Raw genomic sequence first — 131,593 nt, 5'->3', positions numbered from 1 at the left:
ATTAAAGGACAGAAAGAAAAAATATCCAAAGAAAAAACAATCATCTTGTGCAACAAAGTAACTATACATTCAATCCAGATTAGATCTTTGCAAGAACCTAACATCAAAATCATCAAAGGATTCTCTGTTGTTTTCACACAAAAATTACTGGCTTAAAGGCACAGTAAGCCTCCCGTAAACCATCACAGAGCTCCCCGAGCGTCTAAATACAGTACAAGCATACTTCCATTTGAACGCTCACCGAACGGGAACATCCTGGCTGCTTTCTGTCGAGCGTGAGACATTTTCCAAGAATTTATTTTCGTGGACTTGGCCCTGAAGAACAATGGCGCCTCGTTTTTGCGCTAGACCTAACTTTTAAAATCTAAATAATAAATTGACAGCTTGTTACACAAACATTCTTTAATCATAAAAGAATTCGTTTTTCATCAAGACAAGATCAGAACAATTCGAAGTTGTGAAAGTTTAAAAAAAGAAAAGCCCGGAAGCAGGGTCACGCAAGGGTCGTAGCAGACGACAGTTTTATCAGTGCAAATCGCCGTTCCTCTCAACAGTCAAAAGCCATCGCTAGAGTTCTTGTGAACCACAGCCGTTGTTTCGTGCATAAAAAACGTGCTATTATAGTAAAGCTCACGTCGAGTCGCATTCAAATGACTAACTATGACGACTGCATTGTGAAAAGGGAAAACTGGATCACACGGGTTCACGATGGCTCAGGGGTAAGATAAACCACGCAAAAATAAATTCTTTGAAAATTGTTCGCTCTTTACGGAGGGCACCTAGGATGTTCTCAATTGGTGAGTGTTTAAATGAAAGGGTGTTTGTACTGTGTGTAAAAGCCTGACCGTATCTGTGATGGTTTACGGGAGGCTTACTGTGCCTTTAAGCCCACAATCGAACAGGGAAAGAGCAACAAGATGGATATCTGAGAAAGATGAGGAATAATTGAATGAACAAATACATGAGCCATAAAGGACTTACTTCCAGGCATAGCACCAAGATCAATGCGATTGTTGATGCTGGTCAACTCTTCCTGAAACATAAAGCAAAACAATTTATCTTTAAATATTTGTTATCGTTTGCAGGTGGTTGCATCAGCTCTCGCCTCCATCAGGCAGTTAATTAGTACAAACGAAAAAAAAAGTTTATCCCAAACTCATCTACCATCTCCTTACACGACACGAGCAAGTTGTGCTGATGCGACTCCGCACTGGACACAACCGCCTGAGTGCCCATAATATGTTCCAAAAAAGGAAGGTGGTTCCCTCCCCTACTTGCAGCTGTGATCTTGAGGATCCAACCACAGACCACATCCTCTAGAGATGCCCCATCTTAGAAAGCCTAAGAAAAACCGTGCGGCCAACTGCAGTCCCCCTCCGTTGACAGCTGTACGAAGAAAAGGAGGACCTGGAGAAGACAGCATCATTTGTCTCACTGTCCGGTCTAACAGTATAGACGTGTGATCGACAAGAAGAAGATCCCAAACTCATAACCTAAGGCCCTGAATAGTTCATTACAGCACAATGTTAAATTTGTAAGCTTTTAACATACAGATGGTGAGAGAGTACAGTGGTACCCGTGATGAAAGGACACCCTTGGGATGAGCCGCGTGTCCTTACACTGCAGGTGGCTTTTCAACACAGGTACAAATTGGTTTAGATTTTTTAAAAAGGACAACAGAAGGTGTCCTTCCATGGGAGGTGGTATCTCATTGGAGGGGGCTCACGTTGCAGGTACCACTGTATGTAGAAAATACTCTTACATTGATGACGCCAAATTCTCTTCGATTCTCGATCACCTCACTCATCAGCTTGCTTTGATTGTCCTCCATTTCAACTGCAACACAACATCACTAAAAGTTAAGAAACATACAGGCATCTGAAGTTTATTGTCCATTAGCAGAGAAGATGATGTATATAAACCCACTGACAAATTATTCTTGCAGAATACAAGTTCACAAGTAAACTGTACTTTGAAAACACAAAACAAAGAGACAGGGAGAACAGGACAGCGTTTCGGTCTGATATTTTGTGGGCATCTCTTGTTCTTATCTTAATCTCTTCCTCCTCTTAAGTTCTCCATTTTTCTTTCCCTCAATGATCAGTACTTCCGTTAAAAAGAACCATTTCAAGTTCCATCCCTCTTCTAAGGGCCAACCACTCAAGCTCACAATGAAGTCTGGTTACATTTTCATCTTAAACTTGAGCAAGAATGGTAACACATTCAGAACAAAAAAACAAGAAGTTTGTTACTGGAACGTTTAATTATTGACAAAACAAAATGTTACATTTACTAGAACGTAACTAAACCCAGTGGTCTTTGAAGCAGACAGACAGAAAAACACTTATGTTACAAATAATCAACTTATCTCAAAATCAGCGATATAACTTGCTTGCCGGCGAGGTAACACATTCAGAACCCTGAAACTTCAGACCCCAAAGCACCCAAAAAGTACACAAGAAGAAAGAAAAAAGTCTCCAGGCACCAACCCAGTTTCATGTCCACGCTCTTTTCCAGACTTTCCAGCCTCTCAGAAAGCTTGCCCAGCATGGACCGCAGAAACTCAATCTCCTGGTCCTTCTGGTTCAAGGTCAACTGTAGGTCGCCTGTCTTCTCGTCTATGCGCTGCAAGAAGTCCTTCATGCCCTCGAAGCGACACGTCTTCAGGTGTTCCTCAAGGTCCTCCTGAGTCCCCATGAACTCACAGCTGCAATGAGAGATTCATGTGGTAGCATCAGGATGTATTCTTGAGTCAATTAACCACATTATTATTATGGGGGCCGGGTAGCTCAGTTGGTAGAGCATTGGACTTGTGATCCTAAGGTCATGGGTTTGAATCCAGGCCGGGACGGACATGGGTCAACATTATGTGCAGACTCAGAGACGGTATCCATTTCCCACCCCCATGTCACCACAGGCACGTAACTGCCAAAAATGACACCTAAACACGCCTGGGTAGCGTGACTCTTGTTGCTGCTAGCTTTTCACTGGGAGAAAGCGACCTGAATTTTGCAGCAATGGGATAAAAGTGTAAATGATATGAAATTAAATGAAAATTTCAGTGTTGCAAATCATGCCATTTACTGTGAAACTGCAGCACTTCATATGGCCGGGATGTTATTTGGCATCACAGCCTAAAACTTTAGCAGAGCTAAGGAAGCTGAGATAAATTGCTGCTGGGCTAACACCTGTGCTATACAGGCTGAGGAACTACTTTTCTTTCTTTCTTTATTTGGTGTTTAACGTCGTTTTCAACCACGAAGGTTAAATCGCGACGGGGAAAGGGGGGGAGATGGGATAGAGCCACTTGTCAATTGTTTCTTGTTCACAAAAGCACCAATCAAAAATTTACTCCAGGGGCTTGCAACGTAGTACAATGTATTACCTTACTGGGAGAATGCAAGTTTCCAGTACAAAGGACTTAACATTTCTTACATACTGCTTGACTAAAATCTTTACAAAAATTGACTATATTCTATACAAAAAACACTTTACAAGGGTAAAAAGAGAAACAGAATCCGTTAGTCGCCTCTTACGACATGCTGGAGAGCATCGGGTAAATTCTTCCCTCTAACCCGCGGGGGGTGAGGAACTATACTGTCTTGACACAAATTCTGAAATAGGCTGGGGTCCAGGGGCCGCCACGGCCCTGGTAAGGTGCAGTGGTAACGCCCTGCTGTGGGGCCCAGGTTGGCAGGAAGGGGGGGGGGGGGGGGGGGGGGGGGGGGGGGGGGGGAGGAGGGGGTAAAACCCCTTCGAATAAATTGATTTTGAGCTTTTCTGGAGGGTATCCAGGCAGAACATTTCATTATTTCTGGACAGTGTACAATATTTCAATAGTCAGGACTTGTGTACTAAGTCCATATAAATGTGCTATTTTCATCTAGGTTGTTTTGTTGTTTTTTTATCAGATTTTTTTCCCTCAGAGATTTTTTTCCTTCCTCAGAAAACTAATCAGCTTTCTTCTGAAATTTGCCGATCCGAGGAGAATTCCCCAGCCTGGCTATAGAGCTCTACTTCAGTGGAGGAGTCTAAACGTAGACCTTCAGTTGTATGGGGGATTTTGCTGTTCCAGACACCAAGTTTTGGAAAGTGCATGTAGCTCAGCTTTTTGCAATCAGCTATCCATTAACTCAAAAACATTTGATAATTACAGTTCACTTTTAATTTACTAGACATACTAATGTGTGAGTCAAAAATGACAACCAACTTACCTGTACTTTTGATATGGACACCTCACATTATTGCACACCCTCATGTGATCCTCAAAGTCCTGAAAGTACAAAGCTCCAATCGTTTTCATGTCACAAAGACATAGAGTAAAAGACAACAAAAAGAATCAATCCCACCACCCCAGCGCTCTTTTTATCACCACCATTCTTTCTTTTCTTTTCTTTATTTGGTGTTTAACGTCGTTTTCAACCGTTTAAATCACCACCACCATTGCCAACTCAAAATTACAGCACTGATTTACATGCCTATTTGGAATACATTGCCTCACATCTAAAAAAAAAACTAACCCCCCCCCCCCCCCCCCCCCAAAAAAAAAAAAAAAAAAAATTTGCAATCATGCGCGGTCAACACACATGCCGGAAACCGGCAAACAACAGTAACGGCCTTGGCATTGAACAAATGGATCGGGTAAAATATTGTGGATAGTAGCGAGATTTTGGACAGAAGCAGTGTAACTGTAAAATTCCGGTATTAAGTGCGGAGTGACGCATTTCTCAATCGGGAAAATCTGGTATCCGTCCAGAAGGGGTTAAATCTATGTCTATTTTAGAAAATAATCAAGAGCAACAAAAAACACAAAAAGTAGTTCCACTCCACACAGAGCACACTTCTCCAGACTGACCTTTCTGAGTATTGGTGGACAGTTATTGTTGTTTGGACATTGTAGTGTCATGAAATCACATGTTTCCTCGTGTTCCCTGCGAAAATAAAAGCAGAAAGAGATCACACTTTACTCTCGGGTCACCCTCCAACTGTAGGAGAATCAAACTCACAAGAAGAATACATATGCCAGGTGTAACTTTCAGTTAAAACTCTAATTTCAGCCATGCCAACATTTTGTCAACCAGTTAAAACAAGTCTAAAACATGTTGACTACTTTAAATGTGTCAGGAAACAAAATGGTCAAACAAAATATCAACCAGTATGCATGACTGATTGTCGACTTTATTTCCTGTATTTTCAGATTTGTACTAGTAAAATACCGAACTTGTCCGTTTAACACAATCCCTGCACAAAGGATACAGGGAAAAATCTTTTGCCAAGAAATAAATCTGAGAGCAATTAACTAAAAATAGTGAAATAAAAATACATTGAGAAAACCAACCTTCTGCTGCTAAGTTTGACTTTTGTCTGACAACGTGTGGTATCTATGATGTAGTTGTTTGTGGCGGGGTCAAGCTTGCAACCATAGCAACAATGAACCAGCATTTCCCCGATCTGTTCCGACACAGCAATGTTGGCTACCACAACTGAGAGCTTCTGGTCATCCACTGGACATAAGCCTGAGAAATTGGAGAAAAACAAACATTTCACACAATATTACAGTGTGTGGAGTAATGGCACTAAAGCATTATCATTGTTTTAGAATGCTAAAAGATGTTTAGAATGCTGAAAGATGTTTTTATAATGCTAAAAAATGTTTTTAAAATGCTAAAAGATGTTTTTCGTAGATAACTCTGTCAGGGTCTTTAAGTCCTGTGGAAGATTTGTACATGTATTCCCTAAAGGTGAGGTGAGATGTAAACACACAGATAGCACAATGACCTCTGATGTGCATGTTTTCAAGAAAAAGTCATCATATCAAACGAACACTGTCAAAGTATGTAAAGTGCCAAATGTGTCTCTTGAGGATGTGTTTATTCATTTTCATTTCATTTTCATTACTTTATTGTCCCATCGCTGGGAAATTCGGGTCGCTTCATCCCAGTGGAAAGCTAGCAGCAACGGAGTCGCGCTACCCAGGTGTCTGCGTGTTTAGGTGTATTCAGCCACCTGCACTTATGGCAGAATGACCAAGGTCTTTTACGTGCCATTGTGATGACACGGGGGTGGGACATGGCTTCCGTCTCTGGGTCTGCACATAAAGTTGACCCGTGTCCGTCCCGGCCCGAATTCGAACCTGCGACCTTCCAATCACAAGTCCAGTGCTCTACCATCTGAGCTACCGGGCCCCCCACAACAGTAGCCCAATTTAAACATTGCTTCAAAATGGCAATAAAGGCTGCCTTTAGGAAATTGTGAATTTTTATTCATGCTATGCAGTTAGATATGAGGCTTCTGGATTTCAATTCCAGTCTACCTCTGCTCAGTATAATGACTTGCAAGAAGTGTGCCAACTTGTCTTTTTTTTTTCTTGTATGTTTTTCTATAATTTCACGTAAAAACATATCATTCAGGTTGTGTTGACTGTGTCTTCCAAAGACACTCCCTCTCTCCGAAAATGTTCACATGGGATAGACAATCAGAAAGTCTTCACATGATATCAAACATTTCTCAATTTAAAAAACATTGAAAATCGATCACCATGCTTCCATGGCGTCTTCCTGTGAGCAAAATTCTACCAAAAGTTACAGACCGACCCGTGTCCATACCAGCATCACTGAACCACTACCACATCTTTTTCTCAATGATCTGATTGACTCACCATCAGGGCTACTCTGTACACATCGTTTGCAATAGGTGTGCTGCAACAACAAAAGAAAAATTAATGCATACATGTAGTTCAATATAAATCAGGTTTCCAAGCAAAAAATGCATGACTTACAGGTTTATGATCTAAAAAGATGCAAGAGTAATGGGGTAGAAACAGAAAAGAGAGTCAGTGAAAGGCAGAAAAAAGAGAAAAATAAGGACAAAGAGAGAGAGAGAAATAGACACAGATACTATCAGATAGACAGTCAGAGTCAGACAGACACACTCACAAACTGAAGAAAACACAAGAACAGAAATAGACACAGATAGGTAGACCGGCGGACACACATACACATGCGTACAACCTCACTGTGTAGAAAACTCACCCCGCACGCTACAATGACAGAGTTGGTAAACATGTATCACACATAGTCCCACAGTCAAAAATAGTGTCACACACACACACACAACACATACACAGCAGTTTAAACTCACCCCGCAAGCCACAATGACAGGGTTGGTGAACACTCTGTCACACAGACGACAAAACAACTTTTTGCTGGGCGGCTCCACGAACACCCGGATTTCCTACAGTCAGAAACAACACACTCGCTGTTACCATGCAATCACATAATTAATACTGTATTAACATATATCTCAAATAGTATCAAGAATGTGCATTTTCAAAGTAAGACCAACTTCCCAATAAAACATGCACTTAACATAAACATTAACAAAAGACAGCGCAGCAGTAAGTCCCCTTTACTCTGTATATATATATGTATGATACCATGGGTATTAGAAAGATGCAAATAGTGGAACTTTTTCTGCAAGTAATTTTGACTCCAAGTGATATGTTAGTGATCACCAATCATATATAACTTTCTCTCACACACACACACACACACACACACACACACACACACACACAGAGTCTACAATGCACTCGTTCATATAATTGCTATGATGTAAGCAGTTAGTTGTGTTCATGTGTACAATGTGAGGATTTCAAGTTATGTAGACCTTTCATTCATATATCTATCAAACTCACCAGTTACAGGAAACCCACATTACAATTCCATTTCTATGCTTTTCCACTCATCCATTACACAGAAATTACTGTCAATTCACCACTTTCAGCACACAAAAAACAAAAAACATGTACTATATTCTATACAGACAAGTGTAAAAGGCATGTTAAGAAACAAAACAAATTCTATACATATACTTCTGAATAAAAGAAAAAATAACCCTTGCCTCCTCTTCTTCTTCTAGGAACAAAGAATTGTTTGAGATATTTGATCCTGATCTGTTGTGGGCGGGGCTTGGGAGTTGAAGAGAATTCATGCCAGACACCTATGCAAAATGAACATCTCATGAATGCTGCTGCAGCATATGGTTATGTGCTGGTAATCAAATATACTTTCAAAACATAATTGTACTCATCACATGAGATACAAATTAAAATCAATTTAAATGCATACGCAAAGTAAACCCAGACAACAATCAAGTAGTTTAAAAACTTAAAAACTACATTTGTCATTACTATAATGAGCGCTTCTGGGCTGATAACGCGAGACAACTCCTGTGATCTTGCCGCGAGGTGACGCCAGTTACCAGCCGAAAGAAAGAAGGGGCATAACCTCACCAGAACCGACCGTTGTCTGTTTACCGTATAAAATGCACGACTTACACACAAACTGTTACCAAACCGAAATGCTATTTGGGACCAATGCAAGTTTTTTTTCCTTTCTCGTGTGATCTTGCCACAAGGTGGCGCCAGTTTCCAGCAAAAAAAAGAGGGGGCATAACCTCACCAGAACCGCCCATTACTGGTTTACCTAAATAGAACCCACTTATTCTTAATCAAATTTCAGCCTTATTTATACCCAATTAGAAAACTGACAGAGGTTTTCTACACACCCATGACCTGTTGCATTAAACTATACTGTTAAAATATGATTTACATGTTGCCACACAAAGTATAATTAAGTAACTTGGGATTACACTGAAGTGTCAATTGCGTCCTCACCGTACACTCGTTGTTATAAAATGTTAATCGGTATAAAAAAAATTAGAACTGCACTAGTAAAGCTGAAACACAATTTAAGACAAAAGAATACCAAAACAACTAGGTCAGATGGTAGAAGGACTTATTTTCATTATCATATAAATTATAGCGCAAAGTCATAATGAAAACACTATCAAATAACATAATAAACAACTGGACTAACCAATGATGATCTTCCCTATAACAAAACTCTGCAAGAGCTAGGGACAAAGTAACTATAGGGCTGTCAGTTACTACTACTAGTAATACTACACACTCCCAGCTCTATATCTCTGTAAGGACAAAACCCTTCTACGTATGTACAACAATCTTGAAAAATCTAGAGAGTGTGAAATCACAACACAAATGCACAAACTTAGTGAAAGATAAGAGAGAAATAGAAAAGAAGAAAAAAAGAATGCCACATACCCCTGAGTCTGAAGTTTCCATGTGGGAAAAAGATGATGTTCGGGTTGAGTTGAACACACTGTCATTATCATCTGCAACACGAATTTACATTTCATTCAAAACTGCCAATCAAAGTAAAACTAGAAAACAACCTTCCATTTAACCAATTCCTAGAAGTTATGCGGAAATCAGTCTTCTGGCACCTTAGGCCATAGGTAACATGGAATGACTGAGGGACTGTCATTCCTCAGTTTGTGTAAAGAGCCAAGCGACTGCATAGTCAGGTACTCCATCATTTTAACTCACTTTTCTCCATAAATATTAGAGTATCATCTTTAATTTTAGAGCACTCATGTTCCTTTGTAACTTTATATTCTTACTAGCTCTCCAGCCTCATTTGGTTTCAATTTTTGTAATAACACATCAAAATTTATTCCAAGAAAAATATTAACGACACAGTCACACATTCTCAACTACTCTTACCAGCATGCACGGTTGAAGTCACCGGTGAAAATGATCCCACTGCTGCAAATGTTGTCTCTTTGTACTCCTAATGATAACAAAACAACAACATAATGAAGTGGAAGCAGAACAACTTAGAAGCATTAATATCAAGTATAATGTGTTGTGTCACTGTCACTGTCAGGGTTCACATTTGCTGGTTAATGCAATCAAGTCACATCAAATCTCAAAATCTTCGTCCTCTGTTTACCGAAGCAATCATACAGGGCAACTATCCTTGATCACTGTGACAGCTAGTGACTCCTTCAGCAAAATCTGAAAAAGCTGTAAACTTTGCAGAGAAAAGACTGAGAGCTTAGAACCAGCGTCATTGCAATATTCATGAAACATTTAAGACTATATGAATGATTGTCATGTCATGCAAGAGATCTCTCTCTACCACCAGAGCAGCAGGAGTGACTCATGTCATGATGCCTGATGGATCTCACAAATGTAGCACTATTCATATTGTCATCCAGTGCATGGCAAGCAAAGTACATGTGACTGAGATTGGTGCACCTGGCTGTCTCATTCTGAGTGCAGTTTACTTGTGTGTACCTTCTTCTTCTTCTTCTTCATACCTTTAGACAAATCGATGATAACACTAAATGCTACTGCTATGCTAACTTTTTTTTCTGTCCCCAGAGCTAGTGTCTATTTGGGACATGACGTGGTTATATGCTAGGCTAAATGCTACAAAAATAGAACGGACATGTATTAGAAACTTGCTCAAACTTTCTTCTATGTCACGTATCCAAACCTGGTTTTCAACAAGATCGATGGAAACAGATTTTAAAACGTACATGAGGATTGATAGGATGTGTCTGATCATTAAGCTTCCCGCTGTACGCCATAATCAGCAGGGCAGTCTGTTCCTGACCGTATACACTTTTTCAAAACTTCGGGTGTGTCATTTCAGACGACTATTTTGTTTCCGGAAGTAACATTTTCGAAAGCAAGGGCAGCAAGAAAAACTAAAATAAAACATGAAAGGAGGTAAAATAAAACTACATGCCAAGGGAAATAATTGTTTTTAGTCGAATTAGATACAAATATGTCTGTTGTAATAATGCACCTTGATTATTTATTTGCGCAGGTAATGCTGTGGCCGAAGAACCGACGAGTCGGTTATGGAGCCACAAGGCTCAAGAACCGGCGAGTCGGTTACAGAGCACCTAGGCTCGAGAATCGGTAACCTAACACCACACGCCGGTTCCTAATCCTTACAGCTCCGTATCCGACTTGTCGGTTCTCGAGCCACTCTGAATATATCATGACATTCAGCAGAAATTTGTATTTATAAACACACAATTCTATACAAACAAAGACGTAGGACCAGTGCGTCGACAGAGTATGTCAATGCACAACAAATAAACATCCAAAAAACAAAACATAAAATAAACGATAATGATAATTATTTTGATAATCTAAATAAATAAAGGAAAATAAAAATGAATGAATAAACAAATAAAAACTTACAGGTTATTGTATCCTGTTAAAAAAAAACAGAACTGCGGAACCAGTCACATAAGCTTACTATTAAATCAAGCAAACTGAAACTGAAAAGAATTATTTAGTTCAAGGAAGGTTGTGCATATGATAGAATCAATTTACAATATAGTGTCACAAAGACATCTATTTTCCTTGCAGTCTCTGACTGCACCGCCGGCAGTGCAATTTTTTTTTATGAATAAGTTATGATCACCTGTTAATGTTTAAATAGCCTTTCAATCTTACTGTCACTGTTTCTCTGTTTTGTTTTGTTTTCTTTTCGGTCAGTTGTTTGGTTAAGAAATTAAATTTGACGTGGGCTTCGGAGCCGTTTTTCTTTTTTTTTTCTTGTTATCAAATGAGGGATAATGTGTTAAGTTGTATTGTAGAGAGAAATGAGAGAGAGAGAGAGAAAGAGAGAGAGAGAGAAAGAGAGAGAGAGAGAGAGAGAGAGAGAGAGAGAGAGAGAGAGAGAGAAAAAGAGAGGGGGGATGGGGAGAGAAAGAGAGACAATGACAATGACAACTACTAGAACTACAACAATGAAGTAAAAATACAAGATAAAAAAATGTTTAAAAAAAAAGAGAGAGAGAGAGAGAGAGAGAGAGAGAGAGAGAGAGAGAGAGAGAGAGAGAGAGAGAGAGAGAGAGAGAGAGAGAGAGAGAGAGAGAGAGAGAGAGAGACACACACACACTGAGACCAAATATTTGTACACATTTCCGGTTTTTAGATGTTGGGCTCCTCCGCCATTTTCCGGTACATGTGAGCAAGAAGCAAGATGGCACGGTTCGATCCACCTCAGATACAAGACAACCCCGAAGGATGGGGACCCTGCATTATGCCAGAAATGTACAAAGACCTTCCATACCAACCATTCTCCAAAGATGTTCGTCTTGGAAAGGTAAAGTCGAAGATAGTCCGCAAATTTGTCGATTACTATGACTCGCAATCCACTTGCCACTCGCCATATTGATCTTCTCTGTGCTCCTGCACTCTCTCTCTTCTCTTTTTCGACGATTTACGTTTTGGTCAAGCTTTTGAGCGAAAAGTCCAGTTGTGCACGTTAATTTTATCTTCAGACAGAGGATAATTATCAAAACTGCAGTATATATATCAGGTTCGGAATAGTCTCCGAAATGGTCGTGACCAATCACGCAACCACAGGGGTGGCCGTCCGCGTGGTCAGATCATTGCATATGGCATGAAGTTTGTAAAGAATAGTATACTTTCGCATTTTGAACAATAGCGCAATGTATTGATAATAATGCAGAATTTACCCCCGAAGAATCCTGCGGTCCAAGTGAAACAAGAACAGATTACTGATTTGTAGGTGAAAACTGAAATGACACCCCACTAGAGTAGAGTTGTAGGCTACAACTTGTAGGGCAGATTCTGTAGTAAAATTTACTACAATTTTAACTAAAATCAAGACATGCAGCAATGACTTCTTTGATGTCACACTCGTAGTGATTTAGACAGAGCTGGTAGGTTAAGAAAAAGAGCACTGACTTGGTCCATCCATCACATGCGTTTAATTTACTAGTTAGAGGTAGATAGAGGTACAAACTTTAGTTGCATGCTTACAAACTCAGTGACTCATAGAACTGCATGCACTGATACATAGAACTCAGGGAAATAACATACTGTATGTTGTGTGTAACCACAAGTAACACTAACAGAATTCACTTCATGAATATGGCCCTGCTCAAGTAAAGCTTCACACAGGGATCGCGCTAGGATTTTTCAAATTGCGTACGGCTTACGCAATGTCGGCCAAAAAATGCGTAAAGCAGAACCGATTTTGCGTCATACTATAACACAGTTAAATCATGACGATGTGCGAAAAAACGAGAACTTTCGCTGCATGCCGTTTTGAATTAATCAAAGACAGGCTTGAACTGAAAGCGTCTCTCGGCCTAGATTTGGCACCACACGCCCAGTGCATTTTGGGTGTATGTTCTGTTTCAGAAAACCGACAGGCGTTGCTTTGCGTCGCTTGCGACACTCTTATGCCGAGAGCACATCACCTCATTTTGTTTTATCCAAAACAGACTTTAGATTTGAACTCGCGCGCTTGTGCTATGTTTGATCCAGAACAGACTAGAGATTCTAAACTCGCGCGAGTGTGCTATAGTCTGATTCAGTATTGGAATGTGCTGCTGAGCATGCCGTTTTGAATAGAAGTTGTTTTGTGTACGCGTTACGCATAAGCGCCGGGAAAATGCGTTGGCGGATTTTAAAACGCGTCAAATACGCAAAAAACATTCGTTAACGTGATCCCTAGCTTCATTTCACCTTTGTAAAGTTGTTTTGGATGAACCGTGTCCGTTGTGGAGAAAAGTTTCTTTATGAGCTACTGACTGTGCTTTTTTTCCTTGCAGGTTTCAGACTGGACTGGTGCCACTTACCAAGACAAAAGATATTTAGGTAATTTTGTTTAAAAAATACTTGTTACTATGCTGAGCTCAGCACTTGTTTGTTGGACTTCATAGTACACGTATATTCAAGGCTAAATTGAGCGTGCGCCCCCACATTCGGACTCTTTAGCTCAATCAATGATCGTGATGCTGTGTATAGTCTCCAACACGGAGGCAATTTTATTTCGATCCAGGCATTGCGGGGGTGCGATACCACACTGTTTTGACTGCTTTTTGACTCACATGCGAAGCAAAAGTGAGTCTATGTACTCACCCGAGTCGGCCGTCCGGCCGGCCGTCCGGAAAACTTTAACGTTGGATATTTCTTGGACACTATTCAGTCTATCAGTACCAAATTTGGCAAGATGGTGTATGATGACAAGGCCCCAAAAAACATACATAGCATCTTGACCTTGCTTCAAGGTCAAGGTCGCAGGGGCCATAAATGTTGTCTAAAAAACAGCTATTTTTCACATTTTTCCCATTTTCTCTGAAGTTTTTGAGATTGAATACCTCACCTATATGGCCCAAAGTCAGAATAGGTGTCCATTTTTGTGACATACAAAATCAATTTTAAAAATGAACATTTTCTTTGTTTTGAAAATAGAGATGTATTTTAGAGCATAAATACGCAAGGAACAGCTATGATTTAAGAAAACTCATGTTTGATCATTTCACAGATTCAGGTTTAAAAGTTTGCAGGAGTTCATAACTTCACACCGTCACAAAATTTAGACTTGTTAAATCATTGTTGCTACATGTATTGGGTCTGTTTTAGACATCTGAGCAAATTGCTACAGCAAATTACTTTGCATTTCAAGCAAGTTAAACTTGTTTTGGCCACGCAGGATGCAGATGTGAACTCCATTAATGGGAAGTTCATAACTTCACATAATTTACTTTTATTGGTATAATAAATTTAATTTATACAGGCAGGAAACAATTTGTTTTGTTTTTTAATCTGAAAAAGGTGAGCTGGAACATGAAGGTAATTTTTGAAGATGAAGTGTGGAGAAGATTTTTTGGTTATCTGTATTATTTATAGAAATTAATATTGTCACAATTTTTTCACAGCAAATATTAGCATAAGTTATCATTAAATCTACAATTTTGCTGTTTTTGTGCAAAATGTGCTTGAAAAGTACCATCAAAAGGATTTCAATACACCAAAATGTTTGTCTGACTCAAAGAGTTGGCAGAAACTGAAAGTATTTTTAGAATGTCCTAGGAGTTCATAACTTCACACCGTGACATCACAAACTATGGCTAATTCAAACCAAAGTAAGAAAGTGCATATGTCATCTTATTTTCTCTTCAGCTACTCTTTGTAATCAACATACAACAAAGTAATAAAAGTAAAACATTTGTGAAAACAAACGATAACAAAAATCATAAAATGTGAGCGTGCGCATAACTTCACAAGAATTTTTGTTATGTTGGTCTCTAGTACAGTTACTGTATAATATATTTGCAAAACAATGCCAAACTGAGAACACAGAGTTATAGTATAGGCTAAAGCTGCACTTATATTACAAAATCAGATTTTAATTGCCAAAATAAAACAAATTGTTTGAAACTTGTGAAAGTTCATAACTTCACATCAATCACACATTTATACTAAAATAACTAACTAAAGTCTCTTGCAAATAATTCTAAACAACTTAATGATTTACTTAACCAAACTCAGTCATGAAAACTGTTACCGAAATCATTATTTAGTTAGTGTTTATGTCAGCTGACTGTGTGTTCATAACTTCACATCATTTATTTAACTGAAAAGCTACGTACTAAAATCTGCTGGTAAATTAAAATAAAAATGACATCAAACTGTAACAGCCTACTCTGGAGAAGAGCAGCACATCATTTGAGGTAGTGATTTAGTGTAGTAAATTAATTATTGTGTATAAATCATACTCATGGCACGTGTTCATAACTTCACACCGTGGGGCTGAGGGTCAGTTGATGTGAAGTTATGTACACCGTGCAGTCAACCCAGATTCATGCTGGAATTATCAAAATGTAATTTTGAGGGTTGATGTTCAGAAAACTTCTTACAAAATGTTCAGATAAAGTCAAATGTACTCTTTTGCTATTAACAAGGCATTATTTTAAACACGCCCTTGAAAAATGAGCTTGAGTTATGTGAAGTTATGAACTTCATGACAAAACGGCTAAGTACTTCAGAAAGAAACAGTCAGCAGCCAGTAGATTCTTTTTGTGATGAAAATCATGGTACAGTGTAATTTGGAAACTGAAAATAGTCATTTTACATATATTTTGGGTTTTGACATGAGTTAGTAACTCTCACATAAAAATAGTGCGCAAGACACAGAGAAAATGGCTAACTAAAGCATACTGCTTGACTTTAGTGACAAAAATTGCTTAGTATCTAAATCTAATGTACTTTTATATGCAAAATTGCTGTTCCACTACAACCTTAACTTTCATGGCTAGCATTTAAGGACAAAAAACACTCTCAGTGGAGATAGTAGGAAAGTTCATAACTTTCTCACAAGAATTTTTTATTTCTCAATTACTCAAACACCAATGAATGAACTTGATGCAAACTTTCAGTGTGACTGCTGCTAGTGGATCCAAATGCATTACAAAGCTAGGTGTTCCCCAACCAGTCAATTTACTCTTTTTATAAGGCAAAAGGTTGGAAAGTTCATAACTCTTTTTTCACAAGAAAATCTGCACGTAAACTTCAAACTACTTTTGAACATGCAAAAACAAGTCAAACAACCCTTTTTTATGTTTTATACCTCTGCAAAACATACTGTAAAATACTTTTTTACAAAAATATATCAGGTTTCAATCTTTAATTATTATTTAGAGCTGATCAGTGAACAAAATTGAAGTCTTACGGAAATAGTTATGAACTTTCTGTGAAATTTTGTCTCCCCATTTTCTGCAGGCTCACTGACAAAATTCAAAAACTTTGCTTTGTCAAAGGTACATTTGAGTTTTACTGGCTCAGTGAAAAGTCATTCATGACATTCTGTCCCATAAATATGACAGAGTAGACCATGTTTCAATATGCTGTAAGGTCATGTCACAAAAAATGGCCAAAATGTAGTGCTGCTGACTTCAGATAATGGCGACATTTTCATTAAAAACAACAACTGAGCACACAATGTTTCTCTAGGTGTGTACTTCATACTTTTTTTTACAAGTCTCATTAATCTTTACAATGATTTTATTTTTCTTTGATGTACAAATCAGGTTAGAGCCAAGGTTGCACAGCTATTTCAGCTGTGGACACCATTTCAGACTTAAGGCCATATATGATATATAGGGCAAAGTAAGCCCCATCTTTTGATACCAGTTTGGTTTACCTTGCTTCAAGGTCACAGGAGCTCTACAAAGTTGGATTGTATACATATTTTGAAGTGACCTTGACCCTGAACTATGGAAGATAACTGTTTCAAACTTAAAAATTATGTGGGGCACATGTTATGCTTTCATCATGAGACACATTTGGTCACATATGATCAAGGTCAAGGTCACTTTGACCCTTATGAAATGTGACCAAAATAAGGTAGTGAACCACTAAAAGTGACCATATCTCATGGTAGAAAGAGCCAATAAGCACCATTGTACTTCCTATGTCTTGAATTAACAGCTTTGTTTTGCATGACCTTGACCTTGGGTCAAGGTCACATGTATTTTGGTCCCGCAGTGGGGCACTGCGGTTATGAAATTAAAGGCCCCTCCTGTGTTTGGAACCGCAGGAGCTTTCTAGTTTGCTGTTAGGTAGATTTTTGGTTCCTCTTTCCTGTCATGCTCTCTTTTTCTTCGTGAATTCTTTTCTTTTTTCTGCCTTCTTGCTCATTCACCTGTATTTTTTCCAAAAATCTCTTCTCTTGCCGCTTGTCTCGCGATTCATGTATAGTTTAATCTGTTAGTGTTCTGATGTAAGTCCAGCAGTAGATAGGTTAAGCCTATTTTAACATACTGGAAACTGGTAATCTTCCAGTAGGTATTAATTTAGTTTTACTAAAGCCTGCTGGGACACAAGTAATGGGTTAGTGCATTTGTAAACAGGAATCGCTTGACAAGTGGCCCCCTTCATCCCCCCCTTCCTCGTCCTGATATGGCTCTGCGTAGTCGGCTGGACGTTAAGCAACAAATAAACAAACAAACAAACATGTATTTTGGTAGGAAAAATGTGTAAAGCAGTTCTTAGTGTATGATGTCATTGCTAGGTTTAGTTATTTGACCTTGACTCTGAAGGTCAAGGTCATGTAAAGGTCAAGGTCAAGCATGTGAGTCGTATGGGCTTTGCCTTTCTTGTTTTAATTTTCATTTTAGCAAACTCCAGACCGTTTTAAATGGTGAAATTTCACTCGCGAGACACATCAAAGAACATGATGGTTAAGCTTAGCAGTCCTTTTAATGACAAGGAGGCGTGTAGAATGAGATTAAAGAGGACAAACATGTTCAAATATGGACGGATATACAGCAAGTCGGTTCCTATGTTCGTTTACATGTATATTTCTCGCTGAAAACCACACATGTACCAGAATTTCTTATTCATCCACACAACCATAAATTAAGTAAAAGTGCAACGCCAAGGCACTGCATACCCCAGCAAAAGACAAATATCTCTCTCTCTCTCTCTCTGACAAACACACACACACACACACACACACTGAGATATAGGCTACACTATTTCTTGTTCTCTCTCTTACACACATACACACGCATGCATACACAAACACACACACACATGTTCACATAAACATACAAACACGCCACGCGCCTGAGATAAAAGCTCAAGAGAGGGGATGACATCAGGATGCATGACGTAAAAACATCTTGACGTCATCTAATTGTGCAAACCTTATGCCGTAGTCTTGGAAATTCCACCCCAACATATCGGCCCTGGGTGGCGGTGGATCAAAGAAGTGGTTGTCACCCACCGTAATTTAGTTAGTGTGTTCCTAAATTTTGGTGAACTTCCATCTCCAACTGTAGCCTGAGTTTGTGCACAAAGAATCCTTCTTTGTCATGTATTATCGGCATGAACATTTCTCAAGTTAATTACAGTATAGCGTTTGTGGGATACCTCCAGCTTCGCTGGGATAAAGGTTGCAGGTTGTTTCAAACAGACACAGTTTGCTTTGAATGGAGGACACTAACCGTGATGTTGGCGGGAACACTTTGCTTCCGCGATAGGGGGTGCGCTCTCGATATGGCGTGTAGTATTACTTGAAACAAATGTTAACATTTCTTTTTCCACACTCCACAAAGAAACGAAAATATATCATATGTGTAATGCGTGATTATGAATAGTATTTTACTTGTAGTTGTAAGTAAAATTGTGGTTGATGATTTAAAGCAGGGGTGAGTTTTGGCGCTCGCCCGCTCGCCCCTGGCGACTTCAAATCGCGTCGGGCGGGTTCGAAATTCCTCTAAAATCGCCCGCCTGGCGAGTTCAAATTTTACTGAAGCACAAAGTTGTTAGGCAACGTAGTCAATCGGAACGGCCGGCGAACAAATATCTCTGCGGGCGATCTCAAAATCTGTCACTTCTCTACTGCCCACTCATCCCCCCCCACTTTCAGAAGGACTCAGGACTACCACCAATCAAGGCCAGACACATTGGCTAGACAGCTACCCCCCTCCGCCTCACTTGACCGTGTCATCACCCCTCCAGTGCCACGAGCCGCTGGCGATTGCATCAGCAGTCAAAATAGTTAAACCCCCCTTCGTCCCCCCTCTTTGCGCTATTCACTTCACCCCCTCTCTTATATCTTATCCTGCGCTCACCAATCCTTCAGAGACTTTCACATGTTGTAAAACAGTTTCCTCTCAGATAAAAACTCGGTCATTGACCCGAGTAAGAAGGTCAGTGTCTCGACAGGCAGCTGTGTTCAGGTTGCAAGTACCGGTCATTGACCCAGGTCTCAAGGCCAACCAGCTTTTACAATGCATCTGCCTTTGATCTGACCGCCCATCCAGAGCAAACATATTCCCCCTAGCCCTCTGTATTTTTGTGCCTGCTATGTACCACTGATCCAGTTTCTGGGAAATGTATAATTATGTCATTGACTGCAGGGATACTCATTGAGACCATTTTCCAAAATATGTTAACACCAGCTTTGCTGACCAACTTAGTACAAGTAGTGACAGTACCTGCTGTCAATTATTTCCCTTCAACTAAGGAAGTAAAAAAACCCAACCCGATCCACTATATGTGATAAAGAAGAAAAGACAGACCTTCAACAATAGGACAAGGGATGCAACTCTGCTGAATCAAAAGCATAAAGATCACCTGTGAACAATTCTAGGATCAGGAAATCTGAACATCTGTTTGTTTTCATTAGGAAATAGAAATGAAATATAATGCTTTTGATTATTTATGACTTAAGCTGTGGTAAATTTGGCTGGTATGCAACTTTTATACTTCTGCTTGATCTAACAGTAATATTAATAACACAGACATAAAGAAAAAGAAACAAAACAAGAAAGCAACTTAGAATTTTTTTTTTTTGTAGTCAGCTTTTTATACTTGGTTTTACACAACAAAAAACATAATTTAAATTAAAAAAAAATGCTGATTTACTCTTTTGTAGTGTGTGTTTATGTGGTAAGTAGAGTTCCATAGTAAATTACTTTGTAAATTGTGTGGTAGGGGGTACATAAAGGGGGTAACTTTTAGTGAGGTTTAGTGTGTGATTGTGTGACAGGGTGTGAATGTGGTTTTGATTTCTTGTTTCTTTGTGGCGGCTTTTATTTTAAATTCTTTATAAAAACAAGGTTAATTATCATTATATTAAAACATAGCACTTTAGTCATCAAGTTTTGTGTGTGTTTGTGGTAGTTATTAGTAGTGCAAATCCACATGTATGCATTATAAGTATGAATGTACGTCTTTTGTGTATGTGGTTAGCACGCGACGAGCCGCTGGGGCGGTTGTAAGAAATCCCGGCAGGTTGGGGGCCGGTTGGGATTTTGGGGGGCCGGTTCAATTTTTGACTTACCGGCCCCCCTGGCCGGTAGCAAAAAAAGTTAAGGTACACCCCTGTAAAGCAAAAAGCAAGTGTATCAAAGCTCAAATTACCTTTTGGGGCGGGAGGTCATTATAGAATTATTGATGGAAAAGGGTTATTTTTTATATTTCGGAATAAGTCTTATGTTGGATGTTTTATTTCTAACACTAACAGTGATGTGCTTTTGTAAGACTAAGAGGTCTGTATGGTTGTTTTAGGAAAGTACAGCTCAGCATTTGGTGGTAGCCAGTATGCCTACTACCATGAAGAGGACGAGAGCTCTTTCCAGCTTGTGGACACAGCTAGGGTGCAGAGACCTGTCTACCAGAGAGGCAGACGAATGTTTCAGCAGGTAAATTTATTCAAACCTTTTGAAAAATATTCACAAGTGTATTGTTTCCAAACTCTTGTGCTTTGGTTTAAACATTGTTTTATTTGTTCATGAAATTTACATTGTCATAAAGTGAAAACAAGCCTTGTGCTTCTTTGAGGTGTTAACAACACAGATACTGAGATACAGCTCTTCTTTGGTGCACATGTATACCGAAATTTCCAAGTTAAATACAACCGACTTGAAGCTGAAACTAAGAAATCTAGATCGTTAGAGAATCAATATCCGCATGTGAAGTAAACATTCAGGTTACCGTATTTTGTTTTGAGAAAAGGTAGCTTTTAAGTTTTAGAGGAATCGAGTAATTTTCACATGTTCTTTAGAGCAAACAGAGACGGGAAAGAGAACGCAGGCAACAACAAGCAGCGGCGAACATGCAAGTGCTCACCAAGACCCAGAAGAACAGAGAACGGTAGGTTTGCTTTTAATGTTTCATTGTCACGTCTTGATATATGTTTTCGTACTTTTTGTTATTTTCCTTTTCTGATCTTCTTGTATTGTGGGGCAAGACATGCAAAAGGAGTATTTCATTTTCTGAAACATCTTAAAATCACAGACAGGGTTAGCTCTTTCCCTGAAAATATGTTATTGGAAATATTTGAAGTATTTAAGTACCATGTCACAGATTCGCACGCATACACATCAAAAAGTTGCCTCAGGCTATGCAAACATGCTGACATTCTGAATTTTGTATGAACAGTGATCGTCAGAGGATGCTGAAGAAGTGGCAGAAGCAGTTCGGAAAGCAAATGCAGGAAAATAGAAACAAGGTAAGCTTTTCTGCTTATTTTAGAACAGTAGGGGTATATTTGTACTTTAGTTTACTGTGATTGCAGAGAACTTGTATACATGTATATGAGTTGTTCTTCAGTACTGGTGAGGGGAAAAGTGGTCAAAATTCAAATCTCTAGTTTTGTTTTTGAAATATTGCTTTTCATAAAGCAGAAATACTGTAGTATCTGTTGTACATAAGAAAAAATCACTGGTTCACATGGTTCCTACATAATCTAACTTTTAAAGCTGGTTCTTGTGTGTCTGTGTGTATGTTTGTATGATGATGATAGGACCCGAAACGGCTGCACGGACTGAGACAGGAATTGCAGAGAATGTTCTTTGCCACTCGAGTCGTGTCATAGGGTACTTTTGGAATAGCAAATTTGAAAGGATTCTTCAAAAAACGGCGGAAAACATTATATACCCTGTGAGCTATCGAGGATCCTCCCCGTCTGGGCTGTCGAAACATGGTCTTGTTAAAAGACGTTTTCAAATGCGGTTAACGGGGAGATACACTCGAAGCACATTTAGCGAAGTTATGTTGCCAAATCATCAAAGATCAACATTTCACTACACGGATCGATGCACACAGTCGAAATAGATGTGCCTTTCACACGACCGAAGACTACTGACTAGCAGACAAGATCTAAATATTTAGATCAGTGAGAGCAATCCGTTGAAGAACAGTTACTCCGCTTATTCGTCTTCGGTTAAGCTTATTTCCCCTGCCATAGTTTCCTTGCAGATCTGCAGTCGCGTAGTGAAATGAACTAGTGTCATCGGAAGATTCTTCTCAGTCAATGATCAAAGCACAGTAAGTTCTATGCTGACAAAAGTCACTTTCGGACAACACGACGATTGACTTAATTTATGAGCCCAAAGGTAACGATATCGACAAGAATGTACGCATTTGACATTAAATGAAACATTCATAGACAGTTTCCAACTCACCAGATCTGCCAAAGAGCCCTCATTCGTGAAAAAAACGATGATTTTAATCAGACAGGTATCGGAAACAAGTCTTGGTCACCTGCGTTATTCCTTCCAAGGCGACGTGACGGCGCCACATTTGTTTGTTTATGGCTGTTTATCGCGAAACAACACAGTTGAAATTTGTGTGTAAAATACCACAAATGTGTGGTGAATCAGTTCGTCATCTGCGTTTCGAGGGTAATTCAGTCAGATTGGAGTTACTTTGAATCGAAGGCGAGAGTAACCTGCGTTATTTGTGTGACGGCGTGAACAAATTTGATTGCAGTATTTTATACAGAAAGTAAATTTCAATGATTCTGGCTCAGACTTGTAGATCTGTTATGCAGTGTTTTGGTAGTGTCACAAGCGGCTTTAATATTAGCATACTTTTATGCTGTGGGGTTAAATGTATTGTATTGGAGCGCCTGTGTTCCTCTATTTCGCCTGTCATAGGTAGACGCTGGTTAACTGCAGGTGTCTCGTGGAGCTCGTGCTCAGGTATTTCACGTGTGTTTTGCTTGTATTTTGTAAGGTGAACTCAGAGCTAAATTCGAGCTCGTAGATACTCCTTTTTATTCTTTCGTTCTTTGCCTTTAGCCGAGGGAAGATAGCTTGCGTTCCAAGCGAATCCGTTCTTCGTTGAACGTAGGGTCTGTTTGCGTAGAGCAGATGCCGGAAACCTGTTATCAACGGCAGGGGATATGTATGGCTACTTCAATACAACCAGGATGTGGTTGTTGTATTTCACCATGCGGAGGCTACTCTGAAATGGCCTACTACTGAGGAGATGTCTGCCGCTCCACTTTCGACGACGGCACTGCTCGCCTGGCAAGGACTCGACGTCACCGATGACTCTTGTCGCTTCGCACCACGGCCTCGTTGACTCCGGTTCATGAACGATTTCGGATACGCAAGCACGGTAACATTAGCCTTAGCCCGTCCTAACAGCTAAACGTGCAGGAGCTATAACGTCATAATGAACTGAGCGAAAGTGAGAGGTATGAAAGTTTCTAAATAATTATTCTTTGTTGTTATAGGCTTTAACGCTGGTTGATCTTTGTTGTTGTTGTGGATATTGCCGAAAGAAAGATTTGTATAGTTAGATAGTGTTGTGCGTGTATTTATGTTATGTATAATTGATTGTTTGTAAGAAACGTCCTTAATCTACTGTTCGTGTCAACTTGTGTTTTGTGGTCGGAAGAGCAAGATTGTTTTGAGTCGTGGATGACAGACTGCGTGCGTGTTTTGTGCATGTGTGCGTGACAAATGGGGGCTCGTCCGGGATTCTTTATTATTACATCGTCACCTATGATTTTGCTCTGTTCGTCTGTTTGTTTGTACCGTCTTGTCAGGTTTGATTTTTGAATAGGGATGATTGAATAACATGCTTGTACGTGCTAAGGCTTAACCTGATTTTCACAGCGGCCACCTGTGAATACTAGCCGGTGCTGGGTACATGTCTCGACGTTGTTTATAGCATTTTTCCCTGTTGTAATTTGTCGGGAAATGTTGTAGATTGAGATGTTTTGCTTCAGAATTTTGTTGTGAAGTAGTTAGGTTGCTTTTCCATAGTTGGCGACTTAACCATTTTACATTTGGTGAGAAATCATGTCGGGATCCAAATCTCGCAATGCCGCTCTGGCAAGTTTTTCTACCCCTGATCATGGTAATTCTCCACCCCGTATGACACTTACCACGCCAAAGCATATGGATGGAGCTGCTGTTGACCCTATTGAAAAATCTAGTTCCCTCACGTCAGCTCAAGAAATTATAGCCGCTAGGGGACGTGCTTTGGGCGTTCGATCAGGGGCTGCTTTAGCAAAATACGTTCAAGAAGAGGAAGCAGCTCAACGGAGACTACTTCAAGAAGAGGAAGCAGCTCAACGAAGACCACTTCAAGAAGAAGAGGAAGCTCAACTGAGAAAAGAAGAAGCTCAACGAAGACTTCAGAGGGAGGAACAGGATGCTCAACGAAGACTTCAGAGGGAGGAAGAAGAAATCAGAAGAAAAGTACTTCGAGAAGAGGAAGAAAACGACCGCCGCCGACGTCTAGCTGAACTGGAAGAAGAAAGAGTTCGTGCAGAGATAGAAAAGACTAGGAGAGAAGAGACTACTTCAAGTTCTCGTAGTAGGGCTATTGAACCAGTTCGTCTGAAAATAGATCCATTTGATGAAGCCAAAGAGGATCTCGACACCTTCCTAGGACGATTCGAGAGAGCAGCAACTCTCAGTGGCTGGGACAGGGAGAGTGACTGGGGAGCTCGGCTGGGAGCCCTCCTGAAAGGTTTTGCTGCCGATGTTTACTTGGAACTGCCAGCTGAGGATGCGGGAAACTTTGATGTCATTGTGGACGCCCTTAGAGGATCTTTTCGCTGGACGGCTGACTCGTATCGTTCCAAGTTTCGACTCGCGGCCAAAAGGGGAGAGGAGACGTTTATACAGTTTGCTACCCGTCTTCGAATTTGGTTTGAACGGTGGAGGAAAGCCGCGAAGAAAGAGGAGACCTATGCTGGAATCCGAGACCTCCTACTGATGGAACACCTGATGGACCATGTGTCTGGGGACCTCGCGGATTTCATCCGGCAGCGCGAACCGGCGAACGTCACTGAGGCCGCCGAACTAGCTGAGAGGTTTGCTGCATCAAAAAGAGCCAGGAAAAACCCGGTTACTGCGACTGGTCGAGTCGAGAAGAACACGAAGGACATTGAAAATCCTGAGGAAGACTCTGCCCCAGTTAGTCCCGTCCACCCCAACGGCCCTTTTCCCAAGAGAAATTGCTACGGTTGCGGTAGAACTGGGCACATCCGTAGGAATTGCCCGCATTCAGCATCGTCCTTCAACGTGAGGACCGTCACCAACGTGAGAACAGTTGTAACGATGCCAGGAACCACTGCTGCCACATCAGAGTTACCTACCCTTTGTGACCCATGTAGCCAACTGTCGTATACTCCTTTATGCACGGTCAGTATCAATGGATCGCAAGTATCTGCTCTTCGTGACACAGGCGCCGACGGACTGGTCATTGACTCCTCTTTGGTAAAAGACTGTAAACTCAAGCAAGGGAGTCAAACTATTCGTCTCGCAGCAGGGAACGTTCAGAAGACATGTCCCACTACGATCGTACATTTAGAGTCCCCATTCTTCTCAGGGAACGTTGTCGCTATTGTGGCTGACCAGCTAACATACCCCGTACTCATCGGAAACCGGATCATTCAGCCTGGAGGAGAAACTCTTGAAGTTCCTGTGTACCGGGCGAAAGCTCAACCTGTCAAGATAGCCGCCATTACTCAAGTTAAAAATACGCGAGAAAAAGAACCTCCTAAAACCCTACGGATGAAGGACTCTGGTCTAGGTGTTACCAGAGAGAAGTTGATCCAGCTACAGACGCTTGACCCAACTCTGTCTAGGGTGCGGGAGCTGGCAAAAGGGAGGAACCCTACACCATCCGGGAAGAAAGGAAAGGTGAAATTTCTTTGGAAACAGGGCGTCCTACATCGCTTTTTCATAACCACGGAGAAGACCTTCAGTCAGGTGGTGGTGCCTGAGACTCTTCGTTCGGGTATTTTGAGACAATACCACAATGTTACTAAGACTGGTCATCTTGAGACAAAGAAAACTAAGAATAGACTCTGGCATTCGTTCTACTGGCCAGGGATGGAGGGCGACATCAGGCGTTATGTTCATTCCTGTGATGTTGGTCATCGAGCTTTACCTGAAGGAGGATCACCCAAAGCTCACCTTGGAAAGATGCCTCTCATAGATGAACCTTTCCGGAGAATCGCTGTCGACCGTGTTGGCACATTGACAGTCTCAGAGAGAGAGAATCGCTACAGACTGATCACCAGTCCCTTCAACCTCTACCGAAGACATAGATGACGAACGGAAGTTTGATGCGCTGGGCCCTGTTGCTTCAGACATTCACGTTCCGCATCAGAGCAATCCGAGGATGCGACAACGTCGGAGCAGACTATTACAGCCGCATTGTGTAGAATTTTTGTGACGAACCGTAGTTCGGTTTGAGTAGGGGGGTTTGTCACAAGCGGCTTTAATATTAGCATACTTTTATGCTGTGGGGTTAAATGTATTGTATTGGAGCGCCTGTGTTCCTCTATTTCGCCTGTCATAGGTAGACGCTGGTTAACTGCAGGTGTCTCGTGGAGCTCGTGCTCAGGTATTTCACGTGTGTTTTGCTTGTATTTTGTAAGGTGAACTCAGAGCTAAATTCGAGCTCGTAGATACTCCTTTTTATTCTTTCGTTCTTTGCCTTTAGCCGAGGGAAGATAGCTTGCGTTCCAAGCGAATCCGTTCTTCGTTGAACGTAGGGTCTGTTTGCGTAGAGCAGATGCCGGAAACCTGTTATCAACGGCAGGGGATATGTATGGCTACTTCAATACAACCAGGATGTGGTTGTTGTATTTCACCATGCGGAGGCTACTCTGAAATGGCCTACTACTGAGGAGATGTCTGCCGCTCCACTTTCGACGACGGCACTGCTCGCCTGGCAAGGACTCGACGTCACCGATGACTCCTGTCGCTTCGCACCACGGCCTCGTTGACTCCGGTTCATGAACGATTTCGGATACGCAAGCACGGTAACATTAGCCTTAGCCCGTCCTAACAGCTAAACGTGCAGGAGCTATAACGTCATAATGAACTGAGCGAAAGTGAGAGGTATGAAAGTTTCTAAATAATTATTCTTTGTTGTTATAGGCTTTAACGCTGGTTGATCTTTGTTGTTGTTGTGGATATTGCCGAAAGAAAGATTTGTATAGTTAGATAGTGTTGTGCGTGTATTTATGTTATGTATAATTGATTGTTTGTAAGAAACGTCCTTAATCTACTGTTCGTGTCAACTTGTGTTTTGTGGTCGGAAGAGCAAGATTGTTTTGAGTCGTGGATGACAGACTGCGTGCGTGTTTTGTGCATGTGTGCGTGACAAATAGTGTATCTGCTTTTCTGCTATGAAGCTCATTTGGAGTGATACGCTGATCGAAGTGGGGTACTGTATGTGGGACATCAGCCGTATGCAGATTACGCCTCAGAACACTCTCGCATTTCACAAAGACAACAATAATTTGCAACATTTCAAGAACTGCATCAGTTTTATTAGATACTATTTCAACAAAAACAGCACAAACACGACTATTATCAACAACACAGAACGGGAGGTAAGTCTTCAAAGACGCACCAAGTGTGCGTTCCCATTTTTGGACGCCATTTTTGCTAGCATTTTCACAGTAAATCTTAATATTTCCATATCTATTGAATGATTTTGGTGTTTTCTTTGATTGTGCCAATTCTCCTATCTCTCTGGCATGTACTGGGTGCTTTGTGACCAGTTTCTCCCCTAGACTGTATTGAAAAAATGCGTCCGTGTGAGCTGACCCCCACTTGTGACCAGTAGCAAAGAACAACTCATATATACTTCTGTGTTGTATTTGAATGGTTTTGTCAATACTGATGGAGGACTAAGGATAATTTGGATAAAATGTTTGTTCCTAGCATTTGGGATTTTTCTCACACGGATATGTTGCGAAATGTGCTGCGTTGTTCTTTAGTGCAGCTTTGCCATTTGAACAAAGTTCAAGGACCAGTTGTCAGTCTTTCTTTGTAAGATTTTACTGAAAAATAGAACTATCCTGGTGTAATGTAGCTTAGGGTTGTTGGTGTGTCCTCATGATAGTTCATCATTAGTAAACTGACATGTCTTCAATGTAGGCTCCAATGAAGCACCGCGATGCCTCAGTGCAAATCAAGGATGACTGGCCGGTGGTGGAAGAGATGGACTTCCCTCGTCTGACCAAGCTGAATCTACCTGACATCAAGGAACCTGAAGACTTGTGAGCATTTTATTTTTCATTAGTTTGTTTTGTTTCGTTCATGGGCTGAAACTCCCACAGCTTTTACGTATATGACCGTTTTTACCCCGCCATTTAGGCAGCCATACGCTGCTTTCGGGGGACCTTTCTTTTCTTTAGTGATTTGCATCGATTGATGATACTGTCAGAATTCCTCTGTTTTGTGCAAATAGTAAGCTGCAACAACAAGTTTACTTGTGATTAATGATCCTTACTTTACGCTCTATTTTTATGATTATCCACATTACTGTCGTTCTGTTCACCATTTCAGTTTTATTCTATTTTTGGGGGCATGTATGATCTAAATGTAGCTAACAGATGTTACAATTCCCAACTCTCTCTCTGAACCTCATAGTTTTGAGGTCTTATGACTTGTTTTCATGTTTAAGCTAAACACTTGTTTCTTCAGGATGCGTTGTGGTGCTATGGAAGTGTATGACAAGACCTACGATCGTGTGACAACCAAGAACGAGAAGAAGTTGAAAAGAATCAACCGCATCTTCCACAAGGTCACCACGACTGATGACCCCATCATCCGTCAGGTAATACAAGTGATACATTGCTGATAAAACTGAAAGTGGAATGTCTGCAGGAGAATTTCGTACAAGTTCAAATACAAGAATTGACAGTAGCAGTCGCGTGCATTTGAACTAAAGTGTACTGTATTTGACGGACTACAAGCCGCGACTTTTTTTTTTTTAAATCGCATTGCGGCTTATAAAAAGATGCGGCTAAAACGTTACCTAAACTTGAATAGCATTCGCCTAATGGAAGTCGCCGCGGATTTTCATTTTGCTCGATTAGCGATTACCGGTACTTTATTAGCTCTCTACTCAAGACTCGGCGCTTTTCTCTTTCTTTCGTGAATCTTCGTTTGTCAACAAGTCGTCGTGACAAGATAGCGTACAGAGAAACACCGGATGTATCAGGATCTCGCGCGCGCGAGATTTCGTTTTTTTGAGTCACTTGAGAAAAAGTGACTCTATGTAATCGGTCAGTGTTAGTCTGTCCGGCCGGCCGGCCGGCCGTCCGTAGACACCACCTTAACGTTGGACTTTTCTCGGAAACTATCAAAGCGATCGGGCTCATATTTTGTTTAGTCGTGACCTCCAATGACCTCTACACTTTAACGATGGTTTCGTTGACCTTTGACCTTTTTCAAGGTCACAGGTCAGCGTCAAAGGAAAAATTAGACATTTTATATCTTTGACAAAGTTCATCGGATGTGATTGAAACTTTGTAGGATTATTCTTTACATCAAAGTATTTACATCTGTAGCCTTTTACGAACGTTATCAGAAAAACAAGGGAGATAACTAGCCTTTTCTGTTCGGCAACACACAACTTAACGTTGGGCTTTTCTCGGAAACTATAAAAGTGACCGGGCTCAAATTTTATGTGAACGTGACTCATTGTGTTGTGAATAGCAATTTCTTCCTGTCCATCTGATGCCTCATATAATATTCAGAACTGCGAAAGTGACTCGATCGAGCGTTTGCTCTTCTTGTTGTGTCTCGCGATAGTTGTAAGAGCGAGAGCCGCCATGTTGTATTTTCGTCTGCTCGAAATGTGCGCAAAAGCAGACCTGTTTACCCTCCCGGATTGTCCGGAATTATTACGGATTTGGGGTCGTAATTCCGGTATTACGGAAATCTAACGAAAATTCCGGAAATTCTGGTCGAGAGAACGTTTTCCGTGCGCGAAAATTTGAAGTCGAAATTGTGGTAGTCACCAGGACTGTGATTTCAAGGCTGACCGGAACAGCCTTGTCTGCGCATGTGCGCAGCAAGGTATTTGTCGGATTCCGCGCGGTTTTGCGATCGACATTGGTCCGAAGTGTAAGGCAGATCTCTGTGGGGACGAAATGCCAACCAAAAAAGCGAAAGTTGTACAGAAATATCAGCAAAACTATCAAGTCAAGTGGCGGTGTCTGGCGAAATCTAAGAAGAGCGAATCACATGTATTTTGGTGATCGAATTGAGATCAGTGCAACAACAAAGCTAGTCAGCCACGAGTCACGTCGCGGCACGTGTCCCTAGGTTAGACGCAGCATTAGTTTAACAAAATGCAGTACACAAATGAACATGGAAACAACAAAAACACCAAATTATGTTTGGTAAAACATGAGCCTGCTTCGCATCGAGTTTATTTGACCGAGGTCTCTACTTCGACAGAATCCCTCAGACCTGCGAACCGATCTCTCGCTACGCCAGTCGCACCAGAGACATAGATGTAGGTCTATGGTCGCGCTCATAAGTGACTTGCGCTGTTGCCGAAATTCAAGTCTTTCCGAGTCTAAAACTGATCTCCATTAATATTTCTCCAATATAGCAAAGATCACAGTTCTTTGCATCGAGAAACATAAAAGAAAATGTTTAAATGAAATAAACGAATCGGTCCTCTAAATTTAAAGGTAGCTTCTGGAGAGTGTTATTATGACTGGTTTTAAAGCAGGATGTCTGATATGACAGAATGTAAGGTGGTTTGGTTTGTTCACATGCATCTTGACGGTAAATAGTCCAGGGGCGGATTAGGGTGTGTGTGTGTGTGTTACTTACTGGGGTTCCGCCTCTCTCCCCCCCCCCCCCCCCCCCCCCCCCCGCCGGCTGTAAAAAAAACCAATTCTGTCTGTAAAAAAAAACTAAAAACATTTTCTGTCTGTGAATTGTGTGTTTTTGTCGGGAGCGGATATCAATGAAAATAAATTGCCATTATTTAATACTAACTTTAAAAGAAATAATGAGTGGCTGCTGACACCAGTTGATCATGTTTAAAATCAAGGATAAGCCACAAATTGTTTATAAAATAGCTACAGTTCTTCAGTTTCAGGGGGGCTTCGCCCGCCAGACCCCCCAAGCCCTGGACCCCAGGTTGTAACCCCCCCCCCCCCCCCTCCCCCCCCTGGCTTCCTTGCTCCGCCCCTGAATACTGTGTGTGTTTTTGAGTCACTTGAGAAAAAGTGACTCTATGTAATCGGTCAGTGTTAGTCTGTCCGGCCGGCCATCCGGCCGGCCGTCCGTAGACACCACCTTAACGTTGCACTTTTCTCGGAAACTATCAAAGCGATCCGGCTCATATTTTGTTTAGTCGTGACCTCCAATGACCTCTACACTTTAACGATGGTTTCGTTGACCTTTGACCTTTTTCAAGGTCACAGGTCAGCGTCAAAGGAAAAATTAGACATTTTGTATCTTTGACAAAGTTCATCGGATGTGATTGAAACTTTGTAGGATTATTCTTTACATCAAAGTATTTACATCTGTAGCCTTTTACGAACGTTATCAGAAAAACAAGGGAGATAACTAGCCTTTTCTGTTCGGCAACACACAACTTAACGTTGGGCTTTTCTCGGAAACTATAAAAGTGACCGGGCTCAAATTTTATGTGAACGTGACTCCCAGTGACCTCTACACTTTGACGTCGGCTTTGGTGACCTTTGACCTTTTTCAAGGTCACAGGTATGTCTTGAAGGAAAAAAATTGAAATATCATATCTCTGAAACTATTCATCGGATTTGATTCAAACTTTATAGGATTATTCTTTACATCAAATTATTTACATCTGTATTGTGTTGTGAATAGCAATTTCTTCCTGTCCATCTGATGCCTCATATAATATTCAGAACTGCGAAAGTGACTCGATCGAGCGTTTGCTCTTCTTGTTTCGATAAAGTACACTTGTCTTTGTTGTTGTGGGTTTGTGTGTGTGTGTGAGCTTCTGTGTGCGTAGTACAATACTGTTAACCATGGTTATCATCAATTTTGTACTTGTTTTGCATGGTAGCGCGCGTTCAAACGTGTCGTTTAATCGTTTTCGAGCTGGTTTATGGTTGATACAAAAGATTACTGAAAGATGCCTCAAATTACTGAAAAGTACCAGTTGCATTCCTGAAATGATGACGGAAGAAAATATAGGACAAAATGTGTAAAAAAAAAAATAGGTGGAGAGAGAGAAGATAGAACGAGAGGAGACAGTGAGAGAGAGAGAAAGAGAGAGAGAGAGAGAGAGAGAGAGAGAGAGAGAGAGATTGGCAGACTATGGGAGAGAGGGGGAGAGAGAGACCGACAGAGTATGGGGGAGAGAGAGAGAGAGAGAGAGAGAGAGAGAGAGAGAGAGAGAGAGACGAAGCAAAAAAGAAGAACAAAGAAGAAGACAGAAAATTCCGAAGAACAAAATTCAGAAAAAAAAACAGACAAGTCGAAGAGAAAGAAAGTGGATGCAGAGAAAGACAGACTAGGGAGTGAGTGTGAGAGAGAGAGAGAGAGAGAGAGAGAGAGAGAGAGAGAGAGAGAGGTGTTGTGTGGACAAGTGTGAGAAAGAGAGAGAGAGAGGAGAGAGAGAGAGGGTAAATAAATGTAAATAAAAAAAATTAAAAACAATTGTCCATGATCTGTTTACTGTCCATTGAGTGTGAAGCTGAGAGAAAGAGTGAGACTGAAGGAAAACAATAATAACTTAATAAGAATTAAAATGATTATAAAAAAAAATATATATAAAAAAAAAACTTCCGATATAAAAAAAAAATTTAAAAAAACCGCACGCACATGTGTGATTAACAATGTCTGATCTCCTAATAAAAAAAAAAGAGAAGAAAAAAAAAAAGAGAGAAAAAAAAGAAAGAAAAAAAAAATAAAAATAAAAAAAAAATAAAAATAACAAGAGGCGAAGCCTTCAAGGCTCACGTAAGAAATCGACAAACAGTAACACAAACTCGATCACTCCGCCACACATACACACACACACACACACACAGTAAGCATAGGTGAAACTGTGCAAGAAAGCGAGACCCTGGATCTGCCAATTAGTCTCGGCCCGCTCACAATAACAATGACCGAGACTTTCAGTAATTCCTTTGCGTGACGTCTAACCCTCTTACGTCATAATGTGACGTCTTCAAATAGTTTCTATCACACACTTCAAACACTTTTGACCGAGACTAATCTTCTTATGCGAGCTTTATCCATAGACTCGGAAATGTTAAAGTTTCTATCACACACACACGCACGCACGCACGCACGCACGCACAGACAGACAAAGTTTATCATCGCATAGGCTACACTTACGTGAGCCAAAAATAAAAGAAAAAAAAGTTGCACTCCTGATTTTCATTTTGGGGGGTAAACAGGTTTGCAAAAGTCGTAAATCATCCCCAAAAAGCTTATTCCGGGCGGGACTACAAATTGTGTGTGTGATATTTTTCTTCAAACTTTTTCACTTTTCTTCTTTGTTTCACTTGTTTATTCTCGGAGGCGATTTCGCCAAATACCGTACTTTCGTTTGCCTGGTTGTTTTGATTGATTGACACGATCTGAAACATGAAACCCCTTCTTTGCTTATACCTTTATCACACAGGTTTGTCTTATTGAATTCGTCTGTTCACATGCTAAGCTGTTAGATGCATTTTTGCTGTTATACGTTTATGAATTGTAGGTTCTGAATGCAACCAAAAACCTCTCCATCCTAATCAGCGTGGTCGGGTTTGTTAAAAAAATCAATGAACTCCTTGAAAATGTTTAATTACATGGCATCTTCATCTTCAGTGTTTCTTGATTGTGTTATACTCAAGATAGTTTGACTGCAAATGTAACTGTGGCACACATTTCAGCTGGCCAAAACTCAAGGCAACGTGTTTGCCACGGACGCTATCCTAGCCACCATGATGTGCTGTACTCGATCCTCCTACTCCTGGGACATCGTGGTGCAGCGCGTCGGCGACAAGCTGTTCTTTGACAAACGCGATGACTCCGATTTTGACCTGCTGACCGTGAGCGAGACGGCCACGGAGCCCCCTCAGGACGAAGGCAACAGCATCAACTCTCCCCGCAACCTGGCCCTGGAGGCCACCTTCATCAACCACAACTTCTCCCAGCAAGTTTTAAAGCCGGTCAGTCTGCTTGTCATGGCGGTGTTTTTATTGTTTGTGTGTGAGAGAGAGAGCGAATGGGCTGATTAACCAATCACACGTTTGTGTGTGAGAGAGAGAGCGAATGGGCTGATTAACTAATTGCACGTTTGTGTGTGTGAGAGAGTTGAGAGACAGCGAGAGAGAGCAAATTCACTGATTAACCAATCACACGTTTGTGTGTGAGAGAGAGAGCGAATGGGCTGATTAACTAATTGCACGTTTGTGTGTGTGAGAGAGAGAGAGAGAGAGAGAGAGAGAGAGAGAGAGAGAGAGAGAGAGAGAGAGAGAGAGAGAGAGAGAGAGAGAGAGAGAGAGAGAGAGAGAGCAAATTGACTGATTAACCTATAGCATATATGTGTGTGTGTGAGACAAAGAGAGAGAGCGAATCGACTGATTAACTAATCACACAGGTTGCCCACTGATGGAAATAAGGTAATCCGATGTTGCCATGCTTTACAGAAGAATGGATAGAAATGATCTAATCTTGTTTGTTGTTTTGTATGACAGGGTGAAGATAAATATGTGTTTGAGAACAAGAACCCCTTTGTTCAGACGGAAGAAGAGACAGAAGTGGCTTCTGTGGGATACAGGTATGGAATATGTTCCTGATCATATGCAACACCTTTGTGTCCTGATCTTATCACAAGTGTCAGTAATGTGGTGGAGTGTGTGGGATTTCCCAAACACTCACTCTCACAATATATTGCTTTGGAGAACAGAATTCTCTAAATGTGCAGTGTCACTTAATTGACATTATTCTCGTTTGAAGCCAGGTCATAAAATACTAGTTTGAGCAAAATATCTTAGATTTGTACCTGTTTTAGAACGTGGCAAGACTGCACATTGAACAGTATTTACCACTACTATTATTTTCATGGAATCTGTTGCTTTCACAGAACAAGCCAGTATGTACACAATGGGCAGATTTAATATAATGTCGGTCTGTCTTCCAGGTATCGCAAGTGGGATCTGGGAAACGACATTGTGTTGATAGCACGCTGTGAGCATGACGCTGTGATGTACGGACCCAACAATGACCTGCAGTTCATCAACATCAAGTCTCTCAATGAGTGGGATTCCAGGGTAAGGACTGATGAAAGAGACTGGAGAGAGAGGGAGAAATTTGAATGTTGAATGGGGTTTGTGCTGCACGTAGAATTTGTCATGCATCAGTGTGCTGAAGAGACAGCACTGTAATGCATCCTGTTAAGACATTTGTATACCATGATGTTGGCCCTATTGTGGTATAAGATAACGACAGGAATATGAACTTCCCGGGCTCCGCACTGATGGAGAGCGACCAATTCTCTGTTCAGTTCCGATATCCTGGGTACAAACCGTTTGCATTACTTAATTTATTTGTAATTTTGTTTTCATCTTTTGTATGACTGAGTAAAGTATACCGGATTCACTTACACTCAGATTTCCAGAATAACCCTGAAATTGTGTGTGTGTGTTTTTTTTTGCATTGGGAAGACAGTTTTGCATTTCCAAAGACTGACGGAATGATGAAATCATGTTACGTTGCACACGACACCCACATAGTTGTGCTGTAGAATAGTCATATATGCTTGATGGCAAGAGAAAGTTTAGATTTATCAAACAAATTCTGAAGTGGTAGAGCGACACTACATCTTGGAGTTGTCAGCTCTACATACTATCTCCTGTGCCAGTAGTGTGTTAGTTATATAGAGCTTAAACAATGACCACGAGTTGATTACTGGAAAATAAACCACGAGTGGGTATTTGCAGCCGCTTGGTAATTCACGAGTGTGCGGAGCACACGAGTGAATTACCAGGCGGCTGCAAATACCCACGAGTGGTTTATTTTCCAGTAATCAACGAGTTGTCGTCATTGTTTAAGCTATTTATACAACGAACAACACGGGTCGAACATGCCGTCATGCAGACGACATTTTGTACGCAATTTCATTTCAGCCTAATCACTCAGAGTGTCAAATGCGCGTCATTCAAATAGTCCCTATTCTTTTACTTTATTCTTAGTCTCCGACTCGTCGGCATTATACTTGTCTGGTCTAAATATCGGACCCCATTGCTACGATTAAAACACAATAGCGTTTATATAGCTATTCTGACATTACATTCTGTGTTAAAATCATGTTTTTGTCAGCAACAAGGACCAGAATGGTCCATGTCGTTGATAGCAGACGACGGTTCCCTTTCCGCATGAAGCCACGGAAATAACCGAACATTGAAAAACCCACGGACATGTATTACGGAGAAAACTCGGGATAACCGGATGTTTAGCATTACGTCAATATGCTAGGAATCATATGACGTCATGACGTATCGTGCTTGCCTACGTAGATTGTATATGTTCGAAAGTCTGACTTCTGTTGTGAATTCGCGTGGTGAAGACTGGGGTAAATCTGTAGATGATAAGAGAACAAGGATTGTCTCAGAAGAAACGACTAAATGTTTCAGACCGGTAACTTCATTTCAACATTGCACTATATAATGGACGTTCTATGTGACAGGAGAGTTTGCTGATTTTGTGTTAAACATTGGAGAGATCGTCTGCTAGAATCAGAGATAGGTCGCTTCAGATTGCAGCTTCTGGAAATTTGCAAGGTTTGTTGCCTGTTAAAGAACTGGATTGTACACGTACAGTAAGCAACAACAAAAACACACACAAAGCAAATGGCATCGTCTGTCGACTAGTCACAGAAACAAACCTGGCGAGGTATGCGTGTACTTCATACACGTCAGCCATTGTTGTTACAGTTTTGAGTCAACGTTGTACGTATTCTTCCGCAACAGGGTCCAATCGTCTGGGTTTCACTGTTCTAAAAATAAATTCTAGTGTTGATTATTTTTTAGCACTCTTTATTCTTACTTCGAATAATCCACGTGTGATTTTTGGTGTAATCAAAGTAGTTCGTTCTAATTTCTCACTTGTCTAAAAATAATCAACTAGATTTAATCCACCCCTCGGTTGCATTGCAGGAGTTGTATAAATTCAGATTGAACCCTGTTAAGAAATTTGTATACCATGATGTTGACCGTGTTGTGGTATAAGATAACGACAGGAATATAAACTGTCAGGCTCCGCACTGATGGAGATCAACTGCTTCTCTTTCCAGTTCCGATATCCTGGGTACAAAAACACTTCCTGTACTTGCAAAAACTAGTTAATTGTATTCATTGCTTAATTATTTTTTGATTTGTTAAGTTTTGGTCAAAGTTTTGCATTTCCAAAGACTGAATGAATGACTCAATGCTGGCATGTTGCACGTGGCACCCACATACTTCTGCAAAGATGTAATGTGCAGAATCGTCATATGCTCGCAATGAACCCTGTTAAGACATTTGTATACCATGATGTTGACTGTGTTGTGGTATAAGATAACGACAGGAATATAAACTGTCGGGCTCCGCACTGATGGAGATCAATTACTTCTCCTTCCAGTTCCGATATCCTGGGTACAAATAACTCAATCCTTAAAAACATGTAGTTAATTGTATTTATTGTTTGATATTGTTTTTGCTGTTCATTGGGCAGGCAGTTGTGTATTAAAGTAGAAACAATGATTGTCTCAGTTCTGGCACTTTAAGCAGGGCACTCATGTGGTTAGGTAGAACATTAGTACATTTTGAAATTGTCAGCTTTACATACTGTCTTCAGCTTGACTCAAGTAAGTTGGAAAGGATTCAGTCAATATAACACTTACCTCGACAGTACTATTCTTGCACATTATCTATTATAGGCCGAAAAAATTGGACAAAACGCTGAGTGGGTACAATTATCTCCCATAACCATGCGCCACCGTGGATCCCAAGCACTGTCCGAGTGCTTCCCCCTTACAGGATGTAGGTGGCGCGTCCTCTTTCTTTTTTCGCGCGTGTCAGACCGGCTGTGTTTCTGCTACGCTCCCGGATTATTTTGGACTAAGAGGCTCCTTTTCTGTGTGGACTATCACCTGTTGGATTATTGTGTGTTATTCCACTTCTGGCTTGAGGCTACGTTGTGTTTCCTTCAACTTGTGCCTCCGTTTTTGTGTGGCGGACTCGGCGTGCCTCCCGTCCTACTTCGTGGTGACCGGTCGTCTGCTTCTCGTTTCGCCGCATTCACTTGAGTATTGACCTAAATTTTCTTTGAATTTTGTTAATTCTCGGTCTTTAAGGGTACGTACAGGGCGAGGTAGGATGTCTCGTCCTGTTTTGGGCTCTGGTTCTACGGAACCAGAGTCTGCCGGGGGCAACCCTTCTCCGGGCGCCCAGCGTCATGTTTTACGCACGGAGAAGGGGATCTTTCGGCGCTCCGACTCTCCCTCCCCAAACGCTTTGCGTTTGCGGCGAGGGAGGGCGGAGAAAGCCTGTTTGAGCAAGCTCAATGCGAGCTTGCTCAAACAGGCTGGGCTTGAGCCTGGGACTTCGGGCGGGGCTGCGCCGTCGAAGGTTCGGGGAAGGTCGAGGGGAAAGAAAAAGCTTCTTTCTCCTTCTCCTTCAGTGGAACAGGCTTCCCCCCCTTCGACGCCGTTGTCCGGCCCTCAGTCTCAGGCTTCAGCTCCTCCCGGTTTCAAGCCTGGGGGGAAGGTTTCCTTCTCCCCCCTGGCTCGAATCCGGGGGCAGGTCGATTCCCAACCCTCTTTGGGGGTTGGTGAATCCGATCTAGGGGCTACTGGAGAGACTCAGGTTTTGACAGCCAACGGCCATACCACGTTGAAAACACCGGTTCTCGTCCGACCACCGAAGTTAAGCAACGTCGGGCCCGGTTAGTACTTGGATGGGTGACCGCCTGGGAACACCGGGTGCAGTTGGCATTAAAATCTTTCTTTTTCCGGTGCCTCTCCTGTGCCCTCCTCGGTTTCCACCGCTGTGGAAGCCAGGAGGGACACGGGTCCTCCTCTGAACTCCCTCGCTGGGTCGTCTGCTGCTGTTTTGACAGTAGTTTCGGCCTCCTGGGGGGGGAGATCGGAGGAGATGACGGGGTCTCTGAATTCCCTCCCCGCTGGGGTTGGGATGCGAATTGACCCCGTTCAGGGCGGTCCTGTGGGGGCAGGGGTTTCAGGCTTCGTGCCTACGACCACTGCTACTACGGTTCCCTCTGACGTCCGTGTGACTGGTGGCTGTCCCTCTTGAAACGCTCCGGCCGACTAGTTACTGGACGTGGAGGTGTTCGACAGAACGTGGTACTTCTGTCGAATGGTCAGGGCGACGGGAACATTGTTTCTGTTGCTCAGACCGACACCTCCGACCGGACCGTCTTGACCCCACGCCATTCCTTAGCGTCTGGTGTTCGGGTGACGGATGGTCCGGACCAAGGGTCCGGAACGTTCCAGGCTTACGGGTCGGGATCGAACCGGACCCACGGGTCCCGACTGGACTTGACCTCCGGGTTTGGTCCGGACGGGACCCATGGTACGGGACCGTACCGGACCTTAGGGTCCGGTGCGGGACAGTACCTCTGGCCCTTGCCGGACCCCCCGGACCTACGGGTCCGGATGGTACGGTACGGGACCAGTGTTTCGGTCGGGACCGGACCACCGAACCGGAACACACCGGACCTACGGGTCCGGAGGGTACGGTACCGGACCAGTGGTCCGGTCGGGACCGGACCACTCGACCACCTCTGTTGGTCCGGGTGGTCTGGCACCGAACCGTACCATGCCGGACCTACGGGTCCGGATGGTACGGTATGTCCACGTCCGGACCGAGCCACCCGAACACTTCTGTGGGTACGGATGGTTCGGTACCGAACGGGACCTCCGGATGGTACGGGACCGGACCGAATCTACGGGTTCGGATGGTCCGGTACCGGACCACCCGACCACCTCTGTTGGTCCGGATGGTCTGTCACCGAACCGGACCATACCGGACCACCGGACCTACGGGTCCGGATGGTACGGTAGGTCCACGTCCGGACCGAACACTTCAGTGGGTACGGATGGTTCGGTGCCGTACGGGACCTCCGGATGGTATGGGACCGGACCACAGGACCGGAACACCGGACCACCCTACCGGATCGGTCCGGACCACCCGACCACCTCTGTTGGTCCGGATGGTCTGGCACCGAACCGGACCTACGGGTCCGGATGGTACGGTATGTCCACGTCCGGACCGAGCCACCCGAACACTTCTGTGGGTACGGGTGGTTCGGTGCCGAACGGGACCTCCGGATGGTGCGGGACCGGACCGGACCTACGGGTCCGGATGGTCCGGTGCTGGACCGGTGGTCCGGTCCGGACCGGACCACCCGACCACCTCTCTTGGTCCGGATGGTCTGGCACCGAACCGGACCATACCGGACTTACGGGTCCGGATGGTACGGTGTGTCCACGTCCGGACCGAGCCACCCGAACACTTCTGTGGGTACGGATGGTTCGGTACCGAACCGGAACTCCGGATGGTACGGGACCGGACCGGAACACCGGACCGGAACACCGGACCACCCTACCGGACCGGTCCGGACCACCCGACCACCTCTGTTGGTCCGGATGGTCTGGCACCGAACCGGACCTACGGGTCCGGATGGTACGGTACGTCCACGCCCGGACCGAACCACCCGAACACTTCTGTGCGTACGGATGGTTCGGTGCCGAACAGGACCTCCGGATGGTACCGGACCTACGGGTCCGGACCTACGGGTCCGGATGGTCCGGTGCGGGACCACCCGACCACCTCTGTTGGTCTGGATGGTCTGGCACCGAACCGGACCATACCGGACCACCGGACCTACGGGTCCGGATGGTACGGTATGTCCACGTCCGGACCTAACCACCCGAACACTTCTGTGGGTACGATGGTTCGGTGCTGAACGGGACCTCCGGATGGTACGGCACCGGACCGGACCACCCTACCGGACCGGATCGGCACCCCCGACCGGACCGGACCATTTCTTTTCTGATCAGACCCGATGGGTTCCTGTTCAGTCTATAAATGGCGGGGGTTCGTTGGCTGGGCTGACCCAACAGTCGCAGGGTTGTTGTTTTTCTCCCCCTTCGGCTGCTGGAGACGTTTCGTCTTTGGGGCAGGGGTCTTCGCGGCCTCTTGCTTCTGTGGGCGTTTCTTCACAGCCTGCTTCATCGCTTTCGGCTCTTCCCCCTCAAGCTCCCTACACTCCTGCTTTTGAGGAGTTGTCGGGAAGTGAAGAGGAGAGTGAGTCGGAGGACGATAGGGAGGAGGATCAGGGTCGCCCTGAGGTTAACACTGAAACTCTACCCTTGCCGGTTTCTGATGGAACTTCCGAAGCTATGCTTCGTACTTTCCAACAGTACATGACAGACATCACGCGGCGTCTTGACGTCACGGATGCCTCTCTTAAGCGTCTGTCGTCTAGTGTTGACACACAGGACGTGGACCCGGGGTCTGAGGACGAGAGGCAGGAGGCTCGTCCTCGCACAGCTAGAAGGACGTTTGAACAGTTTCAGGACGTCCTTCCCTGAGACGCCCTCTCGTCCTTTGAGTCCGCTTCGGCCCGGGCGCGGGAGGCTCACGCCGCGTCTGCCGGCGGCTCGTTTTATGAACGATCCGGCCGCCGGCAATTCGCGTTCCACCCTAGTCTAAGTGCCACGGTGGAAGCGGCAGCACATCGCCTGAGGAGTACAGATTCACGTGCAAACGCGACCTATGTTCCTCGGGAGGACGCGGGTTCAGTGCCATGCTTTCCTTCGGGAGGCGCACCTCCACTGTTTCCTCGTGTCCAATCTGTTTCGTCCCTCCCTTTTCCCTTTGACTCTCGAACTCTCCCTTTCCAGACTTCGAGTGTTTAGGGTGGGGCTGACGGTGATGTGTTCGTTGGGGAGGTGCCTTCGGTCAAGAAGGTGGAACTGAGCTCTGCTTCGTTCCACAATCTTGAGGCCACCGTTTCTTCCACAGTCGAGGCCCAATCACAGGCCTTGACATGGATGAGCACGCTGTCCACACTGTTGGACCCTCCCAATCGGGCAGAGTCCGATTCCACTCGGGTCCTTGACACGGTTCGAGTGGATCGGGCTTTGCATGCCGTGCGATCGTGCGTGAGACGTCGGCAGAATTGGCCATTGGAACACTGGTCCACTTTATTGGCCCTGTTCCGTGATCATTTTCTGCCTACTTCTATAGTGCCTCCGGATATGAGGAAGAGTCTGAGGAACACGTTTCCTCAGCCTTCTTCCCTCTTTCATCCGGACACTGTTCGTTCTGTGGTGGAGTCCACACGCCAGAGGAACACTGATTCTCTGATGGTTGGCCTCGCTGCTTCGGCGACGGCGGCGGGGAGTAAGAGAAGTGCTACAGTCACCTCCAGCTCCCAGCCTCAGAAGAAGAAGAAGAAGCCAGTTTCACTGCCTCCTTCTTCCTCCTCTTAGGCGCCTGTTGCGTTCCCAAGCAAGACGAAGGGTGCTCAGACAGGTAAGGGGAAGCAGCACCACCAGGGGGGGTGGTCGCAAGCCTGCGCCTGCCCGCCAGCAGAATTTTCAGTGAGTCCCGGCCCTACGTTGACGCCCCCTCAAGTTGCCCCTCTTTCGTCCGGCGGTTCCCTTTTTTTTCGGGCCCGCGGCATGTGGGGCAGACTGGTCTCCAACCAGTTTTTCTTGAGGGTGGTGTGGTCGGGGTTTTCTCTACCGCTGTCGTCACAACCTCCATTGTCCGCTCTACCTTGGACGTTCCCCCCTCCTCGAGAGCCTGCCAGATGGCAGGCTCTTCAGGACGAGGTGAACTCGTTGGTCGAGAAGAAGGCGGTCTACCCCCTTTCTCAGCCTTCTCTGGGGTTCTGCTCCCGCCTGTTCACCGTCCCCAAAAAGGACGGCCGGTTCAGGCCGGTGTTGGACCTCTCCACCTTGAACTTGTACCTTCACAGGTGCAAGTTCAAGATGGAAACCCCTTCGTCGGTCCGGTTGGCCATCCGGCCAAACGATTGGGCCATGTCTGGGACCTCCAGGATGCTTACTTCCACATCCTGGTGGCCCCGGGGTACCGACATCTGCTCCGGTTCGTTTGGGAGGGCACGGTGTTCGAGTTTCGGGCCCTCCCATTCGGCCTGTCCTTGGCCCCTCTGATTTTCAACGGGGACAACAACACCACATGCTTAGCTTACCTTCGCCACCAGGGGGGCACCAATTCTCGGTCCCTCTCCCTGTTGGCGGAGGAGATTCTGCTCTGGTGCCAGACCAATCAGGTCCGGATGTCAGTCCAGTTCGTTCCGGGGAAACTGAACGCCCTGGCCGACATTCTCAGTCGGGGCGATCAGGTTCTCTCCACAGAATGGACCATCGCTCACAACGTTCTACAGCGTCTGTGGGCAAGGTGGGACCGTCCTCTGATCGATCTGTTCGTAACTCGATTCAGCGCTCGGCTTCCCAGGTACGTCAGCCCCTTTCGAGACATGAATGCGTTCCACTTGGACGCATTCACTCTCTTGTGGAGGCTCCTCGATGCTTACGCCTATCCCCCGACATCTCTGATTCCGAGGGTGCTGGCAAAATATCTGCAGGAACGACCAAGACTGATTTTGGTCGCGCCTTACTGGCCAACAGCTCCGTGGTTTCCAGATCTTCGCGGTCTCACCCACGTAGACCCTCTACCTCTGGATCTGGACGGGGGAGGTCTGCTCCAGCCTCGATCATGCCTCCCTCATCCACGTCCAGAGAGTCTGTGCTTGACCGCATGGCTCTTGTGCGCTCCAAACTGCTTGCACTAGGATTGCACAAGAGTTCAGTAGAGTTTTCCTTGAACGCTAAGAGGCGATCAACTAATCAGCTCTACGACTTACGCTGGAGAGCTTGGGCCACCTTCGCCTTGTCCAAGGGGATAAAGCCGCTTTATCCCTCAACACAGGACTTGGCCAACTTCCTGGTGGAAGTGTATCAAAAGAAGAGTCTTTCTTCTAAGACTCTTCTTGGATACAGATCTGCCATCGCTTCCACGATTGCGGCCGCTACTGGTCGCAGAACTGAACACTTGATCAGGTCCTCCCTCATCGCTAATGTCCTTTCGGGTATTAGCAATGCAGCGGTGTCTAAACCTCGGGTTTCATTTCCCAAGGGGGATGTCTTTCTGGTCCTCAAACTCCTGCGTAGCAATGAGTTTGAACCCCTGGCAGGCATCAGTATCAAGTTGCTGATTTTTAAGACTAATTGTTCCTCATCGCTTTAGCCACTTGCCGTAGACTCAGTGGTAGTCAAGCTTTGAGTGGCCTGGACTTTGACATTGAGTTCACCACACAGCAGTGGTTGCTAGCATGGTCACGTCAGTCTAAGGTATGTTTCTTGGGTATATTTTCTTTTACGGTAGTACTGTTCGAAAATTGCCTGGGTATCTTAATCCTTGGATTTAAGTGATTTTGATTAAGGAGTTTAATACTCTACATATCACCCTCACACCACTCTGGTATTCTGTGCAAGAATAGTACTGTCGAGGTAAGTGTTATATTGACTGTAAGGCTTCTTTTTAAGCCTACTGTCTATATGATACTTACCGAGACAGTACTATTAGAGTTTCCCTCCCGCCTCCCCTCTTGATATGTTATGGGCTTTTTGAGGGTCTGCAGCTCATAAAGAAAGAGGACGCGCCACCTACATCCTGTAAGGGGGAAGCACTCGGACAGTGCTTGGGATCCACGGTGGCGCATGGTTATGGGAGATAATTGTACCCACTCAGCGTTTTGTCCAATTTTTTCGGCCTATAATAGATAATGTGCAAGAATAGTACTGTCTCGGTAAGTATCATATAGACAGTAGGCTTAAAAAGAAGCCTTACAGTTAGATTCAGACTTCCTGGTTTATCCTGTTAAGACATTTGTATACCATGATGTTGATCATATTGTGGTATAAGATAACGACAGGAACACAAACTCTCGGGCTCCGCACTGATGGAGATCAATTACTTCTCCTTCCAGTTCCGATATCCTGCATACAAAAAGCTCAATCCCTTTATAAAAAAAAGAGTAAATTATATTCATTTTTGAGTCACTTGAGAAAAAGTGACTATGTAATCGGTCAGTGTTAGTCTGTCCGGCCGGCTGGCCGGACGGCCGGCCGTCCGTAGACACCACCTTAACGTTGGACTTTTCTCGGAAACTATCAAAGCGATCCGTAATACCGGAATTACGACCCCAAATCCGTAATAATTCCGGACAATCCGGGAGGGTAAACAGGTCTGCTTTTGCGCACATTTCGAGCAGACGAAAATACAACCCAACAGGCGGCAGCGACCGGGATTCGAACACACGACCTTCCGATTAGGAGGCCGACGTCTTACCACCACGCCACTGCGCCCTTCGTGGGATGGTACAACTGATACCGGTTTCGGTCGAAGGGAGATAACCATGACAGCGAGTCTTCAGCTGTGGAAACCTTGTTCAGTTGTTGGCATGTGCGATCCAGTTTTCCGGTGTTGGTGTGCTGATTACGGGATGGTACAACTGATACCGGTTTCGGTCGAAGGGAGATAACCATGACAGCGAGTCTTCAGCTGTGGAAACCTTGTTCAGTTGTTGGCATGTGCGATCGTCTGGACAATCGTGGCAAAATGAAGCGGAAAAATGTGCCAGTTTCGGATGACTGTACCAAATCTAAACAGCAGAAGCAGCAGATTTTCTTGGAGAAATATAAGAAAGAGCCAAGAATTGTGGAGTCTACTATGGGGAAAAGTCATGCACACTGCAAGTATTGTAAATCAGATTTCTCCATTGCCCATGCTGGGAAATATGACATCGAACGACACTGCAGTTCCAAAACTCACCTGGACAAGGTTGCTGCAAAGAAATCCGCTGAAAGCTGCCAAGGAATTATGAAGTTCATTCCCGCAAAGCAAATCCTGCCAGAAGAAAAGGCTCTAGTCCGTGCTGAAGCAATGTTTTCTGAGATGATTGTAAAAATGAACTTGCCACTGTCAACCGCAGATGTTATTTCACGAACTTCATCTTTTCATTATCAATCTGTTTGGAAGACACTAGTTATAATGCAATAAACTGACAGGTAAATAAAATTGTTTTACTTTTATCCCTGTTGTATTTGAAGGAGTTAAATTCTGAAGGTGTTCACAAGACATGCTATTCTTACACAAACACGTTTGCACCCACGCGTACATTTTCCCTAGCCCATATGGCTTTGCTTGCAAATTAATGCAAAGTACACCAACTTTTTGGAAAATACACTCAACTTTTTGGGAAAGTACTCTTGCCTCGGGTTTAGGGTAAACAGGTCTGAGTAAGGTAGGGGTGATGCAGATAAAATTCAGATGTTTCGATTTATCCTGTTAAGACATTTGTATTCCATGATGTTGATCATATTGTGGTATAAGATAACGACAGGAACATAAACTGTCAGGCTCCGCACTGATGGAGATCAAATGCTTCTCCTTCCAGTTCCGATATCCTGGGTACATAAAACTCTTCGTGCCGAGAATATGTAGTTAATTGTATACTTAGCTTTTTATCTGTTGTTCTTCATGGGACAGACACTTCTGTACTTTCAAAGACTTAAATCAGTTAATGCAGTATAACTATAGTATTATATTTAAAATTACGGGCTTTGGACACAAAATGTATTGCATGAGTAATGTGCACAACAATTACTTACATTCAGACTTCTATATTTACCCTGTTAAGACATTTGTATACCATGATGTTGACCATATTGTGGTATAAGATAACGACAGGAAGATAAACTGTCAGGCTCCGCACTGATGGAGATCAATTACTTCTCCTTCCAGTTCCGATATCCTGGGTACATAAAAGCTCTAGTGCAGAAAATATGAAGTTAATTGTAAACTTAGCTTTTGTTGCTGTTCATTGGACAGTCATTTCTGTAGTTTCAAAGACAGAATGTAAATTCAGAGCTGCCAACTGTGTAGAAGCATAGCATCCTACATGTAACTGCTACGCTTACACAAATAATCTCAAGCAAGCAACAGCTCCCTCTTTTTTGTGAGTTCGGGTACTCATTTCTGCTTCCCACTCCGAGTAGCAGTCACAAAATGGGTCATAAAACATAATCTACACTGAAAGGTGGCCCTGCAGATACTCTCTAAAGGCATTTTATGTACTTGCATTCTATTGAAACTTTATTTAAAATGTCTATTCTTGTGCAAGATGGCATAATAAACAATATGGGAATACATTTTAGAAAATGCTAGACTTTAACACCATTTGCTCACTGAAAATTAAAACAACAAAAGTTGTAAATTGCTACACTTGAGGCTTCACGTTAGAATGACAAGGGTTGGCAGGTCTGTAAGTTGGTATGGTCGGGGTGATGCAGATAAAATCAGACGTCTCCATGTATCCTGTTAAGACATTTGTATACCATGATGTTGTCACTATTGTGGTATAAGATAACGACAGGAATATAAACTCGCAGGCTCCGCACTGATGGAGATCAATTACTTCTCCTTCCAGTTCCGATATCCTGGGTACAAAAACCGCTTTCCTTTCAACTTACTTGATTTTTTTTTAAATTAAGGGCTTTCAACACGAAATATATTGCATGAGTAAAGCGCACAACAATCACTCACATTCAGACTTCTAGATTTACCCTGTTAAGACATTTGTATACCATGATGTTGACCATGTTGTGGTATAAGATAACGACAGGAATATAAACTGTCAGGCTCCGCACTGAAGGAGATCAATTACTTCTCCTTCCAGTTCCGATATCCTGGGTAAAAAAAAAATTTCCTTTCAACTTACGTGATTATTTTTAAAATTAAGGGCTTTTAACACAAAATATATTGCACGTGTAAAGGGCACAACAATCACTCACATTCAGACTTCTAGATTTACCCTGTTAAGACATTTGTATACCATGATGTTGACTGTGTTGTGGTATAAGATAACGACAGGAACACAAACTCCCGGGCTCCGCACTGATGGAGATCAATTACTTCTCCTTCCAGTTCCGATATCCTGGGTACATAATAAAACAGTCAAGTTTATCCCTCACTCACGGCTCTGACCGTTGACTGAACAGGCAAACGAACTGAATAACTCTGACTTAATTTATCTCCATGTGAATAAAATGTGGAAAAAATTGTTAATTTTGAGAGGCAGGATGTGAAAGGCAAAGATGTGACACATATTATTTATACATTTCTTCCTCTCTGTGTGTTTCAGCATTCAGGTGGTGTGGACTGGCGCAGTCGTCTGGACAGTCAGCGTGGTGCGGTGTTGGCCACAGAGCTGAAAAACAACAGCAGTAAACTGGCCAAGTGGACAGTCGCGTCCATCCTGGCTGCCTCAGACCAGATCAAGTTTGGGTGAGTTGAAAGGAGGCAGAAGAAAAGTTCTTGTGCATGAGCATTTTAGTGGGACAGCATGTAACAAACAAAAGTCTTGCAACAGTTGATGTTTTTGTTCTTACACTTTGAAGAGAGGGGCGTGGGAAATAAAGTTTTAAGGAATGGATACTGGCTTGGCAAGCAGAGAGAAAAGCACTCTCCAACCCAGTTTAACAAATTGCAAAGTCTAAACAGGAAGCTCACAATAATTACACCTTGTCAGCATTGTTGTGTTCATTTGTGAAAAAGAGGGCAAGACTTTTATTTACTTTAACAGTGGAATCTTTTAGTGTGTGTTCATCTGTATCTTTCAGTGTTTTTATTTCCAGACTCACCAACACTTCTAAGTTCTTTAGCCCATCCTTGCTTATACGGTATATTTCAGGATTATTCATACATACTACCTGATGTTTAATGACAGACATTGGCATAGAATACACTCATCAACTGTGCGCGTTTTCAGCTACGTGTCTCGCCAGCACGTGAAGGACACCGCCAAGCACGTGATCCTGGGCACGCAGCAGTTCAAGCCCACAGAGTTCGCTGCTCAGATCAACCTCAACATGGACAACGCCTGGGGCATCCTGCGCTGCGTGGTGGACACTTGCATGAAGCTCAAGGAGGGCAAGTACCTCATCATGAAAGACCCCAACAAGGTGGGAAGATTTTCTGTTTTATGCTAGAGTTGTTTGAAGTAAAGGAAAACAAATCAAATCAAAATTAACTCTTATCTCACATGGAGAAATTGAAATGGTGGTGCAATTAACACAAAGACAAACGAAACACTATGGGACAGAGACATTTTCGAGGTGTATAGAACGTACATTTGTGTGTGTTTGTGCTTGACTTACAGGCACAGAAGATATTGAGGAGTGTACATACAATTTTATTGGCTCACCTCGGACTATGCGCTTGGTGTAACACTAACAGAGAACTTTATGAGTGTAGAAAGTACCCATTTTTGTGTATATTGTGCTGGACTTATGGCCTATGCTAGCACAAACACTTTTTCAGGGAGTTTAGAGAGTACAGTTGAATTGAGGTGATTACTTGGTTGTCCGGTATTTCAAGAAATAAATGTCATGAGTTTTAGACTTTTCTATCAAATGTAAAGTATTTTTTCTTTCAAAGTGAACTTGTCAAATGAATGTGCAAACATCCATGTAGGTTTTTGACTCACATGCGAAGCAAAAGTGAGTCTATGTACTCACCCGAGTCGTCCGTCCGTCCGTCCGTCCGTCCGGACGTCCGTCCGTCCGTCCGGAAAACTTTAACGTTGGATATTTCTTGGACACTATTCAGTCTATCAGTACCAAATTTGGCAAGATGGTGTATGATGACAAGGCCCCAAAAAACATACATAGCATCTTGACCTTGCTTCAAGGTCAAGGTCGCAGGGGCCATAAATGTTGCCTAAAAAACAGCTATTTTTCATATTTTTCCCATTTTCTCTGAAGTTTTTGAGATTCAATACCTCACCTATATATGATATATAGGGCAAAGTAAGCCCCATCTTTTGATACCAGTTTGGTTTACCTTGCTTCAAGGTCAAGGTCACAGGAGCTCTTCAAAGTTGGATTGTATACATATTTTGAAGTGACCTTGACCCTGAACTATGGAAGATAACTGTTTCAAACTTAAAAATTATGTGGGGCACATGTTATGCTTTCATCATGAGACACATTCGGTCACATATGATCAAGGTCAAGGTCACTTTGACCCTTATGAAATGTGACCAAAATAAGGTAGTGAACCACTAAAAGTGACCATATCTCATGGTAGAAAGAGCCAATAAGCACCATTGTACTTCCTATGTCTTGAATTAACAGCTTTGTGTTGCATGACCTTGGATGACCTGGTCAAGGTCACATGTATTTTGGTAGGAAAAATGTGTAAAGCATGTGAGTCGTATGGGCTTTGCCCTTCTTGTTTGGCTTTGGCATACCATCACCTTTCCCTTTATTTTGTTGTGCGGATTTATTAATTGATTGCATCTTGTTGAATTTTGGCATATTTCTGAGCTATTCTTCTTCTTTTCAGCCTGTGGTGCGAATCTACGACATTCCTGACCACACCTTTGAGTCTGAGGATGATGACGACTCTTCCAGCGAGGATGATGACGAGTCTGAATCTGATGGTATGTTAGCTTGCACTTGATAGGTGTGTTTTATTGGAAAGGAATGAGTAGTGGTAGGAAGCGAGAGAGAGTATGTATGTGTTGTGTAACATTTTAGGCTGGCATTTACTGATGTGTAAATAACCAGTGTAAATATTTGTTTGTAGTCTTCGTTTCCTCTAGATTTAGAGATACTGATTAATATGCAAATTGCTTTTCAAATGTGCTTGTATTTTGCAGATGAAACGGACAAGTGAATGCGTACAGTCATCGCACCAAGGAAACTGCCGTGACCCATTCAGAGCCAAGAAGCCTGTGCTGGCCTTGAACGTGTTAAAATCATACATTTCTCTTTCACTATTTATGATTCTTCTGTGGTGTTTTTGTGACTTCCTGTGCAAGATCTTTTGGTGTAGGAATAAAGTATTCCATCATAATGAAACCAAATTATTTCAAAATTTGTGATGCATCCATGTTAGCTGCCTTCCATTTTTTTTTCTTAACTAAAATACAAAACATGGGAATCATGGTGGAAAAGAAATTCTGTGAACTTTGGACATAATGAACATAACTGAAAATTCTTCAGACAAGTGTGTCCATGGATCCGATGTAAACGTTTCATTTCCGGAGCATATTTCCGGAGCATTAAAATAAGCTTTTGTCTGTTTAAAGAAAATTTAATGTGAATACATGTAGCTAGTTACAATTAAAAAAAGAAATACACTTGTTCTTTTTTTTTAATAGAGTGTGTGTTGCATAACAATAGAGTGTGTGTGTGTTGCATAACATGGTAGGTTGTTGGGACAGGGGATAGGAATGACTAGGTGGATTAGTCGTACATTATATCCAGATTCTTTGCTGCACACAACAGCAAAACAAATGAACAAAAAAACAAACAAATGTGGATCACATAATAGCTTTATTGCATTGAATATTCATGTCCTTAATTTAGCAATATCCACTGTAAAACAACAAACAGACCGTATACACTAACTTATTTTTGGTCTGACATTGTTTACTGGCCCGTACCACAAGGGCCAAGGCTATATCACTTCCAAGTTGTAACAAATACCCTTCATTCAAACTTTTTCCCAGAACCATCTTCTTTACAAGCATCAAGTTCAACTGACTGATCTCTCTTGTGGGGAAAAAAGATTTACATGTATTTCACATGCTGATCTGAGTGGAACTCAGAAAATTTGCACACGTGCAAATATTAACTGAGTGAATGGGGTGAGGGAGGGATGATGAACGCTGCTCATGCCTAGCAGGTGTGCACATTCTTTCTTTATTTGGTGTTTAACGTCGTTTTCAAGGTTATATCGCGATGGGGAAAGGGGGGAAATGGGATAGAGCCACTTGTTAATTGTTTCTTGTTCACAAAAGCACTAATCAAAAGGTGTGCACATAAAAACATACCCTCCTGTCAAGTTCACTGAAGGATCAAATAACTCGGCAAAATATGGATATGAAGTCTGTCTATGAACATTTGTTTTTTATAATATGATGCTAGAACTGGTGGCTTAAATGCAATCCTCTAACATTTACAGCTAAATATTCAGTGACTTTTAAACCTCTGTACTAGGAGTAACAAAATAAAAAAATGCTCAACTGATACTAAGGAACGATGGGAATTCATACACAAAAATATACATCTTAACAATGCTACATGACATAAAATTAGCAGCACCAGATGCAATAAATGAACTCTATTGTTCCTGTCATGAGAAAATTTACAAAAAAAATAACAGGGACTCTAAACACTATTCTGAAAAAGTTGAAACTACATTTATATTTCAACAGAAAACATTGACCACTACTATTTTGCTAAACAAAAAGCCACAGTAAAACATAAAATGTGTGAGAGCAAAGTTCAGTGAGCAAAGACTTCAAGAAGTCTTTTTGTTTAATTCTGTATCAAAGCTGTGTGAAGTCGACTTTGCCCAATTAATATCAGACTAAAGCTATCGACATACTCTTGTCTTGATATCTTTATCTCCAGCTTGCAGATATGCGCTCAATGTGTGCAGGTTGTTTCCCCGACTGGTCGATGAAGGGTTCAGTTGGCATCAAAATAACTGCCTGTTTCAACAAAATGGCCCATTTGCTTACTATGATACTCTACTCTTGAAACCCTCTTGTAAGGATAACATGTATGTATCTATATATATATATACGACGTGTGTGTTCGTGATGCACAGCCAAAGTTCTCGATGGATCTGCTTCAAATTTGGTGGGCATATTCAGGTAGACCCCGGACACAACCTGGTCGATGAGAATTTTCAACACGTGCTCTCAGCGCACAGCGCTGAACCGATTTTGGTTTTTCTGTAGATCCACTACATCCATTCCCAGTAACTCTTCCTTACAGACCTGTTTACCCTTACGATTTTGGCGTAATTTATTACGATTTTCTGAAAAAAATACGCCATTCCGCTATCCGTGTCAAGACTACGATTTTCATAAATAAAAAAAATGTAAAAAAAAAACAAAAACATTTTTTTTATTTTTTTATTTTTTTTTATCTATTCACATGTTTGGCATTGTTTTTTTCAATGGCAAAATGGGGTGAAAAAGCACAGGACTGACCAGAGATCATGTCTGTCTGATGAGACGCTGGAGAGCCTTATTCTAGTGGTGAAGTCTCGCCCTCACTCATTCGGCAAGCGCAAGTACAGTAGAGAAGCGCTTGACACACTGAAAAAGGCCTACTACGAGCAAAAGAAAAAGAATCAGTGATGCATGTGCTTTTGATGTGATCTTCTTTGAAATTATGATGACTACAAAAACTGACTGATGTGTGAATGATGGATATATGTGCATGATTGCGTTTCGCAGACACAGTTGTCATGTGCGTTGTAATTGGCGACGAATGCTGGATGATTACTATTTTTGTGCCAGGATTACTATTTTTGGGGCTGAGCATTACTCCAAAACACTTATGGGGGTAAACAGGTCTGTCCTTATCTTCTCCAGTGTTTTGCGCGTTTATCTCCCTTCGTGTGGCGTCAATCCATATTCCCGTTACTATTTTTAGAAGGTCACTGTCCACAACGCTCAATCCATATTCCCGTTATTATTTTTAGAAAGTCACTGTCCACAACGCTCCTTATCTTCTCCAGTGTTTTGCGCGTTTATCTCCCTTCCTTCGTGTGGCGTCAATCGCATACAGTGCGCCACTCGCCCGGCGAACGGTGCGCCACTCAGCTCTACTTCTTCCCGGCAAAGCCGGCGAAGCGGGTATTCATCTAGTATATCTAGTATAAGTAGAGCCGAATACCCGGCAAAGCCGGCGCATTGTACGCGATTGATGCCACACGAAGGAAGGGAGATAAACGCGCAAAACACTGGAGAAGATAAGGAAGAGTTACTGGGAATGGATGTACAGAAAAAGCAAAATCGGTTGCGCGCAGAGAGCACGTGTTGAAAATTTTCATCGACCAGATTGTGTCCGGGGTCTACCTGAATATGCCCACCAAATTTGAAGCAGATCCATCGAGAACTTTGGCTGTGCATCGTGAAGTGACACAGACAGACAGATACAAGCCGTATATAGATATAGATAGATATATATATACATTAACATGGATTAAAATGTAACAGTACCGACTACCAAGCAAATATATTGAAAAAGATACTAGTCTGCCTGACAAATAACAGCACATTCACCTACTGACCAAAGATATCGCTTACAGCTTGCCAGCTTTAAATAATAGGCAGTAACTGTGAGCACTTCTGTAGTGGAATGCATGAATGGAGACTATTATAGTTAGCAACTAAACGTAGGTTCGAACTACGCAGTTCGTAACTAAAGATTTAGTCAGTCTGCAATGCATGAGAGCGAACTTGGTCGAGACTACTTAGTTACCAGCTAAAAGAGTAGGTCATAACTTTCAGGTGACGTCATAGGGAAATCCCCGTCATTGCGCAGGCGCGGTGAACTCTTCACCTTCGAAAGTGGTAAACAAACCAGCATGGGATTGGGAGCATGGTAACAGTGCGAACTTGAGTGGTTGATCGATGCAATATTATTTTGGCGAGCAAACAAGACAAACATAGGCAGAACGCAAATGTTTTTCTCAGTTCTTCCGCACATTACGAGAGCTAAAACTGCCCGACCGGGGAGATGTACGCAGCATATAGGCTGAGTCAGTGTCGTCGAAGATTTGAGTGATGGCTCAGTCGGTATGTACTGGGAAAAAGTCCGTGTCCCTCATACTGATTGTGCATTTTAAAGCAAAGCTGGAACTTTGTAACAGACAATGATGTATGGATGTATTTAAGTTTGTGTTTCAATTTATGGGAGCGAAACTGACATTTCTGAACTGAAAAAAGTCGTGTTTTGTGGAGTTTAGAGTTGTCAGTAGAGACCGAGTAATCGTTGAAGAGAAATAATTGCATGGTTCACCGATGGAGAGTTAAACGACCATAAAACCGCACCACAGGTATGTCACGAAGCTGTCTAAGTTCTACACTATACAACAAAAGAAAATTGAATGAGGGAATCAAGACAATAGATCAACTCTCTCTCTTTCTTTCTCTCAGTCTCTATCTCTCTCTCTCTCACACACACAGGCATACGCACACACTAACACACACACACACACACACACACACACTCACTCTCTCTCTCTAAACCGCTAAGAGGGAGGGACAAAGTTGAGAACAAGAGTGCCAGATAAAGGAAGGAATGTAATTTGGAGCGATCATGAAACAAATTAAGAAACAAGCAAGTTAGCAAGCAAATCCTTGAAAATGTGTGATGTCATACAAAAGGAGCCAACAATGTTTTGGCCTGGTGTTCTACTTACAAAATAAACTAGTAAAAGAATTGTGAGATGTAAAGACAAGACATCATCAGTGATTTGAATCATGCACTTATGATTTTCTTCCTTTTTTCCAGATCGGGTAGAATACTTTATATGTCAGTGACATATTTAAATGATTGCAATTTTGTGCTGGTCTTTAACATGAATAATTAGATACAATGAATACATTATTCAATGAGTAGGAAGTGACAATATTTTAATGTGTATGATCTTGTTTGATGAATGCCCCAAACACTCTGAGAAGTTCTTCTAAGCAAGCAAAGAAACAGAGGTAATGAAGTTGGATACTGAGATGACTATATTTTGTAACTTAGACACTCTGTCTATAAGGAAGCTAGCTGTTTCTTGAACATCATTTGAAAATTAATCTGCGCCAGTTTAAATGCATTGCTTCGGTATGGTAGAGCTGATCATCAAAATGCATCTCATGTGTGAAATTTTAGCTTTGATGTTGCACTGACTTCAGAAGACTAACCTGTTTCGTGAGTAAAATCTGCAAACATTTCAAGCTGACAAGAACAGAACGATGTTAAAATATAAGATATGATAAGGGAAATGTGAAGGCTAAATTAAACAAAGAATGAAATTGTAACCCACTCTGTACAAGTGGCGCGTTTTGCTGCATTGATCATCTTTTATTCTTTCATGATTGTGTTCTTTTGAGTTTCCGACATTTGTTGTGTCATTGTGTATGAACGTTTTAATTTAAATCATAAATGATGATAAACAATGATTGCATATTTTGTGTAAACGATTTCGCTCAACGTCTCAGATGTGGCATGCAGGCTTCACGTGGAATAAAACCATCCCTCCACTTTAACATATACCAGCTGTCAAAAACACGTGTGTTTACTTTGAAGTGTTGGAATGTTTGATCAATTAATTTGTTTAACTTCTACTGGCATCAATCCGCAAAATGTATTCATTCAAACATTCCAACTTTGCACATGACCCAGTCAGAATGTAAATGTTTGGTATGTATCAAAGTGTATAGATGGCCTAACCTCATGTAAGAGCCCATGCAGATATAAAATAGTAAGCCAAACTTGGCGTTTGCAAGAAGAACGGTGCCTTGAAACTGACAGCAGCAACAACAATTTAATTATCCACAATCACAGTGTCACTCAGCTTTTCACCCCATCCAAACCACCAGCCATCCTCTCACTAAAAACCAAAACAAACTCCCCAAAACACACACACACACACACACACATTAAAGCACAGAGAATCATGAGATTTGTTTGTTTGTTTATTCATCCTGTAGAATGTTTCTTTAGCCACTGAGCCAACTATAATACTCGTCATAAAAAGTAGGCAGATCCGTTTGAGGGCAAATCTTTATGATGAGGCCGTTTATTAAAAAAACCAAATACAGGTTGACCCAAAAACAATGCAACCCACAACAAGTTAATAACCTACATTTGTGGACATAAACTTCAGCCTATGCATGACCCTTCTACAAAGTGACAATTTTGAAGATCAAATAGGCTGACTTTTGTGCAATTTTAAATTAAGTTCCCAATTTTGGGGATCGACTCAACGGTACGGGTTTTAAAATTGAGCGGTAGCCAAACTTGCCCGATCTAAGCGCTCAAGATTGTAACATTCGGGGCAATTCGAATCACAAAAGTGGCATGTCGAAATCAATTTAAAAACACTTTCATCTTATTCCTGGTCGGTTCCTGATTCCAAAAACATATAGATATGATATGTTTGGATTAAAAACACGCTCAGAAAGTTAAAACAAAGAGAGGTACAGAAAAGCGTGCTATCCTTCTTAGCGCAACTACTACCCCGCTCTTCTTGTCAATTTCACTGCCTTTGCCATGAGCGGTGGACTGACGATGCTACGAGTATACGGTCTTGCTGAAAAATGGCATTGCGTTCAGTTTCATTCTGTGAGTTCGACAGCTACTTTTACTTGACTAAATGTTGTATTTTCGCCTTACGCGACTTGTTTTTTTTTACAAATTCAGTTCATTGGACAGGGTACATTTTTATTTTTAAAATTCGTTCTGGCATGTCGCGCAACAGCAGAACTAATATCTCACATGACTTGAGATTCCGTGTGTACTTAACGACATGTGTTAGCCCAAATCACTGACAAGTTTTAAGACAATGCGTTGAGGAGTTACTGAAATGTACCATTTTTTGGTCTCATTTTTGTACTTTTTTGGTCTCATTACCCGCTAAAACGACTTCAAAAACTGAGAGGATTGACAACTACACGCTCAGCATGCCATAGCGTTCATGTTAGACAAGATATATGTGAACAAAACGGACTGTTTTGGATAAAGATTTGATTGTTCTGTCTAATGACATGCAAAACATGTTTGAGTTTCGGTTTAGTTGTTCTGATTTGTGTTGTTGATTTTAACACGGGAAGCTTGATTTTGTGAATTTGATTTGTGGGAGGGGGGGGGTGTCTGTGTTGCAGGTTTCACTGCATAGACACTACGTCATGAAAACCCAATTTTGTTTCTGAATAAAGTAGGGAAATTAATGGCCTTTTCAGTCATATACTTGGTTTTTCAATCAACAGCCTCATCAGTAAGATCTGCCCTCAAACGCATCTGCCTACTTTTTATGACGGGTAGTGTAGAAACCTCTGCAAGCATTCTCAGCCGAATCAGATGGAAAAGCACAGAATTGTGATGGTACTCTGAATTTGATCATCGTCCCCAGCGAACCCAGGAACCAAGGTGCAAACCTTCCCTTAATGTAGCGGTCCTTCCTGAAAAATAAAGAAAACATATAACTGAGCACCTTCAGTATTCACGGGGATGGGTTTTGGTTAGCGAGGGGAGGGTGTGTGTTGGGGGGAGAAGGTGTGTACGTGTTGAGCAGTGTGTGTGTGTGTGTGGGGTGGGGGGGGGGTGAGGAAGCACTTGCTCTTCACATGACCATTGGGATCGGGGATGGTGTGTGTGATATTGTAATCTAAACTATTAAAAAAAAATCTGTGCGTGTATGAACTTTGTGCTCGGCAGAAATGTTTCTCGATTTTAGTCAAAAACAAGTGTGCCCTCAACCCACACACTTTCGCTCTTCAGCATCAACACTATACAGTTTGAGTTTCATTGGGAAATGTGTCTCGATTTCAGTCCAAAACAGAACTTTCAGGATCCAAAGCACTCGCCTGTCAGCCTTTTTATTAAAATACATTCAACCCACCACATTTTCCAGTGATGAAGATTCTGGGGATGTGTGTTGATCCCATTGATTTTGGCCATTTCAGATCTGGACAGTTGTACATGGGATAGGAACATAACTTCACCCAAACACATAAAATATTGACACCCTGACAGTCAGTGACTGCTTCATGTGCATAGTTGAATTTTGTTTATGAACGAATTTCTCAAAAGTCACTCGCAGAAGTAAAGAAGTAACATTTTTGTTAATCTGAGAGTGGTTTCCACAACAAAATCTAACTCTGAGCAGGAAGAAGCCAGGGTGTTGAATGTAGAAGTATCCGAGTGAACAGATTCATTCTTATTCCATGTAAAAGCCTGGCAAGATCTAGGATGGTGAGCCAAGGGAAGAATAACTGTATGTGCCTTTAAAATAATTCCAGTAAATTAGTAATGATTTCATTTTATCTTGCAATTTTGTTTTACTTTCCTGTGCTGCATTAGTTCATTCACACTGTGTAATTTACTTTAAGAATAGTGGCAAAGGATTTGAGAAGAGAAAGAGAACTAAAACCAAGCTTTATGTATCATTTTGTATAAATAGTACAAATTGTACTATGCAAGGATACATACAGATGTAAGAATTTATTTTATACAAAGCCGTAATGTTTTTGTGTCAATAAACTTGCATCTCCTGCCACTACTCTCAGATTCAGATGTAACAAGTGTTGACATAGCTGAATGTATCTATCTAGATTGTAAGTGCATCTAATGTGAAACGCAGATCTCTTTACAACACAACGTACAAAAGTCTGCCAAAAACATCTACACAGCTTCAAACTACTATCACCAGTGCCAATTTACATATCATAAATCAATTTTACAATAACAATTTAATAGGCACAAGCAGGTACTTGGTAGTGGTACAGAAATGTGTGACTTACTCTTCATGGTAGTCTGTAAAGCAGCATGTTCACTCAGTCTGAATCCTCTCCAGAATCCATATATATATCTGAATGCAAGAGCTGTATGAACACTTCATCACACATCATCTCTGGTTTCTTAGGAGGCCTGAAAAAACACACCATAAAATAATTAATTAACAATAAATAATAACTGTATTATAATTAAACCACTCGCTCATTGATTCTTTTATTCCCTCTTTCACAATCATAGTTTATACAGCAGCATTTACCTCTGACTCTGTTCATGCAGAGTAAATATCAAGTATTTAAACAGAAAAATAAGTCATTCTTGAATAACCCTTCTAAAAATACACAATAGACACACTTTCAGTGGCAGTGATTCAAGTGAAGTCAGTTTCTTTCTTCATTTGTATACACACAAAAATTGTTTTGGGCCAGTTAGTGTTACTCTTGGCTTTACACACTTACTATATCAAATTATACATATGCATTCAGCTTAGAAAACATACTTCTAATGTTGGGAGTGCAGTGTGAGCCAGGACATTTACAGCAAATAAGGATACACAACAGTTCATTCAGAGATAGATTTGCCATTCACTGCATTATATTGTTAGTTGAATGAGATAGATCTACAGCGATGCTTCAATGCATTAGATTAGCTTTGTTTTAGTGTCTACTGTTCATTGCTCCACCGTGGGAAATTCAGTCAACAGTGCACAGTTCCGAAGAAACCGATGCTGCTGTGCATAATCATTGATGCATTGACGATCGTTCATTGTCAATGTCACTGTCAGAAAAACAACAACTGTATCTTTCATCGTCACCACTACACAATGGCTCGTAGGCCTATTTTCCTATGACACTGAACACCGTTTCGGAGACACTCAGACAGTACTGCCTGGCCCATAGATCTAGATCTACCCTTGCTCTCACTTTCTAACAAACTGATGTATTATTGCAATATAATCTGACACACACTCACACACCGAGGCGCACAAACGAACACACACACCGTGGGACACACAAACTACACGCACACAACGGATGAATCTTGCTCTTACCTGTTGGATGATCCAAACCGATTAAAATCGGCGACAGGAAGATGTACAAGCCAAATTTGTACAGTCGCTGATGTAAAAAGTGGAAATTTAGTCAATGTTCATAGCAAATCTCCCGACTCAAGGTAGATCGTGTCCCAAATCAGCTGTGCCGGTCACTTCACGACTTGTATTTGAACCCCCTCCAAAGCGCAATCAATGTTTCAACTTCTTTGTCGACATCATTCTTTGGTTCATGCGTCGGACTGCCGAATATTTGATTTTTTTGTACAGCAAAATCAAAGACTGTCATGGCGGCCGCCATTTGTATTTTTGCAATAGTTCGAAACTAAGGAATTTGGTCCTCCTCGGAGGAGGACCAAATTTAGGCAAGTTAGTCACCAACTTAGGTCGGAACATTTGAAAATATCGTGCCATGCATTGCGCACTAGAGCGATAGTTTCGAACTTTGGATTTAGTTCCCAACTAGCTTGATAGTCTCCATTCATGCATTCCACTTCAGATATCCTTTACAACCAAATAGAACAACAGCAAAAAAAATAAAAAATTCATGTTCGAAAACCATGGAAATGGGCTGTATGTGTCTTCACTGTACCCACTCAAGCTACAATCCTCCATAACCACATTTTGCAGCACCAATGTTGGTCAGGCAAGGAGGACTTTCTACAAGAAATTCTGCTGCGGTCAACACAAAACATTGGCTCTGTAACTGTAAGGTATGTCCGTGGGCATGTGAATACAAGCAAGAAATAGTAAAAATGCACCTCATAATGTTACACTCTGACAAGGACCCTCTGTGCATATCCTTCACACTAGATGTCACCAAAATACTTTCATTAGTTGCAAACAACCCCAAATCATATACAATGTTTATCCAAATCTTTGATATCTTTTTTGGCAGGCATCCCAGAGTATAAATCATATTGTGCTTCAAGTTAAGGGTGCTGTAAAAGACGTAAGTACGAATGAGAGCACTGTATTATGACAACAATATGCTGTTTAAATAATAACATGCACATGTATTCATCACTTCTGACAAGGCTGGTCAAACACACTTACAACTGGTGGATTTCAAATGCAGAATACTTCTGCTAATACATTCTGAATAGCAGTATAACAAACATTCACTCGCAAAGGTAAAAGCACACACACACACACACTGGAAAAGATTCACAAACGCACATGAGTGAACGACAACAGAAAAACAGAAACTTCAAAGCAACCAAACGTTATATAACAAAAATCATAATGCAGCTAACTATGAAGAATTGTATCAATACAGTGGTACCGGCAATTTAAGGGCCCCCTTGGGACCAGTTTGTCCATTGCAGGTGGCATGTCATGACGGGTATAGTTGGGTCATCTATAACAAGGGGACTCCAGAAGGTGTCCTTTCATGGGAGGTGTCCACTCATCAGAGGGGCCTCACATTGCAGGTACCAATGTATAGCCAACACAAGTGGTTTCCTCTCATCCTTCTTAAAACACGCAACCCCCTTCTCACTTTCTTTGGCTAAACCCACTTCTCTCTTACTCTCTCCCCAAGGAATGAGCAAATATGCTAAAATCATAAAACGTGTACATGTATTGTCAAGTACTGCTTCACACACAAACACACAGAGGTAAATCAAAAATATGTAGACCCAAAACAAGAGCCTCATCATCCAAGTACTGTACATGTATACTAAAAGCGCACCCATGCCCAATTTATTTAATCAGGGGGAAAAGATATGTCCATTGAAAACAATATGAGGATGAAACCATAAAACTGACGGATCCACGAAAACATCCTTACATAAAAATTAGTGTTCTGTAAGTTAATGCATTATGCAAGCAAATTCACAGCATTTTCACGCAAGCTGATCAGAGAAGATGAACCTATTTTCTTTTAATTTCATCACAGGCTCGGTCATATGATTACAGCAACATCTCTATGCTGATAAGGTTAAAGGCACACATAAGAAGAGTTAACACCAAAGACCACCATGGTCAAGATGGCTCTGGGTTAAGGTTACACTTACATTCCTTCTTGTGTACCTGAGCATGTATGCTACTGTAGTACAATTCTTTCCAGGCTTTTACACACGATAAGGCAAAAAAAAAAAAAAAGGTCTGTTTACGGTAACATAGGCCCATAAAATAGGGTCGGTAGGTCGGGATTTTTCCCCCCCCCCCAAAAACAATATTTTTACGTTATTTTGCAAAAAAACCCAAGATTTTTTTTTCCCAAATGCAAAAAAAAAAGTCTAGGGTCGCGCGAAAAAAATAGGGTCGGTCGGGTTACCGTAAACAGACTATTTTTTTTTTGGCCTAAGAGCCTCCTGCCACTTGGACACATACCCAAATTCAAGAGTCTAACTGCTTTCTGTAGAAAGTGCTGTGACCATTGTTTTAAATCAATGTTGGTGCACAAGAAAGAATGAGGCTGTTGGTTTTTGGTATGTGTCCAAGTAGAAAGGGGATCATTTCCACGTCAAGTACTGTGCAGACTTGAAATAATGTACGTGATTCCATACACAAGAAGGACTGTATGTATTAACCACTGTTTCACTATAAATAACACATTTCTTACCAAACAATCAAGACACATTTTAATCGATGTTTAAAAATAAGTTAAAATCTTACACATTCACATGGCAAAAGGTGAAATGAGCAAAACCACACCCAGATTCGTATTGCTTAACTGCACCTGTTGGCGTAAATGGGAATCCAAATCATTATCCACAGATCTGCCAATTTCAAGTTTGCGCCATATGATTATAGGTCATAGAAAATGCAGTCAATTCAGTCAAGTACCTTCCATCAATCTTAGGTCAAAGTAATTTATGATTATCATTATGTCAAAAGTTACCTTGTTATCCAATCAATTAAAAATCTATTTACAACTGCATGATGCATGCAACTGTGAACAGCATCACCCCTTCCTATCTTCCGTCCACTCTCTCAACATCATAACACACACACAGAAACACACACATACTACTCTCAATCTCAAACAAATTCTATTCCTTCGTATTTTACATCTCCAATTTTCTGTTCTGGTAACAGTATAGACCCATCTATATTAAAAGCTAGAATATATGAAGCAATTTTGCCATCGTCTTCTTGGCTTTTGAGCGCTACTATCACAGTATCGTCCGTTCCAGGCACAAATTTGAAAGATGAAAATCCATGTGTAGGGCTGACAGTTCCAATGGCCTTCACTTTGACGTCTTGGAAATGTTCATCAGCCACAAACAGAAGATTTGTGCCTCTGCTTTCATCTGCTTTTTCCTCGTATCTCTCCTTGCTGGCACGTCGAGGGAGGAAGAACCATTTGCGGTGGATTTCACTCCAGACCCCTGATTCATGAATGATGTACCCTGAAACATTTCAAAATGAACATAGGGGTTGAAAGACTGCTAGGTAGACACATAAGCCTGGCCAGATGGCAATATTTTTTTTTTTTTAGAGGAAAGCTGCTGATACTTCCCTGCAACCTCTCAAAATATAGGTTGACCCACAAACTAATATGACCTGTTCGCTTTGGACAGCAACTCTTCTGTGAGTTCTGGGTAAAGGCCATCCAATCCAAAGCAGCTGGACAGAGAGCCATCAAAAACCCTGAAATGCTTTTTGAACACTGGAGTCATTGGGTGCAAACCAGGATGACAAGGAGTAGGAGCAGGCAGTGATTGCAGGCAACCGACAAAGAATTGAAAAAAATCCTCAGATGGTCAGCTGAAAGAACTTGGCCAAAGTACAACAGCTCAAGACTGCAATGGCCTAGCAATAACACATGCACAAACCGTGAAACACAGACAAACATACAATACAAGTGTACAAAAGGTGTCCTACCTGGCAGCTGCATTCCAGTAACCTTTCTCAGAGCATTGTAATTCTCATGCCAATCAATGTGCTCCACTTCTCCAGACGCACTGATGGCCTTGACCCACTGAGGATTAAGGTTGACCACCTTGCCACCTGTCGTTGTCCACTCCTTGCCCAGCCCACCAACATACAGGCGTTGATCTTTCACTGTTGCCCACTCGCATTTGAACCCTGGACAACATCAAGTGCAAACTATCAACATAAAGCCGATAAAGGACCCAGAAAATTCTGAATAGTGCATGTTTCACTGCATCGAAAGCCAAATAATTTATCGTTACTGACAGCCACCAAACCACACTCATGTGTCTGTGGGTCTCTTAACATTTTTGCAGTCTAAGTTACAATCCTAAATTCCCAGAGCAGCTGCACACCATGCTGCAATAATATTGCAATAATATTGCAGCAGATGTGGGGGAGTCTGCATCAGAACTGTTATTAGAGAATTTGGTTTTACTTTTTTGTCTATGATCACCTCTCGTTTAACTGTATTCATCTGTAACCTAGTGCCCAAAGCACAAGAATTACCTTTGCAGACAAGGCCAGTCAAACAGGTTAAGATTTTAGAGCTAATTTCTTTGCCCTACAAAACCACTATGGGAACGCAATGGCCTCTCTGTCACCTATATATATATACGGCTTGTGTGTGTCTGTCTGTCTGTCTGTGTGTGTTCGCTATGCACGGCCAAAGTTCTCGATGGATCTGCTTCAAATTTGGTGGGCATATTCAGGTAGACCCCGGACACAATCTGGTCGATGAAAATTTTCAACACGTGCTCTCAGTGCGCAGCGCTGAACCGATTTTGGTTTTTCTGGTTTTTCTGTACATCCATTCCCAGTAACTCTTCCTTATCTGCTCCAGTGTTTTGCGCGTTTATCTCCCTTCCTTCGTGTGGCGTCAATCGCGTACGGTGCGCCACTCACCCGGCAAAGCCGGGCACCTGGCGAAGCCGGCGTACGGTGCGCCACTCACATTTGAGTACCCGGTACCCGGCGAAGTGGGTAATCATCTAGTATATATATATACTAGATGAATACCCGCTTCGCCGGGTAGCCGGCTTCGCCGGGAAGAAGTACTTAGAGCCGTACGCCGGCTTCGCCGGGTCCGAACAATGGACCCGCCAAGCTTAGGTCCCTCCCAGATTCGTGGAATGGGAACAGCACGAAAATGATTCAGTGGCCATAATGCCATTCCTGACCATATCGAGTCCCATCCTTGTCGACGAATGTAACCGTGTTAATCACCTTTGGAGGCGAACTCCACTCAAACAGGATTGAGCAATTTAGAGCTTATCTCTAAGCCCTTTTGAACTGTTATGGCTTCTCAAAGGAAGGCCAGTACATACAAATACACAAAAGCCGCCAGACCACATCACAAACAGAACTGAACAATCCACAGGTGTTGCCCACATAGAGAGACACACACACACACACACACACACAAACACAGAGAAGCCGTATATATAGAGAGATAGATGACAGTGTATTTTTCGCGTGGCTATAAATTGATTCGACCTTTGCACTTTTACAGTGAGGATAATTTACGGGTCCAATTTACGTTCTGGACACTGCGGTGACCTTCTAAAAATAGTAACAGAACGCCGGGAATATCCGAAGATGCCCCCTCATACTATAGTGCACCATACGAAGGAAGGGAGGTAAACGCTGAAAACATGGAGAAGATAAGGAAGAGTTACTGGGAATGGTGAAATGAACAGAAAAACCAAAATCGGTTCAGCGCTGCGCGCTGAGAGCACGTGTTGAAATATCTCATCGATGATATTGTGTCCGGGGTGTAGCTGAATACGGTGTCCAAATTTGAAAAAGATCCACCGAGAACTTTGGCTTTGGTGTGTCAGTATGGGGGCCCGGGTAGCTGAGGTGGAACCAAAATCGGTTCAGCGCTGCGCGCTGAGAGCACGTGTTGAAATATCGACCAGGTTGTGTCCTGTCCCGGTGTAGGATCCGGTCCGGTCCCCCCTCTGAAGTAGTCCCCCGGGGGACCAATTCGTGGCAAAAACTGCTCTATAATGGTCCCCCCTTAGACATCCAGCCTCGTTTTTCTTAGGCATTCAAGCCATTTTCAATCTATATCTTCGTCCGGTATTATGTAGTGCACAGACAGCAATCTCTTTGTTTGACTATATTTTGCAGAAAATAAAATAGATCTGATTTATAATGCCGTTCAAAAGAAAAATCACATGAAATAAAATGAATAATAAATAAATACTGATAAGAAGAAATGAAACCAGTCTCTGATTCTTTCCTTTCTTTTCTCTAAAATTGCTGGTAACATTACTAACATTGTAACAAGAAAAACGAGGCTGGATGTCTAAGGGGGGACCATTATAGAGCAGTTTTTGCCACGAATTGGTCCCCCGGGGGACTACTTCAGAGGGGGGACCGGACCGGATCCTACATCGGGTGTACCTGAATATGCCCACCAAATTTGAAGCAGATCCATCGAGAACTTTGGCCGTGCATCGCGCACACACACACACACAGACAGACAGAAGTCGTATATATATATATATACATGTATCTATTATTTTGATGATGAGGCCTGACAGTGACATTCCTCACTACTAAGACTCCTGATTACTCAGGAGAGTCATGGCCTTTGAATGGTAACTAACAATGTAATAGTTTTATGCTCAACAATTCACTATTGATTAAACAAGTGAAGAACGCTAAAGGGTTCCAAATAATACCTTTATTATTTGTCCCATCACCATCAGGAAGAACAACCCATGGTACGACTTTGTTGTCAATTACTTCATACACAATGCCAGTTCTGTCATCCACTGTGTAAAGCCTTCCATTGAAAACAACTAGCTCTGATAGTTCCATGCCGCGTCCACCTTGTGCCAGTGTAGATTCCACCTTTATAGGGGCATCGAGGGAAAACCTTACTGAGAAATGATCATCTGATATTGTTAAGTTGCCAGTTCTGAAGTAGCTGTACCATGTATTAGATTTCTCGCCTTTCGAGCTCGTGTCCAAGTCCGTTACAAGGGCAATCTTGTACTTTTTACCAAAAAGTACGGTCAAAGGATCAGACAGTGGATATTTGTTGCTGTATATCACGTCTCTGCGAACAAAGCATGGTTGTCGTTGTGGCCTCGGGATCACCATAACCAACAGTATCAGTATCGCAACGGACAAAGTAACAGCATAAAAGACTACCCTTGGTTTCAACTGAACCCTGGCGTTACCAACACGGTACTGGGTTGGCCTGCGTATTGCCTTCATCCAATCGTTTACTGAGGGTGGATATGTCGACGATAACATTCTACTATCGTCCTCTTCTACAGGCAGGCTCATGAGGATGTACTGTTTTCATCTCACACTACAAAATCAAACTTTTTCATGCCGACGTGGCTCTCGTATCAGACGACTTCGACAGGCCGCCATGCTTGTTGTTGCTACCTGGAGTTTCGTACAAAAGGTGACTCAAACAAATATGTTACCAAATAATAGCATTTTGTTAATAAAGCTTGATCACATCACTTGATAAATGCTTAATTGCATATGAGATGAGAAGAAGCAATACATACTACAAGAGGTATACAATATGGTACAGCTCTGCAGCGTTTGTTTCGTATGCTGTCTTTGTTGAACACGTGCAGTAAAACATGGAGGGGAAGAAGCCGAATTTCCAGTCTCAGGTATCGTCATGATGTACATGAATTTAACAGATGCAGACCATGCCAAAATTATAAATGCCTGTTATCGACTTGTTTTGGGGTTGTCAAAATGTTAGTGTTATATCGCCATGCCTTTGCTTTTGCCAGTTTGAGAAGAACAGCAAATGAGCGCTAATTGTGAGTCCATGTGACTTGAAAACATGTGGTACTGGTAGTGGTACCTACTGGTAGGCTTACAAAGTTTGTAGATCTGTCTGTCTGTTTTCCCTGGACTGGATCTTGGCTTAGAGAGGGCTAGAACCATGCGAAGAGTTCTAATATAATGAACTGACAACACGTGAAGAGTTCCAATATAATGAACTGAAAGGTTCAGTTTTTCATTACATGTCGATGTCCATTTTTAGGGACAAGGATAAGAGTAAGACTCAGACTTAAGGAGTTATGATTATTCATTGCGAATGACATGTGATACCGATATATGCACAGCCTGCTGGTGACCTAGCCATTCATTTTCAGTGGTATGTTTAAGTCACCAAGGCAAACTTTGTTCTCAAAATTCTTTGTCACTTCAGGATATATTTTAATCATACTGCAGAAGTGAAGTATGTGTGAAATATGTGACGCCACGATATGACGTCTTTTCAAACTTTGTTTGGCTTTTGAGAGATTTCACTTCGAAAGAAAGGGTCAAGACATCTTTTTGGTTTTTTTTAATCGATGTCATATGTCCTGAATTAATTGTTACATAATTGCTTGTTTAGAAAGAAAAAATATCTAGCTTACAGTGTTAAATTTTACATTGCTTGTTCAATAAAAAAATGTCTTTCTCAGTGCATGGGCACACATTAGGCCTAAAAAAAAAATAGGTGTGGTTACGGTAACCCGACCTACCCTATTTTTAGGGGCCGATCCTATAACTTTTTATTGCATTTGTCAAAAAAAAAATAAATAAATAAAAAAACCAGTGCAAAAAACGCAATGAAAGCGAAAGCGCCCGTGTCGCACACTTATTTCCCTGTCAAGTAGGTTTAATTTGTACACATTAGAAAAAAAAGTTAAAAAAAAAAAAAAAGTGATTGCCTACCTACCTACCCTATTTTTTTTGGCTATGTTACCGTAACCACATCTATTATTTTTTTTGGCCTTAACATTAACAAAAAGGACTGGGTGGCCGAGTGGTAAGGCCCAAAAAAAAAATTGTCTGTTTCTGGTAACATGGCTAAAAAAAATAGGGTCGGTAGGTCGGGATTTTTTTTTAATTTTTTTTTTACCCCAAATGTAGACCAATAAAACTAACTTTAAAAATCGCGCAAAGAGACTGGATTCACTATACATAGAGACAAGACACTCAACACATTTACAAATCGTCAGCGGACTTTCGTTTTCACACGTTTTTGTTGTTCATTTTCTCACCCTGTCCTTTACCACCAAAAAATAAATAAAAATTTTTGAGTTTGGAAAAAAAAAGTTTAGGGTCGGCGCCGAAATTTAGGGTCGGTCGGGTGACCAGAAACAGACAATTTTTTTTTTTTGGCCTAACGCACTTGCGCTCGGAAGTGAGAAGTTGCGAGTTTGACCCTGGGTCAGGGCGTTAGCAATTTTGAATTGTATAGGCATAGATAAAAAATGTCCACCAAAATACCCGTGTGACTTGGAATAATAGGCCGTGAAAAGTAGGATATGCGCCGAAATGGCTGCGATCTGCTGGTCGATGTAAATGCGTGATGTATTGTGTAAAAAATTCCATCTCACACGGCATAAATAGATCCCTGCGCCTTGAGTCCGAGTCTGGAGATACGCGCGCGATATAAGACTTCATATAACAAAGCTAAACCTGGGGATTTACGGCTCAGTGTCACACTTAAGGGACGTCATACTTCTTTTTGTGGTTGCCTTGTATAGGATTTGTAAGGTACAATGTAATTTGTATATTGCCAATAATCTACTATGTGACGTGTTGTTGCAGGTGGAGAAAGGTGTTCATGCATTGCTACAAGTGATCGAAAAAAGAAAGGAGTCCAAGAAAGAGTCGCTGCTGCAGGAGGATCATATGGTCAATCTTCAGTTTACCTTGAAGAAAGTCTCCAAACAACAGAAAATCATCAAACTGTACGTAAACTTGGGCTTTGATCAGTTCTGGTCTGTGTATTTGACAATGAAAAGCTTTCAGTTTACTGGAGACCAAGGATTGTAAATGACTTTGATTGTACATGGTGCAGTAAAAGTATTTAGTGAACTGAAAGGAAGGAAATATTTATTTGTTATGCCCGTTCATGCATCGTCTGTGTTGTTCTTTTTTTCAGATAGAGATAATAAGTTGTATTAGTTATTTTACAAGGTGAATGTTGTCAGTGATGACTGAGTTATCCCTGTCAGACTCCTTTGCGGGTTGTTGAAAACGCACGTCAGACTGAGGCAACATTTATGGACTGATAGAATTTTCAGCAAGTTGACCATGTTCTTTTGCAACTGCTTACACAAGTTCCATTGATGCTCCATCTTAATTGTGGTTTACATTTTCAGAAAACTACCCAATGGGCTTACAGAGGAACACAAAGATGTCTGCTTGTTTGTCAAGGACATGGACAAGAAGGACAGAGAATATGAAAAATCTGTGCGAGACGTTAAAACCGTGTTAAAATCCAAAGGCATTTCATGTGTGTCCGAGGTTTGTATTACTACCGTTTTAAATTTTTGTTTGTCCTCAGGCTTACTTTCTTCTCTCTCCGTTTTTCCATCATTTTGTCAGAAGAAATTTGTGTATACGCAATGTAGAAGTGTAGTGAATGCATGCAGCATCCCACTCTCAGGTAAAAACATGTATGTAGTGGTCTTATTGCTGTTAGAAGGTGGAGGCACGATGGATAGCTTTTTTTTTTTTTTACTGTAAAGTGTGAAATACTTAATAATGCAGTCTTGTTGCCAGTGATGACAAAGTTATCCCTGTCAGATTCCTGTACAGGTTGTTGAAAACGCACGTCAGACTGAGGTAACTCATGAGCTGGATTTATCCGGTTGTCTTGTGTATTGTAATTATTAAACACCAATCCATCAACCAATTTGATCTCCTGTGTAATTCGTGCTAGATCACAATTCTCCAGAAATTTAAAGGACTGAAATTGAAGTTCGATGTTATGAAATAAAGAGAAATGTTTCCTCCTGGCCTTGACATTGAATGGATTTTTTTTACCTTGTTTCTCTGCTAGTGGAATTCAATTTGGATCTATTTTCAGTCATTTTATTTGAAACAGACATTGTGAAATAAGTTAAGCACAACACTTCGTTCATTTCTATTTCCAGTTGCTTCAGAGCAGAGTGGCTATGGTGAAAATATACAGAATCAGCTCAGCTTTTATTCACGTACTTATAAAAGTCCACAACATTGTAATCAATGGTTCAAGGCATGGTCCATATCAAGAGCAAAAAAACCTATGATGTATCAATTATTTTGTTTTGGAAATAATGTCGAAGCTTGTCACAACATAATTATATAACGGCACATTCATAGACAAAAGTTATCAGTTTATAGGCTACATCACACCACAAGACATGTACGTTTAAGAGACATAAATTGTTTAGTTTACTCTGAAGTATGAAGTTATTAGTAATAGTCTTGTGAAATTGTTGCCAATGATGACCAAGTTATCCCTGTCAGATTCCTGCTCAGGTTGTTGAAAACGCACGTCAGACTGAGGCAACCTGGTTATGAACACGATTTATTCTGTTGTCTCGTTCATTGTTATACCAGTAAAACAAGAGGCCAAAGGCTACCAGGCTCATGTATTACACATCAATCCATCAACCAGTTTTATCCCCAGTATAACTCACAATAGATCACATTATTTTCTGTGTCATTCATGCTAGATCACAATAGACCTTTTCGGTATCTGAGCAGCTCTCGCGAGACACGCTCTTTGTTATGCTTTGAACATCGCGAGAACTTCGAACCTTGGCTTGTGCAGCTCGCACGAGATCGCTGTACCGCATGCTTTGCTATGCTCTGTTGTTTGCGAGAGATTGCGAGAGCTTGGAATACCGATAGGGTCTATTCTCCTGCCTTCAAAGGACCCAAACTGAAGTTTGATGTTATTGAATTGAAGATAAATGTTTAATCCTGGCCTGAATGCCTTTGAAGGCCTTGTCTGTTTGCTAGTGGAATTCTGTTTAGATCTATTTTCAGTCACTTTATTTTGGAGCAGACATTGCTGAAATAAGTAACGCACTACATTTTGTTCATATCTATTTTCCGTTGCTTCAGAGCAGAGTGGCTCTGGTGAAAATATACAAAATCAACTCTACGTTTAATCACGTACTTATAAGGCACAAAAAAAAAATAGTCTGTTTACGGTAACCCGACTGACCCTATTTTTTTCGTGCGACCCTAGACCTTTTTTTTGGCATTTAAATAACGTAAAAATATGGTTTTTTGGAAAGAAAAAAATCCCGACCTACCGACCCTATTTTAGGGGCCTATGTTACCGTAAACGACCTATTTTTTTTTGGCCTAAAAACTAAAAGTCCACAACATTGTGATGAAAAGTTCCAGGCATTGACCAAATCAAGTCGTACAAAACCTAATACATATCCAAATGCTATTGGTTACCGTATTTGACGGACTACAAGCCGCGACTTTTTTTTTTTTTTTAAATCGCATTGCTGCTTATAAAAAGATGCGGCTAAAACGTTACCTAAACTTGAATAGCATTCACCGAATGGAAGTCGCCGCGGATTTTCATTTCGCTCGATTAGCGATTACCGGTACTTTATTAGCTCTCTACTCAAGACTCGGCGCTTTTCTCTTTCTTTCGCGAATCTTTGTTTGTCAACAAGTCGTCATGACAAGATAGCGTACAGAGAAACACCGGATGTATCAGGATCTCGCGCGTGCGAGATTTCGTTTTTTTGTGTCTCGCGATAGTTGGAAGAGCGAGAGCCGCCATGTTGTGTTTTCGTCTGCTCGAAATGTGCGCAAAAGTCGTAAATCATCCCAAAAAAAGCTTATTCTGGGCGGGACTACATGTGTGTGTTGGTTACAAATTGTGTGTGTGATATTTTTTTTCAAACTTTTTCACTTTTCTTCTTTGTTTCACTTGTTTATTCTCGGAGCTGATTTCGCCAAATACCGTACTTTCGTTTGCCTGGTTGTTTTGATTGATTGACACGATCTGATTATATTTTTTTCGATGGCGGCTAATATAGTGACGCGGCCTATATGTGGCTCGTCCCAATTTTTTTGTTAAAAGTCAGGGGTGCGGCTTATAAAACAGTGCGTCTTGTAATCTGTCAAATACGGTACCTTTCTTACGAGGAGTGAATTATGGGATGTGTTCAAAAATTATCTGCTGAACCAGAAATGGCTCTGCAATTTTGGCACACCTTTGGAAAAAGCTAGAAAGTTTTAAAATTTAACCTATTGCGCGTGAAAGGCCTTACCCTTGTTTATTATCATAGCAAATATAATGCATCTCAATTATTTTGTTTTGGAAAATGTCAAAAGCTTGTCGCAAGATATAACAGCACTCATTTTTGAGTCACTTGAGAAAAAGTGACTATGTAATCGGTCAGTGTTAGTCTGTCCGGCCGGCCGTCCGTAGACACCACCTTAACGTTGGACTTTTCTCGGAAACTATCAAAGCGATCGGGCTCATATTTTGTTTAGTCGTGACCTCCAATGACCTCTACACTTTAACGATGGTTTCGTTGACCTTTGACCTTTTTCAAGGTCACAGGTCAGCGTCAAAGGAAAAATTAGACATTTTATATCTTTGACAAAGTTCATCGGATGTGATTGAAACTTTGTAGGATTATTCTTTACATCAAAGTATTTACATCTGTAGCCTTTTACGAACGTTATCAGAAAAACAAGGGAGATAACTAGCCTTTTCTGTTCGGCAACACACAACTTAACGTTGGGCTTTTCTCGGAAACTATAAAAGTGACCGGGCTCAAATTTTATGTGAACGTGACTCCCAGTGACCTCTACACTTTGACGTCTGCTTTGGTGACCTTTGACCTTTTTCAAGGTCACAGGTATGTCTTGAAGGAAAAAAATTGAAATATCATATCTCTGAAACTATTCATCGGATTTGATTCAAACTTTATAGGATTATTCTTTACATCAAATTATTTACATCTGTATTGTGTTGTGAATAGCAATTTCTTCCTGTCCATCTGATGCCTCATATAATATTCAGAACTGCGAAAGTGACTCGATCGAGCGTTTGCTCTTCTTGTTCATTTCATTTTCATTTTCATTTCATTTCATTTTCATTACTTTATTGTCCCATCGCTGTGAAATTCGGGTCGCTTCCTCCCAGTGGAAAGCTAGCAGCAACGGAGTCGCGCTACCCAGGTGTCTGCGTGTTTAGGTGTATTCAGCCACCTGCACTTATGGCAGAATGACCAAGGTCTTTTACGTGCCATTGTGATGACACGGGGGTGGGACATGGCTTCCGTCTCTGGGTCTGCACATAAAGTTGACCCGTGTCCGTCCCGGCCCGAATTCGAACCTGCGACCTTCCGATCACAAGTCCAGTGCTCTACCAACTGAGCTACCGGCAAAAGATATTGATGTATAGGCTACATCACACTACAAGACATGTAGACTTGAGAGAAATAAATTGTTTAGTTTACTGTGAAATAATTAGTGATACAGTCTTGTTAAGTTGTTGCCAATGATGACCAAGTTATCCCTGTCAGATTCCTGCACAGGTTGTTGAAAACGCACGTCAGACTGAGGCAACCCTTTAATGAACAGGATTTATCCAGTTTTCTTGTTTACAGTAATGCCGGTAACACAGGAGTCCAAATGCAAAGCCTACCAGGCTCATGTATAATACTTCAGTACTACAATACATCAACCAATTTCATCCTGAGTATAACTCAGAATCGTTAACAATTCTCCAGACATTAAGGATCGGAACCGAAATTTAAAGTCGAAAGTATTCTCATCACCCTCTGTGTATTAACATCTGCTGCCAAATAAGCCAGTTTGTCATGGCAGCACACACACCCACTCACATCGGACAGGTTTTTATCAATTTGATAGGCTACACTTGCTTAAATATAAACCTTTTTTTTTTCGACTTTGAAATATTATTTTAGTGATGCAATCTGGTTGCCAGTGATGACCAAGTTATCCCTGTCAGATTCCTGCACAGGTTGTTGAAAACGCACGTCAGACTGAGGCAACCCTGTTATGAACACGATTTATCCAGTTTTCTTATTCATAGTAATACTGGTAACGCAAGAATTCAAATGCAAAGCCTACTAGGGTCATGTATAATACTACAGTACTACAATACATCAACCAGTTTTATCCCGAGTCTTGCTCAAGAACGTTCACAAATTCTCCAGACATTAAAGGATCAGAACCGAAATTTGATGGTACTGAATTGGAAGACAAAAGTTTTCTCATCATCCTGTGTGTATTTGTTAACCTCTTCTGCCAAACATCTGCCAAATGAGCAAGTTTGTTGCGGAAAACACCCACACACTTCGGACAGAGTTTATCAATTTGTAAGGCTACACTTAAAATGAACACATTTTGTTTTGACTGAAATATTATTTTATTTTTAGTGATGCAATCTGGTTGCCAATGATGACTAAGTTATCCCTGTCAGATTCCTGCACAGGTTGTTGAAAACGCACGTCAGACTGAGGCAACCCGGTTATGAACACGATTTATTCTGTTGTCTTGTTCATTGTTATACCAGTAAAACAAGAGGCCAAAGGCTCATGTGTAGCACACCAATCCATCAATGTAACTCGCAATAGATCACGATTTCTCTAAACAATAAATGATCGAAACCGAAGTTTGATATTGTTAACAATAACATCCTGTCCGCCAAATATTCCACTTTGTCATGGCTGCGACGGGCGCTGTTGCGGGGTAGTAAGACGTCGGCCTCTTAATCGGAAGGTCGAGGGTTCGAATCCCGGCCGCGGCCGCCTGGTGGGTTAAGTGTGGAGATTTTTCCGATCTCCCAGGTCAACTTATGTGCAGACCTGCTAGTGGCTTATCCCCCTTCGTGTGTACACGCAAGCACAAGACCAAGTGCGCACGGAAAAGATCCTGTAATCCATGTCAGAGTTCGGTGGGTTATGGAAACACGAAAATACCCAGCATGCTTCCTCTGAAAGCGGCGTATGGCTGCCTTAATGGCGGGGTAAAAACGGTCATACACGTAAAATTCCACTCGTGCAAAAACACGAGTGTACATGGGAGTTTCAGCCCACGAACGCAGAAGAAGTCATGGCTGCTCACAGAGTGTATCAATTTTAGAGGCTTCACTTACATACACAAATTTTGTTTTGACTGAAATATTTAGTGATGCAGTCTGGTTGCCAGTGATGACCAAGTTATCCCTGTCAGATTCCTGCTCAGGTTGTTGAAAACGCACGTCAGACTGAGGCAACCTGGTTATGAACACAATTTATTATGTTGTCTTGTTCATTGTTATACCAGTAAAACGAGGCTAAAGGCTCTTGTGTACTGTATAGCACACCAATTTCATCTCCAGTGTAACTCACAATAGATCACATTTCTCTAAACATTAAATGATCGGAACCGAAGTTTGATGACATTGTTAACATCTTGTCTGCCAAATATCAGTTTGTCATGGCAGCACACAGAGTGTATCAATTTTAGAGGCTACACTTACACAATCAAAATTCAAATTCAATTTTTTTTTTTTTGGACTGAAATATTTAGGGATGCAGTCAGGTTGCCAGTGATGACAAAGTTATCCCTGTCAGATTCCTGCACAGGTTGTTGAAAACGCACGTCAGACTGAGGCAACCCGGTTATGAACACGATTTATTCTGTTGTCTCGTTCATTGTTACTTATACCAGTAAAACAAGAGGCCAAAGGCTCATGTGTAGCACACCAATCCATCAATGTAACTCGCAATAGATCACGATTTCTCTAAACAATAAATGATCGAAACCGAAGTTTGATATTGTTAACAATAACATCCTGTCCGCCAAATATTCCACTTTGTCATGGCTGCGACGGGCGGGGTGGTAAGACGTCGGCCTCTTAATCGGGAGGTCGAGGGTACGAATCCCGGCCGCGGCCGCCTGGTGGGTTAAGTGTGGAGATTTTTCCGATCTCCCAGGTCAACTTGTGTGCAGACCTGCTAGTGGCTTATCCCCCTTCGTGTGTACACGCAAGCACAAGACCAAGTGCGCACGGAAAAGATCCTGTAATCCATGTCAGAGTTCGGTGGGTTATAGAAACACGAAAATACCCAGCATGCTTCTTCCAAATGCGGCGTATGACTGCCGTAATAGCGGGGTAAAAACGGTCATACACGTAAAATTCCACTCGTGCAAAAACACAAGTGTACATGGGAGTTTCAGCCCACGAACGCAGAAGAAGAAGAAGAAGTCACGGCTGCTCACAGAGTGTATCAATTTTAGAGGCTTCACTTACATACACAAATTTTGTTTTGACTGAAATATTTAGTAATTTAGTGATGACTAAGTTATCCCTGTCAGATTCCTGCACAGGTTGTTGAAAACGCACGTCAGACTGAGGCAACCCGGTTATGAACACGATTTATTATGTTGTCTTGTTCATTGTTATAGCTGTAAAACGAGGCTAAAGGCTCTTGTGTACAGCAGTCCCTCTCATGAAGGGACACCCTTGGGCCATAGCAAAACTGTCCGTACATTGCAGGTGTCCGGTCACGGGAGGGGTGACCACACCACCCCCTCCCCCATACACTCACACAGAGACACACAAACAACAGGATTGAGTCTATGCTAATCACTTCTTGTGGCTATTAAACAATAAACTCCTAATACTTTTTTAAACGTTCTGTAAAAATGATTTGTATGAAAAGTGTTGAAAAGAAGAGATAAAATAAATCCTCAAGGCTGTGAACACACTCACCATGCACTGACATACGAAAGTAGCCACACAAACACAGCACAGAGGAGCGTGTGCAGATGCTTTGCAAGAATAAGCTTGAAAACCAGTTTGAATAAATAGCAGCAGATAGAGCTGCATGTCATAATCATGTAATTTATTTTCATCTTGTCTGGCTTTATTGACTGCACATGCATGCCGATCATGTGGCATGGCTGTGACTTTTCACTCTTCAGTCGGAAATACACTGTACATAACACAGCTCCCACTCTTCCTCACAAATGCCTACCCCAAGCCGTGACAACTGATGCTTGGAAATTGTGTGGAAGAGTACACCTCTCTATTTCTCTCCAATGCTCTTCCTGCTGACATGCAGTGACACCGGACACCCCACAGAGTTTTGCCAGCTACCCCCCCCCCCCCCCCCCCCCTCCCTCTCTCTCTCACTCCCTCCAGCCATGTACTGTTGGGCTGTGGCCAGAGAGGTCAGTTCCAACTGTTCACTCAGAGCAAAACCAGTTGACTGTGTCGTAACTTTTGACACAGCAAGACAACTGAAGGGTTCACAGATTAGGCAACCGACTCACTGGTCAAGACTGAGGGGAAACAAGAGTATCTTGTCAATGAAAGAGGTTACACACAGACACACGATGCTGAGAACTGTGGCCGGTTTTTCACTCTCTTTCGCTCAGGACCTTCATCGACTGTGGTTTCTGTTGTTTACGTCCAACAGACAAGAATAAAGAGCACAGTGCAGTTTCATGTTGGCATCTTCGCATGTACTCCACTCCTGACCAAAACTACCCCCCCTCCTGATGGGTACAGGTGCACTCAAGTTACCAGTGACTGTCGTCACGCCATTGCGGCTGTGATCTTTGCACCAAGAGCCGGACTGCTCTGTTATCGATTTTGTTGTGGTGAAAATTTGACGATGGTCTGTCCGTACATTGGAGGTATGACCTGCTGTTGGGACCGAAAATGAGTGTCCGTGTCCACGTTTTGCAGGTGTCCGTTTAAGGGGGGGGCAAATATAGAAGGAAAACACTCCGTGCCGAGCAAATGTGTCCGTACATGTCAGGTGTCCGCTCACGCCGGGGGCCGTACATTGCAGGGACTGCTGTACTGTATAGCAGACCAATTTCATCTCCAGTGTAACTCACAATAGATCACATTTCTCTAAACATTAAATGAGCGGAACCGAAGTTTGATGACATTGTTAACATCTCGTCTGCCAAATATCAGTTTGTCATGGCAGCACACAGAGTGTATCAATTTTAGAGGCTACTTACACAATCAAAATTCAAATTCATTTTTGAGTCACTTGAGAAAAAGTGACTCTATGTAATCGGTCAGTGTTAGTCTGTCCGGCCGGCCGTCCGTAGACACCACCTTAACGTTGGACTTTTCTCGGAAACTATCAAAGCGATCGGGCTCATATTTTGTTTAGTCGTGACCTCCAATGACCTCTACACTTTAACGATGGTTTCGTTGACCTTTGACCTTTTTCAAGGTCACAGGTCAGCGTCAAAGGAAAAATTAGACATTTTATATCTTTGACAAAGTTCATCGGATGTGATTGAAACTTTGTAGGATTATTCTTTACATCAAAGTATTTACATCTGTAGCCTTTTACGAACGTTATCAGAAAAACAAGGGAGATAACTAGCCTTTTCTGTTCGGCAACACACAACTTAACGTTGGGCTTTTCTCGGAAACTATAAAAGTGACCGGGCTCAAATTTTATGTGAACGTGACTCATTGTGTTGTGAATAGCAATTTCTTCCTGTCCATCTGATGCCTCATATAATATTCAGAACTGCGAAAGTGACTCGATCGAGCGTTTGCTCTTCTTGTTGTTTTTTTTACTGAAATATTTAGTGATGCAGTCAGGTTGCCAGTGATGACAAAGTTATCCCTGTCAGATTCCTGCACAGGTTGTTGAAAACGCACGTCAGACTGAGGCAACCCTGTTATGAACACGATTTATTATGTTGTCTTGTTCATTGTTCTACCAGTAAAACTGAGGCCAAAGACTACCAGGCAACACACCATTCCATCTACCACTTTCATTCCCAGTGTAACTCACGATAGATCACATTTTCTCCAAACATTAAAATTAATGATCGGAACTAAAAGTTTCGATGGTACTGAATTGCAGACAAAAGTTTGCTCTTCTTGCCAGTGATGACCAAGTTATCCCTGTCAGATACCTGCACAGGTTGTTGAAAACGCACGTCAGACTGAGGCAATGCTGTTTTTCCAGTTGTCTTGTGCACATTGTTAGTATGTTACACCAATGTGTTTATAAGATTTCATGGCAAAACTTTTGTTTATTTTGGTACCAATTATGTCTTCAGAATAAGATCACATCGGCAGTGATGCATATTATTAACAGCTATTGTGTTTTCAGCATAGCAATAGGGCCCGATATTTAGACGAGACAAGTATAATGCCGACGAGTCGAAGACGAGTCGCATTATACTTGTTCGAGTCTAAATATCAGACCCTATTCAGAGGTGTCGTTTGGGTCGGCCCTTCGGCCAATCGCCGATTTCTTTTTTACTTTGGCCGAAACTTTCATGTCCCTATCGGCCAAATGTCCGAAGAGTATTCGCCTAAATCGGCCAAAGTTTGTCCAGATTTTTGTATTGGTCAGGCTTTGATTGCTAAATAATGAGTGGCTGCTGACACCAGTTGATCATGTTTAGAATCAAGGTTAAGCCACAAATTGTTTATAAAATAGCTAACATTCTTCAGCTTCAGGGGGGGCTTTGCCCCCCAGACCCCCCAACGGGACCCTGGACCCCAGGTTGTACCCCCCCCCCCCCCCCTCTGGCTTAACTGCTCCGCCCCTGTAATCTGTGTTACTAAGACAATGATTGTATGTATTGGTGTTCCCCTCTTGAGTCTTGTGCTTCAATGACAATGTTGTGGTGACTTTGTATGAGCCAAAATAATAGCCGAACATTTTCCAAGATGTCTTAAAGCTTTCTGACTGTTTCGGCCAAATGTCCCAACATGAAAATGTCTGGCAACACCCCTGCTATTGCTACGATGAAAACACAATAGCGTTTATACAGACCTGTGCACATCTACGGTTTCTCCGTAATTTCTCCGATTTTTATATGCAGAATACGGTGCTACGGATTTGTAATTAAAATTCCGAAATTCCGATGTTTTACTAAAAATTAAAAAAAAATAAAAAAATTAAAAAAAATTCTGTTTTAAAATGTTTTGACCAATTAGTTGGCCGTTGCGCTGACGTTTTCCGATTTACCGGAAGTGCGCGTGTTCTCAGCATTGAGTCTTTGTTCTTAGACTTAGTTCGTCCAGCGTCTGCGTGGCAACTTGTGATTAAAGTGAAACATGAAAAAGAAAAAAAGAGTGCGAGATTCAGATAGTGAAGAGACTGCATCACGGTGGCCTAGTGGTAAGGCGTCCGCCCAGTGAGCGGGAGGTCGTGGGTTCGAACCCCGGCTGGGTCATACCTAAGACTTTAAAATTGGCAATCTAGTGGCTGCTCCGCCTGGCGTCTGGCATTATGGGTTTAGTGCTAGCACTGGTTGGTCTGGTGTCAGAATAATGTGACTGTGTGAGACATGAAGCCTGTGCTGTGACTTCTGTCTTGTGTGTGGCGCACGTTAAATGTCAAAGCAACACCGCCCTGATATAACCCTTCGTGGTGGACTGGGCGTTATTTAGCAAACAAACAAACAAACAAAAGGTAGTGAAGAGGAGACACCAGCTCTGTCACCAAAGAAGAAGAAAATGGCACAACAGTGCTGGAAGTCGAGTTATTCTCAAGACAACCTGGAGATCGTAAAATCCAGTTTGTGTGCTTTGTGAGCAGAATTATGTCTTGAACTGTCGTTACAGCTTACTACTGAAACATTTTAAAAACTACTGAAATTTGGTTTGTTTACTACTGATGAACGTTTTGAGTGTGCACAGGTCTGTTTATATAGCTATTCTGACATTAAATTCTGTGTTAAAATCATGTTTTTGTCAGCAACAAGTACCAGAATGGTTCATGTCGTTGATTGCAGACGACGGTTCCCTTTCCGCATGACCGAACATTGTAAAACCCACGGACATATATTACGGAGAAAACTCGAGATAACCGGATGTTTAGCATTATGTCAATATGCTAGGAATCATATGACGTCATGACGTATAATAATAATAATAATAAATGAGCATTTACAATTATGCTCTTTGCGCTTGACACATTTAAAATTAAAACACAGTTATACAAGCATTTACATCTATATTCATAGTCAACAACGCTTATTTAAAAGCATACACCATCAAACATACATTACAAAAAATTCTTCCACTAGCTAAGTAATAAAAACATGAATAAAATAGGTAGTGAAAACAAGGAAATAACGGCTGAATACCCTTAATCAAACAGAACATGTTATCAACAATTCTGAAAACAGCCCTTGATGTTTATATACATTATCACATTATCACTAAAACAACAAATACACTACATGTAGCCTACTGATGGACTGAGAAAAACAAAATCAGGGGTTGTATTTCTTGAAGAGGTGTGTTTTAAGTGCTCGTTTGAATGCTTGGGGTGACTAAGAGTGCCTACGTAGATTGTATGTTCGAAAGTCTGACTTCTGTTGGGAATTCGCGTGGTGAAGACTGAGGTAAATCTGTAGATGATAAGAGAACAAGGATTGTCTCAGAAGAAACGACTAAATGTTTCAGACCAGTAACTTCATTTCAACATTGCACTATAAAATGAACGTTCTATGTGACAGGAGAGTTTGCTGATTTTGTGTTAAACATTGGAGAGATCGTCTGCTAGAATAAGAGATAGGTCGCTTCAGATTGCAGCTTCTGGAAATTTGCACGGTTGGTTGCCTGTTAAAGAACTGGACTTTACACGTAATGTATGTCATGTACATTAAGCAACAACAAAAACACACACAAAGCAAATGGCATCGTCTGTCGACTTGTCACATAAACAAACCTGGCGAGGTATGCGTGTACTTTATACACGTGGAAGAAACCGGAACCATGCGTCTTTGTTATCTATCTATATATATATACGACTTGTGTCTGTCTGTGTGTGTGTGTGTGTCCGCGATGCACGGCCAAAGTTCTCGGATCTTTTTCAAATTTGGAGTCCGTATTCAGCTACACCCCGAACACAACCTCATCGATGAGATATTTCAACACGTGCTCGCAGCGCTGAACCGGTTTGGGTTTTTCTCTGGATCCATTCCCAGTAACTCTTCCTTATCTTCTCCAGTGTTTTCAGCGTTTATCTCCCTTCCTTAGTGTGGCGTCAATCCATATTCCCGTTACTACGTTACTATTTTTAGAATGTCACTGCACTGTCCAGAACGCTTTCCTTGCACCCGTAAGTTATCCTTAGTGTAAAAGTGAAAAGGTCGAATCAATTTATAGCCACGCGAAAAATACACTGTCATCAATCTCTATATATTTATAGATATAGATATACATATACGGCTTTTCTGTGTGTTTGTGTGTATGTGTGGGCAACACCTGTGGATTGTAGAGTTCTGTTTGTGATGTGGTCTGGCAGCTTTGGTGTGTCTGTATGTTCAGGCCTTCATTCGAGAATTCATAAGTTATTCTCAATCCCGTTTGAGTGGACTTCGCCTTCAAAGGTGATTGTGGTGTTTCGGCACTCGATTACATTTGGCGTCGTCGACAGCGATGGGACTCGACATGAAATGTTCAGGCCACTGAATCATTTTCGTGCTGTTCCCATTCCACCTGGGAGGGACCTAAGCTTGGCGGGTCCATTGTTCGGAACTTTGGGGACAAAGTTCATTCAAAGGGGGTCGAGTGTGACAGGGAGACTACCGTCGCCCTTCACAGCAGACTCTGCAGAGTTGTTCGCCTTAGAAGTTGTGGGCTTTCCTTGCATGTACCCGTAAGTTGTCCTCACTGTAAAAGTGCAAAGGTCGAATCTATTTATCGAAAAATCCACTGTCATCTATCTCTATATATTTATATATATACATAGATATATACGGCTTCTGTGTGTGTGTGTGTGGAGGCAACACCTGTGGATTGTAGAGTTCTGTTTGTGATGGGGTCTGTCTGTATGTTCTGGCATTTGAGAAGCCATAACTGATAATATAGGGCTTAGAAATAAGCTCTAAAATTCTCAATCCCGTTTGAGAGGACTTCGCCTTCAAAGGTGATTGTGGTGAACCGCCACGCTGTCTGTCTCTGTCTCGCGATTCACCCCGCCGAGTATTCCTCTAGTTGACAATATGCTTTTGGATATTGGCAAAAATGGCCGACTTCCGTAGCATTATGCTTTGATGATCGGAAAAGGGATGTGTGAGACCATCCAATCACAGCCCTCGAATTCCCCCACGTGTCCATCAGAATAGCTATATTTGTTCATGAGTTTGGCAAGTTTTTATCAATAGACAGATATTTTAGTTTCAAAAACTGGATAGATTTTATTCATTAGGGGAAAAAAAAAGTGTTTACGGTATCCCGACCGACCCTATTTTTTCGTGCGACCCTAGACTTTTTGGGGGGGCATTTGGGGGGGGAAAAGTCTGTTTTTTTGGCAAAATAACTTAAAAATATGTGGTTTTGGGGGGGGGGGGAGGGAAAAAAATCCCGACCTACCGACCCTATTTTTTTGGCCTATGTTACAGTAAACGGACTTTTTGAGTCACTTGAGAAAAAGTGACTCTATGTAATCGGTCAGTGTTAGTCTGTCCGGCCGGCCATCCGGCCGGCCGGCCGTCCGTAGACACCACCTTAACGTTGGACTTTTCTCGGAAACTATCAAAGCGATCGGGCTCATATTTTGTTTAGTCGTGACCTCCAATGACCTCTACACTTTAACGATGGTTTCGTTGACCTTTGACCTTTTTCAAGGTCACAGGTCAGCGTCAAAGGAAAAATTAGACATTTTATATCTTTGACAAAGTTCATCGGATGTGATTGAAACTTTGTAGGATTATTCTTTACATCAAAGTATTTACATCTGTAGCCTTTTACGAACGTTATCAGAAAAACAAGGGAGATAACTAGCCTTTTCTGTTCGGCAACACACAACTTAACGTTGGGCTTTTCTCGGAAACTATAAAAGTGACCGGGCTCAAATTTTATGTGAACGTGACTCCCAGTGACCTCTACACTTTGACGTCTGCTTTGGTGACCTTTGACCTTTTTCAAGGTCACAGGTATGCTTCAGGTATGCATTGTGTTGTGAATAGCAATTTCTTCCTGTCCATCTGATGCCTCATATAATATTCAGAACTGCGAAAGTGACTCGATCGAGCGTTTGCTCTTCTTGTTTATTTTTTGCCTTACATTTTGTTCGTTACAGATCATACCACTGAAGGCGCTGAAACTGGAACACAAACCGTTTGAGGCAAAGCGGAACCTGTCCAACAGATTTGATGTTTTCCTTGCTGATGCCAGGATCATTCGATTGCTGCCATCCTATCTTGGAAAAGCCTTCTTTGGCAGGAAAAGGTGAGTTAACAAAGCTCAGTGTTAACCCTTACACTGGTGCAATTCTGTAACACATGTTACAAAGCCACTGGTGAATTAACAGAGAGAAAAATAACAAAAAAACGGTCATATAGGTTTTCGCATCCATGGGAGGTAATCGGAACCGACCAAACAGACTGAGCCAGTAGCGCGACATATGTCGTGACAACCGGGTGACAGTATACGTAAAGTAGCGCGACATATGTCGCGACAACCAGCCTAAGGGTTAAATGTCTATTTTAATGAGCAAGTCCTGGGGCACTAAGGAGCCTCTATCCACCTCAAGGATATAGACTCCAGGGGATGAATGTGTGCTTGGTGTGTGCGGGTAGTGGGGTATCAATAGGATGCCCTCCCTTGGACCACCCTAGTCTAGGGTTGTAGGCTGTGTCATGGTGGTTGGTTGCATATAGCCTGTACCTGCTTGCTGCTCTGCCTGCGCTTGTCTGTGTTGTATGTGACGGCTGTTATGACATTAGCTGCAGTCTAAGCGAGGTATCCATTGTGGTGTAATCCCTCCGGACTAGATAAGTACTGCTTGTCTCAAGACCGACCTTGCGCCTCCACGCTGGCAGCCCTGGAAACTGGGTAGCGCGAGCCCCCAGGCTAAGCAAGGCGGATCGGGGAGGAGGATCTGCCCCCATGACGTGCGACCTGGTGTCCACGAACAGATCTCCCAGCTATGGGCAAATAGCACCTTCAGGGCATCCCAACGGTGGAACAGGCGGATGAGGAAGAGAATTCCCAACGGCTGTGAAGGCGGAGGAGGATGTCCTACTGAGTAGACCAGACTCAGAATGTAGCCATGGCAGGCAACTGGTCTAGGAGAAGCAAACTCCAAAGTCAAATCCCTGCACCGGCAGGATATCCGGGCCTCAACGGCAAAGCAGGCGGAAGAGGAGATTTAAATATTTACTTTTTCTCCCAACGGCTGCAATGGCGGACGAAGGCATTCCAGCTATGGGGAACTAGCCGGGCAGAATGGACTCGTCAGCCCAGTAAGGCAGCTATTCTTGGGGAGGGAGCAACCTGAGTAAAAGCTTCAACCGGGGTGGGATCCTCGGAGAAACAATCCCCCTTGTGCTCCCAGGGTAGGACATACGGGCCAGGAGCTAAGGGTGGGGCAACCCCTACAGAAAACCTAGAGGGCTGAAGACGGAGGTATGGAGCCTGCATGGCGCTTCTCGAACAAATCACTGTACCACGCATTATCTGCCATCATGAAACTTGGAGAGAGAACTGATCATCATCATGAGCAAGTCAAATTACTGATGATGACTGAAGTTATCCCTGTCAGATTCCAAGCAGGTTGTTGAGAAAGCACGTCAGACTGAGGTAATACCGACTGCTCAGGTAGTTCATAGAATCCCATTCTGTTTCTACGCACACGCCAAACAGCAGCAACTTCATTCGCCCAGTTTCGGCCTTATGTGTGGTCAGAAAATTACTTTAAATTTTTCATAGAGACTATGTCAAGAAAGTTTTAATTAAATTACATATCTTACCCAACTCACATATAGCAATTAACCCTTGTTCAGGGCTGGTAACGCTGTACGCGTCTCCTTGGTAACAAGGGAGACAACTCTAAACAAGTCGCGTAAGGCGAAAATACAATATTTAGTCAAGTAGCTGCCATTTTTCAGCAAGACCGTATACTCGTAGCATCGTCAGTCCACCGCTCATGGCAAAGGCAGCGAAATTGACAAGAAGAGCGGGGTAGTAGTTGCGCTAAGAAGGATAGCACGCTTTTCTGTACCTCTCTTTGTTTTAACTTTCTGAGCGTGTTTTTAATCCAAACATATCATATCTATATGTTTTTGGAATCAGGAACCGACAAGGAATAAGATGAAAGTGTTTTTAAATTGATTTGGACAATTTAATTTTGATAATAATTTTTATATATTTAATTTTCAGAGCTTGTTTTTAATCCGAATATAACATATTTATATGTTTTTGGAATCAGCAAATGATGGAGAATAAGATAAACGTAAATTTGGATCGTTTTATAATTTTTTATTTTTTTTTACAATTTTCAGATTTTTAATGACCAAAGTCATTAATTAATTTTTAAGCCACCAAGCTGAAATGCAATACCGAAGTCCGGGCTTCGTCGAAGATTACTTGACCAAACTTTCAACCAATTTGGTTGAAAAATGAGGGCGTGACAGTGCCGCCTCAACTTTCACGAAAAGCCGGATATGACGTCATCAAAGACATTTATCAAAAAAATGAAGAAAACGTTCGGGGATTTCATACCCAGGAACTCTCATGTCAAATTTCATAAAGATCGGTCCAGTAGTTTAGTCTGAATCGCTCTACACACACACACACACACAGACACACACACACACACGCACATACACCACGACCCTCGTTTCGATTCCCCCTCGATGTTAAAATATTTAGTCAAAACTTGACTAAATATAAAAAGAGTGACCAATACCCATTGTTAGGAAACACTGCCGTTGCTGAACTTTGGTTCAGTTTTGTGTGTTGCATGTAGTTGACTTATTTGTACTTTGTGGGAAAATACCGATATTATATTTTGTAAACACAATATTTATGTTTGGACGAGAATGCAGGTGAACTTTCTAGTCCTGTCAAAACAAGTTGTTTACCACGTTGTTTTGAGTCGTGGGTTCCTGGCGTTCGCTCGGATGAAGTGCGTCGGCACTTTTGATGTACGTCACAGAGAATGTCACTATTCTAGTCCATGGACAGTTCATCTAATTTTAGTTGTATCATGTTCGGTCTGGAATATTCTCGAGATTGAGTATTTACTATATAGGCCAGTGCGATGTGTATACCCCCCGCGGGTTAAGGGGAGTCCCATATTGGTTGGGACTAGAAAGAATTTACCCGATGCTACCCAGCATGTCGTAAGAGGCGACTAACGGTTCTGTTTCTTCTCTTCTTTTATCTTATTTCTGCCTTACCAGTCCTTTCACCTATATTTCCTTCCAAGAAAACTCTCCCTACTATTCCCTGCAGTTTTCCAATTCTTTTCTTGTTGTCTTATTTCTACCTGACTGGATCCATCACCTTTATTTCACTTACCAAAAGTCTTCTTTTCCACATCCTTATTTCTCTGCACCCCGCATGTCGTATGAGGCGACTAACGGATTCTGTTTCTCCTTTTACCCTTGTTAAGTGGTTCTTGTATAGAATATAGTCAATGTTTGTAAAGATTTTAGTCAAGCAGTATGTAAAAAATGTTTAGTCCTTTGTACTGGAAACTTGCATTCTCCCAGTAAGGTCATATATTGTACTACGTTGCAAGCCCCTGGAGCAATTTTTTTAATAGTGCTTTTGTGAACAAGAAACACTTAACAAGTGGCTCTATCCCATCTCCCCCCCCTTTCCCCTATCCCATCTCCCCCCTTTCCCTCGTCGCGATATAACCTTCGTGGTTGAAAACGACGTTAAACACCAAATAAAGAAAGAATAAAGAAAGTTTAACAGTGTCATAAAATCTGTCTTTTATTGTCTGATGTTCCAGACTTCCTGTTCAAGTGAGAATGGATGCAAAAGATTTGAAAGCAGAGTTTGAAGCTGCCATCAACAACAGTCGGTGTGTATTCTCTGGAAAAGGACCAGTAGGGTAAGAGTTTCTCAGAATTATATCAATAGCTTTGCACTGGATTGTAGAAGTTGCCAAGGATGATGAAAGTTATCCCTGTCAGACATTGTTTAAAAGTGTTGAAATAGAAATTTCCCGAGGCAACTTCTCCATTCAGACCAGTTTGCAGCAACAGAAAAGATTTTATTTAGATATGTAACTGTGTGCACAAAAAGTCAGTAAACTTTAGTGCCAAATACGTTCATTTCTTAAACAAAATATTATTTACTGCATGTTGATGTTTTTTTGTCTGTTACAGCACAGTTATTCTTAACATGATAAAATCTTTGAAAAGTCTTTGATCCTAGCCCAGTGTAGTCCTTGTTCTGTCAAAGTTCTCCGCTCATAGTAAGTTTTCACCCTGTTGCATGAACAGTTGATAGAAATGGCACAAGCTTGCATGTGTTATCTTGGAAGCAATTTGAAAACCTGAAAATTAACGTTTGGTCAGAAATTATTATTAAGCAGTGACTATAAGAATCGGTTTCATGTTACCAAAACTGATTCCATTGTTTGTTTTGTCAGGATGGCCACAGTGGGAAGTACCCGCATGTCTGCAGCAGAGCTGGTGCAGAACATTGTGACTTCTGCTGAACAGTTGGTGGCTGCTGTGCCTGGTGGTATGGAGAACATTCGCAACATCCACATCAAGACTCCAGACTCCATGGCCATCCCAGTTTACACATCTCTTGGTACATTCTTCTTTATTTTCTGTGTTGGGTTGTTAAGCTTCAGTTGTTGTTTTTGTGTGTGCATGTGGTAGTTATTAGACAAAGACTACCAAGAAGACGTCACTAGTCTTGTGCACTAGTGGACATAATTGGAGGCAGTGTACCCCCCGCGGGTTAGGGGGAAGAATTTACCCGATGCTCCCCAGCATGTCGTAAGAGGCGACTAACAGATTTGTTTCTCCTTTTACCCTTGTTAAGTGTTTCTTGTATAGAATATAGTCAATTTTTGTAAAGATTTTAGTCAAGCAGTATGTAAGAAATGTTAAGTCCTTTGTACTGGAAACTTGCATTCTCCCAGTAAGGTAATATATTGTACTACGTTGCAAGCCCCTGGAGCAAATTTTTGATTAGTGCTTTTGTGAACAAGAAACAATTGACAAGTGGCTCTATCCCCTTTCCCCGTCGCGATATAACCTTCGTGGTTGAAAACGACGTTAAACACCAAATAAAGAAAGAAAGGAGGCAGTGTGAAGTTATATGTTGCCTCGTTTTGCAGTTAGTCATGTGACTATTTGCTTGTAGATTTTGAAAGAGTTGCGGGAGCTGGATTTGTCTCGAAGACTGGGTAGTAGGGTGCCATGTTGATGAAGAAATAAGTTGTCAAGTGAAGTATATATTGCCATGGCTTAAAGTTAAAAGTGTTAGAAAAAGAACCAAAGGCTGTAACAGAGGTGAATCAGTCATAAAATGTGTGTACAATATTTGTGTAAAAAAAAGAGTAGTTGCTGTACATGTCGGGTAGTTCTACATTTTCTGTGATAATTATATAGATAGGGCTTACAAAAGATAATAAATCATTACACCTTAGATTTAATTGTACATAATAAGATTATTTTTTCTTTAACTTCAGGATCAGCCAATGATGTCAAATTGCCGAGAACAGAAAAGCAACGCGAACCAGTGGCAGCTGATGAAGTGACAACTGTGGAGAATGCTCGGGTCAAGGTCTATCCCAGTGGTATTGTCAAACTTGTTGATGAATCTGGAAAAGCTCTGGAAAAGCCTAAGAAGCTGAAGAAGGCTGTGAAAAGGGCTGGCAAGAGGGGAGCCAAACGGCCTTTGGGAAAAGCAAAACAAAAAGCAACAGTAAAAGCCAACAAGAGACAAAAACCTCAAGGGAAAAAGAGGAAAGTGAAGTGAGAGAACAATTCTGCTAAAATGAGATTGTACGAAAATTCAGATTGTGAGAATGAAGACTGGTTGATGTGAGTGCGCAATGAAAGGTGGTTTTTTTTGTTGTGTATTACAGAGCGAAGTATGGCAGACAGGAATGTATGAGTGTGTCTATGTCAGACCTGTTTACCCTTACTATTTTGGAGTAATTTATTACTATTTTGTAGGCTTTTGGGGGGAAAAATGGGGCGGGGATATAGCTCAGTTGGTAGCGCGCTGGATTTGTATTCAGTTGGCCGCTGTCAGCGTGAGTTCGATCCCAGGTTCGGCGGAAATTTATTTCAGAGTCAACTTTGTGTGCAGACTCTCTTCGGTGTCCGAACCCTCCCCCCGTGTACACTACATTGGGTGTGCACGTTAAAGATCCCACGATTGACAAAAGGGTCTTTCCTGGCAAAATTGCTTAGGCACAGTTAATAATTGTCTACCTATACCCGTGTGACTTGGAATAATAGGCAGTGAAAGGTAAATATGCGCCGAAATGGCTGCAATCTACTGGCCGTATAAAATTTCATCTCACACGGCATCACTGCAGAGCGCCTAGAACTGTACCCACGGAATATGCGCGATATAAGCGTCATTGATTGATTGATTGATTGATTGAAAAATACTCCATTTGAGTCCAGACTACTATTTTCAAATGTGCTTCAAATTAGGTTTGTGTTGCTAATGTTGTTGTTTGTAACCACTGGGTTACTACTTTGGTCATCAGATTACTATTTTTTTTACTTGACCATTACTCTTGTCAAGTGTTGGGGGTAAACAGGTCTGCTATGTTGCATCCGTTATCTATGTACATGATCGTAATAAACGAAAATTATACATGTTGAAAATATTTTGTTTCTGGATAAGTGTGAGAGTGTATACATGTACTATACATAACAGAAACTTGCATTCTTTTGCCAGATTTATTTCCCTTTCAAAGTATCAATAAATCACTGAATACTTCAGCATTATGGCAATAATGCAAGAGCACAAAAAAGTGAAGGAATATTAAACACAATATAAAAACATCTACCCAATCACGCAGATAATAATATTCAATGATTGGCAAAGGTTACATGTTTGTGAAAAAGATTTCACCAGATCAGAAATATATGAATACTTAAAACATCCATCTGCCTCGGAGAAGCAGGATTTTAATACAGTGGAACCCCCCTATTAAGACGTACTAAAATCGGGTCTTAAAATGGGGGTAAATTTACTGAGGTTCTGAACAAGAAATCTCAAAAAGCAAGGTCTTGAAAAGGAGGAAGTCTTAACTTGAGGGCGTCTTAAAAGGGGGGGTCCCACTGTACCAAGTTTGATTACATCATACAAGCAAACCGCACTCAAACATAATACATTTCTTTCTTTATTTGGTGTTTAACGTCGTTTTCAACCACGAAGGGTTATATCGCGACGGGGAAAGGGGGGAGATGAGATAGAGCCACTTGTCAATTGTTTCTTGTTCACAAAAGCACTAATCAAAAATTTGCTCCAGGGGCTTGCAACGTAGTACAATATATTACCTTACTGGGAGAATGCAAGTTTCCAGTACAAAGGACTTTAACATTTCTTACATACTGCTTGACTAAAATCTTCACAAAAATTGACCATATTCTATACAAGAAACACTTAACAAGGGTAAAAGGAGAAACAAATCTGTTAGTCGCCTCTTACGACATGCTGGGGAGCATCCGGTAAATTCTTCCCCCTAAACCGCGGGGGGTGAACATAATACATTGATTGCAGATACAATTCAAGCACTTGCAGGCTGTGTATGTAATGTTCCAGTGAACATTTGTAATAAAATGTAAATCGCCTTCCCTCTGTGTCATTGAACTGATCCAAGAATGCCACAAACCCTAAGAAATGATGACAAAACTGCTGTAGCTTTTCGCTGTGGCAGACGGGTTAATGATGCCAGTGAAAAAAATCACAGATCAGTCCAAGCTTTAACGAGTATTCTTCAATTTAACAGCATACCGAAAATTAACACGGGCTGCTTCATGTGCAAGAATTAAAATAACGAGAATGGTAAGGTACTTGAATGTTTTAATGTTAACAAATCAATATGTTCACGAGTACATCATCCCAATGGCTTTTATAGTGGACAAATAAAAGGGATGGGAATTGTCCGCCGTTTGGCGGATTTCCGCTTTTTTTTTGTAATTTTCCGCCGAAAAAAATCGCATTTCCGCTTTTTTTTCTCAGCAAAAAATTTTTTTTTTTTTTTTTTTTAAAAAGTCGGATTTCCACCGTTTTTTTTAAATTTCAGCAGTAGAAATTCCTCTTTTTTCGTATTTTAGTGCGAAATATGTAGTGTTTTACTTTTAGTGACAAACCCCCCCCCCCCCCCCCCCCCCCCCCCGGTCATCAAAAAATATTTCCTCTTTTTTCCTTAATTTTCAGCCGTTTTTACAATTTTTAATTCCCATGCCTGAAATAAATGAAGTGAAAACTTATTTCAGAAAGTGTTCAGTCTTTCGCAATATATTATTTGTTTATCTGTCCGCATTGGGCCAATGTACTCGTGAACGTCTTATTTTGTTAAAATTCCAGTACTTTACCATTCTTGGTTTTTGAGTCACTTGAGAAAAAGTGACTATGTAATCGGTCAGTGTTAGTCTGTCCGGCCGTCCGGCCGGCCGTCCGTAGACACCACCTTAACGTTAGACTTTTCTCGGAAACTATCAAAGCGATCGGGCTCATATTTTGTTTAGTCGTGACCTCCAATGACCTCTACACTTTAACGATGGTTTCGTTGACCTTTGACCTTTTTCAAGGTCACAGGTCAGCGTCAAAGGAAAAATTAGACATTTTATATCTTTGACAAAGTTCATCGGATGTGATTGAAACTTTGTAGGATTATTCTTTACATCAAAGTATTTACATCTGTAGCCTTTTACGAACGTTATCAGAAAAACAAGGGAGATAACTAGCCTTTTCTGTTCGGCAACACACAACTTAACGTTGGGCTTTTCTCGGAAACTATAAAAGTGACCGGGCTCAAATTTTATGTGAACGTGACTCATTGTGTTGTGAATAGCAATTTCTTCCTGTCCATCTGATGCCTCATATAATATTCAGAACTGCGAAAGTGACTCGATCGAGCGTTTGCTCTTCTTGTTTTATTTAGGAACGTTAGCAGTCTATCTGGACACAATGATAACAATCAAAATAGTCAATACACTTCAACTAACCTACAACTAAAACTTGTACAGAGAAAGGTTAGAGAAAAAGGAAAGCAAAGCAAAAGATAGACAGTGCACCAACACGTCTTCACAGGACGAAAACCATTCGTTCAGTGACGTATTCCCGCGTTCTATCTCACGTGACCCATTCCTCTCGGAATTGTGGGAGATGAAACTATCTGTGTTTGGATTTCTGATTCCTGTGCAAGATGCTCGTACACAGTTGTAAGCCTGAGCGGATCCATTGTTATAAAATTTACATTATGCATGTGCAGAATAGTTAGGCAATCAATGGAAATAAATAAATAACTTAAAAACCCCGTACATTCAAAACCTTGTACATTTCTTAAACAGACACTGAGATCAATCCTTTACTTTTTATGTGGTTTATTCAAACCTGTTTAGAATAAGCAGTATAATTATGACTCATTGTCAGTTCCAAGAACAGAATAAATCTTTTCTGCTTGAAATCCGACTTGTCTGACACCATGTGACTAGTAAACTGACCAAAACAAGAGAGGAACATACTATCTCAATAAGAGAGGAACTATATACTTGAACAAATAAACAAACAAGAAGGGCAAAGCCCATACGACTCACATGCTTTACACATTTTTCCTACCAAAATACATGTGACCTTAACCCAAGGTCAAGGTCATCCAAGGTCATGCAACACAAAGCTGTTAATTCAAGACATAGGAAGTACAATGGTGCTTATTGGCTCTTTCTACCATGAGATATGGTCACTTTTAGTGGTTCACTACCTTATTTTGGTCACATTTCATAAGGGTCAAAATGACCTTGACCTTGATCACATGTGACCGAATGTGTCTCATGATGAAAGCATAACATGTGCCCCACATAATTTTTAAGTTTGAAACAGTTATCTTCCATAGTTCAGGGTCAAGGTCACTTCAAAATATGTATACAATCCAACTTTGAAGAGCTCCTGTGACCTTGACCTTGAAGCAAGGTAAACCAAACTGGTATCAAAAGATGGGGCTTACTTTGCCCTATATATCATATATAGGTGAGGTATTGAATCTCAAAAACTTCAGAGAAAATGGGAAAAATATGAAAAATAGCTGTTTTTTAGGCAACATTTATGGCCCCTGCGACCTTGACCTTGAAGCAAGGTCAAGATGCTATGTATGTTTTTTGGGGCCTTGTCATCATACACCATCTTGCCAAATTTGGTACTGATAGACTGAATAGTGTCCAAGAAATATCCAACGTTAAAGTTTTCCGGACGGACGGACGTCCGGACGGACGGACGACTCGGGTGAGTACATAGACTCACTTTTGCTTCGCATGTGAGTCAAAAATGTTGCTGGAAAGAAATTGTGACCTTTTGCATTTGAGAGCATGCACGTGCACACATAAAAAAAGCCATCACTGATATGATGGTTTGGACAGTGAAACAAGTATTTTAAATCTCATGCACACATGCGCCATTTTATTTTGTCTTGTAGCACCAAAGCTTATTCCAATGCTGTGTGTGCAGCCTAAAACAAAAATATATAAAGAGCTCTACACTTGTGACATGTTTTCAGGATTGAGATATTAATCAATCTTGTTGACAATCAAACAGAAACTGTTCATACAATGTGATTCTGAATAAACTAAAACAGCTCTCCAGCATTGTTAAAAAAACAAACATATCAAATGGCAGTTTAAAAAGTGAAGAATTTGAAGGTATATCCTTGAGAGCACTGCTGCTAGGGTTTGCAACAGTGACAGCACAACAAATATTGAGAGAGAAAAAGACAGTGTCTATGACTGCATGTTGACTGAATTTTACTTAACAAAATGATTCACCTATCTTGACAAACCTCCCTGCGAATATACATGACATAGTACTAGCAGACGGATACAGCATTTCAAATTAAAAAAAATTCCCCTCCACAGCCTTCCTATCCTTCGCCCACCCTAAAGAAACTATCTCAATATAAACTTTTCGAAGTGACGTCAAAATGTTCACAGAATATATTGCTTCTACCTGCTATTCACATTTAAGTAATTTCACAAGACTGTGTATACAAGTGCATGCATGTCCACCTAATAAATTATACCTTTATAAATACAAACAATGGTATTTTTTTGATCAGCAGCAATATGCAATACAATCAAGAAGCCCCCCCGGAAAGCGGCGTATGGCAGGGTAAAAATGGTCATACACTTAAAAAAACCCACATGGGCACGTTGGAGTTTCAGCCTATGAACGCAGAAGAAGAAGACAGTCTCAGCAACAGAACCATGCCATGCATGCACATGAAAACAAAACCAAAAACAAAGGTAAATGATATTGACATTGACTTCAGTACAAAATCTGTTCTTTGGTCATGCTGGTATTGGTCTGAATCCCTCTATATCCCCGTGAAGTTGCGCTCATGGCTTTGTTGGTAAGTACCAGCTCCAACTCCTGAAAGTCTTGCAGTCTGGCCACGTCTTTGTCTTTTCTCACCACTGTGTTTGGCAGTTTTCTGATACGCCAGACTAATTGTTTGTCCACCCCAAGCTCGGCACACATCATGTTCAGTAATGCTTCGTATTGTAGGTGAACCCTGGGTAACTCCACTTCGATGAAATCGGAGTCGTCTGTGTAGGCTACGCGAATTTTCAGGACAAGTTCTGAAGAAGAGGAAGAAAAGCAGAGATACATACTGGTAACTATTCATCTAAAACGAACCAATACATTCAAGCAAATTACAGTGTAGAAAAATACACTTAAGCAAAATAAATAGGTGCATACAAATTTGAATGTTGGCTGTGATGCAGGCACTAAGGATGCATGCACAACATGTGAAAAAAGGGAGCGGTAGTCACATGAAACACCAGCATAATTGTTCTCGCTTCGAGTAGAGTTGCCTTACTGACATGGTAAGAAAGACATTCTCCCAGTAAGGTCATATATTGTACTACGTTGCAAGCCCCTGGAGCAATTTTTTGATTAGTGCTTTTGTGAACAAGAAACAATTAACAAGTGGCTCTATCCCATCCCCCCCTTTCCCCGTCGCGATGTAACCTTGAACGGTTGAAAACGACACGTTAAACACCAAATAAAGAAAGAACAATTGGATATATATATAAATGCAATTTTCTTATGATCATAACGAATTACCATTTTGACTGGACATGCTGCTGCTGTGGTTGTTCATGATGACTGACTGTGAGATCCTGTCTCCACTGGATGCACTGTGGTCTGAAGATGGTAGCTGACTGTCGCTGCCGTAGGGAAAGGGAGGATGCGCCAGGTAGTTTGGTACAAACGGCAACTGTTCTGCCTCGGCTAGATCTCCTGACCCTAGAATGCGATCGTGAAAATGAAGTAACCACGTTGATGTTGAGAAACATTTGTTTGCATCATCACATGTGTACACATATTTGCTCACATGTATTCACTAATTCACAAATATTAGCAGAAATTGTTGCCATTTTGCAAAAGCTCTTCAAAAAGCCAGTACAGTTCTACCTGTCATACAAGGTCACCCTGGGGACCGCACAAAACAGGTTCTATATGGCAGGCATCCTTCGATGTCAGAGATTTTTGTATTATAAAAACAGCCTATATGAATAACAGAAGGCCTTAATAGACAATCTTTGGAAATAACTGTCAGGATTTTGAAGCGGTGTGGCAGAATAAGAGCCCCTAGCTTTTAGTGTTTTACTGTCCAAAATTGTCAAAGCAAGGCGAAGCAACTAGCACGCATGGGGCAGCTTTAACCTGCAATCGCAACAAACAACTAAGTCTGTTTATGTTATGCAGCGTGGGCTTAATATGATATCCTTTTATTTCGAAAATATACTCATCAGCCTGCAGTGATCGATGACAAATGTGTTTGACTGAGATCACAAGGTTTTGGCTTGAGGTCACATAGGTTTAGGAAAATACATGTGCTTAGTGATCACTACCAGTATTTAGCAAGCAATCGGCAGCGAATCCTGGCTCGGATGTGCATATTTTCAAAATAAAAAGGGTATCATATCAAGTACACACTGCATAACATACACATCAGAGATAACTGTTCGTCGTGATTGCAGATTAAATCCGCCCCTAGCTTGCTAGCTGCTTAGCCTCATTTAAAAAGCTTGGCTCAGTAAAAGGGGCTCTACTCTGCCACAGTGCTTAAAAATCATGACAGTTATATCCAGAAAACGTCTATTCAAAGGTATCTTCTCATTGAAAGAGCATCGCATAACAGGTATTGTATTTCAGTGTATTTTCACAAACTTGCATTCATTTAGACCCATTTATCCTCACTTTTCTCTTTCCAGCAGAGCTTTTGTGAATTCATTTATATTATAGATATATATGTCGTGCCGAATTCACGGAATTGCCGAATTCGCGGAATCGGCAACATTTTTGCCCATTTCGCGTAATCGGCAAAACGCTGCCCATTACGTGAAATGGGCAGCGTTTTGCCGAAAATGCGGAAAGGCCTCTAAAATTTGCCCATTTCGCAAAAGCGACAGCCAGTCTGTTACTTTTTGTGTCACCAGAACATTGCATTAACATTGCTTTACCTCCCTACTATGTTTTTTATGGTCTATGTTGGTCTGTGTCGAGAATGACTCCGGAAATGCACGAAAACTAGACTTTTTGCAATAACTTGCCATAACTTATCGTTTATTGCAATATCTATCCATTCGAGTATCTATTTGTCTAAGTGTGATGATATCCCAGGCATTTGAGAACTTTAAAACCAAAAAGTGGCTGCCGATTTCTCAAAATGGGCACATTTTAGAAGCCTTTACGCGTTTTCGGCAAAACGCTGCCGATTTCGCGTATTGGGCAGCGTTTTGCCGATTACGCGAAATGGGCAAAAATGTTGCCGATTCCGCGAAGTCAGCAATTACGTGAATTCGGCACAACACAGAATGATGTACACTACCTCCAAGCAAGGAATTGACTTCTGCACTTGATGTCAACTGTTCGGCTGTTTTCCCATCCTTATCTACAGCCTGTCTGTCAGCTCCATGTGTCAGCAGGTACTCCACCACAGTCTGATGATTGCGCTTGGCTGCCCAGTGAAGTGCTGACCTGTTGATTGATTTAATATTATATATATATGTTTTTCATATCTTTCACCAAAATATGGTATTTTAGATTTTTGCAAGGATTTAGATAGTCATTGTACACCAAGACCACGATAGCGGTCGAGGTGAACATTGACTCATGTGACCTCAAGCAAAACTCAAGTGACCAGAAGTGAGGCAAAACATGTTGTCGGCGATCACTCAAGGCAAGCGATCATTGCCGCAAGAAATTGTAAACTTTGATGATAATATCATAGCTGCCAACCCTCCCGAATTTTCGGAAATCTCCCGATGTTTGAAATCTGCACGAAATCCCAAAATTTGTTTTCGATTTTTCCAAAAAGGAAAAGCAGCCACTTTTTTGGGGGGGGGGGGGGGGGGGGACCAAACCAGTGAAAAGATGCTCTGGTTAAACAAGACCAGCCAAGTCGATGTGCGCATACATCTACGGAACAAAATTTGTGCTTCTTTCTGGTTTCGGCAGTATGCATTGTTAGAGGATTTTTTAGTAGCAGTGTTTAAATGTCGAAGCTGCTTTTCCCATTTTTACAGTCAGAAAGAACAATCAAAACAAAAATGGGGCGGTACCAAGCAAAAGTCGACCAGATCGCTGACTACATGCAGACGAATGGCTTTGAGCTATCTACCGAAAAAACCGTGTTCATGGCCTTCACAGGAGTGCAGCTTGTCAAAAGGACATGTTCCATTACCATAAATGGGGTGCAGCTGGTGCCAGCAGATCAAACCAAGTTCTTGGGAGTGACATTCACAAGCTCTCTCAGTTGGGGCTCACACATAGACTCACTTGTGAGAAAAGCTCAACGCTCCCTAAATCTGATAAAGGTTCTGAGCAGAGAGTCGTGGGCAGCCGGAAAACCATTGATCCATCTTGTCAGTGCCCTTATTCGGTCGCGCCTCAGCTACGGCCAAGAGGCTTTCTTTGCAGCTCCTGACAGTCAGTGGGTAAAGCTTGAAAGAGTAGAAAGAGCCGCTCTCAAAGTGGCGCTGGGGGTCCCCAGATCGGCAGTCTCCACTCTACTTTCCCAGGAAGTGGGATGGCTGCCACTGAAAGAGGACATGGGAGATACCGACCACATGCAATACAAAGCTCTTGAATCCAAGACTCATACATACCAAACAGTGCTCCCAATATACAACCATGTGAAGGGCATATGGGAACAGAGTGCCCTGTCCAAGGAAAAGCTGGTTACAGGTGGTACTCTTCCTTACCCTCCATGGCTGCTTGAAGCCCCAAATCTGATCATGGACTATGGAGACGGCCTCAAAAAGGCAGAAGACCCATTGCTGCTAGCCACAGTTGCAAAAGAAAAGATCGATCAACGATTTAAAAGCCACCTACAGGTCTTCACAGATGGTTCGATCCTGCAGTCAGGGGAGGCTGGGTGTGCCTTGTCGATTCCTGGACTTGATATAACACGAAAATACAAGCTAAACAAGGGGATCAGCATCTTCTCTGCAGAGTTATTTGCTATCTACATGGCCTGCACACTGATAAACGATCTGCCAACCCCACCTCTGGGGGTGGTCATCCTTACGGACTCAAAATCCTCGTTGCAAGCACTTGCATATGGCACCAAGAACAGAGGAGAGATGCAAACTGAAATTCATTTCTTAGCCCACCAAATTATGACAAAAGGAACAGACTTTTCCCTCATGTGGCTGCCATCCCACACAGGAATCCGGGGAAATGAAATGGCGGACAGAGCAGCAAAAGCAGCGGCTATGTCAACCATGCCAGTGACAGACATTCGGCTCTCCTGCCAGGAAGCCAAACTGCTGCTAGCCAAGCTAAAAAGAGAGGAAAGAGAGCAGACACTGTCACAAACATGTGAAGAGAGAGGATGGATACACCTCCCCTACAATAGGAAAGGGCACCACCTCCCACTCCCCCCGAGACCCATGAGCCTGTTGCGTCGCTTGCGCACGGTCAGCAGCCGCATCTACTGGGACAAGGTAGTCTGTCAGTGTGGCAAGACTGGACACCTCACACACGTGTTTGAAGGTTGTGACACTCTCAAGGAAGAGATGTCTAGTCTCATCCGCTACAGAAGGGAGAATGCTCTCAGTCTGGGAGACTTTCTCCGCCCACACCCATCACTCGGAGAGAAACCGATGATGGTCTTGGTCACCAATCTGTTCACCTCAACTGTTGCAAGCTGGTTCTAGTGTGCTTGCAGCAGACCCAGCACAGCACAGATCCACTTCTGGAATCTTAAGCTAAATGTGTCCCAAGACACACATTTTGTAGTCCTGGCATCCTGAAAGGCAGAGGCCCCAACCTACAGGTTTGCTTCCATACCAAAAACGCCTCCAGACACGGGAACTTGGGAGCAGAGGCAACAGCTCCGCTTGATCCTCAGAAACCAAATGTGCCTCCAGACACACAGATCCCTTAGACGGCCGAGGCTGTGGCCTCTAAGGTTCTCTTGTACCAAACCGCCTCCTGAGTCTGCATCAGATTGCTTGCGCTGGCATCTGCTTACATAGACCCACATTAAGTCACCACCGTGTGGTAGACACAGACGACATTTGGTAGCACTGACTGCCAGCTTTACGGTAATGCGTACCCCTAGCGCGGCTCTGCTTGGGTGGGAATGTTCTGAGCAAAACACTATGTGTTACTCCATACCCCCCGCCCTCCATGGAACTTCTTGACCCCAACCAATTGGGGGGGAGGGGAGTTTGCCCAGTCGGTAGAGGCGCTGGCTTTAAAACCGGTTGTTACTATCAGCGTGGGTTCAACCCCCAAGTTCGGCGCGGGATGTGTGTCCCAGAGTCAACTTTGTGCAGACTCTCCTCGGTGTCCGAACACCCCCGTGTGCACGCATGCGCACGATAAAGATCCCAGGGTCACAGCGAAAGCCTCAGGCCTTGGAAACACGAATACATGCATGCAAAAATATGAAGCTCGGGTGTCCGTTCGGCCAACAGCCAATAAAGTAACCATTTCAGCACTGACCCAAGACAACCCAACCCGGTCCCTAGCCCATTTCAGGTCTCCTCTAGCAGCCGGCAGCCAGCTGTCTACACCCGCCCCCCTGCATTTTTATTTTTTATTTTCATACAAAGCCGGGTTTTCCCGTGTAACATGCCCCTAATGGCTTTGCCGTGAGGGCGTAAAACTTACATTTTCTCTCTCTCCCATTTTTACCCAAGAGACCGACTGTATATTGTGTTATTGTATTTGTCAGACTTGATTGTACCAAGTCCTTACACATGTTGTAATGCGCTTAGAGCCAAATACTTTTGTTTTTTTGTAAGGGATAGGCGCAATATAAATACACTTTATTATATTATTATTATTAAAAATGCCGCTGAAAACAACAAAAACAGATCAAAAACCAAAGGCTAAAAAGTGAGGTTTTTACCGCAGTGGGATAAGACGACTGATTGTGTCGTTCTTTCTTTTGTTAAATGAATGGCAATTTTGAGCATAACAATTAACAAACCAGAAAAAAACATTTTTGGCACTTTCATTTACAACAAAAATCTTCTCCTTCCCGGACCCCCACAGGAATTTCATAGTCATAAGGTTGGCAGCCATGTCATATTTTCATAGTCATAAGGTTGGCAGCCATGTCATATTTTCATAGTCATAAGGTTGGCAGCCATGTCATATTTTCATAGTCATAAGGTTGGCAGCCATGTCATATTTTCATAGTCATAAGGTTGGCAGCCATGTCATATTTTCATAGTCATAAGGTTGGCAGTCATGTCATATTTTCATAGTCATAAGGTTGGCAGCCATGTCATATTTTCATAGTCATAAGGTTGGCAGCCATGTCATATTTTCATAGTCATAAGGTTGGCAGCCATGTCATATTTTCATAGACATAGTCATAAGGTTGGCAGCCATGTCATATTTTCATAGTCATAAGGTTGGCAGCCATGTCATATTTTCATAGTCATAAGGTTGGCAGCCATGTCATATTTTCATAGTCATAAGGTTGGCAGCCATGTCATATTTTCATAGTCATAAGGTTGGCAGCCATGTCATATTTTCATAGTCATAAGGTTGGCAGCCATGTCATATTTTCATAGTCATAAGGTTGGCAGCCATGTCATATTTTCATAGACATAGTCATAAGGTTGGCAGCCATGTCATATTTTCATAGTCATAAGGTTGGCAGCCATGTCATATTTTCAGTCATAAGGCCCCAAAAAAAAAAATTGTCTGTTTCTGGTAACATGGCTAAAAAAAATAGGGTCGGTAGGTAGGGATTTTTTTATATTTATTTTTTATTTTTAACCCAAATGTAGACCAATAAAACTAACTTTAAAAATCGCGCAAAGAGACTGGATTCACTATACATAGAGACAAGACACTCAATACATTTACAAATCGTCAGCGGACTTTCGTTTTCACACGTTTTTGTTGTTCATTTTCTCACCCTGTCCTTTACCACCCAAAAAAAAAAAAAGAATTTTTGAGTTTGGAAAAAAAAAGTTTAGGGTCGGCGCCGAAATTTAGGGTCGGTCGGGTGACCAGAAACAGACAATTTTTTTGGGGGGGGGCCTAAGGTTGGCAGCCATGTCATATTTTCATAGTCATATTGACTCATAAGGTTGGCAGCCATGTCATATTTTCATAGTCATAAGGTTGGCAGCCATGTCATATTTTCATAGTCATAAGGTTGGCAGCCATGTCATATTTTCAAAAGAAATGGGGTCATATCGAGCGGACACTTCATGAATCAAATTTCCGGAAAATTTCTATGGTTTCAGCACACCCATGGAGGCCAAGACTTTTATACATGAGGGGTTTTCAATTTTGGGGCAAAAATGGAAAAAAAAATCGGGGGGGAATAATCTTCACCAAAGGAATCAGCAATAATTTTATGTTGAACTATACACATTGGGTATTCCATAGGTCGCTTCTTGCCACTTTTACAAAACTATGTGAAGAAATATAAAAATGTAAAAAAATGTACACATGTGAAAATGTCCGTCGTGTCACGGACAAGTTTTTTTATTTTTTTTATGATAAATTTAATCACTCAGTCCATTTCTTTTCAGTTACACAACACACAGATCAGCCTTCAATGGAATAAATCAAAATATGTGGGTTTTGTTTTAAAGAAAGTGCATTGATTACAGAAAATAATAGAGCAGAAAGAAAAAGTAATAAATCACAGCACACGTCAACACACATAAAACTGAAACAAATGCACACATTTATGTGAAACTTTTTTTTACTAGTAACTCTAAACGATGGCAACAAGCACCCAAAACCCTTGATTATGAAACAACATCTTTGGTTTGCAAATTAAGCCTTAGTGTGCAGTGTGACACGATGGACACGCTCGTGACACGATGGACACGCTCGTGACACGATAGACATTTGCACATACAAAAGGAAGCAAGTTTGAAAATTACATTTTTTTAAAATTGGGTATTAAACTAAGCAAACAAAAAGCAGAATTGGAATGCCTTTCCACATGGCATTTTTATAAAACTGAACGAGTCAAGAGGAACGACTGAAAAAGTGTAAAGGTAACAGTCTTTGAACTTAATGTCTGTTATGATAGCGAGCTCTAGGTTGAGTGAACACATCAGACTGCAACGGGGTGTGACTCCGGAAAAGCTTCTCTTGCACATGATTCCATACAAATAGATCTACAGTGTAATGATCAGAGAAGCCATCTTTTTTAACTGGCTCAGAGATGACAGCCAGAATATCTTCATGGGGGTACCATAGTGTGTCCTTCATTCTTGGTGAAAAGAAACAATTGCCCTTTCCAAGTTGGTGCAAGCAGTCCACCAGGTATTTTCCATTGTCAACGTCTACCACTAGACCGGGATATGCCATCTTGTCGTAAGCGACAAACACCCAACGCCCAAGATAATCTTCCGGTCGAATTCCTTCTACACTCTTCAAAAAAAGTTAAGGATAACTTTTTTACAAGCACGCCACACATAACAGACAAGACCGAATTCTTTCTTTTTTTTAAAATTATATAATTGAACAACCAAGGCGTAATGACAAACAAAGCAAAGATCGAACGCGGCAGCGACAATTTAGCTAGAGTGTGTCAAACGTGACAACCCTCGAAAATGGAATTCACAACAATGTGAATCAGTGTCAATAACGCGTGTGCCCTTTGTTGTGTGCCAGGCATTCAACACATCGTTGGCGCATGGAGTGGATCAGGTTGCATATGTATGCTCTGGGAACTCCATTCCACTCCTGCTGGAGCCATTGCAGCAGTTGACCCAGATTGGCAGGAGGAGGGTGATGTTGCTGTACCCGACAACAAAGCTCGTCCCACATGTGCTCTATGGGGTTCAGGTCCGAGCTGTTGGCTGGCCACATCATCCTGTTGACCCTGGCCTGCTGGATGAAGGTGTTTACAGCTGCAGAGCGATGGGGAGGTGCGTTGTCATCCTGAAGAATCGCACGAGGGACGTTCGCTTGGAGGGCTGGAATGACCAGGGGTTGCAGGATCTCATTCTGGTAGCGGTCACCGGTCAAGTTGCTCACTACATGGTACAGAGGTGTCCATTGACGTGTGCTGATCCCTCCCCAGACCATCACAGAGCCTCCGCCAAAACGCTGTCGTTCCAGAACAGCGCCTTCTGCGAAGCGCTCTCCGCGACGCCTTCACACTCGGATGCGACCATCAGCAGGTTCCAAGCAAAAGCGGGACTCATCTGTAAACAACACCTGAGCCCACTGCTGACGTTGCCACCTCACATGTTGAGTGCACCAGGCTCGGCGAGCTGCTCGGTGATTAGCAGTCAGGGTTGTTCCTCGGACTGGACGCCTTGCACGCAAGCCAAAGTTGTGTAAGCGGTTTCGGATCGTCTGACCACTAACAACAGTGTTGCCGTGGTAGCTTGTAGGCGTTGCCTAATGTTGTTTGCCGTAGCCATTCTTTGTTGCATGGCCTGCCTCTGAATGAAGCGATCCTCTCTTTGTGTGGTGACTCTGGGCCGACGAGAACGTTGTCGCTCCTGCACTCTTCCAGCTGCGTGGAATCTCTGTTTTAGTCTAATGATGACAGAGGGAGCCACTGCAAGCCTTGGGGCCACTTGCCTGGCAGCAACACTGTCTTGTAGCCATCCTATTGCCCTTGCTCTATCCAAATTGCTCAGTTTTCTTCGTGGGGGCATGTTGCTACTGTGCATAATTGTGTCAGCGTGTCAACCTTTAAATACAAGGTGGTGAGCGATGTTAATAGCCAGGACCCTGTTGTAGCACGTGCATCACAACCTTTTGCCCTGGCATGCGTTCCGCAAACTTCATGGGGCTATAAAAAACCACCCTTTTTCTACCAAAATGCAAAAATTTTGAGAAGTCACACAAAGGGAAATAACTCTGCCTGCCAAACAAAATTCTAGGTCAAGACTCATTGTTCATTTGTTAATTCAAACACATTAATCTTTTGATTATTATGTCGATGTTTAATTTTTTGGCAATTTTTTATAATTAGATCCGTTTTTTCAACCGATCCTTAACTTTTTTGAAGAGTGTATGTATCACTAGATCTACATGCTTACATTGTCAGGTGTATAGCTAGCCCATTTCATCGCCTATACATAAATAACTGAATTACATCGAACAAGACACACGAATATGTCCGTTGTGTCACAATTGTGTCCATCGTGTCACGACTGAGATCGTGACACGATGGACCGTGACACGATGGACAAATTTCAACAAAAAAAATTATGAATGCTCCCTGTTCCAAATTTAATTGCAATTTCAAATCTAGATAGTTAAGTGTCCCAAAGTCCCATGTATTGAATGTGATTTGAGCACATTTCAAGTTTTAATCACTATCACACACCCCGTGACACGATGGACATAAAATATTTTTAATACTCACTTTGACAACTTCAGGACACCAATAAAATAAGACGTAAAGACCACCCGGCGATAGATTTTTCCTGAAAGGAGGCGACAAAAGGGACGCGATCTTGGTTACATTTAAAATTACGAAAAAAGGGACCCGTCATTGTTTTTCAGTCGCGTTCAGTAAACGTGACACGACGGACATAAAAAGTGAAGACAGCATTTTTTGCTCTTTTATTTTCGTTTCATAAATAAAGTATAAAAGGACATTAAAAAAGCTGCTCACAGATCGGTTAGTGTTCTAAAAAACAATTTTTTGAATATTTTTTCATTCATGTACGATTTTTTTCTGACGATCTACAGACATTTGAAATTTTGCCTTCTAACCAAAAGACACCCATTTTTTGACACCCTCGCTTACTATTTGGCCTTAAAAGGTATAAGGTAAACACACAAATAACGCAAAACTCTTGACCAGTTTGCGAAGGACATTTTGAAGAAGACATTAACCCGAATTTCAGTACAATCGGAGCACTGTGTGAAGCTCTGAATTTTTTTGAAGTTCAAAGACACGTTTTTGCCTCAAAATTGAAAAACCGTCACATGTGTTGAGCAAATTTTGGAAAATCATCCAAACATAAACTCTAAGTCAAACACATGTTTTTTTCAAACAAAAATAAAACAGACGGGGAGAAACACACACACACACACACACAACCACTTCCAGAATGTGTTAGTAACTGTTTACAAGTTACATTAGATGTACACTCACAGAGTCACACTGACAGTGACACAGCATCCAAAGACATCCCTTCTCATTTTCTCATTTCTGTGACCAATGCAAAAATAATGAATAAAAGAACAAATATTTACATGCTCACACCTTCCTTCCAATCTAATTTTGCTGTGTGCATGTCATTGTCAACACAAATTTCTGCATATTATTAGGCCTAAAAAAAAAATAGGTGTGGTTACGGTAACCCGACCTACCCTATTTTTAGGGGCCGATCCTATAACTTTTTATTACATTTGTCAACAAAAAAAACCAAAAAAATAACGAGTGCAAAAAACGCAATGAAAGCGAAAGCGCCCGTGTCGCACGCCTGCGTCTTGTATAACGAAGGCCTATACGAAAAAAATCAAAGAGACCGCTTGAGTACCAGTCAAACAACTTGTGATAATAAATGTTTCAGCTACTAGGTACTGCCCTGCCTTTGATCTAGCCGCACCCACAGATTTCCACTCTGTTAAACTCGGTCACTGACCGGTCACTGACCCCGATGCAGGAAGTATTTCCTCTCTCAGATATGACAGGGGAACCACCTCTCATGGCAAAAACTGGGTCATTGACCCCTGGGAAGAAGGTCGTGTCTTTTAACAAGGCCACGGTAGGTGTAATTTGTACACATTAGAAAAAAAGTAAAAAAAAAAAAAAAAGTGATTGCCTACCTACCTACCCTATTTTTTTTGGCTATGTTACCGTAACCACACCTATTTTTTTTTTTGGCCTTAAATAATTTATGTCTCCGAGTCCAACCTCACCTTCCATTCATATTATTTTGAGAATTCACATCAATATTTTTCAGTTCCACTAGATTTCGGAGCAGAGCCATGTCACCAATGCTTGCTGCCTCCCTCATCTTCTCTTCAAGCTCTCTTTTCTGTATTTCTTCCATTCTGGACCTACTTTCAGACTTTCAGGCAGTTCTGCAGCACCGATTACAACAATCAAAGCAGCGACCTAGACTAATTATCTCTCACGAAATTACATCCGAGATCATGTGGACCGCTGAAAGAAATTAGTACACAGAAGCAATAGCGTGTGTAGTGTGTCAGGCACGCTGTGACAGTTGTACAGGTATGTGTGTGATAAGAGAAAAGCCACGTACAAACCTTTCACGCACTTGTTGCAGTTATCTCCCTGGAGCAAACCACGCCGGTTGAACTTCCGGAAGCCTCCTTTTGCAATTGGACGCCATTTTGATGAACAAGAAGGTCGTTTTGCTTGAGTTCGTTGTATGATATTACTTCATAATGGCAGACAATAACACAGAAAACGACATCAAATCAGACACAAAAGGTAAGAAGAAATACAGAGGTTCGATGCAACTGTAGATCGATTTTGAGGAACGCTTTTTCATGGTAATTCTGAAGACACAATGAACGGACGAAATAATGAGGTCTCGAAAACCAACAAATAGAGGCAACGTCGGTCTGATATCGTTGCGGATGGTCATGACATCCCATGATCATATTCGTGTTGTTGTTGTTTTTTTCTTTTATTTGTTTTTTCGTTTTTTGTCAAAAGTATGCCAGCTACTCGCTTTTCTTCGGCTGTTGTTTACAACGGGTTAGAAGTTGGGAGTTGGAACAAAAAGCCAGGGGAACGTCCCACTACACTAGTCGGAGGGTTCACTTGTCCGAGGGTTTACTATAGACGCTTGATTTTCCAGTTATTATACCGCCCCTTAAAAGGCGGTATATAGGTTTCACTGTGTGTGTGTGTGTGTGTGTGTGTGTGTGTGTCTGTCCGCAAATAGATATCCGATGTTTGAGAACCGATTTCAATGAAATTATGTGTGAGGCTGTAGTACAACCCAGGCTCGATCCTCTGCATAATTCAGGTCGGTGGGATAATTAATTGACCCTCACGGGCAAAAGGAAACCCGAGGTGCTATATATGACTAAAAACTGTAGGCAGTTCGATCACGTAATTGTCCAGTCGGGGCGGTATCCTGATAAATTTAACATCCTTTCTTCAGTCAAAATATAAATAACTAAATTTCTTGGGGGAAATAGCCTGAGATTTCTTCAGTCAAAATATAAAACACCACATTATCTTTTTGAATGAAAACAACTCGGTGTTTTTATGGTTCCCACAGCAGTGAAAAACACACGCACGCACGCACATGCACATCCACGCACACATACACACACGAAATAAAAACAAATCAAATTGAATATCCTTTGTTCAAGCGTCTATAGTGAACCCTCGGACTAGTAAACCCTCGGACTAGTGGACCCTCGGACTAGTGAACCCTCGGACTAGTGAACCCCTCTCAAAGCCAGCATGAGAGTTGAGAGGGAGAGATCAGGGTAATTTGATTGCACAGTATGAACCCATGATTCCAGTGACTAGATTTTCAATTTAGTTCCAGATTTTCATGTTATTGTTGAAAAGATTGAACTTATTTGTTTTTTCTCTGCTTGTCTCAATAAGTCAACTTGTCATTTATGTCAAGGCTGTGGCAACTGGCATATATTTTGGGGTAAAACTTCACCACAAAGTTCCTTCACTTGCAAGAAACTGACATGCTTTTCTCCGTCAAATAAGTGTACCATTTTGGGAGGATAGTCGGTGTGGAGTTCATGCGAGATCAACTAAGCCGGTGAGAAAACTGAGTTCAGGAGTAATTTGATTTTGAGCGCGTTTTACGGAGCCCCCAGACTTGGGGATCGATGTAACCTAGCACTCTTAACAAGCTACTTTTTTTCCGAGGAAATTTCTGTCAGTGGGTCATAAAGATTTTTTTCTTTAAATCAAAAGTCTTGGTTTTTTGGGTACAGATTTATTGACATAGTTTTAGATGCAGAGTCAGAAACTAGAAAGACTTGTATCTCGGCAACATCACAATCACAAGCAACTAACAGAAGTGAGAGATGTGGTTCGCAGGTGTCGGCTCTGTCGATGTAATTCGATGCGAAGCAAACTTTTTTGTTTGTTTTTGGTCCCTATGACTATGTTATTAATATTATTCATGATTTATGTACTGCAAATTGTTGATAAATGCTGCTTCGAGCCTTGGACTAGTTGTGATTCACGCTGCATGGTTGAACGTGGATCAATTCAGTGATGGCTGACTGGGAATGGAATCGGTGACTCGTGAGCTTTGTTGTGACGATCTTGGATAATTCAGAAACCATCAAAACGCTTGAAAGTAAGGAAGAAGAGAGCGAAATAAAAGAAAGAGTTAGGAAGCAAAATCAAGACATCATCATGACAATTGACATCATAATACAGCTGTACACATATCTTATGTAATAGTTTGAACTTTGATTGATAAATATTGACCCTTGTTGTATCACATCCATTTGCAGAAGACAGAGATCGCTCAAAAAGAGATGACAAAGATAGGAAAAGATCAAGATCACCACGCAGGAAAAGCCGCAGCAGAGACAGAGAGCGAAGACGTTCTCGTGATAGGGAGCCAAGGGATTCAAGAAAGAAAAAAGATAAATCAAGAAGGTTTGTGTTGTAACTTATCCTAGAAAACATATACATGTGCAGTGAGAGTGAGACTAGTAGTAATAATTATGCAATAGTTAATAAGTCAAAAGGGTTGAACTTTAACTATTTTTGAGTCACTTGAGAAAAAGTGACTCTATGTAATCGGTCAGTGTTAGTCTGTCCGGCCGGCCGGCCGGCCGGCCGTCCGGCCAGCCGGCCGTCCGTAGACACCACCTTAACGTTGGACTTTTCTCGGAAACTATCAAAGCGATCCGGCTCATATTTTGTTTAGTCGTGACCTCCAATGACCTCTACACTTTAACGATGGTTTCGTTGACCTTTGACCTTTTTCAAGGTCACAGGTCAGCGTCAAAGGAAAAATTAGACATTTTATATCTTTGACAAAGTTCATCGGATGTGATTGAAACTTTGTAGGATTATTCTTTACATCAAAGTATTTACATCTGTAGCCTTTTACGAACGTTATCAGAAAAACAAGGGAGATAACTAGCCTTTTCTGTTCGGCAACACACAACTTAACGTTGGGCTTTTCTCGGAAACTATAAAAGTGACCGGGCTCAAATTTTATGTGAACGTGACTCCCAGTGACCTCTACACTTTGACGTCTGCTTTGGTGACCTTTGACCTTTTTCAAGGTCACAGGTATGTCTTGAAGGAAAAAAATTGAAATATCATATCTCTGAAACTATTCATCGGATTTGATTCAAACTTTATAGGATTATTCTTTACATCAAATTATTTACATCTGTATTGTGTTGTGAATAGCAATTTCTTCCTGTCCATCTGATGCCTCATATAATATTCAGAACTGCGAAAGTGACTCGATCGAGCGTTTGCTCTTCTTGTTTAATTGAACACTTCATAAAGTAAAACACTCACACGGACAGGATAGCCTGTTTGTGTCATGCTGGTGAGTTATGAACGGTATTTTTTAGTTGTTGAACTTAACTTGTTCAACCCCACAGCACACTGTCATTGTTAAGTGTCATTGCTAATTTGTAACAAGTATACAATTTCCATCGAATGATCAATTGATTTTTAGTAATTTTACCTCTTTTTTTTTTTATTACCTGTCTTTGAATCAAAGGTTACATACACCAGGAACATTTTATCGTTACAAAGTCTTCTGTCCTTGCTTCACGTTATATTATGAAAGGTTTTGAATTTCCGTTTCAGCCGTTCAAAGGAGCGAGGAGCAGGAGGAGCATCAAACGTATCAAAGAAATTACGGAAGAAAAAGCCATACAAATACTGGGATGTGCCTCCTCAAGGCTTTGAACACATTACCCCAATGCAGTACAAAGCCATGCAATGTAAGATTTCACTTTTCTGAAAGCAGTTTTAACTCGCAAGTGCTTGGTTCAAGATTGCTAATTTGGCAAGAAGTTATGAGAAAGTTACGGAAAAAGTTAATTTGCAAATTGCACTGTCTTATGTTGTATGTCCTGTACTTATTTTGATTATCAGCTTGTCTGTAACATTGTTTGCTTACATGTACATTACCTCTAGAGGCTTGCAACTTATGCAAGGTAAGGTGTAGGTATTAAGGATAGAGGTAGCAGGGCTGCCTACCACAACACTAAGCTTTACAACTTTCGTTCATTACGTGTCTACATGGTTACATTTGTATACACTTTACTGTAAGTAGTAGTAGTACAGTTGAACCCCCCTTTAAAGAGCCCCCGTTTTAAGACGCGCTCCTTTTTAAGACCCTGTTTTCTCAGATTTTCTGTTCTTAACCTCTGTGAATTTGCCCCCATTTTAAGACATTTCTTTTGAACACCTGATATCTCACATTTTTGAGGTCTTAAGGGGGTTTGGGGGGTTCTACTGTACTGACTTTTTACTGTATGTTTCTGAAGTTATGGTTCTTTTTTCAGCGGCGGGTCAGATCCCAGAAGGTAATGATAATGATAATAGTCGCACATTAATATAACAGTGCCCTATAACACGAAAGGAAGCGCTACATACAGGTAAATAGAATTTACATTATTTAAGTCTTTAAATTTAAGAAAGAAAATGGAAAATACACCTCCATACACAGACATATATGAAAAGTTCTAAAAGAAAAAGAAATGTAACTGTACACTACTGTTTCCCCAGTCAACAGGTTTGCAAGGTAAGGTGTGCTCAAAAGTAAGAGTTAAAGACAGACAGGTAGCAGGTCTGCCTACCAAAACACTAAGCTGTAAAGCCTTCATTCATTAAATGACTGTAAAGTTACATTTGCATAAGCACTTAACTAGTAGTTACTTTTTGTTGTGTGTTTCTGAATGTTTTTTCTTTTTTCAGCGGCGGGTCAGATCCCACAAGCACTGCCCATCTCTGCAAACATCAACCCCACAGCCACTGTCACTCTGCCAGGCAGCGCCATGAGTCGACAGGCCAGGCGTCTTTATGTTGGCAACATTCCCTTTGGTGTTACTGAGGTAGGTACAAGATCAAACCACTGCTTTAAGAATTTCATTGTGGACATTTTGTCTGAAGGGATGTGTATTTATGTAATTGTTAAAGAATCCCTTTCATCGGTAGCAAAGATAATTGTGTTGGTAACCGTTAAGCTTCATCAGCTTTTTATATCTTGGTTTGCAGTTTGTTTTGGGGGGTGGAAATAAGGTTTGTCTGGAAGCTGCAGTTTTCTTAGTATGGTTGGTACACTTTGTGGTTAATTTGTGCTGTTCAATAAGAAATAAAAATCACAACACAGTGTTTATGGACATGCATGTTGAATTTGCTGTGCAGGAGTCTATGATGGATTTCTTCAACCACCAGATGAAAATCACAGGTCTGGCACAGGCTGAGGGGAGCCCTGTCATTGCTGTGCACATCAACTTGGACAAAAACTTCGCTTTTCTGGAGGTAACTCAGCTTATCAGAATGTAACATTCTCAGACCTGTTTACCCTAAGATTTTGGCGTAATTTATTACGATTTTCTGCAAAAAATACGCCATTCAGAATTTTTTTTATTTTTTTTTTTTTAATATTAATTCACATGTTTGGCATTGTTTTTTTCAATGGCAAAATGGGGTGAAAAAGCACAAAGCTGACCAGAGATCATAATCATGTCTGTCTGATGAGACGCTGGAGAGCCTTCTAGTGGTGAAGTCTCGCCCTCACTCATTCGGCAAGCGCAAGTACAGTAGAGAAGCGCTTGACACACTGAAAAAGGCCTACTACGAGCAAAAGAAAAAGAATCAGTGATGCATGTGCTTTTGATGTGATCTTCTTTGAAATTATGATGACTACAAAAACTGACTGATGTGTTTTGTTTGTGAATGATGGATATATGTGCATGATTGCGTTTCGCAGACACAGTTGTCATGTGCGTTGTAATTGGCAACGAATGCTGGATGATTACTATTTTTGTGCCAGGATTACTATTTTTGGGGCTGAGCATTACTCCAAAACACTTATGGGGGTAAACAGGTCTGCATTCTGTCATGTTCAGTATGAGGCTCTTCTTGAAGTTCTCAATGAACGGAACATGTCTAAGTTTAGTAAGTGATGACAATGACCTCTTAAGAGCAAAAGATTTGTTGTTGTTTTTGACTCACATGCGAAGCAAAAGTGAGTCTATGTACTCACCCGAGTCGTCCGTCCGTCCGTCCGTCCGTCCGTCCGTCCGTCCGTCCGGAAAACTTTAACGTTGGATATTTCTTGGACACTATTCAGTCTATCAGTACCAAATTTGGCAAGATGGTGTATGATGACAAGGCCCCAAAAAACATACATAGCATCTTGACCTTGCTTCAAGGTCAAGGTCGCAGGGGCCATAAATGTTGTCTAAAAAACAGCTATTTTTCACATTTTTCCCATTTTCTCTGAAGTTTTTGAGATTGAATACCTCACCTATATATGATATATAGGGCAAAGTAAGCCCCATCTTTTGATACCAGTTTGGTTTACCTTGCTTCAAGGTCAAGGTCACAGGAGCTCTTCAAAGTTGGATTGTATACATATTTTGAAGTGACCTTGACCCTGAACTATGGAAGATAACTGTTTCAAACTTAAAAATTATGTGGGGCACATGTTATGCTTTCATCATGAGACACATTTGGTCACATATGATCAAGGTCAAGGTCACTTTGACCCTTATGAAATGTGACCAAAATAAGGTAGTGAACCACTAAAAGTGACCATATCTCATGGTAGAAAGAGCCAATAAGCACCATTGTACTTCCTATGTCTTGAATTAACAGCTTTGTGTTGCATGACCTTGGATGACCTTGACCTTGGGTCAAGGTCACATGTATTTTGGTAGGAAAAATGTGTAAAGCATGTGAGTCGTATGGGCTTTGCCCTTCTTGTTTGTTTTATTTTGTATTTTGATGTCTGCACACAGAAAAAACATTCAGAAAAGGTGCAACAACGGTGCTTCCATATCATAAAAGAAAATGAGCCTCGTCATTTTTAAACTTTATATTTTGCAGTTGCGTTCTGTGGATGAAACAACTCAAGCTCTTGCATTTGATGGCATTAGCTACGAAGGACAGCCCCTGAAGATCCGTCGGCCAAGTGATTACAAGCCTTTGCCTGGAATGGCAGAGAATCCCACATTGGCTGTGCCAGGTAACCTGAATGCCTGGTTCTTGCATTTTATTTATTCTCCTGCATCTTCTTGAGCATCATTGTAAATGTGCAAGCTCATTTGCGCATGTTTTCACATCGTTAGTTTTCGTGTTGGTTAGCAATGTTGTCTATACTTGTCTATGCACGCATGGGTAAAGTTTTTTGGGTCTGTTAAAAGTGAGTCTATGTACTCACCCGAGTCGTCCGTCCCGGCGTCCGTCCGGAAAACTTTAACGTTGGATATTTCTTGGACACTATTCAGTCTATCAGTACCAAATTTGGCAAGATGGTGTATGATGACAAGGCCCCAAAAAACATACATAGCATCTTGACCTTGCTTCAAGGTCGCAGGGGCCATAAATGTTGTCTAAAAAACAGCTATTTTTCACATTTTTCCCATTTTCTCTGAAGTTTTTGAGATTGAATACCTCACCTATATATGATATATAGGGCAAAGTAAGCCCCATCTTTTGATACCAGTTTGGTTTACCTTGCGTCAAGGTCACAGGAGCTCTTCAAAGTTGGATTGTATACATATTTTGAAGTGACCTTGACCCTGAACTATGGAAGATAACTGTTTCAAACTTAAAAATTATGTGGGGCACATGTTATGCTTTCATCATGAGACACATTTGGTCACATATGATCAAGGTCAAGGTCACTTTGACCCTTATGAAATGTGACCAAAATAAGGTAGTGAACCACTAAAAGTGACCATATCTCATGGTAGAAAAAGCCAATAAGCACCATTGTACTTCTTATGTCTTGAATTAACAGCTTTGTGTTGCATGACTTTGGATGACCTTGACCAGGTCACATGTATTTTGGTAGGAAAAATGTGTAAAGCAGTTCTTAGTGTATGTCATTGCTAGGTTTAGCTGAAGGTCAAGGTCATGTAAAGGTCAAGGTCAAGCTTGTGAGTCGTATGGGCTTTGCCCTTCTTGTTTTTTAATGACTTGTCAAACAAGTACGGTGCTAAGAATTCAGTCTTGCATTCTCCCGTATCTTTTCCAGGTGTGGTATCCACTGTGGTTCAGGATTCTGCACACAAGATCTTCATTGGTGGCCTGCCAAGTTACCTGACGGAGGATCAAGTACGTATGCGCGTCATCAGCAGTGCCAGGCAGCATCTCCACATGCTGTGTGAACCAGATGGAGATCCTGTCTTGCATGCCTTTTGCTGGTGCTTTTTTTTATGGGGACGGGTGTTCTCTTGGCCAATCAATTGATGTGCGTGCCAAGGCTGTGTGTTGTGTGGCACATGTTGCAGCGTTTACAGGGTCGCCACTTACAGGTCTTCTCGGTGTCTTGGTTGTTGCAAAACAGGAAGAGGGCAAGAGACAAGGGCTGCGTGATGCGTCGGCACGGTTCCCTCCCCTCTGTCCTTACTCTTGCAGGTCCCCTACCTTTCCCCTTTTTCTCTTTCTTCAGGCAAGTCGAATCCAAACAAAAACTTCATCATGAAGAAAAACTAAATAGGCTCACTCACAAACAAGAGGTACATGCACAAGTAAAAGCAGTTCTTTGTAGTAGAGCTAGTTTCTCCAAGAACAGTGTAAGTACTTGAACTGAAAGTAGACTCCACAAAGTGTCAAAAGAGCATTTTTAGATTCCATGCATTGTACTGAAAAATAATTTTAAATGTGTCACATTTTTTACTGTACAGAAAACAGCACTCCTTGTATTTTCTTTACTTTTTGCCAGTACACAATTTGTAAGCTCAGCAAATCTCAAAAAGGAGATTACTAAATCATAAAGCTCATATTAGTCTATATTTTTTGCTTCAATAATGGAGTGATTTTAATTGCATAAGAGCCAGTTGTATGTTTTCTTTTTGCTAGGTTTTTAGCGCAGAGAAGACTTTTTGAAAGCTAGAAATACATTACAAAACCAAACAGTAATGTCAATAATAAAAAAAAAAAGTATTAAAAAACAAGACTTCTATAGAGTAGGCTTATTTCAGCTACCTGCCTGCAGGTGATTCCATGGAATTGCAGGCTTTTTTTGCAGCTTTATTTTTGCAGGAATTTATTTACAGGCCTCAATAGACGGTTGTGCTGTACTTCTTTTTAACAGGAAAACCCACGGATGATCTGTGTTGATTTGATCTGTTTTGCTTTTTAATTCAGAAAGAAATACAATTTTGTAAGGCCTCAAAGTAAAGTTTGTAGAAGTATTTGCGGAACAAATGTAGGTGTGCCTGGTAGTTTTGTTTTGATAAAAAAAAAAGATGATTTGGAACAGAATCTTTCAGGGAATAGGGCTGATCAGGAACCAAAAGCAGTGATGACTCTATCTTCTACTCACAGTTTTACAAGAAATAAGCACATAATGTTGAGTGAAACATAAGTGCATTGGTTTTATTTTTGTGATAAACTTTCAGACTATGTCACCACTGCTTGAAAGTTCGCTTTGTTCCATGAATGTGTCACTGAATGGTGAAATGATGTCATGATTCGAAATTGAGACTCACAGACTTCTTCTTTCTTCCCCATTTTGTTCACTAGCTTAGGGGGAGAGGTTGAAAACCCCACCGCTTGCATACCTTCCTATTTGCAACAAACTGTTTTATGTGCCCAACCAAGACACAGGCAAGTTTCACTGCTTCTGTTCTCATGCCGTACTCATTGGTTTGAAGTTTTTCTAGGCTTCTTTTTCTATCTGTGACTACTCTGTGTTTGGGTGGTAACTTTTAAATATATTTATTTTTTTGCATATTATTTATAATGGTCAGAAGTGTCTTTCAGTAATTATTGATTCTTGGTCTCTTTTTCTTTTTTTTCTTTTTTTTTTTATAAAAATGATCTGGGATCAACACCTTGATTTTTTTTTAAATGAAGCTCTTGCATGATTTTGAATCTTTGCATCTTCATCATCTCCTGAGATGGTAAGTACATTAAATCTAGTATGTAATCTGTTTAAAAGTTAACGAATCTTCAAGGAACAGACAGTGTTACATGGTAGTGAATATATGGAGCTTGAACAAAATAACCGGTATTAGGCTAAGACTGTATCATCTGCACCAGGAAAAAGATATGTTGTTTTCAGAAATGCTTAAATCCACATCTGTGAAATATTATGAAATCAGAGCTGCTAACAGGTATCAGATAGTAGAACTGGGTGTTTGATAAAGGAAGTCCTCCATGTTTAACTCAAGAAGACTATAGAGTTATTGAAGAGTAAAAAGCACAAAGACTAGAGTTATTGGAGAGTGAAAAGAAAGATTGCTAATTTTTGCCTGTGGTTTTCTTTTTGACAGATGAAGGAGCTACTCATTTCCTTTGGCCCCCTAAAAGCATTCAACTTGGTCAAGGACAATGCCACCGGTCTCTCCAAGGGCTTCGCCTTCTGCGAATATGTGGATCCAAATGTCACTGATGCAGTGAGTATTATGTGTTCTACTGTATGGCGTTATTATTGGTATTGCAACAACTGCTCAAAGCTTTAATCTCAGGTTTTCAGATTGCCTTAGTTCATCTTTTATATATACCATGCAAATTTGTTTTCTAAGTCTAATATTGGAGTCATTTCTAAGAGGTCATGCCGAGCCGTTTGTAGTTAACTGATTGAGCTCTATTTCTGCTCCGCAGGCCTGTGCTGGTTTGAACGGGATGCAGCTTGGAGACAAGAAGCTGATTGTCCAGAGAGCCAGTGTTGGAGCAAAGAATGCACAGAATGTGAGTACAGCTATTTTATGCAGTATTGTCCTACTGAAGGAGCATTACAGGGTGGACAGGGCAGTGCAAAAAGAGATACTGCTGTTTGGCTTTCCATTTCAGATTTTTTGTTGTAAGTGGATCTCATTTAGTTCTGCAGTCATTTTTGTGTGGATTTGGCACATCATTTGAATGGTCGCTGCTTCTAGTTATTACATGTTCTTGTTTCTTTTTACAAGTAAAGTAAGTGAACAGTGACTGGTCACTTGCTCGTGTGCTTCATGCTTCACGGTCGCTGCCGCCTGGTGGGTTAAAAGTGGAGATTTTTCTGATCTCCCAGGTCAACTTATGTGCAGACCTGCTAGTGACTTAACCCCCTTCGTGTGTACACGCAAGCACAAGACCAAGTGCGCATGGAAAAGATCCTGTAATCCATGTCAGAGTTCGGTGGGTTATAGAAACACAAAAATACCAGCATGAGAGATGTTCAACGTGCGGGCTACCTCACCTGCCTTGACCTCTCACCAATTCATTGTAAAGCACTTAGAGAACGTCAAGCGCTCTATAAATCTCCCATGTCAATATAACACTTACCTCGACAGTACTATTCTTGCACATTATCTATTATAGGCCGAAAAAATTGGACAAAACGCTGAGTGGGTACAATTATCTCCCATAACCATGCGCCACCGTGGATCCCAAGCACTGTCCGAGTGCTTCCCCCTTACAGGATGTAGGTGGCGCGTCCTCTTTCTTTTTTCGCGCGTGTCAGACCGGCTGTGTTTCTGCTACGCTCCCGGATTATTTTGGACTAAGAGGCTTCTTTTCTGTGTGGACTATCACCTGTTGGATTATTGTGTGTTATTCCACTTCTGGCTTGAGGCTACGTTGTGTTTCCTTCAACTTGTGCCTCCGTTTTTGTGTGGCGGACTCGGCGTGCCTCCCGTCCTACTTCGTGGTGACCGGTCGTCTGCTTCTCGTTTCGCCGCATTCACTTGAGTATTGACCTAAATTTTCTTTGAATTTTGTTAATTCTCGGTCTTTAAGGGTACGTACAGGGCGAGGTAGGATGTCTCGTCCTGTTTTGGGCTCTGGTTCTACGGAACCAGAGTCTGCCGGGGGCAACCCTTCTCCGGGCGCCCAGCGTCATGTTTTACGCACGGAGAAGGGGATCTTTCGGCGCTCCGACTCTCCCTCCCCAAACGCTTTGCGTTTGCGGCGAGGGAGGGCGGAGAAAGCCTGTTTGAGCAAGCTCAATGCGAGCTTGCTCAAACAGGCTGGGCTTGAGCCTGGGACTTCGGGCGGGGCTGCGCCGTCGAAGGTTCGGGGAAGGTCGAGGGGAAAGAAAAAGCTTCTTTCTCCTTCTCCTTCAGTGGAACAAGCTTCCCCCCCTTCGACGCCGTTGTCCGGCCCTCAGTCTCAGGCTTCAGCTCCTCCCGGTTTCAAGCCTGGGGGGAAGGTTTCCTTCTCCTCCCTGGCTCGAATCCGGGGGCAGGTCGATTCCCAACCCTCTTTGGGGGTTGGTGAATCCGATCTAGGGGCTACTGGAGAGACTCAGGTTTTGACAGCCAACGGCCATTCCACGTTGTAAACACCGGTTCTCGTCCGACCACCGAAGTTAAGCAACGTCGGGCCCGGTTAGTACTTGGATGGGTGACCGCCTGGGAACACCGGGTGCAGTTGGCATTAAAATCTTCCTTTTCCGGTGCCTCTCCTGTGCCCTCCTCGGTTTCCACCGCTGTGGAAGCCAGGAGGGACACGGGTCCTCCTCTGAACTCCCTCGCTGGGTCGTCTGCTGCTGTTTCGACAGTAGTTTCGGCCCCCTGGGGGGGGAGATCGGAGGAGATGACGGGGTCTCTGAATTCCCTCCCCGCTGGGGTTGGGATGCGAATTGACCCCGTTCAGGGCGGTCCTGTGGGGGCAGGGGTTTCAGGCTTCGTGCCTACGACCACTGCTACTACGGTTCCCTCTGACGTCCGTGTGACTGGTGGCTGTCCCTCTATGAAACGCTCCGGCCGACTAGTTACTGGACGTGGAGGTGTTCGACAGAACGTGGTACTTCTGTCGAATGGTCAGGGCGACGGGAACATTGTTTCTGTTGCTCAGACCGACACCTCCGACCGGACCGTCTTGACCCCACGCCATTCCTTAGCGTCTGGTGTTCGGGTGACGGATGGTCCGGACCAAGGGTCCGGAACGTTCCAGGCTTACGGGTCGGGATCGAACCGGACCCACGGGTCCCGACTGGACTTGACCTCCGGGTTTGGTCCGGACGGGACCCATGGTACGGGACCGTACCGGACCTTAGGGTCCGGTGCGGGACAGTACCTCTGGCCCTTGCCGGACCCCCGGACCTACGGGTCCGTACGGTACGGGACCAGTGGTTCGGTCGGGACCGGACCACCCGACCACCTCTGTTGGTCTGGGTGGTCTGGCACCGAACCGGAACACACCGGACCGCCGGACCTACGGGTCCGGATGGTACGGTACCGGACCAGTGGTCCGGTCGGGGCCGGACCACACGACCACCTCTGTTGGTCCGGGTGGTCTGGCACCGAACCGGACCATGCCGGACCTACGGGTCCGGATGGTACGGTATGTCCACGTCCGACCGAGCCACCCGAACACTTCTGTGGGTACGGATGGTTCGGTACCGAACGGGACCTCCGGATGCTACGGGACCGGACCGAACCTACGGGTTCGGATGGTCCGGTACCGGACCAGTGGTCCGGTCCGAACCGGACCACCCGACCACCTCTGTTGGTCCGGATGGTCTGTCACCGAACCGGACCATACCGGACCTACGGGTCCGGATGGTACGGTAGGTCCACGTCCGGACCGAACCACCCGAACACTTCTGTGGGTACGGATGGTTCGGTGCCGTACGGGACCTCCGGATGGTACGGGACCGGACCACAGGACCGGAACACCGGACCACCCTATCGGATCGGTCCGGACCACCCGACCACCTCTGTTGGTCCGGATGGTCTGGCACCGAACCGGACCTACGGGTCCGGATGGTACGGTATGTCCACGTCCGGACCGAGCCACCCGAACACTTCTGTGGGTACGGGTGGTTCGGTGCCGAACGGGACCTCCGGATGGTGCGGGACCGGACCGGACCTACGGGTCCGGATGGTCCGGTACTGGACCGGTGGTCCGGTCCGGACCGGACCACCCGACCACCTCTGTTGGTCCGGATGGTCTGGCACCGGACCATACCGGACCACCGGACTTACGGGTCCGGATGGTACGGTGTGTCCACGTCCGGACCGAGCCACCCGAACACTTCTGTGGGTACGGATGGTTCGGTGCCGAACGGGACCTCCGGATGGTACGGGACCGGACCGGAACACCGGACCACCCTACCGGATCGGTCCGGACCACCTCTGTTGGTCCGGATGGTCTGGCACCGAACCGGACCTACGGGTCCGGATGGTACGGTACGTCCACGCCCGGACCGAGCCACCCGAACACTTCTGTGCGTACGGATGGTTCGGTGCCGAACAGGACCTCCGGATGGTACCGGACCTACGGGTCCGGACCTACGGGTCCGGATGGCCCGGTGTCGGACCACCCGACCACCTCTGTTGGTCTGGATGGTCTGGCACCGAACCGGACCATACCGGACCACGGGTCCGGATGGTACGGTATGTCCACGTCCGGACCTAACCACCCGAACACTTCTGTGGGTACGATGGTTCGGTGCCGAACGGGACCTCCGGATGGTCCGGCACCGGACCGGAACACCGGACCACCCTACCGGACCGGATCGGCACCCCCGACCGGACCGGACCATTTCTTTTCTGATCAGACCCGATGGGTTCCTGTTCAGTCTATAAATGGCGGGGGTTCGTTGGCTGGGCTGACCCAACAGTCGCAGGGTTGTTGTTTTTCTCCCCCTTCGGCTGCTGGAGACGTTTCGTCTTTGGGGCAGGGGTCTTCGCGGCCTCTTGCTTCTGTGGGCGTTTCTTCACAGCCTGCTTCATCGCTTTCGGCTCTTCCCCCTCAAGCTCCCTACACTCCTGCTTTTGAGGAGTTGTCGGGAAGTGAAGAGGAGAGTGAGTCGGAGGACGATAGGGAGGAGGATCAGGGTCGCCCTGAGGTTAACACTGATCCTCTACCCTTGCCGGTTTCTGATGGAACTTCCGAAGCTATGCTTCGTACTTTGCAACAGTACATGACAGACATCACGCGGCGTCTTGACGTCACGGATGCCTCTCTTAAGCGTCTGTCGTCTAGTGTTGACACACAGGACCTGGACCCGGGGTCTGAGGACGAGAGGCAGGAGGCTCGTCCTCGCACAGCTAGAAGGACGTTTGAACAGTTTCAGGACGTCCTTCCCTGAGACGCCCTCTCGTCCTTTGAGTCCGCTTCGGCCCGGGCGCGGGAGGCTCACGCCGCGTCTGCCGGCGGCTCGTTTTATGAACGATCCGTCCGCCGGCAATTCGCGTTCCACCCTAGTCTTAGTGCCACGGTGGAAGCGGCAGCACATCGCCTGAGGAGTACAGATTCACGTGCAAACGCGACCTATGTTCCTCGGGAGGACGCGGGTTCAGTGCCATGCTTTCCTTCGGGAGGCGCACCTCCACTGTTTCCTCGTGTCCAATCTGTTTCGTCCCTCCCTTTTCCCTTTGACTCTCGAACTCTCACTTTCCAGACTTCGAGTGTTTAGGGTGGGGCTGACGGTGATGTGTTCGTTGGGGAGGTGCCTTCGGTCAAGAAGGTGGAACTGAGCTCTGCTTCGTTCCACAATCTTGAGGCCACCGTTTCTTCCACAGTCGAGGCCCAATCACAGGCCTTGACATGGATGAGCACGCTGTCCACACTGTTGGACCCTCCCGATCGGGCAGAGTCCGATTCCACTCGGGTCCTTGACACGGTTCGAGTGGATCGGGCTTTGCATGCCGTGCGATCGTGCGTGACGTCTGCGGCAGAATTGGCCATTGGAACACGGGTCCACTTTATTGGCCCTGTTCCGTGATCATTTTCTGCCTACTTCTATAGTGCCTCCGGATATGAGGAAGAGTCTGAGGAACACGTTTCTTCAGCCTTCTTCCCTCATTCATCCGGACACTGTTCGTTCTGTGGTGGAGTCCACACGCCAGAGGAACACTGATTCTCTGATGGTTGGCCTCGCTGCTTCGGCGACGGCGGCGGGGAGTAAGAGAAGTGCTACAGTCACCTCCAGCTCCCAGCCTCAGAAGAAGAAGAAGAAGAAGAAGCCAGTTTCACTGCCTCCTTCTTCCTCCTCTTAGGCGCCTGTTGCGTTCCCAAGCAAGACGAAGGGTGCTCAGACAGGTAAGGGGAAGCAGCACCACCAGGGGGGGTGGTCGCAAGCCTGCGCCTGCCCGCCAGCAGAATTTTCAGTGAGTCCCGGCCCTACGTTGACGCCCCCTCAAGTTGCCCCTCTTTCGTCCGTCGGTTCCCTTTTTCGGGCCCGCGGCATGTGGGGCAGACTGGTCTCCAACCAGTTTTTCTTGAGGGTGGTGTGGTCGGGGTTTTCTCTACCGCTGTCGTCACAACCTCCATTGTCCGCTCTACCCTGGACGTTCCCCCCTCCTCGAGACCCTGCCAGATGGCAGGCTCTTCAGGACGAGGTGAACTCGTTGGTCGAGAAGAAGGCGGTCTACCCCCTTTCTCAGCCTTCTCCAGGGTTCTGCTCCCGCCTGTTCACCGTCCCCAAAAAGGACGGCCGGTTCAGGCCGGTGTTGGACCTCTCCACCTTGAACTTGTACCTTCACAGGTGCAAGTTCAAGATGGAAACCCCTTCGTCGGTCCGGTTGGCCATCCGGCCAAACGATTGGGCCATGTCTGGGACCTCCAGGATGCTTACTTCCACATCCTGGTGGCCCCGGGGTACCGACATCTGCTCCGGTTCGTTTGGGAGGGCACAGTGTTCGAGTTTCGGGCCCTCCCATTCGGCCTGTCCTTGGCCCCTCTGATTTTCAACGGGGACAACAACACCACATGCTTAGCTTACCTTCGCCACCAGGGGGGCACCAATTCTCGGTCCCTCTCCCTGTTGGCGGAGGAGATTCTGCTCTGGTGCCAGACCAATCAGGTCCGGATGTCAGTCCAGTTCGTTCCGGGGAAACTGAACGCCCTGGTCGACATTCTCAGTCGGGGCGATCAGGTTCTCTCCACAGAATGGACCATCGCTCACAACGTTCTACAGCGTCTGTGGGCAAGGTGGGACCGTCCTCTGATCGATCGGTTCGCAACTCGATTCAGCGCTCGGCTTCCCAGGTACGTCAGCCCCTTTCGAGACATGAATGCGTTCCACTTGGACGCATTCACTCTCTTGTGGAGGCTCCTCGATGCTTACACCTATCCCCCGACATCTCTGATTCCGAGGGTGCTGGCAAAATATCTGCAGGAACGACCAAGACTGATTTTGGTCGCGCCTTACTGGCCAACAGCTCTGTGGTTTCCAGATCTTCGCGGTCTCACCCACGTAGACCCTCTACCTCTGGATCTGGACGGGGGAGGTCTGCTCCAGCCTCGATCATGCCTCCCTCATCCACGTCCAGAGAGTCTGTGCTTGACCGCATGGCTCTTGTGCGCTCCAAACTGCTTGCACTAGGATTGCACAAGAGTTCAGTAGAGTTTTCCTTGAACGCTAAGAGGCGATCAACTAATCAGCTCTACGACTTACGCTGGAGAGCTTGGGCCACCTTCGCCTTGTCCAAGGGGATAAAGCCGCTTTATCCCTCAACACAGGACTTGGCCAACTTCCTGGTGGAAGTGTATCAAAAGAAGAGTCTTTCTTCTAAGACTCTTCTTGGATACAGATCTGCCATCGCTTCCACGATTGCGGCCGCTACTGGTCGCAGATCTGAACACTTGATCAGGTCCTCCCTCATCGCTAATGTCCTTTCGGGTATTAGCAATGCAGCGGTGTCTAAACCTCGGGTTTCATTTCCCAAGGGGGATGTCTTTCTGGTCCTCAAACTCCTGCGTAGCAATGAGTTTGAACCCCTGGCAGGCATCAGTATCAAGTTGCTGATTTTTAAGACTAATTGTTCCTCATCGCTTTAGCCACTTGCCGTAGACTCAGTGGTATTCAAGCTTTGAGTGGCCTGGACTTTGACCTTGAGTTCACCACACAGCAGTGGTTGCCAGCATGGTCACGTCAGTCTAAGATATGTTTCTTGGGTATATTTTCTTTTACGGTAGTACTGTTCGAAAATTGCCTGGGTATCTTAATCCTTGGATTTAAGTGATTTTGATTAAGGAGTTTAATACTCTACATATCACCCTCACACCACTCTGGTATTCTGTGCAAGAATAGTACTGTCGAGGTAAGTGTTATATTGACTGTAAGGCTTCTTTTTAAGCCTACTGTCTATATGATACTTACCGAGACAGTACTATTAGAGTTTCCCTCCCGCCTCCCCTCTTGATATGTTATGGGCTTTTTGAGGGTCTGCAGCTCATAAAGAAAGAGGACGCGCCACCTACATCCTGTAAGGGGGAAGCACTCGGACAGTGCTTGGGATCCACGGTGGCGCATGGTTATGGGAGATAATTGTACCCACTCAGCGTTTTGTCCAATTTTTTCGGCCTATAATAGATAATGTGCAAGAATAGTACTGTCTCGGTAAGTATCATATAGACAGTAGGCTTAAAAAGAAGCCTTACAATTATTATTATTATTATTATTATTTGGTGAGCTTGTGTTTTTTTCCATATAAATGCAGTGATGCAGTCACACTTTGTAGCAGCAAGCCCAAGTTGAGCTGCCTGTGTGCTTTTGAAATTGTGTCTGTGTTTTGTTAATGAGATACTGTATTGCAGCAAGCCCCGGTGCTGCTCCAAGTGCCAGGGTTGACTTTGGAAATGTTGGCTGTGTTGTGTGCATTTTCTACACCAATAAATTAACATCTGCATGAAACTATATGTTGCAGCAAGCCCCGGTGCAGCTCCAAGTGCCAGGGTTGAACCTGAACCAGGGAGCGGGCCAGGCCACAGAGGTCTTGTGTCTCATGAACATGATCATGCCCGAGGAGCTGGAGGATGAGGAGGAGTATGAAGGTACGTGTTGTCACTGTCACCATTTGGCCATTATCACCTTTCAGGATAAAACAAGCTACAGCATAACAAGGAAGCAAACTGGTCCAGCCTCGTTGTGCTGGAACATTCCTTGTGTGAATGTTGTATGTGTGATGAAAGCTGCCATGGTCTAGAAGTTGCAGAAAGTCGAAGAGTTGACGGATATAACAGAAAGGTAGATCAAGTGCTCAACACAAAACAATCATACATGCCAAGGGGAAAGGAAAAAAGTCTAAGGGATGGGGAAAAATACTCTGGTTTGGGTTCACTTTTTATGAATTTTGTTTAAAATACATAATCAGTGTTGTTGCCAGCCTAAGAAGAAAATAGGTCATTTGGACCTCCCTAAAAAAACCAATAGGTCGAAATGTTCTGGCTTTAAAAAAAAAAATAGGTCCACATTGTACCGCCATACCTTTGATACATGCAATGCAAAATAACTTACAGTCCGGAGTTAAATCTATTTTTCTTACGGAGCATCCCTTTGGCTGGATCGGGTCGACCTATTTACCGAAAATAGCGAAACAATTATTAGATTATATGTGTTTGCAACTTTATTGCAAGTTTGTTTGCACCTTTGTTGCTATTCGCGTTTTTCCCTATCCTTCTTATTGTGAACCTGTTTGAAATCCTCTGGCATTGCTTTGATGTCGCTTCCTAGTTTTAATTGTTCATAAACTTTGCGAGGAGAAAGAGCCTGACATTCCTGGCCTACCCTTTCCAATACAGTGCCCGGTGTGCGAATGTAGGGATCCTGCCTGATTTTCGCATTACCATGCCGTAGTATTATATTGATGAACTTTCCGCTGTTTGCGCCGTTTTCGGTAAATAGGTACACCGGCTGGATCGGGTATTTCCGTAAACGCAGCCTCGAGTGTCAATGACGACAAACATGGACTCGGCACCGAGTGCATTTTCACTCTTAGCGAACATGAGCATTTCGATCGGGGTTTGTTTTCCGACTTTGCAACTCCCATTCCATTTATTGCAGACCTTGTCCGCCTTGTATGAATATGTATCGGTCAGTTGACCACCAAAACGTAAAAACTATCGGTCCATCGACCGGACAAGGCAAGGTCCAATGCGTCAAATCAGAAAGGAATGCGTCAGAGACCGAAGACCGAGGCCTGGCAACAACACTGCATGAGTCTCATTAGAACGAGGTTATGGTGCTGCTGCCATCTTGTTTTCTTGGGCACTTGACCCTTCAACTGCTTGAATTTTTGCTTTTCTCTTTGATCTTACTTGACAAACACTTTTCAGAACTTTTACCTGTAATATGCTTGCTCCCGAAAGTTTGTTAGCATCTTTCTCCGTGCAAGACACTCCTTTATTTGCCATGTGATGAACTTTTTAATGGATTCTTGTGATTGTTTGTTGTTCAACAGATATCTTGGAAGACGTGAAAGAGGAGTGCGGAAAGTACGGCATTGTTCGCAGTCTGGAGATTCCAAGACCCATCAAAGGGGTGGAAGTACCCGGTGTTGGAAAGGTACAGTGGCTGTCTTTTTGTGTGTTTTGAGTTGAGACTAACTGCATGCAGTAAAGGCAGAAATAAAGTGAAGCAGACATGGTGTTGTTTCACTTTTTGTGGTGTGTACTTTATGCATTGTTAATGTATTATAAGATTACATGATTTAAAATCTTTCTTTTTTTAATCCTAATTATCTCAGAATCAGAGTTTTGATAAAAACATCACAGTGCTGTTGGCTGTCTTACAATTTACCAGATTAGCATGAAAAAGATTACCTGGTGGTCAGATTGATTTCAAAGATTAAACATAACTTGATAGCATTAAACATGTGTAACATGTTAACTGAGGGTTTTATGATACTATTAATGATAGTAGTGTGCTTTTTTAAGATATTTTTCATCAGAGCATAGACATTTCTGATTGCTGTTTTTTCTCTCCAGATCTTTGTGGAATTCAACTCGGTTATCGACTGTCAGAAAGCACAGCAGGCTCTGGCAGGACGCAAGTTTTCCAACCGCGTGGTGGTTACATCTTACTTCGATCCTGAAGCCTATCATCGTCGCGAATTTTAATAGCCCATCCCATGGGATATTTTTTTAATACAAACTTTTGGCATCTTCATGTTTCTTTTTGTTCAGGGTTTTAGTTTTCATCTTAATGGGATTTGTGTTTTGGACCTAAACAATCAAAACATTCTAACAGTGTCATAGGGAGAACGTGAAACAAATCTTGCTTGTGCTAATACATGCTCTAATTGATAGTGAATTGCATTTCAGTGGATGATTTTATGTGTGTATACTTTGGGTGTATGAGCGCTTTTCCCCCTTTTTCGTTGTTGTGTCCTATTCTATCCAGCAAATAAACCAGGAAGCTTACTTTTTGCACACTTTTCTTCTTTTTAGTTGACTGCTTCACGATATGTCAAACTTAGTGTGCACAGGAGCATGAGATGTGTGCGTGTGTGTGTGACTGCTGTGTGGCATTTATGATTTCAATCCACCAGAGATGTTAGTGTCAATTCACTTGAATGAAACAATTGTCTTAAGGCAATGAGCGGCAGTAAAATTAAACTTGGAGAATACATGGAATAACCAAGTTTTATTGAGACTTATACAAACAAGAAATTCCTCCGAGGTAGGAAAAACACCCCCGTTGGTCAAAGGGAAATAACCATTCTCACTGCCACCAACTGAGAAGGTTATTTCCCTTGGACCATTAATATGTCCCTCTATAAGTCCTTGTAGAATCTTAATCCACCAATAACTCCCTAACCGTGTGTTTGACTGGTCCCAATTTTTGTAAGGACCGTCTCAGGAATGTATACAGGGTCCCCACTGGTTTTTAGAAACAAAATTCCATGACTTTTCCATGACTTTCCATGAGCCTCAATAACATTTTCCAAGACTAGATCCACAGGTCGCCATTTCCGAACACGCAAACTTTTTACGTCTTGTCACTGCCAGTTTTGACACTGGCTTGCTTTGCACTGAATTGAGTCAGTTTCTACGCAGTGTCTCTTCCACAAGCAAGTCAAGCATTTGCTACGCAGTCAGATTATCGGTAATGTTTGCTGGGCGACGAAAATAGCCGCTGGCGTGCTAAAGGTTATTTTTTTTTCTTTCTTATTTTTTTTTTAATTCCATGACTTTCCATGACTTGAATTGAAATTCCAAGACTTTCCAGGCCTGGAAAATTAAAAATCAAATTCCATGACTTTCCAGGTTTTCCATGACCTGTACGAACCCTGTGTATAGAACCTGTTCACCAAGTTTGGTGACGATATACTCTGAGAACATGTCAGCTTCACTCCGCTTTCATTGGGTAGGCATGCTGGGTATTTTCGTGTTTCCATAACCCACTGAAGTCCGACATGGATTACAGGATCTTTTTCGTGCGCACTTGGTCTTGTGCTTGCATGTACACACGAAGGGGGTTAAATCACTAGCAGGTCTGCACATAAGTTGACCTGGGAGATTGGAAATATCCCCACTCTTAACCCACCAGGCGGCAGCGACCGGGATTCGAACTCACGACCTCCCGATTAGGAGGCCGACGTCTTACCACTGCGCCCGTCGTTAATAGGACTTAATCCTACATACATGAAAGAGATCACTCGTAAGGTAACAATATCATTCAAACCACATGTGTATATCATGTAAATGAGGTCATGTCAAACTAGTCTGGCAGGGACCTGCTTTTCCACTGCTTATGATGCCAAAGTCACCGAGACAAACGTCATTATGGAAACACTTTTGCGCCTGCTGTGTCCCCTGGAAGTGTGTTTAGAACCGAGGCTTCAATTTGGACTGCGGGACGTTTTGAATAAAATACACGAAAGTACAGTTTGTAGGATAAACAGAATACTACATGGCTTACTGTGGTACGTGTCGTACCACTTACACTTATTGCTTTTCAAATATTGAAAAGCTCACTTTCGCTCACAGTTCAAT

The 131,593-nt window shown here is 42.5% G+C and overlaps 6 protein-coding genes and 3 non-coding genes across 12 annotated transcripts in view; 6 read left to right on the top strand and 3 right to left on the bottom strand.

Moving 5' to 3' along the window:
• Window positions 1-10,554, bottom strand: part of LOC138960210 (E3 ubiquitin-protein ligase TRAF7-like) — a 70,402-nt gene extending 59,848 nt beyond the window's left edge. The window contains exons 1-12 of one of the 2 annotated variants that reach the window (XM_070331991.1): window positions 10,408-10,554; window positions 9,587-9,653; window positions 9,125-9,195; window positions 7,903-8,001; window positions 7,141-7,233; window positions 6,659-6,698; window positions 5,339-5,516; window positions 4,856-4,931; window positions 4,215-4,273; window positions 2,490-2,707; window positions 1,763-1,836; window positions 982-1,033 (exon numbers count right to left, since the gene is read on the bottom strand). In XM_070331991.1, the coding sequence (XP_070188092.1) occupies window positions 982-1,033; window positions 1,763-1,836; window positions 2,490-2,707; window positions 4,215-4,273; window positions 4,856-4,931; window positions 5,339-5,516; window positions 6,659-6,698; window positions 7,141-7,233; window positions 7,903-8,001; window positions 9,125-9,195; window positions 9,587-9,653; window positions 10,408-10,458 (1,078 nt within the window). In that variant the 5' untranslated portion in view covers window positions 10,459-10,554. The remainder of the gene's footprint in view (window positions 1-981; window positions 1,034-1,762; window positions 1,837-2,489; window positions 2,708-4,214; window positions 4,274-4,855; window positions 4,932-5,338; window positions 5,517-6,658; window positions 6,699-7,140; window positions 7,234-7,902; window positions 8,002-9,124; window positions 9,196-9,586; window positions 9,654-10,407) is intronic. The other variant, XM_070331992.1, reaches the window with a different exon arrangement.
• A 1,283-nt stretch (window positions 10,555-11,837) lies between these two features.
• Window positions 11,838-51,465, top strand: LOC138960220 (eukaryotic translation initiation factor 3 subunit D-like). Of its 2 annotated transcripts, none has more exons than XM_070332005.1 (14): window positions 11,838-11,996; window positions 13,477-13,522; window positions 20,729-20,862; window positions 21,234-21,313; window positions 21,602-21,671; window positions 28,366-28,487; window positions 28,915-29,047; window positions 34,110-34,388; window positions 34,917-34,999; window positions 35,363-35,492; window positions 48,463-48,605; window positions 49,090-49,282; window positions 50,667-50,763; window positions 50,983-51,465. In XM_070332005.1, exons 1-14 carry the CDS (start codon window positions 11,874-11,876, stop codon window positions 50,997-50,999), a joined length of 1,650 nt encoding a protein of 549 aa, XP_070188106.1. In that variant the 5' UTR covers window positions 11,838-11,873; the 3' UTR covers window positions 51,000-51,465. The 2 variants fall into 2 exon arrangements, with proteins under 2 accessions (XP_070188106.1, XP_070188105.1); XM_070332004.1 differs by having other exon boundaries at window positions 11,839-11,996; window positions 21,225-21,313.
• LOC138960570 (5S ribosomal RNA) lies at window positions 39,075-39,193 on the top strand. Its single transcript, XR_011454045.1, has one exon. It is a non-coding gene; the product is annotated as a 5S ribosomal RNA (ribosomal RNA).
• Window positions 51,466-61,898: 10,433 nt separating the features above from the next.
• On the bottom strand, window positions 61,899-67,992 carry LOC138960221 (soluble calcium-activated nucleotidase 1-like). The gene is made up of 3 exons (XM_070332007.1): window positions 67,265-67,992; window positions 64,524-64,727; window positions 61,899-64,048 (listed from the first exon to the last, which is right to left on the bottom strand). Exons 1-3 carry the CDS (start codon window positions 67,875-67,877, stop codon window positions 63,678-63,680), a joined length of 1,188 nt encoding a protein of 395 aa, XP_070188108.1. The 5' UTR covers window positions 67,878-67,992; the 3' UTR covers window positions 61,899-63,677.
• A 157-nt stretch (window positions 67,993-68,149) lies between these two features.
• LOC138960207 (ribosomal L1 domain-containing protein 1-like) lies at window positions 68,150-91,945 on the top strand. The gene is made up of 7 exons (XM_070331988.1): window positions 68,150-68,221; window positions 70,167-70,309; window positions 70,724-70,868; window positions 85,421-85,569; window positions 89,087-89,188; window positions 89,732-89,898; window positions 90,788-91,945. The coding sequence occupies exons 1-7, from the start codon at window positions 68,189-68,191 to the stop codon at window positions 91,075-91,077; spliced, it is 1,029 nt and encodes a 342-aa protein (XP_070188089.1). The 5' UTR covers window positions 68,150-68,188; the 3' UTR covers window positions 91,078-91,945.
• Window positions 89,237-89,313, top strand: LOC138960533 (small nucleolar RNA R38). Its single transcript, XR_011454010.1, has one exon. It is a non-coding gene; the product is annotated as a small nucleolar RNA R38 (small nucleolar RNA).
• Window positions 91,946-92,004: 59 nt separating the features above from the next.
• On the bottom strand, window positions 92,005-108,921 carry LOC138960208 (ankyrin repeat domain-containing protein 40-like). Its single transcript, XM_070331989.1, has 4 exons — window positions 108,682-108,921; window positions 99,179-99,327; window positions 97,408-97,590; window positions 92,005-96,917 (listed from the first exon to the last, which is right to left on the bottom strand). The coding sequence occupies exons 1-4, from the start codon at window positions 108,813-108,815 to the stop codon at window positions 96,604-96,606; spliced, it is 780 nt and encodes a 259-aa protein (XP_070188090.1). The 5' UTR covers window positions 108,816-108,921; the 3' UTR covers window positions 92,005-96,603.
• Window positions 108,922-109,065: 144 nt separating this feature from the next.
• On the top strand, window positions 109,066-130,018 carry LOC138960206 (splicing factor U2AF 50 kDa subunit-like). 2 transcript variants are annotated; one of them, XM_070331986.1, is made up of 13 exons: window positions 109,066-109,219; window positions 111,238-111,385; window positions 112,565-112,701; window positions 113,269-113,289; window positions 113,681-113,817; window positions 114,131-114,247; window positions 115,820-115,958; window positions 116,973-117,052; window positions 119,218-119,340; window positions 119,549-119,635; window positions 127,525-127,651; window positions 129,058-129,161; window positions 129,584-130,018. In XM_070331986.1, exons 1-13 carry the CDS (start codon window positions 109,174-109,176, stop codon window positions 129,713-129,715), a joined length of 1,398 nt encoding a protein of 465 aa, XP_070188087.1. In that variant the 5' UTR covers window positions 109,066-109,173; the 3' UTR covers window positions 129,716-130,018. The 2 variants fall into 2 exon arrangements, with proteins under 2 accessions (XP_070188087.1, XP_070188088.1); XM_070331987.1 differs by lacking the exon at window positions 113,269-113,289 and having other exon boundaries at window positions 109,067-109,219.
• LOC138960508 (5S ribosomal RNA) lies at window positions 121,182-121,300 on the top strand. The gene has a single exon (XR_011453990.1). It is a non-coding gene; the product is annotated as a 5S ribosomal RNA (ribosomal RNA).
• Window positions 130,019-131,593: the final 1,575 nt, after the last annotated feature.

The sequence above is a fragment of the Littorina saxatilis genome, linkage group LG2 (assembly GCF_037325665.1).
Source record: "Littorina saxatilis isolate snail1 linkage group LG2, US_GU_Lsax_2.0, whole genome shotgun sequence".
Taxonomy (NCBI): Eukaryota; Metazoa; Mollusca; class Gastropoda; order Littorinimorpha; family Littorinidae; genus Littorina; species Littorina saxatilis.
The sequence above is the reverse complement of the archived record's forward strand: the minus strand, read 5'-3'. Positions and strand labels throughout refer to the sequence as shown.

Excerpts from the sequence above, each read along its gene's own strand:
- LOC138960220 (XM_070332004.1), top strand. The coding sequence starts at position 11,874 with ATGGCACGGTTCGATCCACCTCAGATACAAGACAACCCCGAAGGATGG. Across the intron at positions 28,488-28,914 it reads ATCAAGGAACCTGAAGACTT|GATGCGTTGTGGTGCTATGG; the intron begins GTGAGCATTTTA and ends TTGTTTCTTCAG. Across the intron at positions 35,493-48,462 it reads TCAATGAGTGGGATTCCAGG|CATTCAGGTGGTGTGGACTG; the intron begins GTAAGGACTGAT and ends TGTGTGTTTCAG.
- LOC138960221 (XM_070332007.1), bottom strand. The coding sequence starts at position 67,877 with ATGAGCCTGCCTGTAGAAGAGGACGATAGTAGAATGTTATCGTCGACA. Across the intron at positions 64,728-67,264 it reads TGATGGGACAAATAATAAAG|GGTTCAAATGCGAGTGGGCA; the intron begins GTATTATTTGGA and ends GATGTTGTCCAG. Across the intron at positions 64,049-64,523 it reads TACTGGAATGCAGCTGCCAG|GGTACATCATTCATGAATCA; the intron begins GTAGGACACCTT and ends GAAATGTTTCAG.
- LOC138960207 (XM_070331988.1), top strand. The coding sequence starts at position 68,189 with ATGGAGGGGAAGAAGCCGAATTTCCAGTCTCAG. Across the intron at positions 68,222-70,166 it reads AGCCGAATTTCCAGTCTCAG|GTGGAGAAAGGTGTTCATGC; the intron begins GTATCGTCATGA and ends GTGTTGTTGCAG. Across the intron at positions 89,899-90,787 it reads CCCAGTTTACACATCTCTTG|GATCAGCCAATGATGTCAAA; the intron begins GTACATTCTTCT and ends CTTTAACTTCAG.
- LOC138960208 (XM_070331989.1), bottom strand. The coding sequence starts at position 108,815 with ATGGAAGAAATACAGAAAAGAGAGCTTGAAGAGAAGATGAGGGAGGCA. Across the intron at positions 97,591-99,178 it reads AGTCAATTCCTTGCTTGGAG|GGTCAGGAGATCTAGCCGAG; the intron begins GTAGTGTACATC and ends ATCGCATTCTAG. Across the intron at positions 96,918-97,407 it reads CAGCATGTCCAGTCAAAATG|AACTTGTCCTGAAAATTCGC; the intron begins GTAATTCGTTAT and ends CCTCTTCTTCAG.
- LOC138960206 (XM_070331986.1), top strand. The coding sequence starts at position 109,174 with ATGGCAGACAATAACACAGAAAACGACATCAAATCAGACACAAAAG. Across the intron at positions 112,702-113,268 it reads GCAGTACAAAGCCATGCAAT|CGGCGGGTCAGATCCCAGAA; the intron begins GTAAGATTTCAC and ends TTCTTTTTTCAG. Across the intron at positions 127,652-129,057 it reads GGATGAGGAGGAGTATGAAG|ATATCTTGGAAGACGTGAAA; the intron begins GTACGTGTTGTC and ends GTTGTTCAACAG.